We start from the raw sequence: 144,179 nt of genomic DNA, 5'->3' as shown, positions 1-144,179 counted from the left end.
TTTTAAATACTCTAAGGATGATTTCACTCATCTGAGTTTTATGTAAATTTGTTTCTCCTTCCATTGCATTTTGCTATCTGATTAGTCAGCACAGTTCATAACCTGTCTGCCATCTTCTTCACAAGGTTTTGTAAATGATTGTATTCTTTTTTTCCTTTTTTATTTTTCTATTTTTTAAAAATGATTGTATTCTTAACAGCTGTTTTCCTTGACTTCCATGAATCTACACTTGCAACGAGATTAGGCACTTGGTGACAAGTTTCTGAGTTTGCTTGGCCTCTTTGTTGTGGCATTTGCTTTATATTGATCACATTTCTATAGGATCATTGATTCAATAGAATCATAGCTCTTGGAAGAGAGCTCTGAGATCATCTATTCCAGTCTCCTCATTTCCAAGTGGACATGATGATAGCCCACATTGGCATTTCTTGTTTGCCCCCATATTGTTTGGTATCATCATTTATTTGAATAAGTAAGGTTGGAGCTCTTGAAATTGCCTGCAGTGTCTTCTTCTGGGCATGCCTCACCAGCTGCCATCTAAAGCAAAACTAGAAGACTGATGCTGACTGCAAATTCAGTCTGATCTGGGAAACACAAACACTAAGTACTTATTGACCCAATGTTCTGGAAGAACTCCCTACTACCTCTCTCACCCACTAGTAAGCTTCCCAGCATTTGGAGTGGTAGGTCATGGAAGTTGTTATCACCATGGCTGCCTTGACACCTTGCTTAGGCATCGAAGAACCCTGGAGGGTAGGGCACCTGAACAACTGGTCCTTCCCCCAACCTACATCAAGCAAGTTCGCCTTTCATGCTCTCCTTGTTCTGCTGGCTCAGAATTTTCATTTTATGAGCCAGAAACCCTTTTCCTTTGATACCCCTGCCAATGGTCTCTTCTCTATTGACTCAGCTCTAACTCCCAACAGTCCATATGCTTCTCTGCTCTCTTGTTCTCTTGTGCTCTCTGAAACTTGCATTTAGCAAACTCTCTTTTGTCCTAAATTTCTTTGTTTCATACTCTTTATATCTTCTGATACTCATAGAAGCCTAGCTTCATTCAGAAGATGCTAATTGCATGATCAACCCTCTCAAATACTATATATTACTTTTCTTGTGGCCCCTGATACACTGAGTGTCTATACCCCAAGAAATGGAGTAGGCCTATCCTTCTCTCTTCATTGCTATTTCCAGAATATTACATCACCAACAACATAGTAACTCCTCCTTTAAGGTTCACTTGCTCAATCTGTACCTCCCATTCTAGCTCTACATTGCTTGGCCTACTGTTTCATGAGTCCAAACAGCTTGTCATTCTAGTTCATTCTCCTTCCATTTTCAAGGAGTTCAGCACCTAGTTGAACAGCCTTCCCTTCTGTTCTAATCCCTGCCCTCAAACTTGGGAACTTTGATATGCATAGTGAGACCCCTTTGAAAACTCTGATCTCCCAGTTGACTGACTTCGTTAGCTCCCCTAGCCTACATCTCCACTCCACTTCAGCCACCACTGAGATGGTCATACCTTTGATCTCACCATCACCTATGACTCTTCTATGTCCACCATCTTGAATTCTGAAATCCTCTGATCATAACCTCCTATCCTTCCATCTCTCTTTCCAGTTCCAGCACCCCTTCTTGTTCTACCAATCTATCTCTGGACTTATTCTCCTTCCTAAGGTTGATCAGTTCAAGTACATGGTATTCATAGAAGGCATTTTACAAGTATTTGTTGAATTAAATTGAAAAATCAATGCAGTATTAAAGATTCTCCTTATTCAATATGCATGATCTACATTTTATTTTTTAAACAAACTCACCAAACACTAGCTGAAATAGAAAGACCTACATAACAGTGATGGCAGTTTAAGCACTAACAAACCGTTCTTGGAGCAAATCTCCTTAGGAGAATTTAAAATCATTAGCCTCTGTCTTACTGAAGAACTCCCACAGGGCTGTTTGTTGACCTTTCAACCTGGAGCCAGGCACTCCCTATATACACATTTCCCAGTCATAACATTGATATTGATAGGAAAAGGACACCAGGGCCTTTTACATCATCAAAGGACTCAAATGCTTCAACATCACTTGGGAGAAGTTTTTTCTCTGTCTCTCCTTTCCTCATGGGTTTTTAGCTTCCTGATGAATTCATGAGACCTCCACCAGATCCTTTCTTCGGCACACATTGCCTTTAGCATATTAAGTGACAATTTTACATAAACTCCAACCCAGTGTTATCTAACTTCACTATTCCATTATGTCTCAGAGAAGTAGTCTTTCTGCCCTTATTAGGCTGGCCATCAGAAAAGATTTCCCCATTACTCTCTCTTCCTGTGTATTTTTTTCTGCAAAATTAAAATCTTACCAACATTTGCAAACAAGGTCATTTTTATCATGAACAATGTCATTAGCTGAAAAGCCTTGCTCATTGGCAATCTCCTCAAGGCAACATGGTGTTGCACAAAGGAACTTTGGACCTCAGCTCTAGTCAGGAGCCCACGGTTAGTCTGCCATTGCCAATAGTAACTGTGTGACCTAAGGCAAATTACTTAACCTTTCTGGATTTGTTCCCACATTCTTCAAATGAAAGTGTTCAAATGTAAGGGTTCTTAAACTTTTTGTGTGTCACAAACCCCTCTGGCAACCTGGAGAATGTTTTTAAATGCATAAAATAGAATACAAGGATTACAGAGTAAATTAATTATATTAAAATATAGTTATCAAGATATTTTAAAAATAAATTTCATGGACTCTCTGGTTAATAACCCCTAATAAAATGATCTCTAAGGTCAATTTCATCTATGATTCCATGAGTTTCTATCTCACCACGTATGAATTTTAAAACACTATGATTAAAAAGTGAAAAAGAAGCAGTATGTTAGATTAAGTAAAATGTTTCCTGTATAAGTCAGCTTAGGCAAATATGCAACATATAGTTCAGTACAAGAAGAGAAACCATTGTGATTTTTTTTATGGATATATCCAGATTGAGTTGTAAGTCCTTCAGAAAGACAAGCCATTTTCCTATCAGTTAAATGACCATGACAATAATTTCCTAATTTAGGAGAAAATGGGTGGAACAATTTGAGCTCCTGTTAGTAAGGCACACTGTAAAATAGCAAATTGCTATTTTTATTACAATAAACTTCTTTCTGTGGAAAGTTTTTAAAAGACACAAAAATTTTCGCAAATGGTCCCAGATGTCAAAGAATGACCTTATACCTGATCACATCTATTTCCTCTTTCTGTCTAGATGGTCTATAGCATACTCCAATGATACATAAAATGAAGCATATTTTTGCCTCTTTTAGTGCTATCCTAGGATTCACAAATTTATGAATTGGGTCTGTGGGCTAAGAGAAAGAATGGGCTCTTCATGAGCACATTCCACAATAGTCATTTCATTTTGGTTGGCTAATTCAACGTTGGCTCTCCAGGACCCCCATTATATAACCTGGGATTTCCACATTGTTTTTGACAGCAAAGTTTAACAAAAATAAGTTATAAATGCTGATAAAATTGAAAACACATGATGTGGAATTGAAAGGATTTAGTGATGAAAACATTGTCTGATTTTGTGGTAATTAAATCTTGAAATAGGTTTCTTCTTGAACAAGCAAACAGTTCTAAGTATCTGGCTATGCATCAGCATTTTGCAAGCTTCAAAAGATCATGTTGCTCCATCTTTCTCCTATAGTATGCCCACAGCTGTGCTGTGAAATTGATGCAGTAAACATTAAACTCTTATTTCCAACCATGGGTTACAGGATCCAATAAGCAGCCTCTGTGAGTCTCTGGCTTTAACATTCAGATACCAAGCACAGCTCTGTTGTCTGGAAGAAAAAATAGCAAGTCTTTGGAAGCCATGGAATGTTGCAATAGATGCTCTGCTTTGCTCATTCCAAAAAGACGAGACTTCTGAATCTCTCTAACCTCCTTCATTTATCCTCTAATATTGTGAGAGAGTTCAGCTACATCAGTCCCTGAGACTGGCATCTATTCTATATGTGATCAATAGCTGGGCTCGCAAGAAGGCAAAACAGAACCAAAAACCCAATAAAAATCTTTCTAAAACATCTGGGTGACTATAATCCCTTCTGTCTTTCCTGCAAAGTTGCTTTATTTTGATGTATGTGAAGAAAAGATAATAAGGATTAGGCAGTTAGATGGGAAAGAAGAATTCAGTAGCAGAAAGCTTTGGAAGTAAAGGGGTACAGGAAGGAAAGAGAGTATATAAGAGATCCAAAGGGCCTGGAGGAGTAAAAGCCATTGAACAGGACCTGTCAACCTTTATCTGGCATGCACCAGAGAATGTGAAGGTATATTCTACTACAATTCAACCCCTTGGCCATTGGGACAATGTCTTAACTGAATTTTATACCTCCTTCCCAGCTAGTATGGGGCTCTACACACATACTAGGTGCTTAATAAATGTGAACTCTTGTCAATTTACTAGCCCCTGCTGCCTAATGGTCCTATTTCCTCTAAAAGCAACCACCCACTCCTATTAACTACTTTTAACAAGTTTAACAATAAACTAGTTTTAACAAAAACTTAGAAAGTGAAGTCAATTTCTACTTTTGAAAATGTCCAATGTTTAAATTTCTCTGAGGATATTAGCATTGGGAGACAATGGACTGAAACAATGTAGTTGGGTGAATTTGTAATAAAATAGCAAAACTGTTTCCTATTAAGTTACCAAGTCAGCGATCAATAGTGTTTGGAGATTCTTGGGGGAATAAATGAATATTCATTGTAGCCAAATGACTACTTTACTTAGATACTGTTTTACTTCCCTGAATTTGTCATTTCAGCAATTAATGTAGAGATGTTGGCCCATCCAAAGGGTGAAAAATGAAATTAAGTTCTAAATGATATATTATATGTAAAGCAATTAAAATGAATGCACAGGCTATGCTACCACTAGTGCATAGAAAATCCAGAAACCTGACAACCCCCATCATTCTATTCAACAATCTTGTCTGTTTTTCTCCTGGTCTCCCTGGCCTTCTCTTTTATCCTGTTTGTCTCCCTAGAAACCAAAATAAAAGACCTCTTAGACTTGCCTTTTCTCCTTCAACACCCCCAAATTTGTGCTGGTTCTTGAACTGAGTAACCAGATATATTTTTGGTACATTGTAAGAAATGTTATGAACTGACAAAGGTGCTTTGATACGATCTGGGTACCTGGGGAAATCACAACTTTGTTTTGGAATTTTGGAACGTTACCGACTTTTTGCCCCATGAATGTTGAGACTATTCTCTCTTTTGATCATGTTACTAACTGAAACAAAGAAAACAAGAAACCTCCTCTTCCTACTGATTACCACCTTTTCTGAAGTTTAGCTGGCACACAGAAGGTATGAATTTGCAAAACTGGCTTAGCGTACAAAAAATACTTGTATTTTGAAAGATTCATGATTTCATTGGTATCAACATTCCCTTCACCAATGCAGATTACAGCTCTTCTTTCCCTTTTCTTCCCAGGCAATTATTGTCTTGTTTTCCTATGAGTCCATCATTAGAAGATCTAACCAATATTAGTTTTTTGAGGGTACCACTGTATCCTTGAGGTCTCCTTGTGTGGTCTTGCATTCTCACTTCATTAATGGCCTATTCCCTTTTACTGGTTATACGCATCCTCCATAATGTCTTTTATGCTGCTTTTTGCACAAAAATCTTCCTTGAGAAGATGCATCTAGGATTGTGATATTCAGATTCTTAGCATTATTAAACTCAGTTTAAAATAGACACAGACATAAGATGAAACAAGGGCAAGTAATAGAATCAACACACACACATGCATGCACGCACGCATGCACACATGCACGCACGCAAGCATGCATGCATGCATGCACACACACACAAATGCTGTAGACCAATAGGAATGATATCAAGAAAGCTAAAGGTCAAAATAAGCTGAGGTTGGAGAAGAATTCAAAGAATAATTATAGCTCCTTACGGATTGCAAAGTGCTCTGTGTACATTTATCTCAATTTTATAGAGGAGAAGACTCTGAGGGTCAGTAAGTGATATAAACATAACATAGCTAGTAAGTGTCAGAGATAGGATTCAAAACAAGCTCTGATTCCAAGTCCAGTGTTCCTTGCAAAAGGATATTTTTACTGATTTGGGGAACAAGAGGGTGATCCAAGGAAGAATTGTGCCATTGCATAGGGAATATATAACAAGGATAATGGATACTAAAAAGAAAGCAGAACTGCTTAAATCTATCTGCTTCTGTTTTCTCTAACAAGGAAAATAATCTTTAGGAAAAAGAAAGCAAAAATGATTAGCAGGGACTCAAAATAAAAGACAAATAAGAGCAACTAGCTGCTCTCAATGAATTCAAGGCACCAAGCCCAGACGAACTAACTATATCACAGGACATCAAATAAACTTGTGGATAGGATGGCTAAATTGCTGTCAGCTATCTCTGAAAAAAATCATGTTATGTAAGAAGGGTCCTGCAAACCTGGAGACAAGCCAACGGCCTGATCCCGAGAGAAGAGGGAGCAGGGAACACCTTCAAATTATAGGCTGGTGAGTTTGACTTCCATTCCTGGTGAAATTCTAGAATGTATTATTACTGGATTAGAAAGGGAAAGTGTGATCACAATGAGCCAAAAAAGAACAAGCATTAAGAAGAAATCATGCTAGACTAATCTCCTTTTTCGTTTTTGATGGATTACAAGATTGGCAGATCGGGGAAATGCTATAGACATATTTTATTTGAAATTTTTCACAGCACAGGGCAAAGATCCTAATGAAATACTTGCAAAGATGAAGAGATGTAGACTCAAAGATACTGCAATATTCCTCCCATCCTTATCCGATGACAAGGTGGTCAGTGGGTCCTTCCATAAGCTATGTGCCCGGGCTGAGAATTGATGCAGACTGAAGTTTCTTTATTTTGGGCTCAGAAGTTCCAGGTCATTGTCACAGAGCCATGGGCTGGTTGCCAGAGAAATAGGGAAAAAGCGAAGGGGCCAGAGGCAAGAAAAAGAATCTAGCTCAGAAGTGTACATAGATACCATGAGTCTCAAAGAGTGAAGAGATGTTGTCTAGCTTGAAAACAGAATTTGCTAGGAAAATCTGACAGAGTCCCAGATAATTTGCCAAACTCATCATCCTGTGGGAAGGAGAAGTTGTTTTTATCATTGTCGTTATTATTATTTGCATGCCCAGGCATGTGAAGCTGGCCTCTGGCTTCCAGTATTTCCTAAATGAAGTTCGGAGCTGGACAGCTCCCTGCTGGCACCAGTGTTACCATGGCGGGGTTGGGGTGGTAAGGGAGGGGGGCAAATATCCACCACCAAACAACAGCAAATAGGTTGTACAGTTAGATAGATTCAAAACTAACTGAATAAATAATTGATTAATATAGCACTCTCAACCTGAGTGGCCTCTAATGGAGTACTACATTGTTCTATCCTTGGTCTTATTTTGTTCAACATTTTTCTCAATAATGTGTGCTTATCAAATTTACAGATGATAAATTTCAGGGAACTAGCTAGTACCTTGGTTAACAGAATCAGCATTGCAATAGATTACAACAGAATGGAATACTGAGCTGAATTGCATTATGATGAAATTGGTAAATGTAAAATTTTACATTTGGGGTTCAAAAAATCAACCACATAAGAATAAGATTTGAATAGTCATGTGAGGCTTTTTTTAGACTGTAAGGTTGACATTTGGCAATAACATGAAATAACAACCAAATCTTAAGTTATATCAATATTCCTTCTTCACTCTGCCCTGATAATATCATCAGCAAAATATTGTGATTAATTCTGGGTCTAACATTTTATAAGATTTCTAAGTATAGGAAGATGGCATGAAAAGTGAAGGAATAAAACAGACACAAGATTAGTTGAAGGAACAGGAGAGATTTAGTCTGGAGAAGACACAGAAGGGACATTATTTCTGTCTTCACATATTTTAAATGATTGTCGTGTGGAATAACAATAATAATGATAGCTAGTATTTGTATAGTGCTTTTAAGATTCACAAACTTTATCTCATTTGATTCTCACAACAGCCCTAGGAGGTATGTGCTTTTTAGTGTTTTCAGCATTTTACAGATGAGTAAAGTGAGGCAGACAGAGGTTAAGCAACTTGCCCAGAATCATACAGCTAGCAAGGATGTGAGGCAGGATTTGAAATCAAGTCTTCCTGACTCCAGCTCTAGCTCTCTCTATACTGAACCACAGACTTGTTTTGCATGGCCCCAGAGGGTAGAGCTAAGGGCAATGGATGAATGTTATAAATAAACTGCTTTCATCTCAGTGACAGGAAACACTTTCTAATAAGGCGAACTATCCCAAAGTGGAATGGGTAAGGTTAACATCATCTTCCATGAGTTTCTGGCACCCTGATATGTAGGCACTAAGTTGTAATGGAAGTGTTTACTAAGGGTATTTGCTGGAAATCACAGCCCAGAGAAATATAGGGGTTGGGTCTAGAGTTGGACTGGACTAAGACCCCTTCAACTCTAAAATTCTAAACTGCTGAGATAAAACAATTATAAACAATGAATAAGTGGAAATTTTAAAAAAAATTCCCCTTTGGGCTTTTTTTTTACCCAGAAGTTGTTACTCTCTTCCAAGAGCTCAGATGCTTAACTCTTTTAGATCTGGAAGTAACCTTAGATATCGTTGCCAACACACCCCTCATTTTACAGACAAAGAAACCAAAGTCAGAGAAGTAAAATGTTTTGTCCAAGGTCACACAGCTTCTTAGGTAAAAAGTTAAGACTAGAACCCATTTCCTTATTCCGTTTCGTGTTCCTTTTATTCTACCATATTGCCTCCTCACCTTACTGAAATGGCCCAAGGGAATCTAAGACCTTGATTCAAGACCAAAATTGGTGCCTCCTCGGTGGGTGCTCAGTAGTCCCAGGGCTCCTCCCTCTAGGGGGAGAGGGTGGAAGGGGGTGGATATTGGTGAGCTCCTCCCAGATCCTCTGCCATTTAAGGAAATCCTCTCATCATTTCCTGCCTGAATACTCTCCCTGACTTCATGACCTTTTGAAACTCATTCTGCAAGATGAAACTCTCACTTCCTCAGACCATTTCCCACCCTAACTGTAGGCCTTCGTCATGATCCCAGTGGGAGAGAGTCCCTCCCTCTACTCCCATCTGTTGTTGTTGCCAGTTGTTCAGTTGTGTCCAACTCTTCATGACCCCATGGATGCCAGGCCCTTCTATCCTCCACCATCTTCCAAAGTCTGTCCAAGTTCATGTTCATTGTTTCTACGACACTATCTATTCATCTCATCCTCTGCCATCCCCTTTTCCCTTTGCCTTCAATCTCTCCTAATGTCAGGGTCTTTTCCAATGAGTCCTATTTTCTCATTGTATGGCCAAAGTATTTAAGCTTCAGCTTCAGTGTTTGACCTTCTGGTGAACAGCCTGAATTAATTTCTTTAAGTATTGACTGATTTGATCTCCCTGCTACCCAAGGGACTCTCAGAAATCTTCAGCACCACAATTCAACAGCGCTGATTCTGCGGTGCTCAGCTTTGCATATAATCCATCTCTCACAGATGTACATTGCTACTGGAAAGATCATAGTTTTGATGGTGTGGAGCTTTAATGGCAGGGTGATATCTCTTCCTGACTTCAGGCCCAACCGGCACCACCTAGCAGCCCTTCCTCACCCCCATCTATGCCCCTGCTTTTCAGCTTCTTTTTATGTTTTCTTCCCCCATTCGATTGTGAGCTCCTAAAGGGCAAAGACTGTCTTATACCTTACTTTGTATCCCTAGCACTTAGCACAGAGCCTGGCACATAGTAGGTGCTTTAGTAAGAGTTTATTGACTCTGCATCTGACTCAAGACCCCCAAAAAAGGCTATTTGGCCATCCTATTGTTTAGTAACTTAAGTAGATCCAGACAATGTCTTGCTACTTTCCAGGGAAAATTAATCTTTACCCATGAAGCCCTGCATTCAAACCTGCCTCTGACATATACTGACTATGTGACCTTAAACAAGTCACTTTTCTACTCCGTGCTCTAGACAACTCTCTGATTATAAGTTTTCCCTGAAAAAGTACAGGGAATTTCCTCACTCTATTATAGTTTCCTATACTAGCAAAATTACAAGTCCAATCTCTATCCTCTATAGAATATTAACAGAATAAAAAAAATTAAATATAAATATTCTGTCGATGATAGCACATTGTCATTCTGGTTTATATTTTAAGGACAATCATGGTATTGCTATCATTAACATCAAAGGGCTAGTCATTATTCTAAGAGAGAAGAAAGCCTGGATTCAAGAACTGCCTTCACCATAGTAGTTGTGCCTAGCAAATCACTTACGCTCTGAGGGCTCTAGTCAACTCTCTAAAACTAAAAGCGTCCAGATGGTGTGTCTGCATCAGTAGAGGAAGTTTTCCTATCTGGGTGTCCCCTGTCCAAATGAAAGCAAAAGTCCTGTTCCTATCCCTATTTTAAGATTATATTAACAGCTGATTCATCCCACTTTGCCACATTTGTATCTTTTAAAAAATGATAATATTGAGCATCTAATTGTTTTTGAATGATTGCAGGATGTTCAACCATATCTAATTTTGGAAGCACATTAATCAAATCACTTAATTCTTGGGAGAGTTTTTGGATATTGCATTTTTGTTGTTGATGTAGCATTTTGATGAGGCATAACAAATTAAAGTATTCCACAAAAGTAGCAAGGTCAGTATTTATCTCAGCCTCTGTCTTCACACCAGGTTGCTATAAACATCTTGAATGCTTGAATTGATTTTAAAGAAACTAGGTCATTTAAAAAAAACTCAGAAAGTAAGATGATATTGTTGGGCTGCAAATGTTTCAGACTTGGATTTATTTGACCTAAATATGTAGAATACAGTAATCCCTGGTTTTGATTCCCTTCCCCCTTACAAATCACTGGTGGTTTGCTTTGGTCGGTTTATCCGGAGAATAAACTTTTAGTTCTCTCTACCCGCTCCTGGGAGTATCGCATTAGCATATTGTCATTGTAAAAGGGAAAGAGGAAGACCCACTCACCTTAATATTCAAAAATATCATGATCCTGGTCACAAATTTGAATTAAAAAGCCTGTGATTTTATCAAGGCTGCCATGGCCAAAGTAAAATGGAATCTCTCTCTACCCCTCCCCTACTCACTCACATTCTCACAACAAACTCTCTTTCCCTTGTTGAAGTAACTCCTATCTACACCTGCAAGGTCATCAGGGAGAGTTGTGCCCCCTCACAGGAACTATCTGAAAAAGTTCCAAACTTGCAAGTAAATAGTGAGCTCCCTGCTTTGGAAATGTCAAGGCTTCAAACTAATGGATTTGCAGAATACCTTCCAGTTTCAATGAATTCCTTGATCATATTTCAAGTCTTCTTTTTCTTAATCTTGGAACTCAAAATGGGAAGGCCTCTTTTTCTAAATGTACTGCTATTTTGGTCACGAGTCCTTCAAGCATCTCTAAGGATCAGAATTCTAGAGATGGATATGTACTGGTTTCAGGCAGAAATTCCTCAGGACTACTCTCCTTGATCTCCCCAGGGTTTTGCAATGACCTTGGGACTTGTAGAGGACTGCCTTTGACTGACAAAATTCTCCCTGTAACACCCTTTAGATTTGTAGGATTGCTGGAGAAGGCAGACACAACAGAGGAGGGCAGCTATCATGGGAACATCAGTGCCATTATTCAGGATGGAAATTATTTGGGCAAATCATACATGAGACACATGAGCATGAATTTTTCACTTCTGAAATCTGGGCTGCAGAGATATAGCCTGGTGATTTTTCACTTCTTCCCCTTCTTCTTCCCTATCTATTTCTCTCTAGAGAAGTCAAGTCTAGAGAAGTCAAGTCCGGGTCTATAAATCTACTATTTCCAAGAGGTGGGGGTGGGGTAGAAGAGGAGGTTCCTGTTTGTTCCTAAACACTTATCTTTCTGTATTTAAACATTCGTTTTGTCTTGTAGGCTGGTAAATGTGATCCAAAAGTGTTAACCATACAAACTAACATTGTTCAAATGCAGAGAGGTGTTTGGTAGTTCCTGGGATAATATAAAGAGATTTAAAACTGCAATATTTTGTTAAAGCATGATTACTGGCTGGGAGCTCAGAGTTAGGAAATACATAAATGATTTATTTTTACAATCTACCAGTCAATCAATCAACAAGCATTTACTAAAGGCAAGAGGATACTTTTGATCAGGGTTTCTCTAGGTAAATGTTCCAATAATCACAGCTAGCTAACTGGCTAGCCTGGCATTGAGGTGAGTGTTCATTATTTTTCTCCAGGGCTGGTTTGAAAGGAAAGCCACTTCTCCAAAGGAGAAGGGAGGGAGTAACTAAAGAGATAAACCAGCTCGAGGTGGAGGAGTAACCCAGTCCACAAAAATGTAGGGACAAGTAAGGGTGATTGATGTCCCTGACTACCTGCTCACCAGCCACCTGCCATACATTACACTAAGCCATCAATCTTTCCTCCCTGCCCATGGAGTGATTGTGGCCCTCTGTAAGTACTGAGAGATAGATAAAGTGGGAGCAGCAAGAAAGTGTTCAAACTCAAAAGGCAGTCAGCAGGATATGATAGCGGCACCTTCAGAGAAATTTCTGAAACAAAGAAGAGAACCAGAAAAGAGGGATTAGGAAAGAGAGCAGAAGCAAAGGGAAGAAATGGAAAAAACCAGTAAGGAATGATCATGATTATATAATAATAATACCTCTCTTTGCCCAAACACTTGTGAGTGTTAAGTATGCCTGAAGAGCCTTTGCTGTATGGTAAGATCAGATTCTGAGGCAGATTTAAAGGGGCCAAGGTCAGGACTAAGGTAAATGTTTGAGGAGAGATGGGGAGAATGAAGCTGTGCAAGGGAATCTTGTACATTCCTACTCAGTAGCTAGGTGGTACAGTAAATAGAGTTCAGGAAGACCTGAGTTCAAAACCCAATTCAGATGCTTACTAACTGTATGACCCTGGACAAGTCATTTAACTTGTATTCGCCTCAGTTCCCTCAACTGTAAAGTGGGGATAATAATAGCACCTATCTTTCAGGGTTGTATCAATGAGATAATATTTTTATAAAACACTTAGCACAATGCGTGGCACATATGTTATGAAATCTAAATGCTTATTTCCTTCCCTTTCCTGTTTCCTCCTTCCCTTCCCTTCCTTCTGCCTGGACTGAACCATGATAGTCTGGCCATGCGAGCCAGTATTGCTGGGGAAGAGGTGTAAATTGAATGAATCACTGGGGATTCAGAAATACAGAAGCTGCTACCTCCATGTGAAATCAAGACCCAGTACAGCCTGCCTCTGTAGTTGTACCATTCTCAAGGACATACATGAAGGCTCTTTCAGCTTTCCAAGATACAAAAGACTAGACACTGACCTGTTGCAGAAGTTTTGTGTTCAGTGGAAAAACTTGGGTAGTGGTTCTTGCTAGCTCCTTACTGAGAACTACTCAGAACTGATCTTCCAGGGCTGAAGGCAGCCTGGTCTGGGGAGGATTGGGTTGGTAGATACATTGATATTTTCTTACTAATACTCAGATTGAAATTGTCTTAAAATTGTATACAATATGTTTTGTAAATGACTTAACAGAAATACAGCACGGCAAGGGGTTAGAGGGGGCTTTTGCTATTAATATGGAGGCTCTGAGTCAGTCTGATTAGATGATCCATGCCAAATCTTAGACCAATGTTAGAAACTGGGACACTGCACACAAAGGAGGTAGAGACACAAGAAGTCTAGCGGTTAGTTCCCTGAGAACAAAAGCCTAAAAGAGTCAAAGCCCATGGGCAGCTTATGGCCTGAAGGTTGGACTTCGGGTGCCCCCAGAAAAATGTCCTCTACAAAATCCTTTGGTGTGCAGCAAGCAGCCCACAGCCTGCAGGTTGTGCAGGCCTGTTCCTGAGTGATTTGGAGGGGCGGGGTGAGTGCTTAATTAACACTTAGTTCTTGCAATTGTAGCAGGCTAAAGGACACCCAACCCCCAATACCACCACCAAGGTTTAGAGATCATGTGTGGCAGGGTTACAAAGGGTCAACAAACCTCATTGGTTGGTCATTCCCCTAAGGTGCTGCTCTAATCATTCTCATATTTAATCTCATCATCCTGTACTCTAGGATAATCCAGGAGTATATTTGGATATTAATTACTAAAATTTCAACATATCTCTAGGTAAATTAATTAAGCTCAGTGCTCCCACCCCAGGACATAAACTATTATCTACTTAACAAACTAGAGAAATCTCTTTTTCTAACAATAGTTATCATATATCTTTATTTGTTAAGTCCCTTAACCTCCTAGGATTAAATAAACACTAAAGTTGTTGAATATGTAATTTATTATTAATGAAATGAATAATAAAACAAGTATTTTTTCTCTATTTTAGCTGTGAGAAAGAGCACAGACACCTTAAATTCTATGTATAACTATAGATGATTTCTTTTTACTTCTGAGAACACAGTCTCACACCATTAAGTTCATTCAGGATAACAAATAAGGTCTCTTCACAAAGATCCTCTTCATCCTTTTTGTAAGCTAAAGCTTCTGATTGTTTCACAAAAAAAGAAGACTTCTCCATTTTCTTTGTCTCTGGTCTCTCTCAGTTTCTCTGTAATCCTTACAGGAAAACTTTATTTGCAGCTTCTCTAGACTCTCATTCTTAAAAACAGACACTCTCTACACTCACTCCTCATAAAATAATGTTTCTTCATAAAAATAATAGCTAAGAGTTCCAATAAGAACAAAATTTCTCTTCACCTTTCTGTTTTCTCCTCACAGATCAAAGTTAAATTCACACTAACACCATAGGGAGAAACATCATGTAGAGTGACATTCACAGCTAAAACTCCTAGCTTCTCTGCTAAAGAGATATTAACAGTTTTACAGCCTTGGTGGGAGAGGCATTTGGACAGGCAAGGGTTACATTGGATTGGACACTGGTCACAGACTCCACTTCCAACATGTTTTAAGGTTTACAAAGTACTTTATATACATGATCATATGAGATGCTTACAAAACCCTTCTATGCTAGGTATCGTATATATTATTATTATCCGTTTTTACTTGCCAAGATTATACCGTGTCAGAGTGGAGTCCAGTTCTTTTAAGAGAAAGGAGAGAAGAGAGAGAAAGAAGGAAGAAAAGAAAGAAGGAAGCAAGGAAGGAAGGAGAGGAGGAAGGAGAGAGAAGAAGGGAGGGAAGGGGGAAAGAGAAGAGGAACTGTGGACTCCTTGTTTTCTATCAACATTCCTTTTCCTTCTTTCCATCAATTTTGTTATCCCATAACACACACAAGGTGATAATGTATGAGGACCATTTCAAGCCCTGGTTACCTGGAGTTATCTATCTGAACATAGAGGAAGGGAATTCCCCATAACTCCATTTAAATACAGATATAGAAAATCTGGTTTTAGTGTATGATTTAAGGTTTCCTTGGACATCCCCAACCAGTGAATGAAGTGACCGAAATGAGGAAAGGTTTTCACATTCTCTTGACAACAATGTTCCACATGGTTAGAGTCTTGGGTTATGGACACTTTATGAAAGTTGTCCCAAGGAACTCACAAGTTTCTTCCAAGTTTTAGAAGTGTTAACACTGAGTCACATGAAAAAATGGTACTCTAGATTTTGTTGTGTGTCATATGATTAACATCTGAAACTATTCATATTACACACTTCCAATCAAGAGAAACTTTTAACAGAAAAGTGGTCTCCTACTAAAGGAATTTACTGGAACTATAATCCGCAACTGTTATTGCCAACATAATCTTTTTTTTCTAAGTTTTATTCTGTAGGGGTTTTTTAGTGATATTGTTGGTTATTTTCAAGCTTCAGACTGTCCTCTTTCATTCTGGTGGTGGTAGACGGTGGCCCTTTTAAGCATTATTCTGAGGGCAGTTCTGATCAGCTGGTTGCAGAGCCCATGACTTTCCTATGCCATCTGAGTGCTTTGATATAGACTGATTCATGGACTTTGGAAGCCCACAGATTGAATCTCCCTTAAGCCTGACCAGGCTTCACCATCTTTGGTTGTTAGGTTTATCTTTTTACTTTTGTTTGCCTCTGAGCTTTGTTTTTTTCACCTGAATAATGCAATAATGAGAGGACTGCACTCATTTGCCTCTTAAGGTCCATTCCATCTCTAAATGTATGATCCTGTAATCTCTGTATGCTTTGTCCCATAAATTCAATATAATTTGGCTATCCAGGAAAAAAAATTAATTTAAGGGATTTTCCTGTTTGATGTAGTCTTTTTTCACTTTTTAGGCTGCATTTTGTGTTCAGCTATGCTAATAGATGGAATTGAAGGCACACATTCAGTTATATGTATTTTTTTCTGAATTCAGAAATTCTTTGTGTCTGTTATTGAACTCTATATTTTCTTCTAATCCAATCCAATCCACAAGCATTTATAAAGCAGTTACTACATGCAAAGCACTGTGCTGGGCTCTCAGGCTACAAAGACAAAAATGAAAACACCCCTAGACCTCAGGGAATTTACATTCTGCTGGGAGAATGCCACATGTGAACAGATGAGTAAATGCAAGATATTTTGAGGAGGCAAGAGCACTAGTAACTGAGAGGATCGGGAAACATGTCCCATAGAAGATTACATATGACATGAGCCTTGAATAACCCTGATGATAAGAGGCAAAGAAGACAAGAGATAATGTATGGTAGGCATGACAGAGAGCCTGAGAATACACATGGAGATGGAAGACAAAGTGCTGAGTTTGGGAAACAGCAAATAGTTCAGTTTAGCTAGAACAAAGATTCTTAACCTTTTGTAAGGCTCTGATCCCTTTTGGCCGTTTGGTGGGGAAGGGGAAAGGGAAGAGAAAAGAAGGGAACAAACCTTTATATGGCAGCTTCTGTGTGCCAGGCACTGTGCTTTTTACAAATATTATCAAATTTGATCTTCACAACAACCCAGTGAGGTAAGTGCTATTATTATTATCCTTACTTTACAGCTGAGGAAACAGACAAACAGAGTGTAAGTGACTTTCCAGGGTCACACAGCTAGTAACTATCTTAGGCAGGGTTTGAACTCAGACTTTCCTAACTTCAAGATCATCATTCTATCCACTACACCATTAGCTGGCACATATGGACCTTTTCTAAGAATAATGCTTTTAAATACTTAAAATAAAACACACAAGATTACAAATCACATTCAACTACAGTTATCAAAATATTTTTCAAAATAAGAATCTTTGGGCAAAAAACTAAGTAAGAGTGTATGGAGAGGAGTAGTTGAAATAAATCTAAAGGTTTAGGCTAGAGCTAGATGTGAAGAATTTTGTATGCCAGGCTGGGGAGTTTTTATTTTATCTGAGAGGCAATGGAGATCCCCTGAAGATCCTTAAGCAGGGCCATGACCTGGTCAGACTTTTGCTTTAGAAAGATTGTTTTGTAGCCATGTGAAGGATGGATTGGATCAGTGGAGACTGGTGGCCCAGAGTCCAATTAGGACACTATTGCATTATCCCAGATGAGGCATGATAGGGGTCTAAATGAAAATGGCCACTGTAGAAAAACATGGAAAGACTTAGATGAACTGATGCAAAATGAAATGAGCAGAACCAGAACATTGTATGAAATAACAGCAATATTGTATGATGATCTACTATGAATAACTTAGCTATTCTCAGCAAAACAATGATCCAAGACAATTCTGTGGGACTTATGATGAAAGGTGCTGTCCATCTCCAGAGAAAGAACTGGTAGAGCCTGAATGCAGATCAAAGATACCTTTTCTTCACTTCCTTTATTTTTCTTAGGGTATTTGTCTCTGTTTTCTTTTACAGAATGATTTATGTGGAAATATGTTTTCCATGACTACACATGTATAACCCATGTCAAATTGCTTGCCTTCTCAATAGGGGAGAGGGGAGGGAGAAAGAGAATTTAGAACTCAAAATCTGAAAAAAATAAGGTTAAAATTGTTTTTACATGTAATTGGGAAAAATAAAATATTGAATAAGATTTAAAAAAAGAAAAGAAAATGGTGGCTGTGTTAGTGGAGAGATAGGGCTAGATCTTCCTATTACTTCTTTGACATGTCTCAGACTTCTTAAAGAGGCCAATTCACTGAATAGGTATTAATTACCTCGCTCTAAGTGAGGACATGAAAAAGCCTGAGCCTAAAAGGGCCAGGGTCTCCCATTGCATCCTGGGCCATCTCCTGTCTTCCTGGTGAATATCAGGCCACTGGACCCAGATGGCTCTGGAGGAGAAAGAGAGGCTGTTGACCTTGCACAGCTCTCCCTCACTCAAATCAAGTCATGTCATCATTTCCCTGATGCCATGGTCCTCTTCAAAAACAAAAGACAAACACAACACTGACTCAAGAGCTATGAGCATCACAGACAGGTGGAATTCTCCCCTTAGAGATCAACAAATGCTCTGAGTGATTGCCTAGACTTGACTCCTTGTACTTAGTGTACGGGATTCCCCTTTAGTTGTTTTTCAAGCATAAAGAATCATCTTTCACAGCCATTTAAAATTATTTTACTTGGTTTTCATCTAGTTTTAAAACCCATCAGAAAATTTTCAGTCCAAATTATTGCCTATGTGTGTATATCTTTGATATGCTCCCTTAATGTTTTCTTTCAATATGGGAAATGATTGACATACAGATAAATACACTCTCTGTTAGTCCCCATAGCACACAATTTATCTGTTATAATAATCAATTTTCATACCATGGGAAAGATTATCATCACTTTTGAAAAGTCTAGCTCTCAAATCCTGAAATTCATCTCTTCCTGTGCTGTGCTGATTTGACTGATTAAAATAAAACACAAGTCTTGAAATCTGAGAGCAGATTGACAATGGAGAATATTCTGGTATATCATTTTGTCTGTTGTGCCAAGACTAGATATTACAATCTAAAATGGGATTCCAGCTTCACGGTGCTCTATCCACTTCTCTCTCAGCTGCCTTAGAATAGACTCTGTATCTTCTTATAGTTTCCTCCAACCCTCAGATTCTATGAAGGACCACTTTGAGAATGTTATTACAGGAAATGATTTCCAATAAGCGGTTAAAGGTAATGAATAAACAGTTCTCAAAAGAGGAATTTCAAACTATTAATAACCATATGAAAATATTGCTCCAACTCATTAATAGTAATAAAAATACAAATTAAAATAATTCCGAGGTTTCATCTTATACCCAGAAAATTGGCAAAGATGACAAAACAGAAAAATAATCAGCACTAGAGTGGCTGTAGGAAGATGAGAAAGCTGTTGGTGGAGCTATGAATTGGTCTCATCATTTGGGGGGCAGAATTAAATTATGGGAAAAAAGTTATTAAAATTTCCACGCCCTTTGGCACAGAGACAATGCTTTATACCCTTAAGGAAGTCAAAGACATCTTGAAAGAGCCCATATGTACTAAGCTAATCCTAGCAGAACTTTTCATGGTAACAAAGAACTGGGAAAAAGTTCTCATTCATTGGAAATGGTGCAACATATTGTAGTATAAGAATGCAATGAAATGTTACCATACTGTAAAAAACAATAAATACAAATCATGCAGAGTATCATGGGAGGACTCATACAAACTGATGTGAAGTGAAGTAAGCAGAACCAGAAAAATGCTATTCATAATGGCTACAGCAATGTAAAGAGAAAGAATGATATAGTGTAACTGGATGTAGTTTATTTCTATTGACCAAGCTTGGCCTAAGAAAAAAGAGGAAGAAATGTACATTCTTCCTGTTATTGTAGAAGTGGGAGAGAGGGGTTATGTTTATGGAATGTTATATGTGAACAAAGCATAGGTTGATTTTGTTGTATTTTTAAAAAAGTCTTTGTTATGAGGGAAATTATCTGGACAGAAGGGAGTGGAGGAGTATATTCAGAAGTGAATGTGATATAAAAGCAAAAAACCATCAATAAAGTGAAAAGGAAGAAAAAAAAACAAAATTTCAAGCTGAAAGGCCTTCTAAGTATACCTTTCTGCTGGCTTATCTAAGCTCTAAGACTATCAGAAGTATGTGAAGCTCCGTCTCCAGTTATGAAGGAGAAATTAGGGAGTTGGGTTGCAGGACCTTTGGATATCCACAGATTCGGACATTATTGGGGTCTATTTAATATTTATTATTTGAATTCATTCATTGGGACTTAAAAATTTTCTTGCCAAGTTGACAACCTATCACTTAGCATCTGAAAAGTCTAAAAGTAAGACAAATGTAAGCATTACTTAATGACTTTCTGAAGCACAGAGTTCCTCCTCAGGGAATGGAATTCAGTATTGTATCTTTCATCGTGTGGCTGTACACATATGTACATCCACATGCTAGCCTCATTTCCCTATGTGTTTAGGTTCATACTTGGAATATTGAATATTAGCCAAATTGACCTGACCTGATAAGAGCTTACCTCCCAGGCCAAATGCTACAGGATTTGCTCAGCCAGTTTTTCCTACAACTGAGTCAGAAAGTTGCTGTGTATCACCAGGGCACAAATAAAAATAGTTATTCCCTTTCATCTTTAAAATTTGTTGTCTTAGGTATTTATGTGTTCTTTACTAATGTGCCTCCGTGAGTGATTGCTATGTATCTCCACTCTTCCCATTGTGTACTTACGGAAAAGTAGGCACTAGATTTATGGGAGGAATGTTCCAATGCTATTTTTCTGTGTGATTTCATTAAATTTATGCCTTATTTTGAATTAGATCTTCTGACTGATCAGTAAAAGTAAATGCATACACACACACACACACACACACACACACTGACTTTCCAAGGTCAGAGGTAGTATGCTACAGAATATATAGTTGGCATGAATAGCCATACCTCTTCTGGTCCTCCCCATTTCCCTCCCAACCATAGGCTATACTCCTGTAAATGACCATGTGGCCCACATACTCATGCCCAGAGGCACTGTAAGTCATACATGGAGGGGGGCAAGGGATTTTCCACCCACAAGCCTCACATAAATATTTCACTAGGTATCTAACATAAGTGTATATATAGTCTAACTCCTCTCATTCCCTCTGCTACCCCATTCCCAGGTATACATATGCATGCAGTAGAAGAGGGACATGGTGTACAAATTAAGCTGGATGAGTGTTACCAATTTTGAATAATGGCATCTTAGTTTAATGTTAGCTCTGTCATATAACCCAAGCAAGTCACCTCCTTCCCACACTGGCCTTCAGTTTCCTTATCTGTAAGAAAGAGGTCGTACTTGATAACCACTAAGTTTCATTCCATTTCTAAAAGGAGGTTCCTGTGATCTATGAACTCTTTAGACATCTCTTTTGAAATTCAGAAATTCCTTGATACCTTGGAAAATACTGATTTAAAAAGCAAAAGTGCTCTTTTTAAATCAGGCTCAAATTTCTGGCATCATATTTCCTTGTCACATGCTTTCAGGAAGGAAGCTGGTAATAAGTTTCTAAGACTTTGATCAGGCACTAAAATGGTCAATCTGTGTTCTTCAGTTTTCCCCATGTAGTCCCACAGGTGAGTTATAGATTTGCTATATTAGATAGAATTATTAAACCAGATACAGTATAATTTTTTAAGATCAAAGTTTTATTTGTTTTTCTGGGTCTTCTTCTTTAGAGTGGTGTGCATCAGGAGTGATGCTTAGTGGATGTAGTGATGGGCTTGGAGTCTAGAATACCTAGGTTCTGCTCTTCTCCCTCATACTGACTAACTGAATCATCCCTAGAGAGAAATCTATGTACCTCAGGCAATTCTCTGGTTCTTATTTCCTAAGTCACAGATAGGCTTGTTTGGGAAGTAATCCCCTATGTGATGAAATCCCAAATCATTCTTTATAATACCCTCATGTATTTGGTTTACAAGTTTCTAGTAGACAAGAACTGAGTCATTTAAATCAAATATTGTGCACTTCCTGGCTGAGCATCTCACATGAAATTACTCCCAAAGTATTAATTGATGATGCAGTATAAAAAGAACACAAATTATGGGATAAAGAAGCATCCTATATATGAAGTTTGGGTTTGCTGAATCTTAATCTCAGGAAGAGCTGTCATTAAGATTAAACTGACACTACTGGGAAGAATAATGTTTCACCCCAAGAAGTATAAGTATCAATACCGGAAAATCAATACTACATATAAAAATTCTATCAATACTCCAAAATGCCCTTGAAAATACACAGACAAAATGGAATGTAAAGGAAAAGAGATGCATTTTTTCAAAAACCAGCTTGACTCCCAAAGTATCCCCCCCCCCCACATATCCTACCTAATATGGAAGAAAGAAATTTTCCCTTTCCTTTTTTCCTTACCTTCTGAATTCTACCTATAAGCAAATACCTCTGCATCCATTAATCAAGTGTTTTCCTAGAGCTCATCAGTCAAGAAGCCATCTTAGTAATTAGAAAAGCAATACATTACAATTATTAATTTTTTTAATCTATTAAGTGCCTTGAGTCAGTTGGATTCCAAAAATTAAATTCTTAATTACCCTCTGTTTCAAAGACCTTTCCTCTACTTTTTTTTCTTCCTTCTACTTTTGAAATTAAAATGCTTGATTTTATAAGGCCTAAATTTTTATAACAATTTAGAATAAACTGCTCAAAATGATTTGGGGACTCTAACGTGCAATTTAAACTTAAAATTTCTTTCAGTTTCCATCCTTTACTCTAACATAAAGTAAAACCCAACAATAGAGATAATGAAAAAGAAACCTAGACCCTCTCCCAGACTTTTCTACTAAATGACCTTTAGGGAATCATTTCACTTCTAGGCCTTAATTTTCCTTTTGGTAAAACACAGCGACTAAACTGAACTATCTATAAGGTTTCTTCTAATGCTAACACTCTTTAAATCATATACTATTCTGGTTTAATTATTTCTTATGTTATTTTGGAGAGTAGCAGCATGGTAGCGGATAGAGTGGATAGGGTGGATAAAGAGCTGGTCTAAGAGATTGTAAGACCTGAGTTCAAGTCTGTCTCACCTCTGTTAGTGAACTAGGAAGTTTTCTAAGACTCTAGGTTGTACAAATGTTGCTCATCTGTATCTCCATGGGTAGAAGGAATTTCCTCACTAGAAACTTCCCAGATAAAGGAGACACAATTCTGGTCAAAAACAAAACAAAACAAATATCTTGTCAGTTTTTTCTCACATAATTTGGTCAGAAGTAAGATTTCAGTGGCCTTTCAGTGCTACCATACTCTGTTGTAGGAAGAAACCCATGCACTGAGGACCTTCACTTGCTCCTAAACTGATATGCACCGAAATGCTCTGTAGAAGAGAACTGGTTCAATAGTTTTAATTAAAGCCATAACCAGCCCATGTGCATTTCTAATTAGATATTTAATGTGCTCTGAAAATAGTAACAGAATAGCCTTCATTTTTATTGGAAGTTTTTGGAATGGAAGTTGAAAAAGAAAAGTGAGGGTAAGGATGAAATTTACAAGAGACTGGTGGGTAGTTCACACACGGCTCAGCTCTTGAAGGCTTGTTAGATGTTTCCCGGCCAGTGGCTTCTAAAGCTCAACTCATGCTGTTTGGCTGGTCTTTTCACTTCTCAGCCTTCTGTGTTTTCCCAGCCTTTCTTTCAAAATGCAGATTTCTAATGGTCTGATTAGCCAGCTGGAATGGGAACCTGCTGTCTATCCATCTGTCCATCCATCTATTCACTCTTTTACCCCACGTGGGGAGGAGATGGTGGGGGAGATGGGAGGAGAAGAGCAGAGACATCAGTCTTTCAAATGTTGTCATCCCTGTTTTTGAATTACTTACTGACGCCTGGGATGGGGCCTAAAAGATAAAAATTGCTTTCTCAAGGCACGAGTGGAAACAGTGACCGCATATAACAAGATTCTCAAGTTAAATGTCAAATTTCTAAAACAAAACCTCTGCCTTCCCCAACAGAAGGTAAAAAGTGTTTGGGTTTTACAGCTCTGTCTTAAGTCCCATGAAGTAGAGCATGAGACACAAAATTATCTTAATCTGCCTCTTAAAATAAATCCCACTACCACAATAATAACGATATCACCATATGTTTTCGAGAACCTGTTCTCATCTGATACTCATGATCACCCTGTGTGGTTTACATACAGGTATCATTCTCTCCCCATTTTACAGATGAGAAAGCTAAAACTTGGAGCAATTAAATTATTTGTCCAGTGCCAGATCCCCAGGCAGCAGCAGGGCAGGGATCAGAATTATACTACTCATGATAATGCCCCCACAAAACACTTCATAATTTTCTAAATCTATTAATGTTTCCTCTTCAAAACTATTTCAAAATTATAATTCAGATACTATCCATTTGAAACACTGAGGTTGGTATAGTGTAGGAAATTGCCTGAATATAATTTACTTCCACATTAACTAATACAGGAATTAATACACAAAATTAAACCATAGGATAGGAAGTAGAAATTTTAAACTTATTGGATTTGTTTATCTGAAGACTGAAAAAGAAAAATACTTTAGTCTAGGGGAGGAAAAGAAGTATATGTTGATTTTTATTATGGACATTGACCATTCCAGGGAATTTTTCATTTCAAAATGTACCATTGAAAAAATAAACTCATTTATATAATACATTACATATATTTGAACCTTACAACAACCCTGTGAGGTAATGCTATTATTTCCTTCATTTTACATTTGGGGAAACTGAGGCTCTGAGAAATTAAATGGCATGCCCAAAGTCATGCAGCTAGTGAGTGTTTACATTAGGATTCAAACCAAGTCTTCAAAACTTGGAAGTCAGCACTCTATCACCTAAGTCAAGCTGTCTCTTCTACCAAGCCATCCTTCAGGTGAATAATCATAAATCAACATTTCAGTGTGTTAACTTGAGAATTGCTAAGGTATGAGCTATTCCTATACTAAAAACAGATGGAGATTTTGAAGAAAGAGTAAACCCTAGAGCTTACATCAAGACTTGGGGAAAAAAAAGCACAAATCTTACATGAAAAGATCCCCTAATGTGTAAATTCCATAAATACACTGACAATAGTATAACCATATTAACTCTAGTTCTTATTTTAGTAAAAAGGCAAAATATGTTTCCCTCAATTTAACAGTACAATGAATGTGTCAATAAGATGAGAATAATTGTACACCAAACATCTGTCTACAATATTACTGATGTTTTTACCAACTAAAAATATGCCATCAGCATGCTAGTCTATTTTCATCACATGCAGCAGTGAACATTTTCAATCATCTTATAAAACAAGGACTGAAATTATTAAAAAGAGACTATGAAATTTAAGGTTTCTCCAACAACCACATGTGTAGTCTATTTTTGTTGAAACATCTGGCAAACCTGTCCAGTGAAAGTTAGTAGCTCAGACAACAAGGTGTATGTAACAGTACAATTTAGGGTGTGTGAGCACACGTTGGTCTTGTAATCAGAGGTCTTCCTCTAGGTCTTAGTAAAAGCTCCTTTTTAGAGAGTTACACACGGAGCCAACATAGCTTTACCAAGGACCTGCTTGGGTTTATGTGTAAATGATTCCACATGGGATTTCTCTAACTGGGTTATGAATACAACTGGGGAAAGGGGGAAATTGGGAATATGATCAGGATGATGGTTAACATTTGGCTGGCGTGACATATTTTCTAATTTGGGGAGCAAGTCTTTAATTTTTGCCTTTCTGCTTAGATTACATTTGAGCCCCCCTGATTATGTGTCCAAGACCGTGTGGAAAGAAAGTATTTTAAATTCCAGGGGTCTTCTGAGACTAATAGTCTCAGAAATAGCATTTTAAAGATGAGCTTTTCAAAGATCTCTAGGCGGCCTTGTCTTGGACTCGCCTAATTTTGGAGGTGGAGAAGGACTAAAACTCCTCCGGGTTTCTGGTAACTCGGGTTTTTTATTCAAGAAGCAATAAAAGGTGTCTTTGCCGTGGAGTTGGCGGCCCAGCCAGAGAAAGCCAAGAGGGTAAACACAGGCGACTTGGTGAGCCAGGCTGGAGGCTGATAAGGAACTTTTGAGCCCCCTTGTTTGGCTAGCTCGAGCGCTTAAACCTCAGGAGCTGTGGTATGGGAAGTGTTCTAAGTATTCAATTAGTCTCTTAGGTGAATTGACAATGTCTTTCGTGATCATTTTGCCCAGTCACTTGTTTATTTCTCTATTTTTCATCCGTGCAGCTTGAGAGCTGTTGGGTACTCCAGAATTTCCCCGACTTTGCTGCACTTGTCCCCTCCCAACGGTCTCAACTCGCCCAACCCTACCCCCACCCGTAATCCTGGTTTCCTAAAACTAATTTCGCACTCAGAACGTGTTCCCTTGGAGAAACGTAGGCAGAGTGGCTTGCTGCAGAACCTGCAGTGAGGAAGACCTAGATTCAAATCTTTTTTTCTGACGCTTCCTAGCTGTGTAAACACCTCCCCAACCTCAGTTTCCCTACCTATAAAACAGGCATCCTTACTCTTGCAGCTTCTACCTCCGCGGGTTATTGTGAGGGTCAAATGCGGTTTTCTGTGAGAAACGCTTTATGAGCTCCGAACCCTTATAGAAATGTCGTTATTATTTTAAGGAACTAAACAGCAATCTTGCCCAGTGTCTCTTGCCTGGCTGACGCTTGAATGACACCCACGTCTCCATACTTTCCCTTCTTCCCTGTGCCTGAGACATTTCCCGACAGTCTCTTATTCACTCAGACACAAGTGCTCGCACACCCCACTTTTCGCAGCTCTTTTAATGCAGGAAGCCTGGGAATGACATTGACTGCCGGTCTGATGCCTGAGGAAGAGCATCTCTGCGGGATGACCTGACGAGAGCAGCGTAATCACTGGTACTAAAGCGTACCAGAGTCCCTGGGGAGATAGATACACTGCCCGATTCTCTGGAGGTTTTGGGTTGACAAAAAGCACACGGAAATGCGAGCTGTGCCCATAGCAGACCGAAGAGCACTAATTCTCTGGTGATAGTGTCCTCTCCCTCATCCCATCTCACCCCCATCCTTTCCCTTTCTTCCTACTGGTGCGCATTAGACATTTAAACAAAACCCGTCTCTCAACCCAAAGAAATCCCTAAAAGAAAACATCACTAGACGCCCTTGACTGAAATTTGTCCTGGAGGTCGAGGCACTGGTGGAGCTGGGTCTTTGGGGTCACCACGATACGGTAGTGAGCTCCCCATCTCTTTAGAAGGCCTGTACAGAGGGCCCACGAATGATCTGAATTCTTCAAGAAGACGATGAGTATTAACTTCGCTTGTTTTGAGGGTAGGGACAGGGGTGGGGATTCTTTCTCTGGGTTGAGGAGCCTGCCCTAGGGTCCCCTAGGGGCTGCAGGGAAGCCCACCCGGGCGCCCCTCTCTCCACCAGAAAGAGGGCCGGCCCCGTAGGCGGTAGACAATATCGGAGGGAGTTAACAATCGCCTCCTCTGTGTGGCCGAGCGTCCTCCCCTCGGCGCCGCCCGGGAAGGTGGATTCCGCAATGGCAGGATGTTCATGAGCTGAGCTCCGCAGCTGAGAAACATGAGAAGGTCTTTCTATCCATGTTCCGGGGCCTCGCACAGCCCGCTTGGTAAATAAAGCGCGGAGGCGGACGCGGTTCGTGTGGTTAGCGCCCGGGATCTATGCATAGAAAACATGTGGTGGGGATGGGAACGGGCATAGCAACCAAGCTGGATTATCACCCGCGGAAGAGAGCCACTGGATCCCGCGGCAACAGGTACCTTCCTGAGGTTGGGGTGAAGGCGGGGGTAGCTGTTCTCCCCCAAAGCGGGTTCGCTGCTGTGGCCGACTTGGCTGGAGAGCTGGTTGGGGAGCAGCCTGTGCGTGACGCCAGGCTGAGAAGGTGAGCGGAGGTTACCCCGCGCCCCAGCCCGGCCTTCCTCCCTCCCTCCCCCGCGCCTAGCAGAGGACCCGGCTGCAAGCGCTAGGCTGGAGGGCCCGCCAGCGCTGGAGCAGCAGCTGGCCGACGCCGCTGTCCGCTCGGGGCCCCGCATGCGGGACAAAGTAGTCGCGTCTGACAAGGTCTGTCCACGCGCGCCTTCGAGCTCTGGCCGGGCTCGGACCCAAGCCCGCCGGTCTGTAGCTTGAAAGCGGAGGAGGTGTCGGGGAGAGGTAGAGAGGTCCGTGGGTCGGTTTAGTCGAGATTACCGTCTAACCGCAGCTCCATCTTCGATGGGCGACTCTTACCAGAGCGAACAGCCACAGGCTCTGGGACTCGAATCCAGGGTTCAGGTGAAAGAGTAAGAGTGCCAGGAGCGAATGGAATAAACTACCTGGAAATCCGGCAGAGGGCATGGCGTGGAGCGCAGCCATTCACTCCCGGGAGACCCCGAGTGGGCATTTAAACTGGGAGCTGGAGGTCTCTCCTTTGGTTAGCTCACGGTCCCCGAGGCATTTAGTTTACGCGTCCTTTTGCTTCGGGACCTAAAGAGTTACCCTTTCCCCCGCCTTTCACTTTTTTCTCAATCACTCCCCCAACCCCCAACCCTGCAGCCTCCACCTCCATCCTCACCTGCACCTCCCGGCCCGCTTCCTTAGTCAATGGAAATAAACAAACCCACCATCGAAGCGCCAACACCCGCCCCCCACCAGGTAGTAGCGAGACGTGTGTGTGTGTGTGTGTGTGTGTGTGTGTTGTTGTTGTTGTTGTTGTTGTTTTTAAAGTTGAGGATTTTTCTTGCTAATCCCGGAGCGCTGGTGGGGGGGAGGTGGTTGGAGCGGGGAGGGGGAAGAGAGGGAGAAAGAAGCAGCTTGTAGCGCAGAGGCAGCAAACCGTGGAAAATCTGAGGATGTGACTTTCTTTCAAACATATATCCAGTTTCTCTCTCTCTCTCTCTCTCTCTCTCTCTCTCTCTCTCTCTCTCTCTCTCACACACACACACACACACACTCACAGAGTGATGTACCTGTCTCCTCCTGGAAGACTCAGACGTCAAGTCATGCTGTATTTTACCGTGCAGCCAAGCTTACCGTCTGAATTACCTCCTTACAAATATTGACAGTGGCCATCTTTTTAATTTCTGTGTGCAGAGCCCTAAATACCTTAGAAGGGCTGCTGCTGCAGCTGTGGCTGGGGGTGATGGGCCGGGAGAGGGTGGGCGAGTGTGTGTGTTTGTGTGTGTGTGTGTGTGTGCGCGCACACGCGCGTATAAACGCTGGGGGGAGGACGTGCGCCAAAGCGACATCTAAGGCAGCCTCAGCTGCTACAGGAAAGGGGATGGGGGCTGATTTTATGAAACAAGAGATGCCTAGAGACTCTGGGGAAAGGGGGACTGTGGGGGGGGGGGTGGCGAAGCGGACCAGCCGCAAGCCGACGTTCAATAATACAGCTCAAGGTTGGGCAATGAGAAACTTTCCCTAACGTTTCCCTGGTGGCGGTCAAATGCATGCTAGCTGCAGACAAAACATCACGCCCCTCGGAGGTGAGCGTGGCGGTCTGTTTCTGTTTCCACGAGGCTGCAGCTTGAGCCAACAAGCGGCGGGTCTGCCGGGGGGGGGGAGGGGGAAAGGGGGAGGCGGCTGCAGCTCTAAGCTTGGGAGAGAAAGAAGAGGAAAAGGCAAAGGTGGGGCCCGGACTGCCCGGGGAGCAAGCTCCCTGGACTCCTTCCCCTCATCAAGTCTGCAGCCTTTGAAATGCTAACCCGGTGCCCAGGGGTAAAGGATCTAGGAAGTGGGAACCCGGTTTCGCCGAATGGCTTATTGGTAGGAAAGCCGCTGGCCAGGTTCTTCTACCTCCCTCAAATATCTTAGATCTGGGGCTGCAGTGTGTGTGTATGTGTGTGTGTGTGTGTGTGTGTCGGGGGATGCGGCGAAGTGGGGGCTGATATAGTGTGGGGGACCCTGGAGATTCACTGTCCAGAGGGTTAAGCTGGAAGGATTTTCTGGGTACTGCAGCGCCTGCAGAGGTGCAGAGGAGACTTTGACCCAACCCTGACTAGACTCTACTTTCCAGGTCTAGAGTCAATCATTCTTTATCCTTCACTTCAGTCCTCGGCCCTGATTTCTTAGTGCAGGATTGAGTCCAGTATGGAGTTTGTGCCTAATAACATCCGGAATTAGGACACAATAAAAATCATCCAATCCTGGTTGGTCACCTGATTCTTTAGGTTATTGATTCTCGTGATTCAGTCCTCCCCAATGAAACCTTTAACTTCCTTGGGAATGCCAGGTCTAGACTAGGGGAGACTGAGGCGACAGTCTCTGCCTAGCCCGTCCTTTGGCTCCCTTCCCGCCGCCCCCCCCCCAATCTTCCGCAGTGTGCTTTTCTCAGAATGAAACCGTTGTAGACAATGGCTCTTTTCTAAAATCTAAAACTTCCCTAAATTATTCCCCAATCCTCACACCGAATCCTTGGAGGAAGACTAGGGGTGGTGGCTGGGTGTCTGTGGGCAACTGTTCAACCTGATTGCTGCGTGATCTCAAGAAAAAACCGAAATAGGCATAGTCAGTAGCCCTGTAAGGAAAGTTTGCCCCCCAAAACGGGGTGATGATCCGGGGATGATCTGACAAGGCAGGTTCTCCCGCCCCCAGCCCAGGTGAGATGCTGTCTATTCATAACGTTTTTCCATCTCCCTCCGCCCCCATTCCCAACCCCCCACCCCCAGCACCAGACTCTCTTCCGAGCCAGATCTCTGGGCCAAGCTAGCCTCGAAATCCCTTTCTCAGCCCTGGGGACTCTCTGGGATGTGAGCTGTTTCCTCGAGTAACCCGATGCGCCTTCTTCTCCGCAGAAATCAAGTCATCTGGACTTCCAAACTGCACGTCTCCTAGTCGCTGCGGCCGCAAAGCGACGGCCTCCCAGCTTGGACCATGAACACCATCGTCTTCAACAAGCTCAGTAGCCAAGTGCTTTTCGAGGACAGCGGCGCCAAGGACAGGGAGCGGGGTGGTCGACCCTACAACGGGGTCCTGGATGGGACCCACCACCACCACCCGGAGGTGGTCATCCCTGACAGCCCGTCAATCAAAGATAACCTCAGTCTCAGACACAGGAGGACAGGGTATGTCCCCCATCCCCTTCTACTAGCTCCCATCCTTATGTAGTGGGAAAGTAAATACCGTGTGTGTGTGTGTGTGTGTGTGTGTGTGTGTGTGTGTGTGTGTGTGTGAGAGAGAGAGAGAGAGAGAGAGAGAGAGAGAGAGAGAGAGAGAGAGAGAGAAATTGTCCGGTGAAAGAGCTCGGAAGCATGTTTCTTCCGTCAGTGATTTGAACTAGTTGGTTCTCATCTCCGGGGTTCAGCGCTTGACATTTTAAAGATTTCACCATCTGCTTCTCAAGGCAGGGTCGGCTTCTAAGCTGATTTACCTTCTACCCTGGTCCATCCCAATCTCTTAAATAGGCCTAATTTAGGGATTCCATAAACCCTCAATCCCGCATTCCCTTTTCCAGCTCAATTGCGGCTGAGCATCCTAGAAGCAAGACTGGGAATGGCTAAACTGCATTCCGAAAGCAAAGCCAGGGCCTCGAGCCCGGGTAAAGCTTTCTTTGTCACTTCTCTGAGAATTCTCTTTTTCGGCTTTGATTGGACTACCGGGGAATCTGATTTTTTTTTAAAAGAAGAGATTAAAAAAAAAGTTTCAGTTAGGCTTTCCTTCCTTCTTTCCTTCCTTCCTCATTCCTCCCTCCCTCCTTTCCTTCTTTTCTTTTTCTTTCTTCCTTCCTTTTTTCTTTTCTTTTTTGCCTTTCTTCCTTTCTTTTCTTCCTTCCTTCCTTCTTTTCTTTCTTTCTCTCTTTCTTGATTTTTTCTCTTTCTTTTCTTTCTTTCTTTCTTTCTTTCTTTCTTTCTTTCTTTCTTTCTTTCTTTCTTTCTTCCTTTCTTTCTTTCTTTCTTTCTTTCTATCTTCCTTTCCCTCCTGTAAGCTAAGTACTTTTGCACAGGATAACTCTTTGGAGTGCATCCCTTTTAAGCACAAACTTCTGTAGCGCATCTGGCCAGCTGTGGGCAAGCGTAGCAGGGCAGAAGGAAGGGCAGCCTTGAGGTGGAAGGAAACGCGTGCCGGCGGTGACCGCACTGGAGCTCTAGCTCTGGTGAAGGGGCTGCTGTGGGGGAAGGGAGTGCGGGCGGAGGCCTAAGAGAGGTTCGAGCTGATCAAACATTCCCGAGAGAGGGACAGAGGCACTGACAGAAGCCTAATAGGGTTTAGCACCCGGCCAGCTGGGTTACTGTGGGGCATATGCGAGCTTCCCCTTCCCCTGGCACCTTCACAGTTGCAGCGGCTCCTGCGCTCCGCGGCGGGGCTGCTCGGGAGACTCGAGGTTAAGTTTCATCAGAAGTTTATTACCCGCCGATTCCGACGGAATTAGATTTCAAATGAAGTCTTTTAAAAGGCAGAAACCCAAAGGGGCCGCGAAGCAGGCGACAATCCCGAGACTGCAGCCGGAGGCTCCGGGCGGCCCGCGGGCGACACCTCCCGGGGCTGCGGGGCAGCACAGCCGCCCTGAGCCTGCTCTCTGTCGGCGGCTTCCAGCCTTAACAGGCGTTTTATTGGAAACATTGCTGGGCCGCCTTTGCTTCTTCTGGTCTCTTGTTCCCCCAGATCTGTTTCTTTCAACGAGGCCCTTCCTCCATCATCCGCTCCCCTTCTCCCCAAGTCTTCAGCTCTATTGGCTGCTAAACTCCTCATTACTTCCCAATGTGTGCTCACATCCCCATCTTTGAGCCGAGAGCAAGCCGGGCCTGGGGTGCTAACCACCGTGCGTTTTTATTTTCTCCCAGTTTCTGCATATCATATTTCTGCTGCACAAGCTTGGCGATAGCGTTGTTCTTTTCTGTAACCGTATGGAGTAAGTTTGGATGCGGGGACCCTCGGACACTAAAGTCTGGGTTCCCTGAGGAAAATCCAAGGAACCAGCGAAGGTCCTAGACCCAGCACCTCTTACTCCCCAGACTGGCTGTTTAGGTTGTATTTATGATTAGCAAGAAGGACGATGCTGCGGCTGAGCACTCAAATGTAGGCCCCTCCGCATCCCTCCTCTCCCTCCAAGCACCACACACACACACACACACACACACACACACACACACACACACCCCTCCCCTCCTACCTTAAGAATCTGAATATTTGGCACATATGCAAGCATGCTGGAACACACCCTTGAGAACACCCCTTCTCCCCATAAAAGGTATTAACTGCCATTCACCTCTCTTTCCCCACCCTCATTTATCTTTCTGCTTCTAGCCTCTTTGCTTCCCAATGGCCTGACACTGTGATTCTACAACTACCCCAACATTTTCTTCCTGTTTCTATCCCTGTCTGCTGAAGGCTACTCTGTGCAGTGCCAACTAGTCCCTGAGTCTGGATCCGGGATAAAGCAGTGCACACTTGGGGAAGGACCTACCCTTTGTAATGGACAGGCTCAGTGCATTGGAATTAGACGTCCTGGAAGGGGATAGGAGGAGGAGTGGGCCGTGGTGTCCTTCCCTCTCCAGTCCTTTTTAGAGAGAGGAGGCAGGGTACCAGGGACAGGGGAAGGAACTTAACAGGATTTCTAGTTATTTGTCATGCTGTACCAATCAACCCTACATCTCCTCTCCGGTTTTCCCAGGGCTCGGCAGAACGGAGGGAAGGTGAGGCACAAGCGGCAAGCCCTCCAGGACATGGCGAGGCCCCTCAAACAGTGGCTTTACAAGCATCGGGACAATCCATACCCCACCAAGACTGAAAAAATCCTCTTGGCCTTAGGCTCCCAGATGACCTTGGTGCAGGTAAACCAGGGCTTCCTTGGGCCCATGACTTTCTAAAGGCTTCTGCCTGTGCCAAGAGATGAGTTAGCCTGGTTTAAGAGCAAGCTCCTTAGATTTGGAGTCTGAAGACCTGAGTTCAAATTCCACCCTAACTAACTGTGTGGCTTGGGCAAGTGTCTTCCATTCTCTTCCTCAATCCCCCCTGTCCCCCCCACCCCCTAAAAGGAGATGGTTGGCCTTTAAGAAGCTTTTGAACCAGGAATCCTATGACAGCATCAGTCACAGACTTTTAAAAGTAAGGCTGGTCGAAGCAGCTGCCTTGGCTTTCTTCTTTCCCGGGGAGAAAGAGAGGAACTGTAGTGTTCTGTAGCAAGGAGAAAGGTTTTTCAGTAGTTTGGGGGCATGTAAAAGGAGAGTCAAAGGAGAGGAAGCCTTTTGGATTAAAAATGTAAATCTGGGAGGACCTCAAAGACTACCTTGTCCAATTCCCTCATTTAACTGATGGGGAAGTTCAGGGATTGGCATGTGAGCTGCCCAGAGATCACCCAAGTAGTAAGTGGTAGAGGCATGTTTTGAACCCAGGCCCTGTAAGCCCAGAGTCTGTGTTCTTTCCATTGTACCTCGCTGCATCCGTAGTCTGATATCCAAGACACCCTTTCACCTGATGCTTGTTCCACCCCTGTCCCAGCATGGAGAAATCCATGAGCCTACTCTTAATTGTAAATTGAGAGTTTGGATTTCTCAGGCATCTCATGGAAAGCTGATTTATGAAAATATAACTTAGAGGTTGTACAGACACCCATATGGAATAGTGCAAAGAACAGTGGACAAGGAGAGAATCAGAATTCAATTCATATCCCTTTAGTATTCTGTAAACCTTGGCCAAGTCATTTTTACTTCTTTGTATCAGTTTCCTCATTTGTAAAATTGGGAATATGCTACCTGCCCCATGGACCTCACAGGGTTGTTGCAAGAATGAAATGAAACAAAGCATGTGAAAGCATCATGCAAACCATAAGGAATCATGATTGAGCTGTTTTTCAGCAGTGGTTTTTGTTGTTGTTTGTTGGGGGGTGGGATGGAGAAGGATTTCTGGGCTTGTGGTTTTATAGTACCCCTCATAAGAGATCAGGAATGGAGAGTATTTCATATATATTCACAGGCATAGAAGAAGGGTGAAGAGAAGTAGGGGTGGGGTGGCAGTGATCTTTACAAAGGTGTGTAATAAACAAGGATTTAGAATCTGCGGTCCTGTATCATGTATAGAAATAACCCTATCCAGAAGAATTCCAAACTTTAGAACCCTTCAGTATTATGTAATACAGTAGAACATTTTCTGAATGAAATGGGAACATATGGCAGGTCTGAAGTTGGTTTATAAAATTTGTGTGTGTGTGTGTGTGTGTGTGTGTGTGTGTGTGTGTGTTGTGGGAGAGGTTAGGGGACAGAAGAGCTTCTGGACTTAAATTTCCTATGCAAATCTGTTTTGTTTGGGGGGAAAGAAAGATTGTTAACTTTCCCTTCATATGTCTGAGTGACTTTGTCATATCTGGAAAGTGGGAGAAATGTCTTTCTTTCCCAATGATGATGGTACCATGAGCTTTATTAAAAATAATCAAAAGTAGGAGGAGGGAGAGAGGATAATGAAAAAGACAGGTAACGTATCTCAGAAAAAGGACTGTTTTGCATCTGTAAATAGTAGGCAAGTTCCTAAAGCACTGGGTTTCTAATAGAAATGAAATGATTGAAATGCCTGAAATAAGTCTAAGAAAAGTGAAAGGTAACATTCCAAAGTATTTAGGAATAATCATAAGAACTTTCAGAAGTTTGACCCGGGTCCTATTTTTACTCTTTTTTTTCTTGAGAGTTGTGAAACAATATTTTCTGAATACAACTCGCCGGAAAAGGTCATTTGCAGTGTTGTCTTTTAACAAGAATTTATTTTTGGTAGTGTTTTGTGTAAGTGTTGGATGAGAACATTAATAAAGGTTCAGATCACAAGATATATGTATGAATAAATTTAATTAGACTTTTTCAGTTTCCTAATAAATTATTCAAATTAGAAGATTACTCAGCTTCTGAAAACAAATCCAAATGACCAAATATTAGCATGACAGGTGCCATTTATTTTGAGAGAACGGTTGCTTTTAGAGATGTCTGGGTGCTAGACAGTGATGGGAACAGTATATTGGTTTATTTTCATTGGCTTAAGCCAAACACACAAAAATACTTTGAATAAAGCCATATTTCAACATTTGGTATATTTTTCAAGTTGTAAACGAAGAAAACTTATGTTTTTATTTAGCCTTTTAAAAAAACTCAGCAGTGACTAAAGCTACAATTTGTTATTAGCAAGGATATTTAAGTTTGGTTGGCCCAGTCAAATATTTTGATTGGAGCTGGAATCAAAGCATTTGTCATTTTAATCAGGAGTAAAAATAATTTGACACACATATGTGGTGGTTCAAATGCACATTACTAGAATTTTTGGGGGTAAATGTCATGATAGCTAATTTATAGGAAAAATCCTTTCCATTCAAGATGTTCATTTTTCTTTCTCTTACATCTAAGCCCCAATAAATCAAAATTGGCACCGAAATGGAGAAGGCCACAGAATGTCTCACATGGGTTTCTAAATGAAGCAGAAATCATGATTTATGGCAATAAATAATACCTGTTTCATAATATACAAATTGTCTGTTTAATATAGTTGGTTTCAGGGGCTTTGAAGTGGGAAAAATAAAAGTTTAGTTAGAATAACTGACAGGCTCTCTGTCTAAACCAAACTGACATCATTTGGGTGCAGCTCTTCTAATACAAGCTTCGTGGACATCTGCACAAGACAAATACATAATACATAGTCTGGTCAACCAAAGCAGATCTTAAACCAAGAAAGGGAGATCTATTATTTAAGCACTTTGTAGTGCAGGGGGCAATGAAGCTGACACTTTAATTCCTATAAATCAGAGACCAACTTATAAAGGGTGTTGGGGTCTCCCAGTGAGTAAATTAGTTTATGCCTAGCATTTCTCTTTCTTTCTCAAAAAGCTTAAAAGAGCTTATACCAAAAGAGTAACGACTAAGAGTAATTTTACTCCTAAAGCTGTTTTCCAAAGTGTCTACGTTTAACCTGGGTGAATCTGACTCATGATGTCCTTGTTTTAAAACATTTTCCGGGATTGCAAATGAAGTATTTTAATGATGTTATCATTGTCAGTAACATATGAAGGCTTTTGTCTATTGATAGCATAGAGGGCCAAATGTAAATGATTTTTGTTATCTTCCTAATCTGGTAGAGATTTTATCTATATTGATGTCAATATAGATATCTATATCTATATACGCACACATAAACCCATTCATATGCACTATATATACACATGTACATATATAAATATATACATGTGTGTATGTGTGTACATATCTATATATGTGCACATATATAGTGTACATAGGTGTGTGTATGTGTGTATATATGTGTGTATATATAAGTTACTCTTATCTTCATGACTTTACTGCCTTGTCATTATATAGCCACATGATATATGATATAAGCCAATTGTGAAGTCGCCTGCTGGTTCTTTTGCTTAATTGCCTTGCAGAATGTCATATATTTTGATATTTCCTTTTACATTTATAGTTTCCTTTTGAGTGGGTCTTTCAAGGTAGGAAATTCAAATCCCCAAGCTACTCTCGGATAATAATAATAAGTTTTCAAGTGGATTGCCTCTCTCCCTAAAAGTTGATAAGAGAGAGCCCAAAACTTAAATGGAAGTAGATTAATGAAAATTAGAGTGGTGGACACTTATTTACTTAATATGCCTTATCTCACTGAACACTCATGACAATCCTAGGAAACAGATGCTGTTATCATCTTCATTTCATTCTGATAATGACTTTTTGTACTTAGGGGTTTTTTTGGGGGGGGTGGCGGATCTGAACCTGTGAGGTCGTTATGTAAAGTAGAGGTGTCAAACTTCCTGTCAGGAGTGCACATGGCCCACAAGATAGTCAAGTACAGCTCAGATCAGATTAAAGTGTAATTGGGAAATATTTAACAGAGTAAACTAAAATACAATAAAACAGATAATATTACGTTTTAAAACTGTCAATATATAGTGGGCTGGAATTCTTCGGTACAGTGAGTAGCCCTGTTCCTATCTGATTTTGACATGGTTTGTGTAAAGAACTCCTCAGCGAAGAGGATCCTTCTACCAAAACAGAGCAGGAACAGTTGCATAAATTAATGAATTACTGGATAGTCTGGGTCCACTGAAAAGTTAAGTGTCTTGCCCAAGGCCCCGCAGCAGGTATGTGCCAGAGGTTGTATTGGAACTTAGGCAGGTGGCTGACTCCAAGGCCGGGGTCCTATTAACAATGCCAGCCTGCCTTTCTCTCTGATAGTAGTAGGATAATGAATCAAAACCTACACTCTCCCAACAAAACAAAAACAGACCTGAACATTTCAATTAACTTGTGTTTTAGCATTTTATCCTTCCCATTAGAATCAGCAGGCTGACCTAATTGGTCACATATTTGTTATGCTTTCATTTGCATTATTAGTCTGGAATCTTTTTGTTTCTTATTTTTACTATTTAATTAGATTCAAGCATTTGTGTGTATATGTTTGTGTTGTATGTGTGTAAAAAAGGACAGAAAAATAATTTCCTTTCCAAAAGAAATTAATAATAGCCATTTTATGGAATAAAATTCATTTGCTTTTGCATGATCAAGACCATGAGTATATGTGGCTAAGATTTTCATCATGTACAAGTTTGTATAAGAATAGCTCTGATAGGGTAGAAATTAGTTAATTTGTCTTCTTTCTAAAGAATTCTTAGTTCTTCTTGATCAGTAATGTGCAGAATATTGGGTTTGAAGCAATCTTTTGAGAGGGAGGTGGAGAGAGTCTAAGGATCTCAGTATTTTTATTAATATGTCTTTGGACAGAATTTAAATTACTCTAACATATGGGGAAGTGGAGTGTGAACCCTCAATTTGGGGGATTCTTTAATTTTTTCTAAGGATCCTAAAGTTTGATGCTTACAGGGTCCAAGATCATATCTCAAAAATAGAATGCTACAATTCTTTCCTTTTTGTTAGAAAGTTCAAAATATGAGGTGTTTCATGTGGAATTGAAAAAAATGTTAAGAATGAATTCCCAAGAGTAGATGCTGCTACCTTTTCCGTAAGCTAAGGACACGTCCATGTAACAGTTCTTGTTAAATGGAACTGGTTGGATTCAAGTTTTACCCTTCACTCTGCCCCGTCTTAGTTTCTTCTCTATGCCTGCCATTAAGTTGGCGGTTTGTAGGCTTCATGGTAACTGGTAAAATATTTAACTAAAGCCCAAATCCATCTATTTGCATTACACCACACGTAAATTTAGAGTTATCTGCGATTATATGGAAGTCCTGTGATAAATATTTCAGCTGAATAATCTACAATAAGTTTGTTATTTTTAGTGTATTATAAGATGGACGACTTCCAAGCTAACTTTTTAGGTTTACTACAGTGATTACCATGTCAATATGATGAATGCAAAGAAGCCCCATTAGAGTAGCATGAAAATTACCTAGTTTTCTCTGCCATCTAAAGTCTGGGACTTCTGAGCTGTCACTATAAAATATAGGGATTTTGTAAACTACCAGTTTGACTTGAAAATGCCAATTCAAAGACCACTAGACTCTCTTTGGAGCCCTATTGCATAGAAAAAAGGCTTTAAGGAAAATCATAATGACACACTGAAGGCGTCTCCATGCTAAGTTCTAGGTAAACAGCTTGAACCAATATTTTTACTATCATCAAACTGGTAAAGTTTTCTTTCTTTAGTAGAAACTCTATACATGAAAGTTTTATTTCTCTACCTTAGTCTACCTCTTGGTCCACGGTTTGTATCTTGGATTAAGCACCTGGGATAAATCCAGGTCTGGGGGTCCACTCTGAATTTCAGATAATAAAATGTTGATTTAGTTGACATTATGAACATATTAACAGATTGAACTTCAATCAGTCTTATGAAATCAGTTTGGAAACATCCCTTCTATATTTGTATTAGACTCCCAAAGTCGTAAAGTTCAAAGGCATCTCAGAGATCAGTTAGCCTAATGTCTGTCTGAAGCATAAATTCCCTCTCCAGCTTCCTTAACCAGTGGTCCCCTATCTTTTGCTTTTGAATGCCTCTAGGAATCAAGGATTCATTAACTCTCTAGGCAGTCCATTTTTTAAAATAGCTCTAGTTACAGCTGTGTGACCTTGGGCAAGTCACTTAACCCCAAATGCCCTGCCTTCCCCCCTCCAAAAAAAAACCAACAAAAATAGCTCTAGTTGTTAGGAAGTTCATCTTTACATTGAATTAAAAATTGCTTTTCTGTAACTCACACCATTTCTTCTGGGGCCCAAAAGATAAACCTAATCCCATTTGCCGACACGTCATATATTTAAATGACTTGGTTATCCATGCTCCCATCCCCAGAAGTAGTCTTTTATGTGGCCAAATGTCCTAGTTCCTTCAACCAGTTCTTGTATAATTTTTTTTGAAGTCCACTGGTTGTCTTTGATTTGATTTGTACCAGCTTGGTGACATATTCTAAAATAGGTGTCCAGGACTGAACATTGTGATGCAATCAATATCTACTAGGGTTCTCCTTGACACTGCAACATGTTAGGCTAATTTTTCCCTAAAAGGGTTGCCATTTCCCTAGAACTTGATTGGTGAAGGGCCAAGGCTCATACCATGCCTCTGAGGCTTCCTGGTCATCTCAGCATATAAAAACACTCACCCAAATGGAGGTAAGGGCCCTTTAGACTTGACAGATGTCCCAAGACCACAAGTCACTACACCTTGCCCTGCCCATCAAATGCAATCATATAAAGAAGACCATGTCTAGCCAAGCTAAATGCCAGAGTGTCCTTGTTGAATGTCCTTTCTATGCTAAAGCTAAGTAAACCTCCTTTGTTAACTGCTAAATGACCTTTGAGAAGCTCATTTCTCCCCAACATGAAACATGAATTAACAGGGCTCGCTCCTCACAAATGCTATGCTGCAAATGTAGTCTGACCAAAGCAAAGCCTTACTCTAGATTGTCTCGTCTCTGATTCTGGATACTCTTCTTTCACAAATGCAGCCAAAGATCACTATAGCTTTTTTGGCGGCCAAGTTATAATTTTGATTCATGTTGACCTTGCAGTTACTGAAAAGTTCTTAGTCATTTTCATGTGAATAAAAGTTAAGCTAAATGTCCTAATTCTCTGCTGGTAAAATGGATTTTTTTTCATCTATAAGCAAAGTTTGATGTAATTCCTGGAAATGATATCTTGCACATACTTAAATATTTCGATCCATTGGTCTGATCCATTGTATCTGTGATCTCACTGATGTGGATATTCACTTCACTGCTGCGGGTTGCAATCCAACCATGCCTGGAACTCTTGGCCTTTGAGATTCTTGTCCATATTCTCCAATGAATTTATCACTGGAGGCCCAATCATTGTTCTGAAGGCCTTTGTCTAGATCTTTAGACATCATATGGACATGGAGGCTTTCCATCCCTTTGTCTTTCATTCTCTGTGTCACTGGCTCACCCTCTTTCCTGACCATATGTTTCTCTGCTGACATCTTTTTGCCCACTTCTCCTATGCAGTTCTTCATTTGTAGTACATGGCATCCTGCTTATACCCAACATGAGCTTCTCCATTTGCCCTTTGGGCGATCCTAAACTTCGGTTCTCTGGAATCGGTGGAATGCCATGACTTACCATGATATATCATTGAAAGAATATAGCTAAAAACTAGGGGCCTTTTTTTAAAAAAAAGAAAAATCTTGGGGTCATTGAAAGAATTGCAGTTTCCCAAAGGGAATTCTGTCTACTATCTTCTATCTCATTGCCTATTTGTAATGTCTTTCCAAAGAAAGTATTCGTGTTGTATAAGCATGAGGCTCTGGTGTAGACTAAGAACTTTTGGCCTTTCTCATTTTTTATTCCCAAACCATATTTTGCTACATAGTTTGCCCGCTTTTCTTGTACCCATCTTTACCTTGAAAGCACCAAGTATCAAAGTATATGTCAGTTTAAACTGGAGTGTTTCGTAAATTCTTAAGAGAATTATTCTATATCTTGCTGTTCTGCCACAGACAGTGGTATTAAAATGCAATTGGTTTCTTTGCGGTATTTTTGCAAATGCTTATCCTGAACACTACAATGCAAGATGACCAAATTTCCCGTGAAATGATGTTTTTTGTTGCCTTTGGATGCATGATAAGACTAACTCCGCCAATTCCTTTAAAATGTGGTGCCCAGAACTGAACGCAATACTCAAGGACAAAAATACTGTGGGAGTATTACCTTCCTTATTCTGGATGCAATAATTCTGTGAATTCATTCTCAGATTGTATTAGTTTTTTTGGTTGCCATGTCACACTTTTGACTCATACTTACCTTGGAGTCAATTAGAACATCAAAAATGTGTGTGTGTGTGTGTGTGTGTGTGTGTGTGTGTGAATCATCATTAAGCCAAAACCTTCCCACCATCCTCAGCCGGTGCAATTGATTATTTTTAATATAATTGTAGAACTTTATAACTATTCCAGGAAATAGTGTCTTATGTGTTTGTTGAGTTCAGTTCAGTTTCACCTTTATTAGATTCTGCCTACATTTCTAGGCTGTTCAGATCTTTGAGGAATCTCAGTTTTATTATATGGTGTGCCAAATATCTTTGGCAATTTCATGTCATTTGAAAATTTGAGAAATATGCCATCTTATTTCTCTCAATTCATCAATAGAAATGTTAAATCCATCAAAATCAAGGAGGGAATCTCAAGACACCCCTACTAGGGCCCTTCTTCCAAGTTGAGATTGATTCTCTTTTTTAAAAAAAGTGTTTTATTTTTCCCCAGTTACATGTAAAAACAATTTTTAACATTCATTTTTAAAATTTGGACTTCCAAATTCTCTTCCTTCCTCCCTCCCCACCCACCCTCATTGAGAAGGCAAACAATTCAACATAGGTTATACATGTGTAGTCATGCAAAATATATCCATAATAGCCATGTTGTGAATGAAAACAGACAAAAAAACTCAAGATAAACAAAGTGAAAAAAATATATTTCAATCTGTATTCAGACACCATCAGTTCTTTTGCTGGGGATGGATAACATGAGATTAATCCTCTTAATGAATAATCTTGGGTCTTATTATTCATCTGGTTCTGAATCTACCTCATTGAACTGAGCCACATTTCTCTGTATTGTCCTCCAGGATATTCATAAGTGCTTTGGAGTAGCTAGGTGGTACAGTGGATAGAATTCTGGGCCTGGAATCAGGGAGACCCATCTTCTGGAGTTTAAATCCAGCCTCAGACACTAGCTGTGTGACCTTGGATAAGTCACTTAACCCTGTTTGCCTCAGTTTCCTCATCTGTCAAATGAGTTAGAGAAGGAAATGGCAAACCACTTCAGTATCTTTGCCAAGAAAACCCCAGACGAAGTCACCAGGAGTAAGAGAATGACTGAACAACAAAATCACAAAGTGCGTTTAACGTTCGCGAAGCACTTCACATGCGGACTCCCTTCTTGCCCCCAGCAACAGCCCCGCGAGACAAATGTTATGATTATCCCCATTTTACAGATGAAGAAACCGAGTCTGAGAGAGGTTAAGTGATTTACCCAGAGTTAAGAAGTGTCTGAGGCTGGATTGTAACGCAGACCTTCTTGCCTCCAATTCTGATACTCTACTATGCCCCTTAGCTGTCTCAGTGGAGAGGGGCTTTGTCAGACTTCTTGCTGAAATCCAGATGTTGTCATTCCTTTCACCTGTCAGTCTAGTATTCTTATGGTTTATAAATGCTCGACAAACATTACTGTATCTTACTGTCTTAGCACAGTATCTGGGTTGGTACTTTTAAGTACAGGCTTAACAAGAGTTTTAGAATCCATTCATTCATTTGATGCTGACAACAGCCCTGTGAGGTAGGAAATGCAGTACGAGGAAAAGAATACTGACTCCACATTCAGGGACGAGGGTTCAAATCCTACCCCTAGTGCTTATAAATTGTATGACCTTGGGCGAATCACTCTACTGCCTTGGGTCTTAGTGTTCTCAACTGTGCAATGAGGGAGTGTGATGTTAATGGGATGTAAGATCTTCCCCACCCATTAATAGGCCTCACATGGAGCCCATTGAGGGAAGGTTGCTTAGGGGAGGCTTGGTTGTAGGAAGGCTTTCACACCTTTTGCTAATTTCTAATTAGGCACTGAGTCACAAGGGTGGTGATGCCTTCTGTCTCTGAGAACTGTATATATACTCTGAATTGGTATTTTGCTTTGAGGGTTCACTTAGGAGAAAGATCTTTTGATTCCCTGGTCAAAACTGAATAGCCAGATGTTCAGACTGCTCAACAGCTCAGATGTAAAGGCTCTCTTGATTTAGTTGTGTATGTAAAGCATATAGCAATATTGCTTTGATTCAGGTAGTCAGAGCCCTGTCTGTTGGTCTAATTTCTTTGCAAGTATTTTCTCTGCTTATATTTTCTCTGATGTTCAGGGGGCTGACTTTTCCCCTGTACTAATGAATGTAATTAAAGAAGATTGTTGACCCCTAAAAAGCTGTCTTTCTTAGTAAAGCAGATTAAAGAACCTGGGCTAGCAGGCCATCCTGGATATGCTAGGGTGCTTGCTGTTACAGGGAGTTGGATTAGATGGCCTTTGAGGTGCCTTATAAGTGTTAACTCTGCCCATTTACAGATGAGCAAACTGAGGCTCAGAGAATTCATGTGTCTCGCCCACTTGCCCATATGTTTAGAAAGTGAGAATTGAGACTTTCACTCCTGCTCACGGTGTAACCCAATCACAAATGGACATGAGTTTAGCTTGGTATGACTTTGTCCTTAACCTTGAGGCCTCCTAATGATCACTGCTCCAAGTTCTCAAAAACCATTCCTTTAAGAATTTGTTCCAGAATTAGGCCAAGGGTCAGTGTGGAGCTTATTGATCTCTAGTTCGCAATACCTATCTTCGTACTTCTTAGAAAATGAGCATTTGCCCAACTCCAGCCTTGGGCATCTCTCCTATTCTTCATAATTCCCCAAATGTCACTGAAGTCCAGTGTCCTGGACCTCAGAGATGCTTAATAAATGCCTTCTGATTCTCTGCTTTGTTCCTAAGTTGGTTCCATCCTGAGCATCCACCATACCCCCAAAAGGTCAAATTTGAAGCAGCCTTTTTCATCTTACTTCTACAGTGGATGGAATGATGGAAAAGGAAAATCAAGAACTTTGACTTGAATCATCATTTAGCTATCGTTATTTTTAATATGTGATATTTGCCCAATGGTCCAGCAAATTCACACACCTTGAGGGCCTGCACCGTATCAGTGCAGACATTCTTACAATAAATAAAACCAAAAGATGAAAAAATGTTAGCCAAATGGAAGGCCAGCTTGCAGAGGCCCTCCCTTTGGAAACAGAAATGGAACGATGGGGCTGGAGGAGCTGGCATCAGTCTACCTTCCAATACACTACAAAATGTTGTTTCCTGGTATACTTAGTCACTGGACCTTACTGTGCTCATGATGAACTTAAAAAAGCAGCAAACTGAAGAGTATCGCAGCTTTGGTACCAACAGTCATTAAGGAGGATGCATAAGGAGAGAAATCCTGTGAAGAGCTTAACCAGATCCTCCAAAAACCCACAACCCAAATCCTTCGCATTGCCAAATGGTTCAGTGGATGTTATTTGATCAATTGGAGTGGCACTAAAAAAGATTCATTACTATCTGTTTTGCCATTGTACTTAAAGGGCCACTGGGCTTTTCCATTGAACTTGTAACTGAAGCCTCCTTTATATGTTGTCTCCCTTCATTAAAATGGGAGCTTCTTGAGAGCAGAGGCTGTCTTACTTTTCTATTTGTATGGCCAACATTTAGCACATGAAAAATACTTTTTTCATTGATGAAGACCTTTTCATTCATTCATTCTTGATTCCAAGACCTGTTCTCTATCTGCTATGCCGCATAGTTTTTCAGGGAATATATAACAGAATATAAAAAAGACATGCCCAGCTGGATATGCCAAAGGGAAAAAAACAGCAATCATGCTGATAAACACAGAATGTTAAATCCCATTACAATAAACTTCAAGGTATTGTTAAAATTACTTTATGCTGGAACAATGAGGCGGGTTCAGAATTGAACAGGAGAAGAACTGGAGTACCTTTGGGAAATTGTCTAGTGTTTTTTTTTCAAACTTTAAGATTTTTTATTTTTAGTTTACAACACTCTGTTCTACATAATTTTGAGTTCCAGATTTTCTTCCCCCCTCCCACCTCCCCCCTTCCCCCTCCCTCCCCAAGACGACATGGAATCTGAAATATCTTCTACATATAACTTTGCATTGAACTTATTTATACAATAGTCAAGTTGTAAAGAAGAATTATGACCAATGGAATGAATCATGAGAAAGAAGAAGCAGAACCAAAAAAAAAAACCCAAAAACAAAAACAAAAGAGAAAAAAAACGAAGGGAAAAAAGGCAAGCATAAAGTGTGCCTCAATCTGCATTCAGACTCCATAGTTCTTTCTCTGAATGTAGATAGCATTCTCCATCATGAGTCCTTTGGAGCTGTCTTTGCATCTTATATTGCTGAGACAAGAAAGTCTATCAGGGTTAGTCATCACAGAATCCATATATCTGTGGTTGTGTATAATGTTCTGGTTCTGCTCCACTCACTCAGCATTATATCACGTAGCTTTTTCCAGGTTATTATGAAGTCCGTATCGTCCTCATTTCTTATAGCACAATAGTATTCCATTACCTTCATATACCACAGCTTGTTCAGCCATTCCCCAATTGATGGGCATCCCCTTGATTTCCAATTCTTTGCTACTACAAAAAAGAGCCTCTATAAATATTTTTGTACATATGGGTCCTTTTCCCACTTGTGTGATCTCTTTGGGATACAACCCTAGAAGTGGTATTGCTGGGTCAAAGGGTATGAACATTTTTATAGCCCTTTGGGCATAGTTCCCAATTGTTCTCCAGAACAGCTGGATCAGTTCACAACTCCACCTATTGTCTAGTGTTTTTGATGGCCCTGAGCTTCCTCCTGAAACATAATAGGTCTATCTTTTTAGAACCGATGCTTAAAAATATTTTAAAACAAGGAAGGAAGCAAGCATTTATTAATCTCCTACCTTGTGCCAGGCACTATGCTAATTGGTTTATCTCATTTGATATTATCATTATCATCATCTCATTCGATCCTCACAACAACCCTGGGGAGGGGGTTATTATGCTATTATTCCCATTTTATTGTTGAGACAGAGGTTAAGTAATTCGCTTAGGGTCACACAGTCAGTAAGGTTCTGATGCCAGAATTGAGATCAGGTCTTCACGTCTCTAGGCCTAGCACTCTGTCTACTGTGCCAATATGGCTGTGAGGTGTAGGATGCTCTAGTCTCTGAAGATCTGAAGTTGAGAATCATGGAGAAGGTGATGGAGAAGTATTTGGTGGCCATAAGCAGGCTGCGATCCATTGCAAATGAGGAATCACACAGGAGTTGTGGTGAATAAGGCATGTCATCAGAAAAAATTATGAATGAAAATGAAAGAGTTGGTCATGAAGCAAGATCAAAGGACAATCAATGAAAGTCTTATGTGTTCCACTGGTGTCCACACCACCTAAAGAGAACTTGGAGACAGTTCCGAACACACTGGGTGGAGCCTCCGTTGGTGAATCTATGGGAGACGTGACTGGAAGTTATATGGGATGGGCATGAATGGATGGTCTATAGCAGCACTGTTGGAGGGAATAATCACATCAAGTTCACAGATCCATCAAGAGTATTGGAGTATGTTGGAATTACGTTGCATTGAACATTATATGACATGAATGAGTTATTACATTTCTTTCTACATACTTTTTTGTTGTAATGGAAGTTGTAATAGGGCTCAATTTACAGCATATTAGAACCAGAAGGGACTAGAGAGCAGAGAAGTCATCTGTTCAGCATACCTGTGGAGATGAGAAAAATATGGCTCTGGGAGATTAATTGGTTGGTAAGTTGTAGGGCCGGGAAATAAAGCTGAGTTGCCTGACTCCTAATCCATCACTCTTTCTAATCACAGTCATAGAAGCTTGGTGCTGGAACAGACCTCAGACCATTTAGTGCAACCTCTACCTGAAAAAGGATCCCCCTTCTCAACATACTCAACAATAGGTCATCTGGCTTTCATTTGAATGCCTCTAAGGAAGAGAAACACACTACCTTTGGAGGCAGCCATTCCACTTTTTGATAGTTTAATGATCGGGAAGGTTTGGGGAGCAGGGCTTGGAGAAGGGAGGAGTTCCCCTTACATTGAGCCTAAAGTTGTTTGTATCCATCAATTTTAATTCTTTCCTTTGGGACCAGGCAAAATAAGTCTATGCCACACTGTCTGTTTAACCAAATTGTTATAGGCTCACAGGCATACAGGTAGATATAGCTATGCACCATACATATATAACATGTCTACAGACATAGACATATGTTTCTGTATGTATTATAGACTACATCTCTGTGTAGATTGTGTCTATGGCCATATGTGTATACGTCTATGTACATATCTATAGATGTGGATGTAGGTATATATGTATATATATATATATATATATATATATATAGACAAAGGCATACATAGGTATTCATATGTATATTTAGATACATATCTATAGACATAGTTGTATGTGTCTACATACATGCACGTGTATGTTTCTGTGTGTGTAATACACACACACACACACACATAATTACACTCACCTACATCAGTGGCTGTTGTTTTGGGAGAGATGTAAGGTGTCTGATTTTCATTCTGTTTAGAGATTCGACTGAGCTCTGACTGATAGGAAAGGATTAGTTCGACCAAGAGGAAGTACATGGTATTTCAATCTTTTTGAGAGGTAGAATGATAGAGTGTGAAATGGATAGATTGTAAGAGGGAACAACGGTTGGGAATAACAGATTGGGTAGGGCTAATTGCTCAAAGATACGTGAGTCGTCAAGTCCTGCGGAGTTTGAACAACATTCATCAGAGAACATTAGAGTCAGAAGGGCCTTCTAGTGCAAAAGTATGATTTTTCCAGAGGAAGAAATTGAAGTCCAGAGACCCTGAGTTGTTTGCCCAAGGCTACCCAGATAATCCTGGAAGAGTGACCGTTATTATATTCCTTTTCTGATTCCCAGGCTATGCTCAGAAGCTAACTGGAAACCAATGTAAGATTTGGAGCATTGAAAATCAGGCTGACGGTACCTAAAGTAGATGAATTTTGAAGTGGGGAAGGAGGGAGGGAATAAGCATTTATATAGCACCTACTGCATGCCAGGCACTATGCTAAGTGTTTTCTACAAATTTTAATTTTATTTGATCTTCACAATAACCCTACAAGGGTTATGTATGTGCTATTATTATCCCCGTTTTACAGTTTAGGACACTGAGGTATATGGAAGGTAAATGACTTGCCCCGTCAGGATCACACTGAAGCTGTTTTTGAGCTTAGATCTTCCTGAGTCCAGGTCCAGCACTCTATCCACTATGCACTAGTTGCCTCTAAAGTGGTATTTGAGACTGAAGAAGAAAAAGATAAGAAGGCAGCTGTTGTTCAGTAATTTTTTTAGTCGTGTCTGACTCTTTGTGCATGCATTCAGGGTTTTCTTAGCAAAGACACTGGAGCAATTTGTCATTTCCTTCTCCAGCTCATTTTACAGATGAGAAAACCAGAGCAAACAGGGTTAAGTGACTTGCCCAGGGTTACATAGCTAGGAAGTGTCTGAGGTCAGATTTGAACTCAAGACAGATTAAGATGTAAAGAATGGGGGCAGCTAGGGGGCACAGAGGACAGAGCACCAGCCCTGGAGTCAGGAGGACCTGAATTCAAATCCAGCCTCAGACACTATCTGAATGACTTTAGGCAAGTCACATATCCCCGATTGCCTCCAAAGGTGGGGGGAGGGGTGTGAAGATGTGAAGAGTAAATATTGAACATTTAACTATTCTGAGCTCCCCTTCCCCCTCCAAGAAGTAATGCTTCCTAACCATTTGACAGAAGAGACAGCCATAATAACTCATTTACTTTTAAAATGGGAGATGACTTCTACAGACCCACTCAATGGTAAGCCTTTAAGCGTTATGCTGATCTGTATATTTATAGAAGTAAATCAAGAAAAGCCAAGCTTCCAATGCAAATGTTACCACTAAGGCTTGTTAGTAATTTGGGACCATATTCTGGAACGTAATTTGGCAGCAGAGACACCTAATGAGGATTCCCCATGTTTCATCCTTTTTAAAGAAACATACAAGATTTTGCTAGAAGGCCAATTTTTCTGGGGGGAAACAGTATAACCTTGCAGTCTGTAGAAATCCACTAACATTCTCCCTAAGAAAAGAATGGAAGGCATATTTACTTGTTTTAAAGAAAAAAAAACAACCTTCTAATTTCTTTGCTATCGCCCATTTTCTTGGGAAAGGCTTACCTTTCAGCCTTAAAAAGATATTCCATTCTCTTCAGAGTCCTGCAAGAAATGCTAGCAGAACCGGAAAGCAGTTGGAAAGAAATGGGGTTTAGATTAGCATTCTACGCCATATGCCACCATAAGCTGCACATGAATACTTTGTCCTTAATATAAAAGGTCACATCACGAAGAAATAAGAACCTGAGGAGATTTTATAATTATGGGTAGGGAGAGAGTACTTGGCCTGTTGAGGGTCCTGTATCAAGTGTGCTTTGTACTTCAGATAAATACTTGTTATAAGTGTGACTCATGCCCTAGCCTTTGTTAACTTTTTAATGGAATCTAACTAGGGGGAAGAGGAAGGGAACAAGTAATTATTAAGTGCCTACTGTGTGCTAGGCAGTGGACTGAGATCTTTACAGATATTATCCCATTTGATCCTCACAACAAAGCTTTGAGGTAGGTATTACTATTATCCCCATTTTACAGTTAAGGAAACTGAGGCAGATAGAGATCAGATGATGTTCCCTGGGGTCACAGGGCCAGTAAGTCTTTGAGGCTGGAGTTGAACTCAGGTCTTCCTGACTCCAGGTTCAGCACTCTCCATTGTATGACAAAGCTTTATTTGATTCAATTCAAGTATTTAATGACTATGTGTGTGCTCCCCTCCATTTCAAATTTCTCTACTCTGCTAACTTTTGTGACACTACATTATTGTGATTCTTCTATGTATCTATATCACTACTATTTGCTTTACTAGATATTCTTCTTTCCAACCCCTTAACACTGGCTTTCCCCAAGCTTCTTTTCCTGTCCATCTTTTTTTCCTCAGTATTCTCTACCATATCAACCTCTTCCACTCCTATAGCATTAATTATGAACAAGATGTAGATAAGTCCCAAATCTGTATTTCCAATCTTGACCCTTCTCCTGAGCTCAAAACTTGCCCTTATAACTGTCTACTGAATGCCTCCATCCGGATATTGTCATCATCCCATTTCCATCAAAATCAACATGACCCAAACTGAATTAATCATATCCCTCCCCCAAATCTATGCTTCCTGTTGACTTCTTGTATTTCTCATATGGCACCACTATCATCCCAATAACCCATTCTCAACACTCTAATTACCCTTTGACTGATCCTTTGTTGTTACATGCCATGCAACCCTCACAACAACCCCATGAGAAAGGTGCTAGAGGGATTATTAACTGAATTTTAGATATGAGGAAGCTGAGATTCAGAAAAGTTGACTTACCTACACATAACTACTAGGTGTCAGAGACGGGCTTTGAATCCTAGTCTTTCCTAATTCCTTGTCTAAAGTTGTTTCCACTATTTTGTGCAGACTGTGTTGGATACCCACCTTTCCCTTGCTACAAAAAGAAAACACGTATTAACGAGGAAAGTTTTAAAATTTTATGAAAGGAGCAATTTTATTTGTTTTTTAGGTGTCAAATTGGTTTGCTAACGCAAGACGTCGCCTTAAGAATACCGTCCGGCAACCGGATCTGAGCTGGGCTTTGCGAATAAAACTCTACAACAAATATGTGCAAGGAAATGCAGAAAGACTTAGTGTGAGCAGTGATGATTCATGTTCTGAAGGTTTGTTAGATTTTTTTATTTGCTCCTGGATTTAGAAGGTTACCTTGATTTTTAATTGTTTTTAACAAGTTAGTGATCTGTCCCATAAGACCTATTGGTGCCATATTGGTTCTTTTTTATTGCATGAGGTAACGTTGCTGTTGTAATGTTATAAATGACCAACAGATTTGTTACATTTTCCCCTTGTTTAAGGAGTTATGTGTCAGAATAACACCCTCTGAAAAAGTCATTAAAGTTGAATTAAAATAGCAGGGGGGAGGGATACGTACAAACAACTTCTACTTTCATTTTAGCAAAAGATCCAACTTATTTTTAAAAAATAATTTTATTTCAATTTTTTAAAATCTATTTTCTCTTCCCCTCACTCATCCTGTTCGGGGTGTGGGGGGCAGTGGGGGAAACCTTTATAATAAATTCGCATTATCAAGCAAACCAAATTCCCTCACTGGCCATGTCCAAATATATGTGTGTGTATACTGTTTTTAAGGAGTTGACCTTTATGTCTCTAAGCATCACATCTCACAATTGAATGGTTAGGTAAGAGCGCGCATATTTTACTACCTGCAGTTTACTACTTAGAACTTCTTGCCTCCCTCAGATGGAGAAAATCCCCCAAGAAACCACGTGAACGAATCAGGGTATAATAACCCAGTTCACCATGCAGTCATTAAAACAGAGAGCTCTGTGATCAAAACTGGAGTGAGACCAGAGCCCGGCCCCAACGAGGACTACGTGTCACCCCCCAAATACAAGAGCAGCTTGTTGAACCGGTACCTTAATGACTCTTTGCGACACGTCATGGCCACAAATGCAGCAATGATGGGGAAAACGAGACAGAGAAACCATTCGGGGTCATTTAGTTCCAATGAATTTGAGGAAGAGCTCGTGTCTCCATCATCATCAGAAACTGAAGGCAACTTTGTCTATCGAACAGGTAAGTGGATGCGTTTTGTTTTTTTTTTAGCGGGCCAGAATTTAAATGGGGCCCAAATTTTGCTACCCAGGCCTGACTCTTGCTGCCGTTGCTATTGTGTGTGCCTCAGGCAGTGCTAGATCATACCTTTAGCAACAGGAATACTTGAGTTGAGTGGGGTGGGGGAAGACTGATACCCCTCTAAGGAGATACAGGTGGACTTTTTCATCTAATGAAGATAGGCTTTTGGAGGGCTGGGTTGATGTTGGCCTTTATGAACAGAGAGCTCTGAAAAAGGTCGTGCAGGGGGAAAAGTCCTGACCTGAGTGTCCATCCTTGTTTGCGACTTGTTATCTGTGTTGTATTAGTCAATGATGATACTAACTGCATTTATATAGTGCTGAGGATTTGCAAAGCATTTTGCATACATTATCTCATTTAACTCTCACAGTGGGCCCTATAAGGGAAGGATTATGGGTATTATTATCCCCACTCTGCAAATGGACCCTCTGAGCTTAAGGAGGTTAAGTGACTTGCTTATGGCCACCTAGCTCCTAAGCCAGTCAATTGACTGCAGCATAAGAAAGAAGATGGAAATGCAGACTAGTGCTGTGATTTCACTGGTATAGGGAACTTCCTGGTGAGGAAAGACCCTACCAATGCACCATCCCTGCAACATGTAGTCAAAACAAATAGAGGCCAGAGTTGAGTAGCAGATGGATTGAAATGGGCAGGATGAAGCCTTTGAGAAGGGCACCATGGGAAAAGCTGAAGTAATGAATGAACTCAACTTTCAGATAGAGAAAAAATAAGCAATTACAATTTTTAAATTTTTACCCTGACTCCAGTTCCCTTGAGTTTTTAGAGAAGCTTCATATTAGAGGACATTTGCCCAAGGGGACTTGGGGTTTGTGTTACAGAGAGTGTAGTTAGAGCCCTAAATCTGAAAATGGTACAGGCAGTCTCCTCTAGAGGCATGGAGGAGATGGGAATAAGGGTGGTATGGATGCATGCTGGCTAAGAAGTGTATGTGCATATGTATTATGTGCATGTGGTATATACATTCAATGCATACACACACATACACACACACACCTCCAAACCAGAATGCATATGTATGTGCAGACATACATATACATATATACACATATATACTTCCAAGCCTTCCAAGAAAAAAGTATATGTGTGTATGTATATGTTTATGTATAGTTCTTAGATTTAATAAATACATACACACATATTTATTATGTTCAGTGCTTTTTAGAGGGTAGGTTGGGTAACTAAGTTTAACTTTGCAAAAGAGGTCAGGTCTCACTTCCTGATGACCTCTTTAGGTATAATCCAGAGATCAATTTTCCATATTGAATACTAGAGCTTCCATTTAGTTGTTTAGTTAACACTGAATTTAGAATCAGAAAACCTAAGTTTGAGTGTCCTGATAAGTATAATCCAATATAGTCATTTTCCCCTGAAAACCTATATATTTTATTTTATGCACTGAAAAAACATGATTCTTAGAAGAGATCCATAGCCCCTGCCAGACCGCCAAAGGGTTTCACGACACAAAAGAAGTTTAGGACCCGTGGCTTAGATCTTCAAAGTTTCTCCCAGTTCTGACATTCGGTAGTTTAAGGTTACTTAAAAAAAAAAAGACAAATCATTACATCATTTGCCCAGTATGCTTACTGTTTGGAAAAAGCATGCCACTTTTAGAGGTGGTAAAATATAAACTCTTAAGAACATTAGGCAATGCGTGTGCATTGGGGACTACTTTTCAAAGTTAAATGTCTAGGTCATTTAAGGTTTGGCTTTTTTCCCCCCTGAACATTCCAAATGCATTTGGTCCATATTATGAGCTAATTATTAGCCAAGTTTTATTTTTAAATCAAAGCATTTTTAGTTACACAAGCTGAGAGAAAGCAGCTTAGACATAAAAACTTATTTCCCCCTGCACATGTGTAACTAAATTTTGCTGTGGTGGAAGAAAAACTATCATGCCGCCAGTGCTCTAAGACCTGCTTGTGAAGTTTCAGACTCATAGAATATAAGCTCCTTGAGGACCGGGATTGTATCATCAGCACCAGCACAGTGCCTGGCACGTAGTAAGCACTTAATAAATGTTTGTTGATTAATTCGTTGATTTCATACCAGAACTTTTCTCATGGAGACAATGTAACAAAGCTATCTATTGTAGCTCTTTGAGGAGGTGCCCCTCACCCTGTGGAAGCTTTCCTTCCTACACATGGCTTGGTTAGAAATCCTTTTGGTTTCCTTCTAGCTCTTGCACAAAAATCCTGGAAATCTCTCTAGGGTCTCAGTAGCCCTGAGACACTAAGGCAGCTTTGCATAGTGTAATGAAGAGTGCTAGACTTGGAGCTAAATGAGACTTGGGTTAGAATCCTGCCTCTAGGATTTACTAGCTGTTTGACCTTTGCACTGGTAACTTCACGTCTCTGAGTCTCCATTCTCTCTCAGTAAAATGGAGGCAATATTTCCTGTATTAATGCCCTCTCAGAATTAAATGAGTTAATAGTAAAAGCTAACATTTACACAGTGCTTCAAGTTTCACCAAGAATTTGACATATATCATTCCCCAGCTTTTGACCCAAGCTTGGTGCAAAGAGCACAGCCCTATGGAGTCAAAAGACCTTGGGTAAAATCTAACTCCTAATACTTGCTACAGCTGATACATTCATACGTATTTTTTGCTTATTGTTTCCCCCATTAGATTGTGAGCTTCTTTAGGGTAGGGACTGTCTTTTCCTTCTTTTTGAATCCCTAGCAGCACAGTGCTTGGCACATAGTAGGAGCTTAAGAAATGTTTTTGGTTGGTTGGCACATAGTAGGCACTTAACAAATGTCTACTGACTGACTGAAGTTGGGCAAGTCACAACCTCTCTGGGCCTCAGCTAAGCTTCCTTAAAATTAAGGGGTTGGATTAGATCGTCTTGTAGGTGTTTATCAGCTTGAATTCTATGGTCTCATTTGCTCCTTGCAAGAATCCTGTGAAGTAGTCCGAGCAGGTATTATTATCCTACTCTTCAGGTGATAAAACAGAATTTAGAGAAGGGAAGTGACTAAACTAAATGTGATTCCAGGATTAGGTCCAGCCCACACCTTCTGACTCTCATGCCAGTATTCTCTCACTTCCCATGTATGCCTACCTCATTTGTTTCACTAATTTTTTAAAAATTGACTTCCAGGACAGAGAGAGAGGGAGGAGGGGTTAGGACCTGGGGGGGGGGGAGGGGGAAGAGAGAGAGAGAAAACTGTAGCCCAAGACTATAGTCCTAACTGGAGATGTTACTGGAACCTACCAGTGCAAAGGCAAATTATTTTTTTCCTGTGAGTTGCCTGTAGGTCTGAAGTTTTAAACATTTATGAGAACAACATCTACAATTAGAAGTGGTTAGAATTAAGAAGATAATTGCACAACTGTATTTCTAAAAATAAAGGGAAATATATTCACTCAGCACTTTGTTTTGGATGAAATCATCCAAATTGAAGTTTGCCAAATGCCCATGTAACAGGCAAGCTCTGGTTATTATCCAGAAACATTACAAGCCACTTTCATGATGTCAGATTATCAAATTATAATTTTCAGATGTAAGAAGAATTGGTTATCCCATGAAAAGCTGATTACATGTCTGTATAGCCAAGGAACCCAAGTGAACTTTTCAGGACAACTGACCAAGCTTCAAAATTTACTCCATCATCCCTGGGTGGGGTCCCTTTCCCAAAAGGTGGCTAGATAAGGACAGATTTGGGTTTACACAAAAACAGGCCTCTCCTTGTTCCATCCTCCAGAGACAGTGTTCCACCCACATTCCTTGTAGGACACTTAGGCCTAGGATATTCTACTGGCCATGAACTACTTCCAGCCCAAGTACTGCATCATCGGCAAAGATTAGCACACTATATCTTACATACACACATATACATGCATGTATATACACACATATGTACACATATGTACATACACATAAATACACATGTGTAAACATATATAATCATTTATATATGCACACATTATGTGTGTATATTACGTATACATACACACATATATGTATATATATGTATGTATATATATATAGATATATACACCACACTCTGTGTATGTGTGTATGTGTGTCTGTCTTTCTGTCTGTGTGGGCTTACACTTTCCCAATTCCAACACCATTGGTAAGTCAGGTTCCCTATTTCTCTATCTTCTTTCAGAATTCTAGAGATACCCCTGAGAAGCCGTGTGGTTCTTCTGAGGCTATTGTTTACCAGCCCCCAGTCTACTGTATTCCCTTCTGCTCTAATATCAGTTGCAAGTGTCTGTTAGTATTTTCCCAATATCATTTTGACCATTTGCTTTCTCGATATCAACTAACTGATTGACAGTAGTTAGCTTTAACAAAAGTATATTTACTGCAAACATACAGTAAGACCCCAAACTAAAAATGTTCCCCCAGAATGGCAGTATGTTCCGTTCTCTACATCTCAGTCCATGGGGAGAATGGGCTCAGACTTAATTTGTTTGCTACTTAACAATTTGCTCAACCAGATTGACTTCCAGCATGGATTTAGGGTTAGTGTAGTGCGCCAGCTGGACCAGGTAGCCCCCGACCTATAGGACATAGTGTCTTTACTGAGTGTATTCAATGCTGAGCTGGTTCTTATAGGTATTTCCTTGGGTGCTGTGCTGGTGCTTTATTCCACTTGGCTGTGTCTGTCATGGACACCCATCATTGATCCTCTCATAGTTCCTTTGACCTTTTGAAACTCACAAGGTCTAAACCTGGTTTGCTCCATCTCTGACACTTATTCACCCAAGAGCAGAATAGAAGACAGAGCAGAGACAGAAGAAACTAAAACACCATGTGTTCGAGGCCACATATCAGCCCAGGAGGAGAGAGTCAGCCTAAGGCGCTACTTTTCTCCCTACCCAGAGGCTTACAGTAGTTCTTGCCTCACTTGCCACCAGGGAAAGAGAAAGTTTGAGTTCTTTAACTGATACTTTTCTGTGGACACTTAGTTCTGGGTCAGTAGTGAGGTAAAAGCCATGGAATAAGTAGACAAGAGACTGTCACAGAATACCCATGAGTACTCTGAAACCCTTCCTTCTCACATCATCATGCATTTCTGAAAGCATGCTTCCTAAGACCTCCAGGTGGCCATTCAGCACCCAGAACACTGTGCATACTTTAGGACCTGGGCCTGCACTGACCAGTCCCCCATTATACTGCTTTACACTGAAATTTGGCTTACCTAGAAAACTGGACTTCTCTTTCACCTGTGAAAGGGAAGTCTGAAGGATATGAATTGTTGAGGGAGAGCCTACCCACAATCCTATAGGTTTCAAAAGCAAAAGGATAAATGAACCTTGAAGAGGAATAAAATGGAACTGTGTAGGACCTAGGTATGCAACCAACTCAGAGAGGATCTGTTGCTACTTCAGTCTTTAAGTATTTATGACACACAGACAATTCAGATTTGATGCAAACAGGATTGTTGTTCAGTCATTTCAGGCATATCTGATGCTTCATTACCCTATTTGGATTTTTCTTGGCAAAGATACTGGAGTGGTTTCCCATTTCCTCCTCCAGCTCATTTTTACAGATGAAGAAACTGAGGCAAACAGGGTCAAGTGACTTGCTCAGGGTCACACAGTTAGTGAGTGTTCAAGACTGTATTTGAACTCAGATCTTCCTGACTCCAGGCCCAGTTCTCTATCCACTGTGCCACCTAGCTGCCCTAAGAACACAGCCTACCAAATGACTGCCACCTGCTATGCTAAAATGCCTAGTGATTCCACAGCTAAAGAAGGTGGGTGATCCACAATGTCAAATAGTCTTCAAAGCTGGCGAGAGGTCAAATGGGAGGACTGGGAAAAGATTAAGCAGCTAAGAGAGTTTTCATAACCTTTGAGAGAACAATTTCTGTAGAATGAAAGGTTTGGAAGCCAGATTACAAGGGGGTGAGAAATGATTTGTTGTAGAAGCGAAGGCAATAAATACAAAATCTTCTTCCTAGTTGCTTAGCAGTGAAAGATAAGAGAGATATAAGAAGGTAACTTGAGGGCATGGCAAGGCCAAATGGTCTTACTGAAGAATGGGGAGAGCTGGATATATTTATGAGCAGCAGGGAAGGAGCATGAAACTGAAGGTGAAAGAAGAAATTATCTATGGGGCAAGTTTCCAGTGAGATGGAAGGGAATGAGATCAAGCACACTATTAGAGGGTTTGGCCTTGGGAAAGAGAGCAGCCAACTAATCCTCTGAGACTGGAGGGAAGAACAGATGGGCCCTGAGCCAATGGTACTTTGGTTTGGGCTTAGGGGGCTGGGTAGGGCAAGACTGGGTAAAGTTCTGCAGCTAGAGTCTTGGGTAGTATCAGGATGCTGAAGCCTGAAGAGAGAATCATGGGAAGGTATGAGGGAAGAGGCTACCTAATAGAGATGACTCATTTCCAAATTATGCCTAGAACCAACCATGTATCAGAAAAGAAAGAAACTCTTCCTCCTTTTCTTTTTCCCTTCCATCTTCTCTTCCTCCTACCCCTTTCTTTGTCTACCATTGCCTCCTTCTCTCTCTTTCCCCCTCCCAACTTCTTTTCCTTCTTCCTAGGTCTCCTCCCTCCAATTCTGTTCTCTGTTGGCATGTACGCCCTGCCCCCATCTCTCAGGACCAGGGATTTACATTAAGACTATTAGCCCATAGTTCAGGCATATAAAGATCTAAATAAGCAAGCCTAGAGATGGTATTACACCCCTTATGGTGTTGTTTCTATGAGAGAATACTTTCTGAGTTCCAAGCAAATGACTTACATACAAACTTCTGGAACACAATTGGTTGATTAGTTGAGGGTTTTCTGAAGTGTATAAATTATGTGCTTTTGTAAATTAAAGCTTTTTGAAGTGTACCGTTGAGCTATTGAAGGAAATTCTATGGTTAATTCTTTCGTAAAATGAATAATCACTTCATAATGTATCTCTGTGGATATGTGTGTATATACTCGCTCAATATGTATGTGTATGTATGTAAGTGTGTGTATATATATATACATGTAATATATATACATATTTATACATGTAATGTATATATACATATCGTATACATATTTCACTTGTTCAAAATGGGATAGACCTTTATGGAATGCAAGAGAGGCTTCCATAGCTAGTTACCAAAGATGTTAAGCATCGTATATGCTGGAACTTCCTTTTGAGAGTTAATCTTCAAATACTTTTCTCCCAATGCATGTATTATGTACTCTTATTTTTAGTGAAAGAATTGAGTATTCTCTACGTGAATTCTCAGACATTCCATTCCAGGCATGAAAATTACTGGTTGGCTCTTCAGTAGGATAGAATAAAATGCTCAACAGCGGGCCCAGCCAGTTATATTTAAGGAACACCACGAAAACTGTCATAGTCCTTGGTTCCATATATGGAGTACAATTCCTCCTCCCTCTTGAATGATGTGTTCCACCTAATTTCATTTTCCAGATAATGGAAGTTTGCCCTTTAAACACCAAATCTTTTTCATAAGAACCATTTCCATGGTTTCTATGAAATGTGCTTCATAATATCACTGCTTCTTTAAATAGACTATATGCTCCAATGTAACGATGACTCTGTAAGTACATCTTCCAGGTATGTGAATTATACCACATCTATGCATCCCATCCTCTGCAACTCTGGCCCATGTCCTCCCCTAAGTCCACCACAGAGGGCCAATCAATACACTTCTTCAAGACCTCTTAACATTTCCTAGATACTAGAGTAATTTTTAGACTACACTTATGATTTCATTGGTTTAGGGAACTCTTAATAAGAAACTCATTATCTTGACAGATCTAACCTGTGCTTCAGAGAGTTGGCCAGGGTGCTGAAAAGTTAGTGATTTGCCCAGAGCCACAGAGCCAGTATGAGGCAGAGACATGAACTCAGATCTTTCCGACTCCTATGCCATGCTGAATATACTGAACATAATTTAACCTTTCCTTGATGAATCTGGGTCATCATTATGACACATCAATCACCCATGGAACTAGACAATAGTAGTGATATCCTCATTTATCAACCCATTTACTTCTCAAGTTTGGTTCTGCTGCCTGGGATTTCTCTTCCCTCACTGTTAACCATTACATCTCAGTATTTTAGCTTCTAAGATCCATGAACTTTTATGGCTTCCTGTTTTTTATTCCAATCAATAAACTTAGTTTTACACACAAATTTACTTGAATATCCTCTCTAGCCTCACAGTAGCCACCCATTGCTCTATAATCTTCCTAAGACACTGCTCTAACCATATCACCCCTTATCCTGATCAAGGCTCATCCATGACCTGATGCCAAATGATCTTTCCAGACTCCTCTTCTATCCTTTATGCCAGTCAAACGGGCATTTCCTGAACATGATCATCATGCTTTTTTGTCCCAGTATCTTTGCTTATCTTATTTATTCCATTTGGAACACCCTTCTCAATTACTAATTAAAGGTTGAAGTCAAACTCAACTGTTTCTATGATCCCTTCTCTGATTCCTTCCTTTTCTCTCACCTGGATGTATTTCCTGTCTTCTAAGCTCCCCTAACACTTGCTCTGAACCTCTCTTATGTTTCATATTCTATCTTGTATTATGGTGATTTTCTTATTTTGCATTATAGTAAGCTCCATGAAGTGGTCACTGCACCTTATTCGATTTTGTATCCCCTACAGTGCTTTATACATAGTAGTTGCTTAGAATTCTGGGCGATCTCTAAGGTTTCTTCCAGCACTAAATCCTGAGTGATGGGCATTGATTGAATAAATGAAGAAAGGAATGACCCTAGAAGTCTTTTTCTGTTTTCTCTCTGGTTCAGGGCTTTGTTCGAGGTTTTGAGGTTGCCAGAAGTCCGTCCTCTGGATAAGTAGCGTGTTTCTATGGAAGTTTGAAGAGTTAAGTCAAATAGAGTTGAGCTGGGTAGCATGTCAAACAAGGCTGTGAACATCCTGGTCTTTCAGGAAGTGTGAAGCAGCGATGTTGTCAATGGATGATGTTGGTGATCTCAAAGGGCCTTCCTTGCTTTAAATTTATGGTCCTTTGATCTGAACAAGAGGAAGGCGATGGTGTTTATAGTTAAATTTTTTCCAGAGTTCACAGCACAGAATTCAATCACAATCATTCACTTCTTGAAAACAGCATCTTCTTCATGGAGGTTAACTCAAAGAAGTTGCATGAATTCCCCCCGCCCCGCCATCGTTCTGCATGCTGTTCAGAGTTGGTTGATTAATAGCAAAGGAAAATAGAACAGGAATACAAATTCCATCAGAGACATTTGCAGGCTTATTCAGAGATGACCATTCATCCTCTGTGTTTAATGTGTGGCTTAGCACAGTATGACAGTGGCAGAAGGGTTCCACTGAAGAAATATGGGCCCCTCCAGACAAAGCCCCTGCTTAGCTCACAGACATATCCAAGCCCAGAGGCAGCTCAATTTAGAAAACGTATACAATGTGTTTCCAAGCACCTTTCTGATTATGATGCTACTTTTCTTTAGCCTTTTCTATTCTTCCAGTGGTGTTCAGGGAGTCAGTGTAATGAAAGCAGAATAAATGTTGAAGGAATCTCAAGTCTGTTGTGTAGACAGACTCCAGGGCCCTGTGTCTGTCTGCTTCCTCTTTGGGTTCAAGTATTTTACTATATACCATGGGTATATGACAAGAAAAGGACCCCAAATAACTCTAAAACATGATTTAAAAACAAAGAAGGGAAAAATTAAAATGTAGAAAATTATTTAAATAATGCATGGCGGCAATGAAGTAAATTTTTTTCAATTAACAAAAATCTATTTTCTCTTACCTCCTCCCCATGAAAAAAAAAGGAAACTAACAAATATGCATACTCACAGAAAAGAAATTCCCACATTGGCCATGTGCAAAAAAAAAAAAATTCTGCACCCTGAGTCTCACACTTCTCTAGGAAGGTCAATGGTATGTTTCATCATTAGTCATCTGGAATGATGGGTAGTCACTGTGTTAATCAGATAAACAATGCATCATTCAAGTATCCAGGCAAACAAGAAAATCCCGAGTGATATAAAAAGTCTACAGTTTAGGAAATGAAAGTAAATGTGTCGTGAAAACCAAGTACAGTGATATATAGGTTAATTCAAGAAAAAAAAGCATAAAAGTAAGATAAATCTCAAAAAAACTCAACAGCGAAATGCAAGCAAAAACTCAGAAAGACAACAATAAAAGCTCATGAGTCTTCCATAGCTTGGCTTTCCCAACCAGCTGATAATTTCTAATATTCTGAGTCCTATTTCAGGACATTTTTTTAAGTTATCATATACACATGTTCTGGTCTCATGAAAAAGAGCTCTGATTCTTCTGGCTGATACTGAAAAGTTTTCCCTGGCCTTTGAGAGATTATATATGTTAAAACAGCATGACGAGAGTGACTGGACCCAAGGCCGGATCAAGGCAGTAAATATGAAGGGTTAAGGAACCTACAAAACTTAGCATTTTTTAAGGGAAAGAAAGAGCAAGTGCTTAGAAATGTTGAAACAGTGATTATGTTTCTCTGCCTCCTAGTATTCACAGTTTAGCTGTTGTATATGAGTAAAACAATTGTTGGCGATTTTCTGATAAATTCTGTGCATTTCAACGCCTTCTGCAGTGGCCACATCCCTTGTGCAGTTTTATAGTGGGGCCGTTCATACCACTATATTTAAGACTGTGTCAGTGTTTCCATTAAGAGACGTTTTCATTCCCTAGGGCTTCTAAGTCAGTCGTAAAAATTCAAGCCAAGTGCAAAGCTGGCACAGAAAGGGGTTTATTCTCCTTCTGTGTGTAGGACATTTAAGTGGGTAACTCCCAGTAACACTGAATTGAGTTAGTTTTGTAAACCCGCTACACCGAGATGTGACCAAATAAACTCTTCAAAGATGTCCTCTGCCTGGGAACAGAAACTCTGTGAAAGCGTTTTTCCCTGTCAGTGAAAACAGCAAGGCATTCTCTTCACTGGTCATGGGAGTATGTTTTCTTTATTTAGTTTGTAGCTGTTTTTTCCTCTCTGTCTCCCCACGTTGTTTCTAAAATTAAACAAGAATTTCTCTAGGTGAAAATTGGACTTGTAGATGCGAAAATACTCTTACCCAGGAAAAATCCAAGTCTCATTCCAGACCAGAGTTTTGATGTTTTTAAATTATGGAAACTTGTGTTTTTGTTTACTATTGGAAATTATATAATTTATAATTACTTTAGCTTGGGCCCAAGTCTTAAGGAAGCAAAAAGGGGGGGGTACAGTTTTCATTAATTTGTCCAGTTTTAAAAATAAGACTTGACAAATTCCATAATAGTTGTTTATATGAAGCATGTTGTGTTTAAATGACAGCTGAATAAAACTCCTTCTTTTCTAATCCTCTCTCTCCTTAATAATAGCTAAGTTCTCTTAGTCTGATGATACTGAAAAAGTCATTAGAATCGTAGACCCACAGAATGTGAGTTAAAAAGGACTTCTGAGATCCTTTTGGCCAAGCCTCTCTTATGACAGATAAGTAAATTGATGGAGAGGTTTATAATCACACATAATGTATAGTATATTATATTATAATTTTATAACGTTTGTTTTGAGATACTGATTCCTTAATTGGGGAGATATATGATCTTATTATCTGATATATCGTACTGCTTTGTTTGTAGAAATCAGTGGTTTTGGGTGCTTACTGATGAGTGCTTAAGTATATTTGATTTAAAACTTCAGAATTATTGAAATTTTGAGAATTTGGGAGGGGTGCAGTTGGGCTTCTTCATCATTCCTTTGTTTTGTTCCTACGGCTGAAGAGCTCTTGCAAGGGGTAAAGTGTGGCTCCAACTTGTCTGTGGTCTATAAGAGAGAGACAGTACCTGAGGATTCCCCATTGGTTAAAAAAAAGGGAAATTAGGATGGTTTGGAAAAGTCAATTTAATTTGGCAAATACATTAATATTCCTGGTAGCTGAGCTTGACACCAGGAGAACAAATCCGTCTGTGCTACTAAAGAGAGCACATGATGTAGTGGGAAGATCACTGGATTCCACCCAGAGACCTTGGGCTCTGATATTTTACCACCCATATGTCTGGCAAAATCCCTTACCTTTTCTGGGCCTCCCTTTCCTCATCTATAAGATGGAGGCCTTGGGCAAGATGATCACCAAGTTCCCTTTGGGTTCTTAGACCTATGAACTTTTGCTTGCTTCTATTCTGAAAAGTTGAGAGTCTCCCATTCACTGACCAAGAGGCCTCCAGGTTATCATCAGAAAGGGATTTTCAAAAATAAAACCCAAAACATCAGTGATGTTAGGTCTGTCTTTTGCCTGGGACTAAAAACTGTATTTAAAACTATCATACGCACCTTTATGGAAGTTAGGAGCTATTTTATTCTAAGTATTTTTGCCCAGCCTCCACTGTCTCCCAGGTCTATAACCAGGCCTTGACATCCACCTAGACAGGCAAAGCAGGACTATCATCCACTGACTTCCAATATTAATAGACCAGTAGTCTGAAAGTAGCCTGTCCCTACTGAACTCTGGTAACTCGGATAAGATGGTCAAAGCAAGTGACTGCTCACATAGAAAATTGATGCGCTCATTTTGTATATTTAGGATAAATGATTGATTTTACCTTATTAAATACAGGAAAAAGCTGTGATTTTGTTAGTATGGGGAACTCTTGGTGTGGGTCGTCCCTTCACCTAGCTTCATATAGCTAGTAATTGTCAGAGGCAGGATTTGAACTGAGGTCTTCCTGACTTGAAGCCTGGCCCTCTGTCCACTGTACTACACTGCCTCTTTGTATAAGGTTTAAAGAAAAAAAGGAGCCATGCCGAATGCAAAATAATGGTTTTTAGAAAGAACTTTTTCAATACAAAGTGGAAAAATAAGCTAAAATAACAGATGTAATCATAAAGAAAAGGAGGAATGATGAGCAAAAACTTTTAAAAAAGCATTTCAAAAGTAGCGTATCCAGAAAACACGTTTTGTTTTTCTAATGTTTCACCTGGAGGTCTGGATTTTGGAAACTTCCTTCTCCTAGCCAGAGCCTCAGGTTGGGATGAACAGATCCATCTCCCAATATAGCAGAACCATTTGAAGTCAGGTTGCCCTGTCCTGCCAAAAGTATCATGATGACCCTAAAATATGCCCCTCTCCTAAGGGCCAAGCTCTCGGGTCGCTCCCTCCAGCTTCTCCCCTGATTTAGACAACAGATGCATAGAAGGCATGGCAGGATTCTGGCTCATTTGTCATATGGCCAAGAGAGAAAGGATGGCTGGCTGGCAGAATCCAGAATTCCTTAAATGTTACTATGTCTTACACTTCTAAATGTAAAATCTCCAGCCAGGATGGAGCCTTGTGCCAAGTGCTTTTGGAGGGTTGTCTCAGCAGAGCACAGAGTTAGCTGCTTGCAGTATCAGGGTAGCCTCTGACTTCTGACAGACTTAGCTGGCCTGCACTTAAGGCAGAGCCACGAGCTGTTTTCTCTCCTCCATTGTTGTCTTGGTCACTACTATTCTTTCATTCTGTCCTGTCATTATTTGCCTTTTAGTCTCTCAGTCCCTCCAGCTGGACTGAAGAAAAAAAAAACAGCCTTGTCTGTGTGGAGGTCTCTTCCCTTCCTAGATAGATTTTTTTGGTCCTTTTAAAAATCTTTGAACAGACACATCTCTGTGTAGCTAAAATATTTCTTTTTGTTCAGAAACCTTCTTTTATCTATCTCTCACCGGAAATTTGAAACATTTTTGAGCTGCTCTCAAGAATAATGCTTTCTCTCCCTACACCACCCCCAAATATAGTGAAAAGGGAACTATCCCAACATTGGAAAAATAGACCCAAAGCCTCTGAGAGTTCATTTGGAGAAGTGATGGGGCTTGTCACCCAGGAACTATTAAAGTAACAGGAAAATTAATGTTTTGGTTAGCAAACCTTCCCTCTCACTAAGCAAATGTCAAAAACTTGGTGTCAGATGTCAAAAAGTTGGTCATTATGATTTTACCAGACTATGCAGGTACTTCTTTCCACTCTTGATGAGATGCTAAAGTGGCATCAAATGGTTTCCTATAGGGAATGCAAAATTCAGGGTTCTTGCATTTCTCCAACTTCTCTGTCCCTGGAGTGAAATGATCAACCAGCCAACCAACCAATTAATCTTAAAGTATTTTTTTAAAGTGCCCACTAAGTGCCAGGAACTCTTGTAGACACTGGGGGTATAAAAGTGAAAATGAAATAGTCCCTTCCCTCAAAGAGCTTATAATCTATAAAGGGAAGAGAATATGTCTATAAATTATCATCATTTTGATTCAAGGATAACAGTTGCAAATAATTGCTCCTTTGTTTTAGAACAATGACTTTCACAGCTATCTGTCCAAAAACAAACTGAAAGAGTCCATTTTCTTGTATTAGTTCAAACTTTGATGTAGGGTCTGAAATCTTCATGTCATGAAATTGTCATCATCAAGAATAATCCGAGTTACCTTCACAGGTTAAAATTCTACCAGAATTGTCTTATTTCCAGCAATTAGGTTCTAACTATGAGAGGCCGTGTGGTATAGTGGAAAGAGAACCAACCTTATACTCAGCAAGACCTAGGTTCAAGCTCTGCTGATGTCTGTGATTGTGTAACTCTGTAAAAGGCCCTTCACCCCTCATTGCCCCCAGGTCACTCTCTAAGACCCTAAGTTTCAGAGCAGTTGCTGGTCTACATTGATAAAGAGCAGTGGTGGGATTCAAATGAATTAACAACCGGTTCTCCACAGAACCAAGCTGAGGCGCTGCCCCCACTACTGACATGGCTAACAACCCATCCCCCGAACTCAACCTAAAATTAGGTACCGGTTCTACCAAACTGGTGCTAACAGGCTGAATCCCACCACTGGTAAAGAGGCTTTCCTCACCAGAAGTTTCTTATGCCAGTAAAAGTACAGGAGGAGAAAAAAAAATTCTGAAGACAGAATTCCAGAGTTCTGTAGTGAATCGATGGATCTGGAGTCAGTAAGAGCTGGTTCAAGACCTTCTCTAACTCTTCATACCCATATGACCATGGGCAAAAATATTTAATTTTCTTGAAACTCATTTGTGGAGTTAGTAATACGAATAGAAGCTATCCTGCTGCGAGGGTTTAAATGAGAAAGTGTATATAAAATGTTTTAAAAGCTAAAAGGTGCTACATAAGTGTCAGTTAATTATAATAATTAAAGAAGCATGCAGCCAAATCCAGCCAACTTCCATCTGGGTCACACCCCATCTCTCAAGTATTGAGCTTTTGCTAAGAGACTTAGGGACTTATAGAGGGGACAAGATGGGGAGGAAATTCATCAAAGAGATCAGGAATCCCCCTTCCCCAAAAACACAATATCATCATAACATCATCATTTCATCTTGCATTTGTCCTTTTTGATAGAGTATGGATAGAAATAGTTCTGGGATAAGTCCGCACTCTGGAATTATTCTGTCATATTTAGTGTTCTGTGGACAATTATCCAGGCAGATAAAATGGTTGCTTTTTTGTAACTGAATAAATGTATTAACATTTAAACTCATTTTCTATTGGATCACTGAAAACATCTTCAGGAAACAACAGGACAACTTCCTGTATAGTTTTGAATTCTTAGTCTGCTTCTCTATGTTTTGAAACCTTTGCATTCCATGTAAGTTGGAGATTATGAGTATTTAGCATGGTGGGTTTTGTTTGTTTGTTTGTTTGCTTGTTTTTTAGTTTTTAGAAAGGGATATTTATTTACAAGGCAGAGTAAGAACCAAAGTACAAACGCTTTCCTCCAGCACCTTGGAGGTATACTCTTCATGATATCACCCCGACTTTTTGGGAGAGTAGGCTTAGATGTAACACAGTTTTTGCGAAGCATTAGTCCCACCAAGTTCATGTCCAGATTGTAGTATTACTGTCAGATGAATCAGTCTTCATCTCAGCTATTGCTGAAGTGGGCGCTGAAGGTCATTCCTTAGTCCTCCAAGCATTGATGCTAATCTGGCTGCAAAACTGATCATGGACTCAACTCCTAGAGGTTTGCTTTCTGTATCTTTTGATGGTGTCATTATGATGATGATCACTCTCATTGTTAATCCGATTGTTCTTGTATTTTTCAACAGAGTTTGGATCAAAACGGTCCTGGTACAAGTTACCATACTGCTATTACTCATCAGTCTACAGGATAAAATAGGGGAATTTTATAGCTGAATAACAGTGTTAGGAAGCAAGCTCATCTTCTATCAGCTCACTGAAAGCATCTTCTGTACAATAATAATAACAACAAAATTTATTATTGTCGTTGATATTAGTAGTAGTCAAAGCTAGAAAAAAATTAGATCTCATCTGGCTTCAGGTCCAGGACTCCTTCCAATATAGAGTTCTGCTGATTGATAAGGTTGGTCCTGAGATACCAGACTTAGAAATTATGAGGAGAGGAGGGAACAGGGCACCAGCAAGGCCTGTGGCTGAGTGTAGCATCAAGAATGCCAGAACAGAGCAGAGGTGGCAGCCAAAAGTGAAATTATCCATGAGAAAATAAAAGGATGGGATTTACAGGAAAATTCTATCAAATTTTTGAGCCCCATACTTCACAAATTATTCTCAAATATTAAGAAAGACCCCTACTAGAATTCTTTTATGAGATAAGTATAGTCTAAAACCTAAACCAGGGAAAGATAAAATACAGAAAGAAAGCTATAAGCCAATTTCATTAATAAATATTAACTCAAAAATTTTAAACAAAATTCTATGAAACATACTACAATGGTTTATCCAAGAAATCATTCATTGTGATCAATTGGAATTTATACCAGGGAAGTGGAGATGGTTCAACATTAGGAAAATAATCAAGATAATTATTATTATCTTGATTTAATATTAATCATATTAAAAACCAAACATCCAAAACCACATACATGTCCATCTCAATAGATAAAGACAAATCTTTTGACAAAGTACAACACTTTAATGCTAAAAACCCTACAAAATATAGGCATAGAGAGACTTTTTAAAATATCATAAAAAGCATCTACCTAAACCAAAGGCAAGGATCATATACAATGGGTGATACACTAGAAGTTTTTGCACTAAATATGGATTGAAGCAAGACTGCCCACTCTCTCCACTATTATTTAATGTATATGCTAGCAATAGCAGTTAAAGAAGAGAGAGGAATTAAAGGAAGAAAGATAGGTAAAGAAGAGATAAAACTGTTCTTATCTGATGTTTATATGTTGGTTTACTCAAAAAAAAATCCAACAGGGAATCAGCAAAGATACTAACTGAGAAAATTAGTAGCCTCAGCTAAGTTGTAGGCTACAAAACAAATCTTCAAAAATCAATAGCATTTCCATATAATAATAACAAAACACAAGAAGCAGTAATATAAAAGGAAATTCCATTCCAAATAACTACAAAATGCATAAAATGTCTGAGGTTTAACCTCCCAAAGCACACAAAAGACTTGACTAGATTCAATTAGAAAGTACTCCTCAAAGAAATTTTTTTTAAAAATTGTAAGTAGCTAGAAGAATATTCAGTGCTCATGGATAAACTATGCCAACATAATAAAATGGCAATTCTGTTAACTATTAGTCTACACTTTTAATGTTATACCAATTAAATTGCCAAGGGGATACTTTAAAGAACTTGATAATATAATAACAAAATTCATTTGGAAAAACAAAAGATCTAGAATATCAAGGGAACTAATGAAAAGAAGTGATGAGGAATAGGACTTCCAGACCTCAAACTACATTATAAAGCAACAGTCATCAAAACCATCTGGTATTGGTTAAAAAGTAGAGAGATGAATGGGACAGACTAGACAAGGGAGGCTCAGAAACAATAAAACTCAATAACACAGTGTTTGATAAAAGTAGAAAATATAAATTACCTAGGAAAAAAACTCCCTATTTGATAGCAATTGCGGTCTAAACTGCAAAGTACTCTAGCAGAAATTAGGTTTAGATCAACAACTTACACCACACAGCACAATAAATTCTAAATTGATACATGACCTTACTATTAGAAATTATATTATTAAAAAAATTAGGAGAGAAACAGATCTTACATCTCTCACAGCTATGGGCAAGAGATGTTTTCCAAACCAAACAAGAGATAGAGGCAAATATAAAATATTGAAATACTTTGATCTTTGAAACTGAAAAGTTTCTGCTGAGAAAAAATTAATGCATCTAGAATAAGAAAGGAAGTAGTCAAATGGGAAAACACTTTGTATCTAATTTCTCTATTTGTAGATAAGAGTTTGGTATCTGAGATACATAAACTATATATATATATGTATATGTATGTATATGTGTATAGATATACATAAACTATATATATGTATACACACATGCATACATATGTATATCCATTCCTCAATAGATAAATCATCAAAGGATATGAATAAGCTTCTCAAAAGAACTGCAAAGAATTCACAACCACCTGAAAATATACTCCAAATCACTAATTATAGCAGAAATACAAATCAAAACAATCCTGAAGCTTTACCTCATGCCCTACATATTGGCAAAAATGACCAACAATGGCAACAGTCAATATTGGGGGCGGTGGGGCGGGTTGTGGAAAGATAGGCACATTAAGCCATTGTTGGTGGAACTGTGAAATGGAACAACCTTTTTGGAAAGCAATTTGGAATTATGCAAAGAAAATAACTAAAATGTCCATGCCCATTGAACCAAAGACTCCATTATTGGGCTTATACCCCAAAGGAGCCATCAATAAGAAAAAAGTCCTCATAATGCTCTGAAGTATTTATAGCAGCATTTTTGTGATAACTAAAAATTAGAAACAATAGATAACCCACCAGTTGGAGAATGGCTAAACAAATCATGATAAATGAATATAATAGAATATTGCTGTGCTATAAGAAATAATGTGTGTGATGAATGCAAAAAAGTGTGGAAAGATCTATATGAACTGATGCAAGTAAAATGAGCAGAACCAAGAAAACCATATGCACAATAACTGAAACAACGTAAGTGGAAAGAACAATGACACGCCCCAAAGTCAAAAGTCAATGTAACAAAGTTTTAAAGCTTAAGTGAGACTCAAGTGAAGAGAGATAAGAAGACAGCTCCAACCTACTACCCCTTTGTGGAGGTGGGAGGTCCACAGGTGTTACATATTGTACATGTTTTCAGACTTTTTCAAAGTATCAATCAGTTGTGCTTACTTTAAAAAAAATGCTCTCAGGGGCAGCTAGGTGGTGCAGTCAGTAGAGCACCGGCCCTGGAGTCAGGAGGACCTGAGTTCAAATCCGACCTCAGACACTTGACACATGTACTAGCTGTGTGACCTTGGGCAAGTCACTTAACCCCAACTGCCCTGCCAAAAAGCAAAAAAAAAAAAAAAAAAAAAAAAAAAAAAAAAAAAAAGATTAAAAAAAAAATGCTCTCTAAAAATACTGTTTGTCATATGAAGTGGCTCTCCGAGAGGCAGAAAGGCATGGGCTGAGGTGGAGGGGAGAGTGGAACGTGGGAGACCACAATGATGTAAGAAACAGAAGATATCAGTAAAAACTTTAAAAGAAAAGCAAAAAGAAAATCACTAAAGGAAAACTGCTCTCTGTTATGGATATAATTTCTCTTTGCGATGCCTTTCCCCTTGGCTGATAGTATGTTTGGGACTCTGCAATGGCATCCTGGTGACTGCCAACATTATCTTTTTCAAAAAGGAAACATCATAGAATTTTTTGAGTTGGAAAATACCTTAGAGATTTCACAGATGAGGAAACTGAGACTGTCTACAGGAAAAAAAAAAGAGGGGGTGGGATCAGCAATTTCTACTAGAATTAAATTAATTCATTTAGATCCAATATGAGAAAGCCTTCAACAAAAGAACTCAGAATCACATTAAGACACTTCAGGGAAATCTTTTGAGTGAAACAGATAGATGGAACTGTGGAGAGTACTGGGCTGGAGTCAGGAAGACCTTAGTTCAAGACCCACTTCTGACATTTAGTAGCTGTGTGACCTTGGGCAAGTCATTTAACTGCTGTTTGCCTCAGTTTCTTCATCTGTAAAATGGACATAATAATTACATCTATCTCCCAGAGTTGTTGCAAGGCTTAAATGAGATAATAATTTTAGCACAGTGCCTGCCACATAATAGGCACTATATAAATGTTAGTTATTCTTATTCCCCGCCCCCTTCCCTTTCATAGGATCATGGATTTAAGAATGGAAGGGGCTTAGATTACTAGTCCAACCCCTTCATTTTACAGATGAGAAAAATGAGGCAGCCAGAGGTTAAGTGATTTCCCCAGGATCACACAGCTAGATTTGAACTCAGGTCTTCCTAACTCCGGGTCCAGTAGTGACCAGGTATGGCATAATATTCAAAGGAGGCATCTATATTTTATGCTTTAGATATATGATCTCCAAACATCTTTAACTGTGTACCTCAAGTAGCTAAAAAAATAATTTTTTTGAACACGCATTCCCAATATGTGTAAATTTATTTAATTACTGTGTGACCCTGGACAAATAAGTGCCCTAAGCCACCCTGGTCTATGGCAACAAGTTGCAGAGAAATCATTGTCCTACAGCTGTATAGGGAGTTACCTTATCTAGGAGGTTCCCTGAACCAATGATATCATAGGTGTGGTACTATCCCTATAAATTTTGTATATTACTACTATATTAATATATTAGGTATACTAAAAAGCATAAGCAAAAACAGACATTTAAAAGGTTGATATAAAGACAAAATAAACAATATTTTTAAAAATATTTTATTTCATTTTAGTTTATTAGTTTCATTTTAGTTTATTTTAATTTTACAGTATCTAAAATATATTCTCAGTAAATAATATTAATAACAATTTAGTAAAAATGGTGATCAAACATACTTCATTATTTTTGAAAAAAAATTTTTAGCACTTTGTAATATGGCCATTCAAAGGTCTGGTTTGAAGTTCAACTTATCTCCATACTTGTTTTTAAAATGGCTGTCACAGCTGAAAAGACAGCACAGAAAAGTAGATGGGTCCTAACAAAAGAGGTCTATAATTGAGTATACTTACTGAATCACAATATGTATTTTTCAGTTTTTTCCACCAATTACGCAAAGCCTTTTGTTGAAATTTGGCTAGTAAATTTCTTTCTTTCATGATGTCAGTTAATGATTCTCGCAAACTAATCGGATGTTGCACTTTTAAATTTTTTTAATAAATGGTCCAAAACCCACTGAAAATGCTCATTTTAAAATAAGTTAGAAAATATTGTTTCCAACCTTCTTAAGTATGAAGGTGTCAGTTTTTATAAGTGACACATTTATACAACTTTTGGCAACAAAACATAGAGTTTTTAAATGTTTTGCTAATAATAAAGGTGTCATAGTGTCAGCTAATATCTCAATGTGTAATAGACACTTGGGGCAAGGTTAGCATTAACATTAGTGGGTGCAAATATGTATTTCAAACAATCTCCTTAAAAATTTAAATGTTTTTACGCAATGTCTTCCCAGATCTAACTGAATGAAGGGTTCTCAGCTTTTTCGTGTGTCACGGACCCCTGGTGAGACCTAAAGAGCCCTTCTCAGGATAATGTTCTTCAGTGTATAAAATAAACTGCATAGAATTTCAAATGAACCCAATTAAATTGGAATACAGTCACCAAAATATTTTTTAAAGATTAATTCACAACCTTCAGGATAAGAACCCTGAATTAGATTGTTGTCTTATTTTTCACATACTGTGGCTGAGGAAGAGCTTTTATTAGGAATAAGTATCTGCATTGCCATTTTCTTGTTCACTTATGTTCATATTATCAGGATTTTCTCCAATCCACTGTTTATAGAAGTCTTTTTAGGCCACTTGTCCATTTTGTGAGGCTTAGTTTGGTCAAAACTCAATAATATAAACCACAGAAACCATTTACTTGGGCTGCAGTACATCACAATAAACTGAAAGTGAATGAATGTGTGATGAATAACTCCACTGTGAAGCCCCCTCCCTCGACCTCCCCATGTTATGGAACTCCTGTTCTTCCCACAGGATTCCTTTCATATTGTAAATGGCATGACCATCTCACATATGGACTAAATGAGAGTATTGGTGCCAATCTTCTTATTAAATAGTAGTAAAGCTTATTTTTTTCTTACATTTTAGGTGAAAAAATATGAATACAAGTTCTGATATTTTCAAAATAAATATAAATACAACTTCTAATGCTTCCTCCCTAGGGATCATCTTTATATACCCTACTTTGGAGACCAGTGCTATATATGCCCGATTTTTAAACTTTTTCCACTTGTAGGGTGGGGGTGGGTAGAGGTAAGGAAATCGAACCTCTTTAAAAGACAAACAGCAATTGTACAAAAGCAAAGGAAATACTGTAACCAAGAGACTTCTAACATATAGGGCCTGTGGAATTTCTTCATGGATAAAGAAATAAGGAAAAGTAGCCTATGCTTAGTAAATTAATCTTAAAGAGCCATTCTGCATTAAAACAACTTAAAGTCTGAGTTGAAGTAGAGAGAGTCCTATTAAAGCCAAGTCTTGATAAACTGGAGTGTTTGGCCATAGGCATTGAATTTTTGGTTAATAAAGAGTTAAGCAGAGGTCCTTTCTGGTTCATCCTTAGTTACTGAAACTCTTTCTAAAATGTGTTAGTCCACTTTCCCAAGTACAACGTAGTGAACTTAACCAAAACTTTCTCTAGTGATCTAGAATCTTTCCATGCTTCTGGGTAATTCGGACAATATGCTATCGTTGTAAAAACAAAACAAAACAAAACAAAAACTTGCACTAACCGTCGGCTAGAATCTGAAAGTTACCTTTTTGAATAAGGCTTGGATAGAAGCTTGATTTTTTGCCATCATTTGCTATCTTTCGCCTGGCCTGGCTTCTTGTAGACCACTTTGCAACTGAGTACTTCCTCGTTGCCCAAGAAATATCTGTTCACTCATTGATTTCTTTGAAAAGTAGATTATAGGTTTTAAAAAATTGAGTTACGCCATGACTCTAATTAATTGGGTTTTGCTTAAGTTTTACTGTAAAATGGTAAGCCTTGCTCCTTTCCAAGGTCTCTGTGATAAACGACTATGTCAGTTTCACTATTTTCATTTTCCAAAACGAAAAACTGAGATATATAGAATTAGTGAAAAAGTAGCTACAGCATAACTGAATGTATTTTTTAAACCCGGTTTTTGATATGAGAGTAAAAGCCTTTTTGGTAAGGTGGAGTGTGTGTGTGTGTGTGTGTGTGTGTGTGTGTGTGTGTGTGTGAGAGAGAGAGTAGTGGGGGTTAATACCCCAAAATGTTTTAACTGGAGATGCAGACCTGTATTTTTCTTTCTTTCAGTTTTCCCTCTTTATTTATTACGAGGCTATAAAATCCATTTACAGATACCCAATTTGTGATGAGGTTAATACCTGAAGACAGTACAATTAATATATGTGTTTATAGTTAGATAAGCACTTTTTGTTGTGGTGGTTCAAAGGAAACAAAAAAAGTATTTTACATGAATCATGATTTGAGTGCCTTTATAATTCCTTTTAAGTCAACTTTTAAAATGCCATTGATGTTAATATTTTCACTAGGCAGCATGTACTTCTTCCCCATCTTCATAATATTTTCAGGTATCCACATAACTGGGATCAGCAATGTCTGCAAATGTAAACAGACAGACCTCCGCATTTGTGTGGCATCCCTTGTAATAATAGAATGATAGTAAATGAAAGTGTAGATTGTATCTCAAGTTGAAAATGAATGTGGATTTTTACTTTTTTTATAAAGGATGTTACCTCTTGTATTTTCTTTTTTAAAAAGGCAGGGGAGGCAAAGAGGCTGTGTATTGACTAAGATACTGAAATGTCCTAATATCATATTTGGCACACATAAGGGACACATTCAGAATCAGCATTAAATAATGAATAACAAGGTAAAATGCTTCGAGATTAGAAACATACAGTGATTGCTTACAGAGAGGAAAAAAACCTGTGATAGATCGTATGTCACATATACGTGACACCTTATGATGATGAAGCCTTTCCAACTTACAGTGCTTAAAGAGCTATATATAATTTAGTTAGTAAAAATACACCATAGTTATAATAATATGATAATAGTGGAACTTGGCAGTGGAGAAACTAATAAATACTACACTTCTGAAATGTGACTAGACTCCAAGTACATGGTATTTTACGGTGTAGTTAAGTATGTGGCAGGACATGCTAAACTTCGATTTTCTTTTTGTCTTTCCAACGGAAAAGTCAAGTTCTTTGTTTAAGGGAGTACTGTGGGGATTTTTTTTTTAGTAAAAACAAGGAGCTAAAGAATTCCATTCCTTTTTGCCAACTTTTTTCCCCCAAGTTAAATTATCGATTAATGGGGCATTAAATAGCAAATGCTACACTGCTATTTTCTTCCCCTTTTAACTGAGAGTTACTTCGGTAATTTCTAGCTGATGCTACAAATCAAGGTGAGTTCAAACTTGGGCTGCAGATGTGAAAGATACTACAAAAACAAGGAATGTTCTCGTTCAAAGGCACTATGATGTTCCATGAGCAACTGGATTCAATAAGCATTTGTTGTCCAGCAGCTCTCTCTATCAAAAGCTCACATTGTACTGGGGAAAACAATACACCCGGGGATAAATAATTATAAGCAAAATATATACAGAAGATGGGGGAATCATTGAAAAATGGCAGAAGCTGGAAAGGGCTCCAGTAGCTGACACTTGAACTGAGCCTTTAAAGGGAGGGAGGGACGGATTCCAAGAGGCAGGGGTGAGGAATGAAAACATGGAAAAGCATGTATGAGAGCCCATGCAAAAGCCCAGAGGTGGGAAAGTAGTCCAAAAGGCTTAGCCTAAATTTGTATTTTTAATCTCATTGTTGCAAATTATTAAAATATCCTTCTTATTGCCATAAAACTCTCTTACCTACAACGTGTGTGTGTGTGTGTGTGTGTGTCTGTGTGTCTCCCTTTTCCTCCCTTTAATCAGGCTTTGGATCCATTTGTGGCTCAGTTGATGGAATTCAGGGCCATACTCCTTTGGCTCCAGCTAACATGGGCCTGAAAATCACTTTTCTCTGGGTTTTCCCTCTTTCCTTAGGGAATGATATTTCAAAGTAACTTGCTTTTCTAGCATAGGAACATGTGGAAAAGTGGTTGCTTAGACAGTAATGATTTTCAGACTATTTCTGACCATCATCCCAGGGCAGTAAGCGTTTCCCAGTTCTTTGGCAGCTCTTCGTGCGCCACAGGCAAATACATTTGAGAGGAATCTAGGTGGGCATTTATATAATAAATAGAGTGTAAATATGTAAATAAATCAACAAACAACAACAGAGAGCTGTGAACCCTTTTAATCACCAAGGGTCTTAATAACACTTGCCTATCACCAGTATTTATTAAAAGGCAGCTAGGTGGCATAGTATATAGAGGGCTGGGCCTGGAGTCAGACCTGGGTTCAAATCTGGCATCAGATACTTACTAGCTGTGTAATCCTGGGCAAGTCATTTTACACTGCTTGCCTTAGTTTCCTTATTTGTAAAATGAGCTGAAGAAGGAAAGGACAAACCACTCCAGTGTCTCTGCCAAGAAAACCCCAAATGGGATCACAAAGAGTTGGACATGACTGAACAACATTTATTAAGCACTTAATTTGTCCAGGACCCAGAGGGGTAGGGAGAGAATAGTTGAATAGACAAGGATCAATGGAGAGGGAAACTGAAGTGATTTTGCTATTAGAATCTACTGCAGAACGAACACCTAGAAATGGAGGAGGTTGGGAAACATCATAAGCCTAGCTCTCTCCCAAAAGCAGAGTAACTAATCCCAGCTTGACTCATCTTTGTGATTATTTCATCCTGGAAATGATGAGAACCCTAGGGGCAAGTGACAGCTCCCTCCTCAAATCTGTGATAAAGGAGAGGAAATCAAGGCTTAGTCTGACCTGCACCTGAGATTCTGGGAATGCTGACGTCAAAGACTCAGAAGGATCCATAGAATCCCTAGAAGTAAAATAAGGGAAGTCAGCGAAGGAGTGATAAGAAATGCTCAAAAATGAAAATCTGAAGACCCTAAGATAAAAAATAAAACAAGCCTTGTCCTCCAAGAGCTTGCTTTCTATGGGGGAGACAAAATGTATGCAAAATAAATAGACAGTAATTTTGGGGCTCCTGGGAGGGGGAAGGGTCAGAGAAAGCTGACATTTATAATGGGCTTTTCTGCTCAGCCATGGAGTTAAATTAGGGACAAATAAGCATCTCAGTCTTTTTTCCCACCTGTGGCCTGCTGAAGCGTCAAGGCCCAATTGAATGAGAATTTAGGAACCAGTGCAACTTCCAGATGTTGCTTCTTCTTGTCTTGTAATCCTACACCTGGTAACTCTGCTTTCTAACTGCTCTCTCCTTATGACTGGAACTCCAGCTGGTCTTCATAGACTCATTAGTATGTCCTTGGAGCAGACTTAATGGCAGGCCAAGTATGGGGAGAGATTCCATTGAATCTTCCCTTTCCATCTTGAATTCCTTGAAATTCATCAAATAGTCGTGCCCTCTGTGGGTATCTATCAGAATATAGGTTTAGTAACATCCGGGATTCCCACAGTTCAGTGCAAGAGAACACAACCAGATGGTAAGCCAGTAAGCCAGATTTATTGAGGAGACAGTTTTAATTCAATTCAATGAACATTAGGTACCTACTATGTGCTAGGCACCGTGCTAAGTACTTTCTTTATTTACAATAAAGAAAGGCAGTCAATGAGGATGAAAACAGGTCAGGTCCACTGGAACCCTGGTGGAATTGGGCACTCGGCAAAACCAGTAAAGGCTGGTGGGTTTTGTGAGGGTTATGTAGGTGCAACAGAACCTGGAATTTGGGGGAGAGAGAGAGGAGCTCTGACTTGGGGCCTGGTGTTGATTCATGGCAGTGGAGGATATGTTGAGGAAGACTCCTGGGGAAATCTCAGCTAGTTGATAGTCACACTCCCAGAGGGTGGGCAAGGGGCTTTTGTTCCTGGTGGTCTTTTTCTGACAGAGTGACTCAGGCATGTTGAGCTTTCCCATATAGTGGCCTACGGGGTCCTCACCATCCCTCAAATTCTTTACGGTTCTGGCCTGAACTCTGGTTCTTGTATAGTCTCAGCCTCATGGGCAGGGCCAACCCCAAACACTGGCTAATCAGATAGATACAGCCTGTTGCATAGGCATTCTCTGTGTCTCTTTAACCTTCCTTCTCTCCAGCATCACCAGCGCAATGAATTCTAACTCTATTTTCCATCTTGACCCCTTCCTTGAGCATCAGCTCCACAGCTTTACCCCAAACCCTGCTTCCCTTTCAGGTCTTCCTAGATATGTCAATTTTATCACTAAATTCTCAGTCACCCAGGCTTGAAGCTTGAGGCAGTGTTAACTTCAGAGTTAGGGATACCTGGGTTCAAATCCTAGCTCTGATACTCACTGACTGTGTGATCATGGGCAAATCTTTTAACCACTATAAGCCTCAGTTTCTTTATCTGAAAAATGGGGATAATAATACCTGTGCTGTGTACCTCACAGGGATTTTGTGGATCTCAAATGGGATAAATTGATCACACCAGTTATGTTGGAGGTGTTGAGGATCCAGAGATGAAAAAGAAAAGCAGTGTTTTCTCTAAAGAAGCTGAAATTCTAGCCAGTGCATTGGATAGAGCACTGTCCCTAGAGTCCAGAGGACTTGAGTTCAAATCCAGCCTCAGATACTTACTAGTTGTGTGACCCTGGTCAAGTCACTTAACCCAGATTGCCTCTCCTCCCCAAAAAGAAGCTTATATTCTTAGGAGATAATGTATATCAAGCATTTATTATTTTAGACTCCTCCATCCTCTTTATCTCCATATCTAATGAGTTGTAAAATCCCATGTCTACAATACCTCTTAACTGTTATTTGTTCTGCCTCCTCTCTCCCTACTCTAGTTTATCCTACATACTAGTTGAGCTTAATCTTCTAAAACACAGCTCTAGCCGGGCCATACATTGCCCCTGTCCATCACTATTCAAAAACTTTTAGTGTCTTCCTACTGAATAAAATCCCAGCCCTTTTAGTCTGGCATTCAACGATTGGCCCAGTCTCCTCCCTTTCACCTTCATCTAACACTACTCCCCTACACACTGCTCCAGATTCACTCACCTACTGTTTCTGTGATCCCATCGTTCCACACACTCCACCCACTTTGGAGCTCCTGGATCACCTTCCTCAATTTTCTTCACCAGCTGAAATCTTTCCTGTCCTTTGAGGTCTCTCTCTGGTGCTGTCTCTGCCATGAATAATGGTAGTAGCTGGCATATAGGGGCAGCAGGGTACATGGCTAAAAGCACACTGGATTGGCAGTCAGAGGAGCTGGGTTAGAATCTCATCTCTGGGCAAATCAGTAACACCTCTGCTCCTCAGTTTCTCCCTCTGTAAAATGAGGGGATTGAACTGAATGGACTCTAAAATTCCTTCTAGATTTAAATTTATGATTCTATCTCTTACAGTGGTGCCATAATGCACAGAGCACCTGCCCAGAGTCAGGAAGACTCATTTTCCTGAGTTCAAATCCAGCTTCAGACCCTGGGCAAGTCACTTCACCCTGTTTGCCTCAGTTTCCTCATCTGTAAAATGAGCTGGAGAAGGAAACGGCAAACCACTCCAGTATGTCTAGCAAGAAAACCCCAAATGGGGCTACAAAGAGTGAGACATAACTGAAAAACAACAACAAATCTCTTACAACAACCCTACAAGTGTGGAACTATGGGCATTATTCTATCCATTTTGCAGATGTGAACAGTGATGCTTAAAAAGTGTGACTAGTAATAAAGCATTAAAGACAGGATTTCCAGGCAGGTATTTCCTGGCTCCAAAACCAGGGCTCCATTCACTAAATCCTCCTATATTACCCTGTCCTCCTCCATCCTGCCCCCAAGGCGGAAGTAATTTATCTTGCCACTGCTCTTAGCATTTTGAGCCTCCATTATAGGTACTTTGAACATTCTCATTTGTATTATAGCTATTAATACCTTGCTTTTAAATCTCCCATTAAACTTGGATTCCCCACCCCCACCACCTCCCATCCCTGAGCCTGGGCATGAAATTGTTTATGGAATCCAATTGGCAGGCCCGGCTTGTGTGAGGCAATCAAGGACGGAGGTGGGGGCTCTTTGGAGTTAGAGGGTCAGGCAGAACAAGCATCTAAGGGAGTTGCAACAGCAACCGACTCTGAAAGTGAATATAATCACAAATCAAACAATCTTCCAGCTGTGTAGGAAAAGGTCTTTTAGCATGCTTTGTTTTGGTCTTGTCTACCTCAGATTCCAACAGGCTGAGATAACATACCACATAGACCAAATAAAAATGTATTTCATATGCCTTAGCTCTTCCTAATCCATTAATTTAGGTACTCAAATACAATTTAATCAAGAGTTAACTATATTTGCATACTTATTTACATATATCAACCTAGAGGTCTATATCCATTCTCTTTATGAGTTGGATTGAGTCAAATACTAGAAACCTTACTGTCCTTAAAATTTTTTATGTATTTTTTCTTTAACCTTTCATTTCCATTAAACTACAACATGTATAAGGCAAGTATATGGCACACATGCCAAAGGCAGCAGGGGAGGTCCCTCTGATCATCGTATCTCCTGGCGATGCCTTCCCCAGTTCCTGGCTACTCAGTTGGCTTCATGCTTCTGGCTTTCCAAAATCTCCAGGATGATACTTCACATAGACCTCCCTCAAGGATATTCTTCCTTTGCCATAATCCAAACCCTAGTCTCTTCATCCTTTAATACAGATTATTGCAGGAAATTAACCTCATTAAAGAAATTCACACTGAAGTGTGAATAGCAGATAGGGTTAACCATCAGTAATTTTTTTTTTGCATTTTTTAAAAGGAACCTGAAAACCTAATTGATTCTGTAAGTGGTGGACTGAGTTAAAGGTACTTTTGATGGGAGGTCTTTCCTGGTGCTGCTCCTTTCCTTCTCTAGATAGTCCTAACCTTAACATCAGCCTTATCCTTCCTATTCTGTCTTCCTTTCTCCCTGTCCCTGTCCCTCTCCCAGAAGAACACAGGTCAGCAGCTTGATACCACATTTCTAAAACGTTGATAATGCCTAATGTATGTTGGCCAATCTAAACCAGTATCCTACTCCAGGCGTCCCCAACCTAAAACAGACTGTTTCCTTCAAATTCTCAATTTTGGCATGTTGGAGGAAAAAGTTGGTGGCTTCAGAAATCCGCTTTCTTCTTGGGGCACAAGAAAGATGAAGGGTCGCAGACACCAAGTAGGAAATGTAGAACATGTTTGTGATGGAAATGATGAGTGTAAGGGCCCTCATGCAGTAACATAGAAAAAGATATGCATCTCTGCCGATGTATAGAGAACCATACAGGGAAAACACACTGAGTGGAAGGGTGATTATTTGAATGGGGAGGTGACTGGGTAGTAAGGAGGATTGCCTTTTTGGAATACATTTTCACTTAGCAGAGAAAAGTAGGAGCAGTTACTAGGTCAAACAGGAAACAAGTTGGGGAGACTTGAGGCAGGGAGATCAAACTCTTAGAATGGTCCAGGTGAGAGCTGATATGGACCCACACTAGGGTGGTTGCTGTGTGAGTGGTGAGGAGGGGGTGTGTGTGAGAGGTTTTGTGAAGACAGAAGCAACAATATTTGGTGGATATATGAAGGGAGAGAAAATGAAGATGAAACTGAGGTTGCAAAAATGGGTATCAGGGGCACCACATATTGTTTTCATAGACCGCAGCTACTTGGCACCATTAGGAGTCAAAGATTCACTCACATAATTGGTCTTTCCAAGAAAACAAACCTGAAGTCTGGAAGTGGGGTGGGGTACAGGCTAGGCCTTGCTGCAACTCTTGATTATAAACCTGAGACATTGTACCCCAAGGTTGTTCAGTTGTTTCAGTTGTGTCCAACTCTTAGTGACCCCATTTGGCATTTTCTAGACAAAGGGACTGGAGTGTTTTGCCATTTCTTTCTCCAGCTCATTTTACAGATGTGGAAACTGAGGCAAACAGGGTGAAGTGACTTGTCCAGGGTCACACAGCTAGTACGTGTCTGAGGTTGGATTTGAACTCAGGAAGATGAGTCTTTCTTACTCCAAGCCCAGCACTCTGTCCACTGTACCGCCTAGCTGCCCAGGTGTACCTAGGTGCTGTCCTATAAGTTTATGCCTTTTATGTATAGTGGATAGTGTGTCAGACTTATAGTTAAGAAGACCTGGATTCAAATCCCACCTGATTCTTATTAGCTCCGTGATCCTATTCAAGTCAGACCCTCTGAGTCTGAGTCTCTTCAATTATAAAATGGAAATAATACAAATACTACTCACCTCAAAGGGCTGTGAGGTTCCAATGAGGTAACCCATGTAAAGCACTGTATAAACGCCACTTCTGCTTACCACCATTCCTGAAATTTTTTTTGTAAGTTACCACATTTTTCAATGAAACCCAAGAGAGCAATTGTCAAGCAATTCAGTGAATCCTTTTAGACCATGAAAAGCAAAGCTAGCTTGACAAAAGCAACGTCAACATTTGGTAAGTCTAGCTATTTGTATACGAGGTTCTCTTAAAGTGGGACATGCCAAGTTAAGCTGCTGGTTTAGGGCTCCTCTTTGGATGAGTAAGAATGCGGGTTAAAATCCCAATCATGAAATAGAAATGAAATCACTGGAAAATAGAATGCTGAGCCCATGAACTAACTGGTGGTTAAAACAAACAAGAGCCCACAAATGGTCTGACTTGGATGCTATTCGCCCAGTCTCTGACCTTTAAATACTTATGAAGACTATTGTCTTAAGCTGGTAGTAGGAGAAGGAGAAATTGCACATTTCAGAGACTTTGTCTCTGCGCTACTCAAAAACACATTCTTTTAAAACAACTTTCACTTTGAATCCATAATTAAAGCCAAAGTTTTCTTTTAATTTTAAAAGCTTGTCCTTGGACTAAAATAACATGGAACATTTTTAAACATGGATCCAAGCTGCTGTAGATACATTTTACTTAAACCACAGAGCCTGCAGCGAGAGTCCTCCTTTTGCCAGACAGTCTACAAATTGTAACTGTGGCAGCAGCGACTGTGAAATCCTGGATGTGGTTGTACCAGCAAAACTGGTTGTTTTTTTGGAGCTGGTCCTCCTTTTGGTCCCTCTTCATGAATGACTTAATCCCTGTATAGGATCAAATGTCATGCACGTTGCCATGCATAGAAAAAATCAGGCAGAGCCTCTCTCCCCATTGTGCCTGCTAGACTCTTGCTCAGAACTGATGTGCTCAGCTCTAGCACCCCAAGCTACAGGGCACAAGCCAGGGAGGGGCAAAGCAAAGGGAGGATATGAGAGCTGGATGTATGTCCACTGGCCTCCTTTGAATAAGGAGTTACCCAGGATGTGCTTTCTTTATGAGAGAAACTGGAAAATATCCATGTTTACATTATTTTTTAACTAGCTGGTATGATGGTAGAGTAGGAAATCCCCTGCCACTATTCTGTAATAGAATAAAGCTTCCTACTAAGCTTCTTCTGTAACAGATAAATAATAAGCTTATTCTGTAATAGAATAAAATGCCTATTGTTTGAATAGTATTTTCATTTTTCAAGGGCACATCTGTTGTCTTGTTCAATCCTCAAAAGAACTCTTGAAAATGTGATCTCTATGGGTGCTGCCTTCCCACATTTCTGGATGACAACCCATTCACGGAGCTAGGCTCATGGTGGCAGCTAGGTGGCCAGAGGGAACACTGGGCTGGAGTCAGGAAGAGAAAGGTGGTTGTTCAGTCATTTCAGGTGTGTCCCATTCTCTGACCCCATCTTGGGGGTTATCTTTGCAGAGATGCTGGAGTGGTTTGCCATTTCCTTCTCCAGCTCATTTTACAGAAACTGAGGCAAACAGGATGAAGTGACTTGCCCAGGGTCACACAGCTAGTGTCTGAGGCTGGATTTGAACTCAGTCCTCCTGACTCCAGGGCTGAGGCTCTATCCACTGATGGATTCAAATTTGGCCTCAGACACTTACTAGCTCCTGGGTCACTCAACCTCTTTCAGCCTCAGTTTCCTCAAGTGTAAAAAAGAAAAGAGGATAATAGTAGCACCTACCTTCCAAGGTTGTTGTAAGGATCAAATGAAGTCATATAACACTTACCATAGTGCCTGGTACATAATAATTACTATATAAATGCTTCTTCCCTTCCCTTTCCTTCCCTTCACTTCCTACAATGTCCATCTGAAGTTCTGAGTGCTTTCTTCTAGAGATCTCTCAGCCAATGGAGCAGGTGGGTTAGCCATCCATAATCCCCTCATCTTTATCATTTGACCACTCCACTCTTTTTTCTGGTCATATATCTCTCTGGTTATATCCTTTATGCCTGTACCTGTGAAATAACTATTTTTATAGCCTACCTTCACAGATAAGGAAATGCAGGGCCTGTCACTTAGTAAGTGCCTGATAAATGCTTGGGATTTTTTGATTTTTTTTTTGCAAAGCAATTGGGATTAAGTGACTTGCCCAGGGTCACACGCTAGTCAGTGTCAAGTGTCTGTGGCCACATTTGAACTCAGTTCTTCTTGACTGCAGAGCCACTGACTCTATCCACTGTGCCACCTAGCTGCCCCAGATAAATGCTTGTTAATTGAGTGATTGATTATTGATCAAAAGATTAGGAAGCAGTCAGGTAGCAGAAAGAGGAAAAGAACCCAGTTCTCTTGACTCCTGGTTCACTGCTCCCCTCCCCACTCCTACTCTTGGTAAATGTTTCACACCTGTCAGGCATTTCCATCCCCTGGAATTTGTGAGTCCTTTGGATCTTTGCCTAGTACAGAAGGCACCTCAGGTCCTTCACTCTTCCTGGGAAAACTAATGTTGAGTGACAAAGCTAGCTCTTCAAGATTGTTTCAGAAGGGAGCCATTTGACATGAAAATCTTCTCTCTGTACCCAAGGATTCCAGGCCAATGAATATATTATCCCATCCCATTGACCTAGCTAATCTGGAAATGGTCCATTTATGGTACCCAACAATTTAAAGAAAATTTCCTTGTCTATGCTTTTCATTCCAAAATTCTTGCCTTTATGGTACATTTATTATAAAAATAAGTGAAGCTCAAATGATCTAGAAAAATGTTTGTCTAAACCTCTTTGGTATAGACATTAGGTTTGTGATTTTAGGAAAGGAAGAGTTTTTTTAATGAATAGTTCTCTAGTTCAAACCCAGTCGTAAACAGAATGATAAAATATCAGAGTTGGAAGTGATCTCACAGACCATCTAGTCTTCCCCTCCAGCTCACCCTGTCAGGTGATCATCCAACCTCTCTTTGAACACCTACCAGATAACATGGTCCATTTGACCCATGGACCTTTCTACTTAGTAGGAAGCTCGTCTTTACATCAAATCTAAATTTGCTTGCCTTCAGCTTCCACTCACTTTTGCCCTCTGGAGCTGACCAGAACGAGCCCAACCCTTTTCACTATGACGAGCCTTCCAATAACTTGAAGACAGCTAATCATTTCTAAGCCCTCTCTTTCCCTGGCTAAATAGCTCTTGCTCCTTCAACAGATGCTCATATGTCATAATGGTCACCAGTTCTCCCAGGTTTCTGGTTGCCTTCCTCTGGATGAACTCTAGCTTGTCAGTGTAACACCCAGAATGGAACACAGTATTCCAAATGTGGTCTGGCCAGGATGGACTATGGCAGGAGTATTCTTATCCTGGATACCATGCATATCTTACTGCAGCGTGGGTTAATCTTAGCTTTTTTGATGGCCATTTCACAATACTGACTCATATTGATCTTGCAATCCACTAAAATACCCAGGCCTTTCTCTCAAGAACCATGGTCTAACCACACCTCCCCCATCCTATACCTTGAAAATAAATTTTTTAAACTCAGTTATAAAACTTGACATTTATACCTAGTAAGTTTTACTTTATTGAATTCAGCCCATCATTGTAGCCTCTTGACATCTTTTTGAATCCTGTTATAGCATGTGTTACCTACAACTTTATGTTATCTAAAAATTTATGAGGTATGTCCTCATTCCAAATCATTGATAAATAGACTAAACAAATAGAATTAAGAATAGAGCCCTTGAGGATTTCACTAGAGACCTCCCTTCAAGTTGACATTGACAAATTAATAGCCATCCTTTGGATCCAGCCACTAAATTGGTTCAGAATCCACCTAACTATGCTGTCATCTAGCCCAGAGTACAGCAGGAACCTTATTAAAATTTAATTAGGAAATATTTAACAAAAGAAATAAAAATACAATAGAAGAATGTTAATATGTGATTTCCTAAGTCAACATGCAGCACAAGGATCCTTGGAGTATGGAGTATGGAGTATCTAGTTGAGTTTGACCCTGTTGCTCTTCTAGCCCATGGTTTCTATCTTGTCCACAAGCATAACATGAGGGACTGACCAGCAAGTCCTTTCCTCAGATACTGATGGCTATCGCCTCTAACCAGACATGTCACTTCTTTCCTCAGTAACCCCTTCTGTGATTTCAGAGAGGGGGTTTGTGAAGATCTGTGGCTTCCATGAAGGGAACATTATGCCTTAGGTTCTCCCCAATTCCAGCGCTACCCTAGTGCTTTTAGTTTGGGACTTGCCCAGACTCGGGTAACGTGTGAATCCCACCTTCTGATTTAGCAATAAAAAACAGGGACAAGTCTATCACTGTCTTCCTGTAGAAAATAGTCTCTACATGTTCATCCAATGACTCAAAACTGTCAGCTCCAGAGACAAGCTCATAGCTTGTAGATCTTCTTTAGAAAACTTCCTGTTCATATCTTTTGGCTATTCTTTATTGGTGAATGCCTCTAGTCCTTATATATTTGTATTAATTCCCAATATATCTTGGCCATCAGATCTTCATCAAAGATATTTACAGCAAAGAATTTTTTCCCCTAGCTTCAGTGATTTTGTCCATGTGCATGGAATTGCGAGTGGTATAGCGGAGAAAGGGGAAATCTTTACATCCACTGTCATCCCTGAGATAACATAAAGCCCTGGTTGATAGGATGGGAACTTCAACCCCAGAGCAGAGCTATGGGGTCATTTCAATACTCAAAGTTCCATAGAGAGACCCCATTGCAACAATCCTGACCTCCAAGGGCCAATCAGACCCAATCTAGTGTAATACTGAACCCACACAGAGAGATGATCATCTTCTGTTCCTTTTTAATATCTCCTTGCCACCTTGCCTGGCCCCTGCAAACTCTAGGAAGGAAGTGCTGAGCTAGCGAAGGACTCTCTGGAGGCACACATGAGAACAACCAGGCCCTTGATTCATCACCTCTGATCTCTTTCCATTCAGAAATACCACCTGTGTTTACTACAGTGAACACTGATTTAAATGGATGAGGCAAACTGGCCTCAGCACTGGATGAAGGAAGAGAGAGAGTAGAGTTCACAGCCCAACAATGCTTAGTCTGTGGCTTAGACCACTGAACCACACTGCCTCTCCAGGTGGGGATTACAAAGCTGCACAGCCGTGTGAAGGGAGACCATTTACAGAGAATGACTCGTGATTCTCACCAGAGGTTCAGTTGTGAGTTGGTTTTGTTGGTGGAGGGAGAAGGAGGTGAAAGTTTAGACTTACTTTATTTGAACCAGAACTTGCCCATCCCTGATTTATTGTAGCCAGTATAAGAAAAATTCCACATTCCTGTCTATCCAGCTTCTTCTCAAAGTATTGATGCAGTGTGGATCTCATTACAAGTCCATATTTGGTTTATGATTCTTGTTGAAGGCTCCGTGGCATTTGGGGAGCTGGCTAGAATTAATGACTTTCAGAACTAGCATTCTACAGGCCTGTGTGTCAGCAGCAATAGGAAGAATTAGAGCCTGATGGTCTTTGTCTGGGACCAGGAGCCAGAAACAGCAAATACAAGTCATTGGCTAGATGTGGAGCCTCAACTGGTCTGTCCAATTTCTATAAAATGGGGAGAAGGGTCAGGTTCTATAAAACAAATGCTATTGCAACCAAAGCTGTGTTTTATTAATGTTCATATTTCTAAACTCCAGCCAACAGCCAACAGTAGGAACAATATTTATTGCAACAAAATCTCAGGATAGTAAAAGAACGAGGGAAGTTTTCCTATATTGTAATATTACCTCGTTTCATAAATGGCTCATGCGTGTATAGTTAGTGTTTGTGAATTCTTTGAGAAGTCAAAGTAAAGCATGTGTATCTTTATTTTAACTACTGAAAGCAGATATGATAAATGATCCTACTAATTTTTTCCCTGGGAGGAGGCTCTGTGTCCTAGAATTTTAATATTCACAGAGAAACCTGTACTAATGTAATCTACTCTTTCCTCTCAGAGATGGGTTAGTTAAAGTCAGGAAGACCAAAAGTTAGAGAACTGGAGCTAAAGAGCATAGGCAAAAATATAATAGGCAGGATAGATGGATAGGTACTGAGAGATAGGGGGGTAGAAGAAGAGAGAAGGGAGGAGAGCAAGAAAAACTGAAAGAGAGAGAGAGAGACAGAGAGACAGAGAGGTAGAGGGGGGGAGAGAGAGAGGGGGAGAGGGTAGAGAGAGAGAGAGAGAGAGAAGAGGGAGAGAGAGAGAGAGAATGCTAAGTATGATAAGAAATAAGTAATAAGTAGGAATGAGAGGAACAGAAAGATAAAAGAGATAATAACTAATGGAAAAGAATAATCTAATTGTGGAAAAGTAGGGAAATGTGGATTTGGAGAAAGGACACTTTTGAAGTACTAGTAAAAGTGAGACTGCCCAAGAGGAAAAAAAGAAGACTATTAGTTTGAGGTGATGTCTCATATTGTTTATTTCAGGATCAGACTGGAATTTGGAGTATAGGGAATTTATTAACAGAAGGAAGACTTTATTGAAAGGGTTAGTGAAGGAAATGGTTAGTTCTCCATCCCTGAAGGTCTCAACAAAAAAAGACAGCTTCTTCTGTTACGGATAGTTTGTCTTCGTCTCCCTGGAGGTGGGAAAGTGAACTTCATGGCCACTTGTGGCTCCTCTACACCCTTTCCCTCAGTCTTTTCCTGTGGGTAAAATATCCATCTGGTCTACCATTGAGCAGAGCTAATCTCCCCACCATTCTGGGTGGGTGAGTGTACAAGGAGAAAATTATTCGGGTATCAACAATCATTCATTGAGTGCCTATTGTATGTAGGGAAATTTTGAAAAAGTGTAAAAATCTAAGACAACCTTTCTCTGATAGGAGAAAAGACAAAAAGGTAGCTCACAGGAAGTGGGCTGGGATAAACCCATGTGGTATTGCCCATGTACATGTGGAGTCAGTAGCATCGGCTGTTTCTTTGCTTGTGTTATCAAAGTAGAGTATGCATTGGGGCCGGTTGTTTACTGATCACAGAATACAGACACCTTGCCTAATGAACCTTGGGCCCAGAATTAGGGGTTCCATTTAACCATCTCTCCCTGGGAGAGGCAAGAAGACCCTAAATGTGTAATCAGAGTTAGGATCCAGTGCCCTCCTGGCTCAGGGACTTGGATCTCCCATAATGAAGGGGAAGTTCAGAAATCAATGTATTTCCATCCTTCAACCTTGACTTTCCAAAGGATTGTAGAGCACTCTGGGTGGCTGTTCGGCGTCGGAGGAAGAAATCCTCAGAACCTGAGAGCTAGAGCAGATAATTTCTATTACTTTGGAACTTAAGTAAATCATCTATGGTTCCCACTAAGTGGCAGGACACCTCCATTCTGCCTTTATTTCTCCTTCAATGGTAGGGCTCCAAAAGAGAATAAAAAACCAATTTCTTACTGCAGATTGGGGATGGAAGAGGCAGGAGTCAGAGGAAGAAAGAGTTCTCTGTGGCTAGAGATTAGGGATAGAGAGGAAAGAACCCTCCCTTCCCCCCAATTCCTTTCCTCCAATGGTTCCAGAGACCATTGTTATTAATCCTTTACCTGGAAGGGATCACAGTATATATTGGAGGCCAAGTTTATCTTTCCTGAATAGTTCAGAATAATGGTGATAATGAAGGTGATGATGATGGTGATGATGAAGATAATTTTAATATAATCTTCTAAGGATTTTAAAGTATGTTAGATAGATTAGTTCATTTGATGCTCATAACAGCCCTAGGAGGTAGGAACTATTATTATCCCCATCTTACAGATAAGGGAACTGAGGCTTAGAGAGGTTGAATGACTTGCCCAGGATCATACAGTTATGAAGCATCCAAGGCAGAAGCATCCTATCCTCTAAACCATTGGTTCTTAAAGTGTGTTCCAGAGACTCCAAAGGGTCCCCAAGGCCCTTAAAATGGATCTGTGAAGTCAAAACTAAACTGTTTCATTATAATGCTAAGACATTTTAATTACATTCTCTCAGGCTGTCTCCCATGCCTGAAATGCTCTCCTTCTTCCTCTCTGAATCCTAACCTCCCTGGCTTCTTTTATATCCCAACTAAAATCCCACCTTCTACAAGAAGCCTTCCCCAACCCCTCTTAATTCCAGTGCCTTCTCTCTTTTAATTATTTCCTATTTATCTGGTGTGTAGCTTGCTTTGCATATATTTGTTTGCAATGTTGTCTTCCCCATTAGACTGTAAGCTCCTTGAGGACAGGGCCTATTCTTTGCCCTTTTTTTGTATCCCCAGTGCTTAGGCACAGTGCCTTGTACACAATAGGCGCCTAATAAGTGTTTATTGATTGGTTGGTAAACAAAAAACCTCTTGGTGGGATATCCTCATTTTTAAGAGTATAAAGGGGTCCTGAGACAAAAAGCTTTGAGAATCTCTGCCCTATCCCATCTAGCTGTCTCTAGAAGGAGACAGGGCAGGACACAGACCTTTAAAACTTAGGGGAACATTTGTTGAAGATCATTTGATTTACTTGCTGGTTAATTAAACCCAAATTAGAGAAAGGATGTGCCTTAAAGATATACAGAGAATGTCTTCTTCTCTTTTCTTTCTCTATGATGTGAGTGAAAATTCAAAGATTATCTGACTTTCCTTTCTACAAACCAGAGTTTCATAGGATCTTAGAGATGATCTCCTCCAGCCCTCCATTTTAGTGATGCCAAGAGAGGGTAAATGACTTCAAGGAAAACCAGCTGGGCTTGTTAGTGTCAGAGGAAGGCCTGGAACTCAGGGCCGGCACCTCCTACATCACTCTTACCTTTCAACCACACTTTCTCTCCATTTCTCCTCTGACTCCAAATGGTCAGGAGAGGAGTTGGATGGGAAATGTTTCTCTTCCTTCTTCAAGGAAAGAAACAATAAAATTACATGGTAGGGCAATAGGGGGAGGGGGCAGCTTTCCCCAGTGTCACTAGGCTTCCCACCTTTGAGGTACAGTATTTGTACTGACTTGACCTATATTTCAGTATCCTAGAGAAGCACTGATTTCTAAATAACTTTCATTTTTAATTCTCCCTGGGAGACCGTATGTACAGAGCATGAATCACTCCATGCTTTCAAACAGAATGATTTTTGTGTACAGGATACAAACTTTCATTTAGTTGGAAAAACACATTTTTTAAACTAAATTTCTCCTGAAAATGCAAATGACTAACTTGTGGGGCATTCAGGGTAGGTTAGAGAGATATTTCAATTTTATTTTATTATTTTATTTTGGTAATTTAAAACTTCCTAAGTGGATTTTGCAAACTCAGAATGCCACAGACTTCTACTATACCTAGTACCAATGAAAAAGAAGTCTTGTGGGAAGGAAATGCTACAGAGGGCAGAGAAACGGTGGACTGGAATCACAGCTGGCCCTTGGCAAAACTATAAAGCAGGTGAAGTTGGCCTTTGTTTTCCCTTCTTCTTCTTCCCAGCATTGGTTGCCCTCATGTGCCTCCCAACTGGGCAGGACCTCCCACTTTAATGCCCTTCCCAGGTAACCCACTATGCCCAGCTGTTTTCCTTTGTCCCCACAGGGTAATAGGGGAGGGGGCAATTGGGATTAAGTGACTTGCCTAGGGTTTCACATAGCTAGGAAGTGTCTGAGGTCGGATTTGAACTCATATCCTCCTGATTCTAGGGCTGGTTCTCTATCCATTGCACCTCATCCTTCTTTCTATTCTCTTCAGAAGCTAACTCTCAGCCACTCAAATACTTGAGTCCTGGCTTATAAGGACTTCACTGCCAAGCTCCCCTATTCCCACTGATGTGTTAACATCAAGATTCTCTGATTTCTTTAGTGTGATATGCCCTCCACTGAGGCAGATCACAGCCCCTTCCCCAACATAGGACACCATCTTCATGGATTGCTGGGGCTGAAAACATTCTTTACATGGTGGCTGGCCCTCTTGCATTTGGCCTCAGAATTTTACCATGCTGCTCCTTCAGTCATAGACACAAAGTTCACTGCTGGCCCTGTATTTGTATAGCCTTTGTAATTTAGAGGGACTTGCTAAAGGTTGAACTCTGAGAAAAGAGGAGGACTTTAATGGGGGACACATAGGCTCGTTTTAATAAGAGCCTTTTGTAAACCCAGCCTTTTAAGCCAAAGTGACTATTGTGGTGGAAACCTGGGGCACTGTGACAAGCCAGCAGAGGAGATACTTTTAGATGGAAAGAGCTTTATGTGTTCTTCATATCACATTACTAAACCTTTTAGAAGGATCCCAGAAGATGGCATATTGACTTAAAAGCCCACAAATTAACATTATCTGTGTTTTATTATATTTTTAGTTATTTTGTTAGATATTTCCCAATTTTAGTCTGGTTCTGACCCCTCGAGAGTGTTGTGGGCTATATATTTGACCCCTCTGCTCTAGGCCTGCTGCATCTTCATATATGACAATCCCTGAGTAGGACAGGTAGATGTGTGTACAAGCAATTTTAGTCATTACCTAGTAAGATTATAAAGACACTGTTTTCCTATCAGAGTTAGTGAACAAGACCACCTTTCTTTACTACAGAACTCTTTCAGGCATGTTAAAATTGCTGGGGGGTTTTTTCTGTGGTAGATAGTCCTTACCTGGACTCCATGAATTTGTTGTTACATACATACACACACACACACACATATATATAAAATATGTATATGTATATATATACACATATATTTATATATGTACATATACACATAAATGAAAATTGTATTTAAAAAGAATTGATTTCCTTTGTAATATTATATATATTTTATTTTATGTGTTTAAAAATTTCACTCTGAGAAAGGATCCATAGGATTTACTCCATGTCACAAAAAGGTTAAGAACCTCGGTTCTATGGGTATGAAATATCCCCTCCCAAATCTCAGCTAATCCAACCCCTTCACTTTACAAGTCAGGAAATTGGTAGCAGTTAGGTGACTTTCCCACCCTAATTAGTGGCAGAATCAAGACCAGAGTACAAGTCTCTAGATCCTCAGTCCAGGGCTCTTTTCACATCGTTGGAAGACAGGGGGTTCTTGGGTTTTGGGTGTTTTTTTTTGAGGGATAGGTGAGTTACTTTTTGGGGAAAAACAACTTCCACCACCTGACTGACACTTGCCCAAAACATACTCCAATCCTGAACCTTTTTTGGAAGCCTGGGGAGAATGTTGGTTGCTTTCTTGTAAGAAATGAAATGAAAAAAATGTTTTGTGTACCTTAGCACTTCCTGATTGGAGCTGGAAGAGAGTGCTACTAATGGGTTGTTCCAAGTTGCTTCAGTTCTGGGAAAAGCGAGACCAGAAAAAAGAGGAAAATTTTCAAGAATCTTTTGTTAGGAAATTCCACCCACCCACCCTCCCTACCCTACCCTGTCACCCCTCCTTTTTTTTTCTCTTTCTTTTTTTGGTTAGAATTGAAAAGTCTGTATGAGTTTGAGTCAGTCATAGAACTATCCAAACCAATCCCATAAATTTCCTTAGGGTCAGTCATCCACTACTAACTTTCTTTCTCCCAAGTGAAATTCTGTGTCTCACAGAATGGTTTACAAGGATATGTGGCCTTCCAGCTTCCTTAACCCTCGTCATACTGAATTGTACTCTAAATGTAGAATGCTTGGCCACTTCTGTGTCCAGGAAGGGGTGGTTGGATTGACTCTATCTCATCCGATAAATGAAATCTAATTTTCCTTTGCTCTAAATTATGCAGTCAATGATTTTACCCCGACCAAGGGGGTTCATTATTTTGGTCAGCATAGGCACAGTTTTAAAGAAAAGTGCAGGCTTGTCATTTGAAAAATAGAATCTCTGGGAAGGGCTGGGGCCAGGATGGAGCCACTGGTAGTCTGGCCCGTAACAGGGGTCTGCTTCTTTTCCTCATTTGCATGGCAGCCCCGGGGCTTCGGGATCAAGCTGTGAAAGGTATTTTTTTCTAGCTGCAGCAGCAGCAGCGTTGCTCTGTTTGGCGGGCTTTGGAGATGCCTCTGGCTCTGTCATGTGGCTGGGCTGCTGATGAGTTTTCTGAACCGCCTCATTTTTCCTGGATCCAGTTTCTTTGACTGCTTCGATTCAGAGGAATTTGCTCCCGCTGGAATGATTGTAGATGCAGTTTTGCATCAAAAAACTAATGAGACCTTAATGTATTCTCTCTGTGGAGACTAGTATAAAGAGGAAAATGCACTGGGTTCTTCCACATGGTATGAATCTGTTTGTTGACCTTATAGCCACACACGTTCAAAAACGAATTCCATTTTTAAAAAATGTCCTTTTGAAGATTCAAAACATAATGAGAGGAAACAACCGATGGCTGAATGTGCCAATAAGATGCATTTTTTTTCTGTCTCTCTTCTATGGTGAGCAGCCCCTTCTAGGTAAATGCTTAAAAAGGCATTGCTTAGAAAAAGAAAACAAATATATGACTAACTAGTCAGCTAACTTTGGATAAATTGAAAATGGTTCAATTGGTAGCCATCTTTTGGCTTGAATTAGCCCATCTTAGAGTGAGCCTCTCACAGTGGATCTGGTGAACTACAACAAAAGCCAAAATAGAAAGCATTAGATGAATCAGTCAGAAATAACTAACCAGCTTAAAGACATAGCCAGAACTAACAGAGAAATCTGGCACCAAGAGACACTGTGGCTCCCATGACAAACCACCATCCCAACTCAAAGGGTTGGTTCCTAAGCGAATTCAGCAAGAAAGCCCAGGAGGCAGCAAGGGGAAGATGGGTGTTTCAATGGGAGGGCACTTTTACATACAGGAGTCCCAGATTTATAAATTCAAATGAGTAACTGAGAGGAGGAGAAGAAATATAATACTTCCAGAACAAACAGCAAACTGACTTCGTTTTGACTCCATGGTCCAGAGGAGCAGACAGAGCATGTCCATTTTTCATTGTGTAAATATAACGGCCAGAAAAATAACCAGAATGAGCCAGAAATGGCTCTCAGGAAATCAGGCACAGCCCCATTCTAGCCGGAGTGGTTCCCCAAACTCCAAAGTGAAAATTCTTATTCTTGATGTTTAAGCTATCAAGTCCAAACGCCGAGTTCTTGCTTTCTACTGATGGAGTAAACATCACTCAAGAGATGTGGTCTCCGGAAATAATTGAGTTAACTCTTCTTATATGGCCATTTGTTTTTTCTGGAGGCTTGTTGCTAAAACCAATGGAAATTTAATTCTTTAAGTGACTTTTTTTTTTTTTACAAAATTCCTTGAAACCTTGACAGTCATGCAGGTGATTGAAAAGGCTGAAAGAAATACTGCCCCTAAACCATCTATTATAAACCAAGTGCTCCAGTGCTAACCAACCACCATTTATTTGTTGGTAAATCACCCCAGATCCATAAAGGTCATAAAGACCGCTCACTTGGCTAAATGGAAATATTTATGTTTGGATCTCAAAAAACATCTTATGAATCATTTCGGTGTCTTAAGTTGAGGGTGCATAGTAAATTATTCCAAAAATTATGGTAGCCAAGTGTCACTCCCTCCAAAAGTTTGTGTAATATCTATTTATCTGTGGGCAGATGACTGCTATGTATAATCAGAGGCAGACTTTGTCAAGTTAAGTCTAAGTAAACACAGCTGAACATAAGCAAGTTGGACCAAAGGTTTTTTTGAACTCTGCCAAAGCTCAGAGCATATGACCTTGGAGAGGGGTGCCTTTTTTTTTCTTCAATGCAATCTGCTTTCAATGAAAGAGAGAATTCTTTTTGTTTCAAATTAACAAGTGTTGATTAGGAGCTTGTTCTAATTTTTAAATGCAAGACAAATGAAGTATATACACGCGCCTTACCAAGAGCATCCTTTCTAAGGGATTGCTGTTGTTTTCCTAGGGAATCAGGGTTAGGGATGCCAGAACCACTTCAATATTCCAACCCCTAACTACATGAGGTTTCTTTCTGAAAGAATCCTTTCTTGCTACTCCCAGGCCATTTCAACAAATTAAAATATGGCACTATCTACATAATACTTCTGTGTGACTTCTCTCTAAAGTGGCATTGGATCTGAAAAGGGAAAATCAACTTTATATATTGATTTGTTTTTGGATTTCCAAGTGAAATTCTGATTTGTTGTTCCACTCCTTTCCAAAAGATCCTCTTGAAATGTTTTTTTATTTACTGTATTTTTTCAGTTACTTGTCCATAGACAATTCTTTTTGAATTGCTGGTGGCTCACTTTTAAAGATTTCTTCTTTAAAATGGCATTTTTGTGGTTGAGACATTTCATGTCAAGAAGTGACACTAAGTTGATATTTTTGGTAAAAACAGATAAGTAGAGATTTGCCTGAAAATGTCTACTTTACAGTTGTCTGTCTCCATTTGATAATCATCTACCCCAGGGGTGGTGAACCCAGAAACTTCACAAGTTTGGATTCAGTCAAAGGGCCATACTTGAGGACCTAGAGGACCACACTTGAAGACCTAGAGAGCCACATGTGACCTTGAGGCTGCAGGTTCCCCACCCTCATCCACCCTTAGAGCCTCTGCCATTCCTATTCACTTACATGAACTCTCCCTTTCCTTTCCCCCCAGCTTGCACTGGCTGCCGCCCCGCACCCCCACCCCCTTTGGGGTGTACATTTCCTCTGGGAGTACATCTCAAGATGTATTCAAGTGTGTGACTAATACAAAGATTTCAAAATAATTCATCTTTCAGGCCTTTGGTATTTCACACTACGTCTAAAAAATCACAGTTTGAATTATATTAGCTGAGCATATGGCAAAAGATTCAGAACTCTGAGTATGGACTGAAATAGTGCTCTGTAATTAGGATCATACAATAGCCTTTTTTTGTTTTGTTTTGCAGTTCATTCTTACAGGAACCCCCTTCCTGTTTGCCTATATGCTGCTAAATTTCCACTTGCGAAAGGAATGTTTTAAGTAGAGAGTACCAAAACCTCTCCAAATATTTTTGCTAGAACAGTACTGTGTTTTGCATATTTTTTTACAGACAATCCATTAAAATGTTAATAACAGCAGAACAGAATCAATGTGGAGCAGTGGGGGAAAAATCCCTGGAGAGTCCTGTCTGGATTCAAATCCTGTTTCGAACAATTATGTGTTCTGTGACCCTAGGCACACTGGTTTCCTCTCTGGCACAGTGAAAAGAATGACCCTGTATAGTACTTATCTTATAAAATCAGATAATATCGTGTGCATAAAAGCTGACTGAAAGTATTCTTAAGGTTAGAGCCAACAGAGGAGTGTATTCATACTTGGAACATGAATGGATGTGACATGATACGAATTATAATTAATTATAAAAAGAATTTATTGTATAATTAATTAATTATAAAAAGAATAAAATTAAATATGCCTCCTAGTAAACTAAATTTGAATTGGGGTTGAGGATAGGGTAGGACAAGATATTACAAAGAGGACTTAGTCTAGAAATTTTAAAATTTAAAGTTCCATATGAATTTGTTGTTGTTCAGTGTCCAACTCATTTGTGTCCAATTTTCCATGGCAGAGATACTGGAGTGATTTGCTGTTTCCTTCTCCAGCTCATTTTACAGATGAGGAAACTGAGGCAAACAGGGTGAAGGAGTTGCCCAAGGTCACACTAGCTAATAAGTGTCTGAGGCTGGGTTTGAACCAAGGATGATTAGTCTTCCTGACTCCAGGCCCTGCACTCTATGCAGTATAGCGCCACCCAGCTGTTTGAGGAGCTTATAGTCTATCAATGGAAGCAGCATTTTCTCTTTTAAGTACATACATACTATTTAAAAAATAAATTGAAAGTAATTGAAGGTAACAGGAGAGGTCCTAGCACTGGGAGGACCAAGGAGGGCCTCATGTAGGAGGTGGCATTTGAACTGAAGTCAGCTGGGAATTCTAAGAGGGGAGGGGAAGAAGGAGGGTGTTCACACCTCCCCTTATGGAGTTTACAGTCTAGAAGGGATATGCCATATACACAAGTAACTTTAATTCTAAGAAGGATATAATTAAAGCTACATCCTAGCCAAAAGAACTTGAATGGGGTGGGGTGGGGTGGGGCAGAGCAGAGGAGGATTGCCAAGTGGGCAAGTCTGGAGGAACATAAGTTTATTTTTACCAGTGGCATTCTAAACCAACTGAAGCAAAGAAGTGTCTGCTGAAACCCTCCTTCCTATGCCTCATTGAGAATCCTTGTTTCTCAGAGTCTATGTGCAAGCTCTGGCAGGCTCTAAGACACTGAGAAGCCTTTAAGCATGGGTCTGGTGATGGACAGGATGCCTGTCATGAAGCATTAGCTTAGTCAGGAGAGGCTCATCCCAAGGTTCACTGTTGGTTGAAAAATATTTCTGCCACAGCAGCTCACAAAAAACCATTTACTAAGGCACGGAGGGGTTGCCATCCCCATTAATGGAAAGAGAGCCCACACTGATGAAGACAATTCCTAGAAGAACAGAAGTAATTTTATAATAATAATAACCAAGTCATTTTTTGTGTATAAAGAGCCTTCTTCAAGACAGCCTTAGGGGGGTAATGGAGCACAAGCATCACTACTCCAATTTTACAGATGGGGAAACTGAGACTCAAAGAAATTATTGCTTAGTCATTTTCTAGCTAGTAAATGGCCAGGCAAGGACTTGAAACAAGATTTTCTGACTTCAAATCCAGGGCCTTTCCCATTACAGCATGCTACACTTGATAAATGCATAAGAAGGTGGTTCCTGTTGTTTGGAGAAAGGAAAGGCCTCTTCTGCCCAGGGGGCGGGGAGGGGGGCAGAAAATCTGGGCAGGCTTCCCAGAGCAGGTGGCATTTGATGGCGGGTATTAAAAGATGAATAAGATTTTGACAGTGGCAGATAGGTGCTAGGGACAAAGCATTCCAGAACCAGAAAGTCATGTGGCCAAGGATGCAGCAGTGGGAAAGGGGAGGATGAGTGGGAGGCGTGTGGGTTAATTCTAAGCATGCTTTGTATATGGATGAAGTCTTTTAGTAATAATAGCCAGTATTTAAATAGTACTTTAAGGTTTGCAAAGCACTTTAGAGATGAAATCTCATTTATTCTCACCGTGAGACAAATGCTATTTTTAGCTCCTTGTTGTAGGTGATGAGAGAGGTTAAGTCACTTGCCCAGGGTTGCACAGCTTATGAGTGTCTGAGGCAAGTTCGGAATTCAGGTCTTCCTGTTGCTAAGGCTAGCACTCTATCCACTGCACCATCTTTGTTGTTATATCCAACTCTTCTTGGCAAAGATACCAAAGTGTTTTGCCATTTCCTTCTCCACCTCATTTTATCGATGAGGAACTGAGGCAAACAAGGTTAAGTGACTTGCCCAGGTTCACCAGCTATGAAGTGTCTGAGGCCAGATTTGAACTCAAGAAGATGAGTCTTCCTGACTCCAGGCTAGGCACTCTATCAACTGTGCCACCTAGCTGCCCCCATTTACACTGTACCATCTACCCACCTATCTTTATTCTAGCTACGTGATTCACTTTACTAATCCATAAGATATTCCATATAAGAAGGCTTGCTTGGAAAACATTTTGCATTTTACTCTGCAAACATATTAGTTTCCTTGCCTTAAAGAGAGCTAACTTTAACCTCTTTTAAATATTTTTAGCATCCTAACAAACTGGTACTAAAATGAATAAAGCCCAATACCTTATTTCTCATACATTTTCCAATAAACATCTCTACTAGACTACATAGTATTCTCTTTTGAATATGGCAAGAAAAACTGTAACGCAGAGAGCCGTGTTAGAGGGTTTTAAAAAACCAGTCGCGCACCAAAAAACCAGCCATTATCTCTGCGTAATGGTGACTCAGGGTTGGATTTACAGTGGGAGGAGGTTAACCTATAGATGTGAATTTGGACATTATCACAGTTTCTAATGAGATGATTCCCATATCATCAACCATTTTTGGATGGGGAGATATTCAGTAAGGAGAATGCTATCATATCAGTGAGTATTCATCAAGCCCCTGACTATACAAGGCTTAATGTTAGGTGCTGGGGTTCTAAAGAAAAAAACAACAAACCAGTTCCTACCCTCAAGGAACTGACATTCTACCACCCCCTCTAAGTTCAAAGCATGGAAACTGACTCTGGAAACTTTGCCAATATTGTCATTTTTCTAAGACCGACTCATTTCCATACTGCATAGGTGAAGGCAGACCAAGAATCTCTCCACCTACATTTACTTCCAAATATTGCATCGATGAATGATGGCTTAAAGTGCCTATTGGAAGCCATCCCTAACCCAAGCTCTGCTATCAGTTGGTAATGCCAGTTCTAATGATGGTAGTGAATATGGCACATGACTGTGCTAAGTAATAACCTGCTGTATATGTTTGCCTTATTCTAAAAGTAACTTCTGTGGTGAGTTAGGGCAGATTAAAGAACTCTCTGGAATTGTGATTCATTGAGTTGACTCTTAAGAATGCCAAGACTAGTGAAACACTGGATGCCAAGTATTCCCTGAATGGGATCAGTTAGCCTGAGAACTCCATTTCCACTTGACACCCAGAATCTATCCTTCACTTCATTTGGACAAGCAGATTCTTTTCCCAGGAGGGAGCTTGGTTTACCTCGGTGGAATGACAAATTAGCTCTGACTCACCAGCAGCCTGGGGGGGAGTGATAACACTTTGCCTGACAAAGCACCTTGGATCCAAAGATTCCAGAAAACCGGAGAACTGGTTTATTCCTCTGGGTGAGAAGAGGATGCTAGCGTCCAGAATTAACAGATTTTCTGGAGCACTATACCAGACTGGTGAAAATGACTAAGATTATTGGGTAACATACATAAGCTAAAATATCTTTCTTGTAAGGGGAAAAAAGGTGGCCGATAACTCTAAGTGGGTCCTGTTTATAACTAGGGGCAGAGAAAGAAACAGCTTCTAAAATAAGAGGATTATAACTCACTGTTTGAGAAAAACTACTGGGAAAGCTGGAAAACAACAAAGCACAAACTAGGTATAAACCAACGTCTCACACCGTATACCAAGATAAGGTCAAAACAGGTACATTATTGAGACAGAAAGGGTGACACCATAAAATAGAGGATTATGAGCTGGTCGAACTGGAATCCCCTATTCTATTCAGCTAAAATCTCCACATTTAACTTTTTTCTTCAAGCGGCTAAAAGTAATAATATATTTGTTCTCTTGAGGGTTGCCAGAGATTAATTATGAATTATAGCTATAGTTAAGCTGCCTCACCTCATCAAAATCCCTCTAAGAGTGAATTGCACAGGAAATGATGTCGATAAGACCTGGGGTATAAGGAATTGTTTGTTCATCCTTGCTCTTGTTTGAGATACACCCCCAAAGCTTCACAGGGTTCAGCCACTGAGGAGTTCAGTCTGTTTCCTCCAAATACTGCAATCCTGAAGGTTCTTCAGAGTGCATTATGTTGCTGCTTCTAGAGCTCTCATAGACACAATATTTGGGACCATAAGCAGCTTAGTTTTGACAGCTCAAAAACACGAAAAAATCACACATTTTTTGATTAACTTCAAAGTAATTACTCAAAAGCCATTGAAAGCCTATTGCATTATCTGTGGAAGAACCACTGCAATTTTGGAGAAGGAAAATTAAGCAATGGCTACCCTCCACAATTAGTATGGATTAGGAGCAAACCAGTGGGGGACCAGGGCCAGACTTGACAGAAAGCATATAGAGCCCGTAATGAATCAGGCCTGGGCATTTGAAGAGTTGGCTGCCTCCCCTGAAGTTGGTGTGGTCTCCACCTTGAATTTCCACATGAATAAAATGAGAAACAGGACCAATAGCCTCCTCAGGAACTAAAATCATGGATCCAGAGTGAGAAAGGGCCTTAGAAGGCATGTAGTCCAAATTTATATTTTACAGATAAAGAAATTGAGTTATGCGATTTGCCCTAGTTTACACAGATCTTGAATTCAGGCCCTATGACTCCATGTTCATGTTCTCTCCATTTTATTGTATGGACTATGAACCCTGACTTTAATTCTAACCTAATAGACCTCAATCTTTTTGAGCTTGAGCATACCTTTTTAAGAAAAATACATAACAAAAGGCTATTCAGTTCAGTAATGCTTTTAAATGAACTTGTAGGATCACGATAGGATCTGTGAACATATGGATAATACACATGTAATATGCAAGAAATTAACAATTCTGTCTATGGAAGGTATACTTACTATGTTTAGCCATTTTTCAGTCATACCCAACTCTTCTCAACCCCATTTGGGGTTTTCTTGGCAAAGATACTGAAGTGGTTTATCATTTCCTTCTCCAACTCATTTTACAGATGAGGAAACTGAGGCAAACAGGGTGAAGTGAGTTGTCCAGATTTGAGGTCAGATTTGAACTCAGGAAGATAAGTCTTCCTGATTCCAGGCCCGGGGCTCTCTCCACTGTGGCATCTAGCCACCTCTTATTTATCATAGTCAGTTACAAATACATTCCATTGCAATACATGTGGAGTCCTCCAAACATCCACAGCTCATAAGTTAGGATCTTCGAATAGATCCCTCCTGATTCTTGCCCCTCTTTGCTTCATTTGGTTTGAAATGTTCATGCTTAAAAAGTCTTACTTTTGTCCACACTGAGCCGGCCTTAAACAATTCTTCTTCTACTTATCTTTACAAGTATGGATTTTTAATTAAACTTGTCTTCCTCTTCAAGGCTCTTCTCTGCTACCCTGAGTCCCACCCCTCTGTCATCTCCTCCCACCATCTTTATTTACTTCCTTCAAACACAGATCACTTATTTTCCTCCTTCTGGAAAGATGCTTCTCCTCGTACATAAGATTCTGCCTATGATCACTTGCTAAGTGATCCTCGTCAAACACCTCTTTTTTCTTCCCTTTTTTCTTTTTCTTTTTGCAAGGACCTTCATGAAAACCTACTTAAGACAGCTAAATGAGACAGACTAGAAAAAGGTTCTGGACTATATATCAAAAGACCTTGCTTTGAGTTTTGGCTCTGCCACTAAATAATTATCTGCACAAACTTCAGCAAATCATTTTACTTCTCTGAGTCTCAGTTTCCTTATCTGTAAAATTAGGGAGATATAGGATTTACTAAGATTTCTAAGGATTGATTTCCAAGGATTATAAGACGCTAACATTCTGTCATTCTCTGACCTTGTGTTTATTGCTGTTTATAATTTGACAATGATAGAAAAATACTACTGCCACAACAATCTTGCTCATGCATCAATCTGCTCACGTTACTCCCATGTTCTGAAATAAAGTCCAGACTCCTTTGTCTGGCATTCAGGGCCCACCAGTCTGGCTCAAAGCCCTCTCCCGTCTCATTATTCTTTTCCCTTTCTAGCTTCATCTTGTCTTAGTTTGCTGCATGTCCTCTGTTCTCTGAACAAATTGATCTGCTCTCTGCCCTGGCTCCCAAACCCCTTTGTGTTCTCGTGTCTACACCTTTGGTTAGGCTGCTAGCTCCCTGTTCCGGGAATGTCCTTTTACTCCTCTTTGTCCACTAAAGTCTGCCCTTGTCTCCCAGTCAACAATGGCCCTTTCCCTTATTTCCTCGTTTTGTTTTGATTTCTCTAATGCCTTCACGTATTGTTGAATATTAGGATTATCTAGGATTTTTTTCACTTACTAAACTAAAAAGAGAAGAGCCAGAATTATATTATTATCTAAACTTTCTGTCACCCTTAACTCCTAACATGGGGCTTATTCAGGCATTAATAAATCTTTGTACAGTTTTATTGAATTGAAATATGCTTCCCTTTGGAGCAGGGGTTCTTAATTTAGGGTCTTTGACTGGTGTGTGTGTGTGTGTGTGTGTGTGTGTGTGTGTGTGTGTGGTTTGTTTGTCTGTTGATAACTGTTTCAGTAGAGACAGCCAGGTGGCACAGTGGATAAAGTATTGGACATCGAGGCAGGAAAATCTGAGGGCACATTGTGCCTCCGACACTTGCTAAGTAGCTAGTTGTGTGACCCTGGACCTAGCCCCAGTGTTCTCAACCGTAAAATGGAAATAAAAATGACACCACCCTCACAGGGTGATTGTGAGGATCAAGGGGAATGACATATGTAAAGCATTTTCACAAACCTTAAAATGATATATAAATGCTAGCTAGCTGTTCTACATAAGCTTTGAAGCTTAAAACTGCACTAAGACTTTCGGGACAGGCTGCATAATTCCGCTGTCATCCCCAAGTATTTTATTTTGTGCATTTAAAAACTGTATGCTGAGAAGGGGTCCATCGTTTTCACCCAACTGACAAAGGGGTCTATGACACGAAAAAGGTTAAGAATCCACACTTTAGAGCCATGCCTTTTGATTCTAATCATTATGATCCCAAGCTTCACACAACTGTGGCTGAGAATGGCCCCATTCCTTAGAGGTAGATTTTTTAATTCCACAATCTGTCCAGTTTAACATGTGGGTTCCTTGGGCAGGCCTCCTCATCTTACCTTCTATGTTATGTGAGATGCCCATCGTGAAATGGGCAGTGATTCACTTTTTAAAAGATTCCAACCTTAGTGCCCTATGAATATCTAAATGTGGGATAAAGAGAATGGGCATGAATCAAATGTGAACAAGACTGTATATACATACACACACACACACACATACACACACATACATATATATATGTATATATGTATATATATGTATATATGTATATATACACATATAGAATGGAACCTTATAACAGAGTTGCGACACTGGAATTCGGCTAGTTTGATGGTGCAGAGAATTCCTAATTCTTCATGGGAAATTATACCCTGACCTGGAAGTTGAGTATAAGGGGTTACAGAAACAGTTGGACATTGCCATCTAAGGCTGATGGGGGGACTTTTGAAAGCTCCTAGATGAAAATAAAGAGGTACATGGAAAGGGAGCCTTGAGACTAGCAGCCTGGACATGTAAATCCCAGATTTTATCACCAATTTCCTCTCTGACAGCGTATCACAATTCTGTTTCCCATGTAGAAAGATTTAGGTTAGGGTATGTGTATGTGTGTGTGTGTGTGTGTGTGTGTGTGTGTGTGTGTATGTGTGTGTGTGTGTACAAGAGAGACAGACAGAGAGACATAGAGAGACACAGACACAGAGAGGCAGAGAGACAGAGACAGCAGAGACAGACAGAGAGACAGGGAGACAGAGAGAGAGAAAGATGGGGGGGCAAGGAAGGGGGATAGAAACATGCACCAGGGTTTTCAATGCAGCATTTGCATGCAAGGTTTTAACCAGCATATATCCGCCATTGCTACTTCATTTTTGTGCAGAGAGGATATGTGGGGAGGATGGAACGGGAGGGTTCCATCCTAATAAACCGCTGGCCATAATGTAGCATCTAGTCTACCCCAGGGTCCCAGAGGTGCCAGTAAAGCGTCTGGGGGTAAAAATCTGGCTTGGGCTGCTTATGCAAACTTTATTTTTCTTGAGGTTGCTCTCATTTTTTCCCTCCCTTCCCACTCCCCACCCCCCATTTCTTTTGGCCTTGTTCTGCCTTTTTTCCTTTTGTTTATTTTTTTTAATCCTGGTCAACATATGTTATTTATTGTTAACATGTTATTTATTTGTCTTCAAAATCAACACAAGGTGTAGGACGGCAGAGAAAAGACAAGGAGCAGTGGTGGAGAACCGCTGTTGTTGTATAAAGTAAATTAGGTGCACAGTTCCTTTCTTAGAATCAACAAGTAACTTTTAATAAATAAAATGTGGGTCTGGGAATTTCCTTCTTTAATTCTTAAGGTGTTTTATTTATTTATTTATAAGCCATAGGATAGTCACAAAACCTCTGTTGTTATTTCTTGGCATGAAAATATATTAAAGTCCCATGAGCCTCCCATTCCTTTGTATCTAAACTTCCATGAAATTGCTCTCCCAGAGTTTGTTTTCAGTATATTCTAATCTGTATGTTATACTTACGCTTTCCCCTCCTCTGCCAGTGGTCATCTGGTTTTGGTTTATCTATCTTAGAGCAATAAGTGGGATTCCTCAATATTCTCACCAAGGGCTTTTTTTCCCGATACACACATCCACACACTTTTCCTTTCTGATAAAATATACAGAGATATATACATGTATGTGCAAGATGCATTGTGAGATATATGTATGTTACATATACATTTATGAGCATGAGATATATGGATATCATATATACATGCATGTATATGGTATATGGATATATGATATATACACGTGGGATGTGTATGTCATGTATACATGTATGTGTATGTATTGACATGTGTGTATATGATAGAGGAAAAGAAATGCCCTTACTGTGGCATATATATTCTATAATATATCTAATATGTGTGTATATATGTAAAATATAACATTATGTACATATGTGTGTGGATAGAGAAATAGATAGATAGATAGATAGATAGATAGATAGATAGATAGATAGATAAACTGGACCTATGATTTCATTGATATAAGAAACTCTCAATAAGGAAACTCCTTATCCCCAATGGAGATCAACGCTTCTTCTGTAACTTGTGTTAAAGACTAAGGATGGAGAGATTGAGTGACCAGCTCAAAGTTACTCAGCCAGTATGTGTTGGAAGCAGGACTTGAACCCAGGTCTTCAAAATCAGCTCCCTGACCCCTATGCCACAGCGCTTCTTTCTTGTTCTTTCTCCCACCCATTCCCCTGCTCCCATATCCAATTCTCCCCTTCTCTTCCATCTATTTTTTGAGGGAGAGACAGAGACAGAGAAAAAGTATGGACTGGTAATTTCATCAACATAGAGAATTCCCTCACTCCCTACAGCTAGGTGGTACCATAGTGCATAGAGGGCAGGGCCTGGAGTCAAGAAAACTCATCTTCCTGAGTTCAAATCCAGCCTCAGATACTTACTAGCTGTGTGACCCTGGGAAACTTACTTCGTCCCGTTTGCCTCAGTTTCTTCATCTGTAAAATGAGCTGGAGAAGGAAATAGCAAACCATTAAAGTATCTCTGCCAAAAAAAAAAAAAACAATTCCCCCATCCCTTCCCCCAAAAAGCCTCTAATGGGGTCGCAAAGAGTTGGACAAGACTGAAAACAACTAAACAACAGTAAGGAAACTCCCAGTGTGGGGATCCCTTCCATCTATGCAGATTGCTACCTTATCTTTAACTTACAGTTTTAGAGACTTACTAACCAAGGTCACACAGCTGGTATGTGTCAGAGAGAGGACTTGAGTCCCTCCCTACCTTCCTCACATAACCCCAAAACTGGTCCTCTAGCTATTATATCACACTTCTTCTCACTCACATACACACATAGTCACACACACACACACATACACACACCCCACACACACACACACCTGAATCATCCTCGCATCCTGTCTCTTGTAGTAAGCCATGTATTGCCAGAATGAACAGCTTTCCCAATTACCATGTGATGAGTTCCAGCCCTTTTCTTGAAGTGGTACTGACAGTTTGCTATGCTTTTGGTTTTATATCACCTTGGAATTTGGTCAAGGTCATCCATCAGTTAAGATCGTTGAAGTATTGAAGAATTTACTATAAGCTAGAGAAAGACACCACCACATTGTACTTCAAGAGATACCAACCTTAGGTACCCTCATCTTTTGTGAAGATTGAGCTTTTGAGCCATCTCTTTAGACCATTCATTGGCTCCGGTGACTGTGCCAAACTGCATGGGATGTTAAATGTCTGGGTACTTGTCTTTCACAAATCCTTAGTTTCAAAAATAATGAAGGAAGGGTAATTGGTAATCCGAGGAGATAGTTTCTCCAAGTGGTACTTGCAAAGCAATCTTAATACTCTTTGGCAATTTAATTCTGTTATTACCAATCATGATTAGTTGCTGTAACTGGTCATGATTTACAAGATTTATGTCTGACAATTCTACCTCCTGGGTCCAGGCTGGGTTCTGTGTCTTTTCTGATGACCAGTTCAGTTTGGAAAGATTCACCACCCCACAATAATAAACTTACTTTTTAGTCACTGAAAATTCAGACACGCTATTAAGTTAGAGGGATTGTTACCCGCATCAGGGAAAGGAGTGATAAAATCACAGATCCTTGTAGTTTTAAGCATCAAAGTTCTATCTACCCTTTCTTTTGAAAGGTCATGAAATTCTGGGCTACCTCCAGAGGGATGTTTATAGAAGCTTCGTAAAATCTCGCACATTTATTATGGAAATGTGTAATGAAATAACTTTCCTCTTTATGCTGAATTGGATCAAATATTTTGCTAAGGGCAGCAGACACTAAATTGACTCCAATTTCCAAAGCTTGTTATCCTACCCAAGAAAGAGCCTATTAGATTGGGATAATTTGTTTTTGATAAACCCATGTGGATTATTATTTGTCACCTTATTTTCCCAAAGGAAAAATAAAGACTCAAACTCCTCGACTCACACAAAGGCCGCCAGCTGTGTCTGAAACGTTGAGGCAGCCCCATATTGTTTATTTTCCAAACAGAGAACACAGATCTTGTGACAGTGGATTATTGTAATAAGTGTTTCAGTTGGGAGTGGAGGGTGACTTGATGATTCTGAAGACTACTCCAATTTATCCTAATGAAAATGGTGATTTCCTTCTGAATGTCAGAGGTTTCTCTTTTTTGTGGGTATCACTGAATTAGCTGTCTTCAAGTATATGAAAGGTTAAGGAATGGAAGGAATAAAGCTTGTGCTTAGCCCAAGAAAACACCAACGGAGGTATTCAAAGGAAAAAGAAAATGTAAAATGTAAGAAGATGTAAAAAGAAAAACTTCTTAACAATTAGTGCTATCAAAAATCATTTAACTTTTTAAAATATGATTTCTAAATCCTTACTTTTCTATGAAGTAATGCAGACAATTTGGGGGTGAAGACTGACTTCCTTTGCTTTTTAAGAAATCATATCCTAGCCCCTAAGAAGACAATTAGAACTATGCAAAAAATGAAATGAGCTATCAGAGGAAGTAGTGGATTCCTCAGGAGAAGTCTTCAAGCAAAGGCTGGATGACCAGTTGTTGGAGATATTGCAGGGGAGATTCTCAGTCAGGTGTGGATTGGACTGGTTGATCATGGAAGACTCTTCCAACCCTGAGATTCTGCTATTCTTTCAATCAGATTAATTCTGCCATAGTTTAATTGATGGTAATTGGTTTTAGCAAAGACAAATATTGCAAGTAAAATAGACATTTTTTTCCTAAAAAGATTTTTCTCAGAGGAGTCATATAAATGTCTAGACAATGACCAAAGTGTTTTCTTTTCCCCAAAAAAAGATTAATATTTTTTATTTTTACATCACCTTCATTTCCCAGCATATCCTTTCCTTCCCCCCTACCCCAGGAATAAAAAAGAAAGGGGAAAAAAAGCAGTCTATCCAATCTAACTAACCAATCCATCATTGAATGGCATATACAATATTCCATACCCAGTCTCTCACCTCTGTGAAGAAAGTGTCTACTATCTTGAATGCCTTACTATTTTGTGAGTTCTTAGAACCAGAGAATATTGCCCTTTATTATATTCCTTCTCTTATATGAATTGCTTCCCCTACTAAACTGTAAGTTCCTTGAGGGCAGGGAAGGTATCTTTTTACCTTTTTATACCTTTTTAAAACCTTTTCATATCTTTTTATACCATATTTATCTTTTTATACCTTCTGACCATCCACTTGCCCCTCCCCTAAACCATCCTTCATACCTAGCACAGTCCTTTGCATCTAGTATCTGTCTCTGGTGGTGAACAAATAAACAGGCAGATGGAGGTGTCTCTCATTAGAGGTTTTCTTAAGCCCTATTTTTATAGTCTCAATATGATAATTCTAAGAAACAATGTGATGTAGACGGTTGGTCTTGGAACCAGGGAAACTTGAACTCAAGCCCTGTCTCTCAAGCTCAAGGCTCTCCTCTCCTCGTTGGGACTCCCTACTTGGGACCCCCATTTTAGGAAGGACCTCAGCCATGCTTTACCTCATTCATACCCAATCTCTGTGTCTGTCTCTTTCTCTCTTTCTCCCTCCTCCTCCTTTCCTTCTGATTTGCCCCAACATGGGTACCCTTCCTTCCCCCTCTCCCTTCCATTTCCTCTTTCTTCCATATTGTCTCTCCTGATTAGAATGTGAACTCCTTAAGAACAGGATTTGGCTTGCTTGCTGGCTTGTATTTGTATCCGCAGTGCTCAGCATGCACAGTGCCTGGCACATAGTCATCATTGAATAAATGCTTTATTTATCTATCAGGGCCAGACTTGCTCATGATAATTACACAGCTGAACTACATTTTTTTCAGTCAGAGACACTGGTCTCAGGACAACATTTTTGTTCTTAAATTCTTGTTTCTGTTAGGAGTACCATGGCAGGCAGAGCACTAATTTCATAGATAATAGTCTCAAAAATTGTCTTGGATTGTGTTTGGGTCTATTGGAGTCCAAGATTGATCTGTGATATGTATAAAAGAATTGTTATGACAGTGGTGGGCAAGGGGTAGATTTCAAAGTAGAACTTCACCTCCATTAGCTCTGTGTCTAATATCTCCACAAGAGTGTATGGTGGAGACCTGGGGGAAGATAGTACCCTCATGGAACCTGGAATCAAGAAAGGAGATGCTTCCTCTCAATGGCCCTGGAAGTGTGGGCTAGGGGTATACTTGCCTTTATCCAAAATAGTAGTCTTTCTTTTCAGTCATCAGAACACGTCAAACTAACAACTTCTTTTATTTTGCCGTAGTCCTAGCTTGTTCCCATACCCTTGTTTCTCACTGGGTTGTTATATAATAAGAACCTGGCTTATGGTATATAAAATGTTGACAGTTACATGAGCAATTTTCTCAAATGGGCCAACTGGGGAGCTGAAGTAGGCAATTTCCTACTTTTATCTAGCATTTACTTGTATTCTAAATCCTATCCAGATTTGTGCTTTGCACATGGTAAGCATTCACCAAACACTTGTTGCTGCATGAATAAATTTTTATTGGTGAATGAATAAATGAATTAAAGAGTTAAATGCTAGTTAGTTAATGTGGATTATCTCAGTGTGATATTCCCTGACACCTATTTGTCACTCCATTTGTCACTCCATGTGTTGAGGTAGACACCACTTCCTCAAAGGCAGGAAATTTGCCCTGGTAGGCAGGACCTGGTTTTGACATGGGTACATACTAGCACTTCTGCCGTTCTAGTCTATACATAGATGGTTCCTAGAGGCTTTGTAGCCACTCACGGGTTTGGAGTATAGACAAGGGTCTCTGCCACCAAGCATCAAGTCTTCTGTCACACATTTTAAAGAGTAATGGCTTAGTGCCCTCTTGAGTGCTGACTAATTCTCTGTTTTCTCCTGGGGCCATGTTCATCAAAGTCTGAAGGTTCAAGCAATTCTGTCAGCCAGCTAGCTGCTCTTCAGGTCATCTTGTGCCTGCTTCTATTTGAATTTCATGTCCCCTCCCCCCTAAAATCAAAGTAATCAATCAACAGGCATTCATTACATGCCTTCTATGTGCAGGAAATAGAAAGACAAAAATGAAACAGTACTTTCCTCCAGTAGGCTTACATTCTAATGGAGGACAAAGTGCACATGTAGGCATAAAAACAAAATATGTAAAGAAATAAACACCCTATAATTATAGGAGAGAAGATACTAGCAGCAAGGAGGAATCAGGAAAGTTTTCCCAAAGAAGGTAATTCCTGTGCTGTGCTCTGAAGAAAAGTGTGAATTCTGAGAGGTAGAGGTGAAGATGGAGTATGATTCATGCCTGGAAGAGACTAGCTCGGGCAAGCACAGTGACTAGAGACAGAGTGTCGTGTGTGAGGAAGAGCAAGAAAATCACTTTGGTTGGATCACAGAGTATTTGAGAGAGAGTAATATAATAAGGCTGGAAAGACAGAGTGGAGCCAGGCTATGTAGGGTAAGCACCTATCAATCAATCCATTCTTTAGTCACATACTACTCTCCAGGTGAGACCGCCAGGTGGCGCCATAATGCCAGAGCACTGGTCTTGGAATCTTTCTGAGTTCAAATTCAGCCTCAGGTACTTGTTAGCTTTGTGACCTTGGGCAAGTCACTTAACCTTTTTTTTTGCCTCAGTTTCCTCATTTATAAAATGAGCTGGAGAAGGAAATGGCAAACCACCGCAGTATCTCTGCCAAGAAAACCCCTAATGAGATCACAAAGTGTCAGTCACAACTGAACAGCAACAACAACTCTCCAGGCACTATGCTAGGAATACAAAAACAAACAAAAAGAAACTATTCCTGCCCTCAAGAAGCTTGCATACTATTAGAATGTAGACCGAGTCAGCAGAAATTATTATCCAATTTTAGTGTATTTCTCTCTCACCTTCCCCACTCCTTCCTGAGTTCAGACCTCAATTAAAGCTAAAAGCAGAAAATTGTAAATATCCTTAAATTTAAGACAACAAAGTAATTTTACACATGACAGGTAGAGTTGGGTGTGATGAAAAGGTGTGCCTGCAAGATGGACTCTAAACTGGTAGGTCATGTCCACCTCTCATCTCTAAAATCTGGGCTCTTTCCATTAATAAATATCACAAATGGGCTGTGAGTAGAATATTCACCAATACTCTCCATGGATCCTAAATAGTGGTGAGCACGCCAAGTTTGGGATTATTATCATCTTTTTTTTTTTTAAATGTCACTCCCGGTAGTAATGCAGGCAGACAGGTCCAGCACTGAGATTCTGGAGTGTCACTGCTGAAGACAGTAATTTGAGGAATGTTGAAAAGCAAGGGAACAGCATCAGCCAATTCAAAGATACAGTGTGGTTCATATATCAAAGGCAAAGCCCTTTTCGAGATGGTTTTCAGAGACACTGGAAGAGCTGGAAAGGATACGTAAGAGCCAGGCCTTTGGCAGCCAAATTCTAGATTATTATAAATACATATTTTTCTCTGGAATAGTCCTTTGGTGCTGAAGAAAGAAGTGTTAGCTCTCTGCAGCCTAACACCATGCAGCTGTCTGTTTACTAAAAACAAGGCCGGCCAGCTAAAGCTGCCGCAGCCTATGTTCATAGACTAGTCCAGTCTCCATAAGGTACTAAGAATAAAGTTGACCTCAGTGGAAGATCGACTGACTTTCCATTTTAGTCCTTGTTCCTGAGCCCAGGAGAGCTATGAATATCCAGATTGGGATGGGTGGGGAGGGGGGGGGGAGAAGGGAGGAGGGAAGGAACGGGATCCAGGCTCACACCAGAGTCAGAGTAACTTACTGCTAAGATACACTTTGCAAAAGGAGCAGGCCAGGGCCTCCACTGAAATCCAGTGATTATATTATCCCCATTGCAACACACATTCTCATAGGTTACTCATCCCCCAGGAGGTCGTTTTCTGAAGGCTTAGCTGGAAAATCAGCTTCCATGGCTTAAGTTTTTGGGGTAACATCTGAAATATTCCTCTTGAGAAAATGAAGTAACAAAACCCCGTCAGACACTTAAAGCTAATAGATGTTCTCTTTAATGTGGTTCCAGGGCTTTGTCTTGGCATGTTATGGTTCTTTGGCTTGGGAAAACAGATCAGCATCAGAAGAGCTATGTCATCCTTGAAGATAATAGATTCTGCACACTTAATCCATTAATCCAGGCAGATGGGCTTTGTGAAGCTAATCAGGCTACTAGAAAGCAACCAGGAATTAAAATATTTTTCACTGAGCATCTTTCTTCTTGAAACACTATGTGCCATTCATTTGTACAGTGGCTATGGTTCAGTCCCATTATACAGATGGGGAAAATAAAGGTAAGGTTAATGTGTGCCTGATTCAAGACCACCCAGGAGTTAACACTACTTGACTAGAACCAAAAAAGATCAGCATTTCCAGACCCCCTTCCTGGTCACTCAGCTGCAATTTCCTTAACATAGACCACACACTAATCTCAGTAGAAACCTTGGAATAAGGGGCAGGGTTGGGGGTGGGGGGGCAGAGGAGAGGTGTGGAAAAGAGGGAGAAATGGATTCAAATAGCGTCTTTTACAGATCACTTATGATCAAGGGAAGTAGATGTGACTATATGTAACAGAGTATCAAGAATAATACATTTTGTATAATCGATATCAAACCATTTGCCTTCTCGAGAGGAGGGGTGGGAGGGAAGGAAAGAATTTGGAACTCAATGTTTGTTTAAAAAAATGAATGTTAATGTAAATGAGAATTTTTTAATGAAATAAATAAAAATGGGGCAGGGGGAGAATACTACATATTAAAAAATTGCCTTGAGAAAAAGCTGGTAAAATGAATGGACAGTGAGACATTCTAGTTGGGTGGGGCTTTGTTTATATAGAAAATACATTTTCAAGTTACAAATCCCATTTCCTTCGAGTCCTTCAGTCAGCCCAGACTGATGAGATCAGAATAGAACAAAGACACAAATGGAAATTGATGCTGAGCTCAGAAGCCAGCGGCTCTTATGCCACACATAATAAGGACTAGCTCTTGAAGCCCTAATCCCCTCCTAATTGACTGAGAGAGAAGTAAACTGCCATTTTTTGTTTTTGCTTTTGTTTTTAACAGTTCTGCCCACAGGCAAATGCACTGCTCCCCCGAACACGCTCCATTTCTTAGAGAAATAGACCTGTGCCCAGGCCTGAAACTCTTTTGTTCGAGATACCCCAACTCCTTCCCGTTGGTAGTCCTGAACAACGGCAGCCCCATTCCCTAGAGAAGGACATTGCTCCAGTGTCCAATCAAGGAAAGAGGGAGCCTGTTTGTCTTTTAATCTTTTTATTATTATACATGTGAGGGAAAGAAGGACCCTAATGGCAGCCGAAGGCCTTCGGGAGCTGGTGCAGCTGGAGATCATTAGTTTTAATGTGGGGCCAGCCCACATGAGAAGGTAGCAGGAAGGAGAGAAATCTCTGGCCAGATGGTAGAAGTCATGGCTGGAGGAAATACTGGCTTAATTTTTGGAAAGCAAATGGTTTCTTGGTTCAAATGCTGAAAAGTGTTGGAGGCCACTGGTTTTTAAGGCCCCAGGATGAATAACTTGAGCCGGTTGCCTTGCAAAGAAACTTTAAACCAATATAAACAAAGTGCCAACCAACCAAGGTGAAGGAGGAGGATTTCCCCCCCTTTTTTTATTAGTTTTCCTTAGAAGGCCTTCAAAAGGCCATTCCCAGCTTCAAGTTCTAATACTTTGTATCTGTAATCAATAGCATTTACAGAGTCACCACCACTTCAGTTACTTCTTCTATCACTCTGACGTGCCAAGATGAAGATGTCACCGAGATTGTTTGGTATCGAACAGACTCCATTCGTGTCATTCATTCATTCAGCACATATTTCCTGAATGCCTATTATGTGCATGGTAGTAGTGGTTATAGTTAAGAAGACCTTTTTCCAAGTCTAGTCTCTACTATGTACTTACTATATGACCTTAGTCAAGTCAATTATCCCCTCTAGGCCAGGAGTGGGGAACCTGCCGCCTGGAGGCCACATGCGGCTAGGTCCTCAAGTGAGGCCCTTTGACTGAATCCAGTTTGGATTCTTCATCCCAGTGAAATCACAGGTCCCTATCCTATTCTATACAAGCCACCATGCCCAAAGAAGCGCAACGATTTTGGGTTTCCCTCTTTTGGGGCTAAGCCCCACTGACATAGTGACTTATTCTCATCCATTCCCAAACACCTTATGAACTCGAGAGGATAACCACAAACGTTTCCTCAAACGGGGACACATTGGAGACAGATGGAGAAGAGCTACTGAGCAAAAATATACCCTGGGCTAGCACAGTGATTAGAGGAAGATCATGTCTCCTTAAAATATCACATCTCTTTAAAATGTCAAGGAAAGCTTAAGAAAACTGATTTAGAGTCCCTAGGCTGGGATTTGGACAAGTTCCTTGATATTTCAGAACAAATCTTGGGGAAAAAAAAAGACTTTGCGGAATCTTTACTGACCAGACAGCTAGTAAAGCACAAAGAAATCATTTTTATAAACTATTACCATTCCACCTTCTTTGTGGATGAAAGAAGTCAGCCTTAACCAGAACACAGGCCTCTCCTGGCACCAAGCACCACACCATGCTGCACAGAGAGTAGGCATTTAATCAGGATCTATTGAATCGTTGTTTGGTTGGACAAATGATGACTACAGAAGAGTTTTAAAAACAACCATTTTCTTGGTAATTGGAGCCACAGAACGTGGAGGCCTGAATTGAATGCCAACTTATCCTCAAATTTTATTAATTTCTTCCTCCTTCACAGCAAAAGCCTTGTGCCAAATAATTGAGGCCACTAGGTGGCACAGTGAGAGAGTGCTGGTATTGGAGCGGGCATGACTTGAGTTCCAATGCAGCCTCAAGCACTTAATACGGCTGTGTGAATGTGCCACTTAATCTCTCTGCGTTTTCGTTTTCTTATCTATAAAATGGGTGGAATATAGCACCTACCTCCCAGAGTTATTGTAAGGATAAAAGTACAAAGCACTTTGCAAACCTTAAAATGTTATATAAGTGCTAGCTAATAGTAATGATAGTCATTTCCATTGCAGGAAAGATCAGTCAGCAGATGTATAAAGAGCTCGTTTTTAGTCTTCTCTCACTTTAAATAGAGTTTTTTAAAAACATCGTTAAAGGCATTAGCTTATCTGTGGCTAAATTGTTTCCCTAAGGCCAGAGACTGCTTTTGCTTTGTCTCTGTTAAGACATACCAAGTCAACAAGCATTTATCAGCGCTTACTATATGCCAGGCACCATGCTACTCTCTGTAGCTTCAGTCCCGAACACAGTCCCTGGCATACAGTAGGTACTCAATAAATATTTGTTGAATGAATGAATGGTGATATGCTTAAATTTAACATGTGACACTTTTCAGTAGATACTGCTACTTACGCCTGAAATCAAAGCCTATGGTGTCCTTAAACAAACAAATCAATGAATGCTTATTAAGTGACTGCTGTGTGCCTATGTGTTGGGGAAAGAAAGAAACAGCCCCTGCGCTGGATAAGCTTACATTCTATTGATTATCTTTCATAATAGAAGTCTAGAGAGAAATCACTGTTTATGAATTTGCTTATTGTTCCTCTCCACTGCCAATATTAACTAGAATTGGGTCTTTAGGCAAGACCCATAAAGGCATGGAACATTTAGTCCACATAAATTGTCAACTGGTACTAGTGTCTGCTCTTAATGCCACCAAAAAGATGATTCTTCTGGATTTCATAATCAGAATGGTTCTTGGTACCATTCTGTGGCTGAATCTAAACACAAGCTCAATCAATTGGTGGGGAAGCAATAGGAAGAGTTAAACATGGATACGTGGCTTTTAGTGGGAATGGGTGGAGGAGTAGGAATTAATGAATATGGACCAAACTACAAAAATTGGGAGAAAACCAACATTTCAGCATTTTCAAAGGGCTAGTCTCCCACCTTGTTCCTCAGGCCCTGAGCTGGTGCCATTATTTTTCAGGCTTTGCCACCTCTCTCAAGCAGAATCGATGCCTAAATAAACCTTGAAACTAACCACAGCTCCCAGGAGATCTCTGATCATCAGACTATCCAGAGTGTCATCAGGACCAAATCACTTTCTATCTCTCCAGAACTGGAAAAGTGATTCTGGCAATACAAGAATGGACAGAGTGTCTAGGATCATAGGGAAGGAATGTCTGGAGGTCTTGTCATGTGATTGATTATAACCATTACATTTCGATAGAACTTCAAGGAAGTGTGGTATAGTAGACAGAACTAGCCTTGAAGCCTGGAAGACCTGGGTTCAAGTCCCAGCTCTGATAAGTACTGGATATCTGACCTGGACAAATTACTTAATTTCCCATTACTCCAGGCAACTCTAATACTAAAACGTAGGTCTAGTGCCTACCTACATTGTTTCGGGGAATTTCCTCGATAGGCATTTTCTTGTATCAGTGAAATCACAGGTCTGGCTTCTACTCCTTCAAGTTTTACAAAATGATTTCCTTTCAATGAAGCACAAAGTAGGTACAGAGCAAGTATTATTAACCCTTTTTTATAGATGAGACTACCAAGTCTGAGGTTAAGTGACTTGCCTAGGGTCACATAGTCAACCAGCTCACATCAAAGTCAGAATTCAAACTTGTTTCCTGCTTCCAAGTGTAGAACTTTTCCCATCATCTCTTATTTTAACCAACCCCCCGAATTTAACCTTTTCTCAAACACTACCATAAAAACAGTCAACTCCCGTGGTTTCCAATTAGTGAAGGACTATTCTTCATCAAAGATGGCCTGAGTGACCTCTTGCCACCAGCCTGGCTCCAAGGTTCCAAGTGAACTCATTAGCTACGGAGCTGTTCCCGAGTCCATTTTTCACTCCTTATTTTTCTCCCCTTCCCCCCTAAATGAGATGCTTCTTAGATGTTCCTTGTCTCCCACCCCCACCCCTCCACTCTAATTCAAAGAAACAGGTATCATATGATCTGGAGATTATCCACTTTAAAAAAAATTATACTTCCGTTCTCCTCCTACAATGTGGATAATTGAGGATTGTCTATATTATTATCTATTGTTGAAGTCTGCATTGTCAGGTTGGTTAAAAAACAGAATCCTGACCTTGAAGCTTTTAAATGAGAGAAACCACAGAGAAATACTCTGCTGGGCAAGCCATACTTTTGTCTTTCCCTATGAATACAAATGCCACTTTCAGTATGTTGCCCAGAATTAGGGCGTTTATGAATTTCATTCAGTGAAACTGAAAAGAGACGTATGACACTGAGCCCCAGAAATTGTGCCTACATGTGTGGAATGGTATTTGATCTAAATGATTTGAGTAACAGCCTCAATTCCCTCTTTGACTTTGTGAGGAACATGTCTAGCCTAAGGATATCTATTACCACTTTAACGGTTTCATCATGATTTTGGTTGCTCGACATCCAAGATTTCTCTAACTACCCAACCCAATTTGCCTCCCCCATCCGCATCCCCACCCCCGCCTTTTATTTTTATTTTTTTGGTCTTGAAACACTCTCCCTTGGCTGGTTTGCTAAATGGCTCCTGCCAACTAATTATTTTTATAGTAATTGACAGCGCAGTTGATTTTGGGATCACTAGAATTTGAAAAGGCATTTTAAGTCAAGTTTTTTGGAGAGGCAGAGCTGAGGAGCTTGCCAAAGGGAGAGATACAACAAAGCTGAATGTAGGGCAGTCAACTTCCAATTATGCGCATGCTGATTAACTGCCCCTGCAGATCAGCTAGGGACCTGGAGAGGCTGGAGGCCTGATTTCCCCACTTCCCAACAGTTCCCTGAAAACCTGCTTTGCTCAATGCACTTCTGGATGAGGGGAGATTCAGGTAACACGGGCCCTACGTGGTAATAACATTGGGAGCGGCAGATGCACTGCCATTTTGTTTTCATTGACTAATAAAGGGTTCATTCGATCAGTGCTACAGATTGTAAGCTTCTTAAGGGCAGGGGACTTTTATCTTGTCTTCAGTGCCTAGGACAGTGCCTAGTTATAGTAGGCCATTTAATAAATATTTATTGAATTTGAATTGGCATATTGACTTTTAACTAAATAAAAGAAATGTGAAATAGATTAGGACAAGAGAGTTTACCAATTTGGAGAAATGATGGAAGGGGAAAACTGTCCCTCCCCCAACCCCCGCTAAGAAAATCTATTGCATTTAAGGGCAGCTAAGTGGCTCAGTGGATAGAATTCTGGACCCCATGTACCTCAGTTTCCTCATCTGTAAAAGACTTGGAGAAGGAATGGCAAACCACTCCAGTATCTTTGCCAAGAAAACCCAAAAAGGGTCCCAAAGAGTCACACGTGACTGAACAACAACTCTCCAGTCCCTGTGCTGGAGTACAAAAACAAAAACCAAAAATGATGATTTTTTAAAGCTTCTTGACCAAATTTTTAAGACTCCAGGAAAATTTATTTTTGTTGTTGTTCAGTCACTTGTCACGTCCGGCTGAAAATGGCTGGACAACAACAATAGCAAGAAATTGCATTGAAAATGAGAAGAATATGTTTGCTGATCCACCTCCCCCCAAATGCTGCCCATGCTCTAGAATACCCAGGACATTTCCTTAGATTTTATGCTCAAATAACAAATAGCAAAACTCTTCATCCTCCCAGTTCTCTCATCCTTTGCTTTCCTACAAGAGCACAATGTTTCTCTCTTAAAGGGCCTCCTGTTTGCCATCTATGACTTTTTGCCAGTGCTTTGAAAATTAGATTAAACTATGTCCCCAGGAGATTGCCCTTGGATGCATGATTGTCTGGTGATGCTGGGACACACACCAACAATAGCAGAAGGGACAGGATGCCCCCACTCACCCCAGTTTCTTTGTGAACCCAGAGCACCTTTGACACAGGGACCCCCCCAAAGTGGCTCAAGGCGGCTGTCTCTAGAGCATTTTCCTTTCCTTGTTCTGTTTGAGACCTTTGAGCCCAAGCTTTGTTGTCAGGCCCTTGGTTTTTAGCAACCGACTGCTGACACGAAAGGGAGATGATTCCTCTATTCATTCCTCCTTACAAAGCCTTTTATTTTCTTGCTGGAAAGGGAAGCACAAGCCCATGCCTAGACATCCACTGTGTTCTACTTCAGAGCAAAACACTGACTTCCGTGGTTTAGACAGTGCCTTGTGAGTTGCTGGAAGGCAAGAAGTGCTCATTCTATTCGCTTCAATTTACCTACTGTGTGTAAGGTGCTGGAAAACATTCCAAAGGATTTAGGGATGCTTTTAGCCTGTCAAAAATTCTTTCAAAAGCACCATACTTTAAAATGCTATTACTCTGAAACCCTGAGGGTCTTCCCCTCCCAGATTGATTTTTTTTTTGATTAGGTGAAAGAAGCCCTTCTCTGCCTCATGTTTTACCTAGCCTTAATCAATAAATCGACACTGCCACAGTCAAACTGAGACCTGTCAAAGACCTTAGCTTAAAAAGACCAAGGTGTCCCACTGCGTCTAGGACCATCTCCACATCCTAGGACCTAGGACCATCCTGATCTATGTCTTGCTTTTGGACCCAGATGGCTCCAAAAGAAAGAGTGAGTCTGGTAACTTTACACAGCCCTTCCTCACTTAAATCTTATTCACTTGCAGGTCATGGCATCACCTCCCTGATGTCATGATCCTCTTTGAGAATGAAGGACAAACAACAACTTTAAAAACAGCAGGCATATATGTGTGTGTGTGTGTACATATTTACATATATACACATACATGTATATATACACATATATATATGTGTGTATATATATATACTTGTTGTATTCCATAAATTAAAAGTAAAATTTAAAATAAAATTAACAACAACAAAAATACAGCAGAAATTTTTTTATATGTAGTTTTGACATAGACTATAGCTGACTTGCTTCTCAATGGAACAAATTTCAGGATGCAGCCACAGGGGTTGCTTGTGGGATCCAGGTATTAGACTAGAGCCCTCAGGATGCAGCCATTCACTGTCCATCCTAAATAAAAGCACTAGATGGCCCCACATGGAGAATTACACATTCTATCTTCCTACGCTATCAACATTCATTTATAGACCTTCTGGCTACTGTGACACAGTGCACCTTTGGCATCACTAGATACCCTCACTGTCATCAGTATGATGCCAGTTCTCCACTTGATCAGTCAGGTAGGGAATGTGAAATCAGATTCCAGTCCCCTTCTGTACACGTGAGACTGTTCCATTTGCAAGCCATGGCATCAGTTACACAGTCTTTAAAGAAAAAAAAAGTTTTGTTATTTCCCTAACGTTATTCAAGCTTCATGGAACTTATTTTGCTTTTGCCAAGTCTTTCCAGTGAACAAATATCTCCATAAAGCTATTGCTTCACTTTGGCAACTGAGATGCTGCAGTTAGTTTGTGGGCAAAGTTAAGCCAAAGCCTAGCTCGTTTTCTTCCTCTTCTACGAGAAATGGCTAATGTGCTGGCATCCTGCCAGTTGGGCAGAGACTTTGCCTGGCTTCACATTCTGGTAGCACCTTGACCCTATTCTTCCTTAGGAGAGATGAACAAATAATGATTCTGTAGCAAGAATAATCTCTTGAAAGCGACAATCAGAAATAGTGTGACTTTACAGAGAAATAAGGCTTTCTAGAGTATACTGTGAATAAAAAAGTTTTCACTCCTTTCCCCCTGCCTCCCATCCCAAAGGAGATTGATTGAATTTTCACAGTTATCAGTGAGGGCAAAGAGACAACTACCACTTAGATAACCCTTGCAAAAGTTTTGCATTTCAGAAGTGGAATGACTCTTCAGGAGGTCCTACTCTGAGGGGATGACTGCTAACCTGCTTGAAGATTCTGCCGGTTCCTGAGGGATTTTCTTGCATAATACCATGAGAACCCTCCAAGGAGTCACAGCATGCTGTATTTCTGTGTGGCACCCACTCCAACCAAAACCTCTTCACCCATAGGCAGTCCTACTTGACTAAGATCATATTCATCTTGAGAAGTGTTCATTAGTCACTTGGGTTCTGGTCTTCACTGAGGAAGTCAGAAAAGAAAGTAGTCAACAAGCTCACGTATGAGTAAGGGAATAAATCCCTGCCAGCTATCCCTATGTCTTTGTTCCAGCTTTAAACATTGCCCAAATTACCATTGCATTGCCAGGGGAAAGAAGCTGTCATAATTTTTACCATTTATGAAGCATATGGTTACAAATAATTTCTGGAATTTTTGCCTGGGACTCAAGATGCTTTAATGTGCCAGCCACATTATAACCAAGGTGAATAAATATCGCAGATAATATAGCACTTATATGAAAGAACAAAGCAAAGTAATGAATTCTCTTCCAATCTTTTAATTTTCTACTTGGATTTTTAAAATTTTTTATAGGATTAAAACTGGAAGGAAAACAAGAGAGTATCTAGTCTAATCTCCTTTATTGTACAGATGAAATTAAGGCTGAGAGTTAAATGGCTTGCCCAGGATCGTCCATTCAGTAATTGGTTGAGCTGGGATTTGAACCCAAGCCTCCAGGCTCCAAAGGAATTGCTTTGGGAGGAGGAGGAGGAGAAGGAGAAGGAGAAGAAGAAGAAGAAGAAACTGAGAAAAAAATATAGTTATCCCTTTTATGTCATGGAGATTAGAGGCATAGCACCCCAGCAATCTGGAAAAACCACGTAAAATTTTTTGCCCCCCCTTCATACCAGGGAAAAAATCTGAATATTATTATGGTATTAAATGATACATTGATATTATACAATACTATACAGATATTTTATACCTTTCTGAGTTTCTAAACTTTGTGTCATCTGCTGGCCTTTGTATGTCATCCACAGCTTCCACAAAACTCCCCCCAAAATTCCCGTTTAATTTCTTGTGCTGACCAATGATATATTGAAACTGCCATGGGAAACTTGAGATGTGGAAGGGATAACTGTACCTTTTTTTTTTTTTGGAAAAGGGAATGAAAGCTGGAGGGAGGAATCTTATATAAAGATATGATCATCACATCCTTTCAAAGAGCTAAAAACAGAAGTGACTTGATTATGGTTCCAGGTGGGCAAGTCTAGGGGGTTGCAGGCCAGTAAGAAATCCAGGGAGTGAAGTGAAACATATGGCTGGTGTCCTGCATAGATGTAGTAAGCTACAGAGGCTACCAGAAATCTAGTCAGTGACCTCCAGGACAGGATACAGTTGAACTGTGAGAGATAAGAATTGTAGATCACCCTTTGTCAGCTATCAGAGATTTCCTACTGGAAATTATCGGAGGGAGATGTACACTTAGTTGGCACTTAATAAGTAGAACTGAGTTGATTTCCCTATCTCTTTTGGCTTATACTTGGAGGGTCTTCATAGTTATCTTCAAATACTTTTAAAGACTGTCAGAGGAATCAGTCACCCCACAGACATTTGTTAAGAGCATATTGTGTGCCTAGAAATATGAATTCATGCCTTCAAGGCTACTTGGAAAGAGGGAGGCTTAGACTTGTTCTATTTGGCCCCAAAGGGAAAAGTCTGATGTACAGGTCTGAGCAATGAGTAGAAATTAAAAAGAGGTAGATTTAATCTTGTTGTAAGGTTGCCTGTTGGTTTGCCCTGGGTTTGGAGGTCTTCATAGCCACTCATTGGCTATGCTGTAGTGGGAATTCTTTTTTATATATGAAAGTCAATGAAGTCCCTCTTAACACAGAAATTCTGTGATTCAGTGAGGTAGGAAAAGGCGCCTCATCAGTTGTTAAATACTGGAGAGTCCAGCTGTCTGAATTTCTTATCCGCTATAATATGGTTTGTTGTTTAAAGAGAAAAATGTGATTTAATCAAGGAATAGTAGATTGAGTCAGGACATCCTGGATTCAATCTCTGATACCTTCTTACCATGCAACCATGGCCAAGTGACTTACATTCTATAGGCCTCAATTTCTTCATTGTAAAATAAGGATAGCTAAAATAGTTAAAAAATTGTTTTTACATGTAGTTGGGGAGAAAATAAAAGATTAAAATAGGACTAAATATCAATATGGATAAAATATTAAAATAGAGATAAATGATAGCTGCAGTACCTACCTCACATGCTGTTGTGAGGCACAAATGGGCCCATGGATGGGAAGGGTTTTCAACGCTTTAAAGCACTATATGTCTATTTATGTTCATTTTTATGATGATTATTTTCTCCTTTTTCCTGCAATATGCATTAGCTGGTGGCAGCAGGTTGGTAAATGCCAGTGCAATAACTATAAAGAGCACAGGTTCTGAAGCCATGCCTGAACTACAAAGATTTTTCTTATCCATCTAGTGAAACTATTATAATATAAGATGAATTAATAAAGCCTTTGGCTTGCCTGTTCTTTCCAAATACAACATTCCGTTTCCTGGATCATAGATTTAGATCTGAAAGGGCCATGAGAGGTCATCGAGTCCAACTCCTCGTTTTACTGATGAAGAAATTACAAGAGAGGTTAGGGATTGCTAAGGATTCTACCGCTAGTAAGCATCTCAAGCTGGGTGCAAACTCATTCACTCTGACTGTAAATTCAGTGCCCTATCCAGACACCAACGTGCCTGTGGTTTTTTGCACAGACTTTTTCGTTTCCAGTGCCTAGGATGCTCTCATTTCTTACCTCCGCCTCTTGACATAGCTCTCTCCCATAAACTCAAAGGCCACCTCCCATATGAACCTTTTATGGCCTGCCCCATCAATGTCCCAAATTACTTTGTATGTATTTGGTATTAACTTGACTTTATACGTGTTGTCTCCTCACCCACCCCATAGAGTGGAAGTTCCCTGAGGGCAGAGACTTCCGTTTTTATCTTCATCTCAAATACCCTCACAGAGACTTGAATGCTTTTCTTAGACCAGACATGTAGATTGCTTTGGTATAAGGAACACCCACTGATGAAACTCCATTTTCCATTGCAGATGAGTACTTGATCTACAATGTAAATAAACCAATCAGAAATCAGTTATTTGGGGGGCAGCTAGGTGGCACAGTGAGTAGAGCATCAGCCCTGGAGTCAGGAGGACCTATGTTCAAATCTGGTCTCAGACACTTGACACACTCACTAGTTGTGTGACCTTGGGCAAGTCACTTAACCCCAATTGCCTTCCCTTCCCCCCTTCAAAAAAAAAAAAGAAATCAGTTATTTGGCATTTACGGTGTGCCAGGTAGTATGCCAATTTCTGAGAATACAAAGACAAAAGTAAAACTGTCCCTGTTCTCTAAGAGCTTAGATTCTAATGGGATGGCAACATATGCATATAAAGTATATACCATAATGCATACGAGGTAGCTTTGGTACGGAGAATGCTAGTAGCTAGGAGGAACAGGAATGACTTCTTATAGAAGGTAGTGTTTGAACTGAGCCTTGAAGGAAACCAGAGAAAGTTGCCTGAGGCAACCAAAGGGTTAAGTATCTCCCTTCAGGGTCATATAACCATTATGTGTCAGAGGTGGTACTTGAAATGGTCTTGACCTTATATAGGCTCTATCCACTGTACCTTCTTGCTTGTGTGGTGTGTGGTATAAAACAAGTACTTGTTGACCTACATAAAGTATTTGTGATGGTCAGGTCTGAGATTTCCAAGTAGTCTACAAGGTTTTATCCTCTTTTATTTTTCTATCTGAAGCTACATTTGCCATCATGGTTTTTTACTGTTCTTTTCTCTTTTGCACTGAAGTCATCAGATACCAAAGGGTGTATTAGTATGCAGAATCTTGTCAAGTTCATCATCAGATGTCTCCATCTCCCATTCCATGCTCGGAATTGTGGGTGCATGAGTTGCAACTCTCATCATGCTCGTCTTTAGAACTAGAAGTCAAGATGATCACAAAATGTGTCTTGATTATGAGTGTATGACAGAAGTGATGCCATCAGCCCCTCTGCTGGCTTCTCTGAGGAAAACCTGGGAGATGTCCTACCTTATAGCTGCAACTTCTTTTTGTCTTCATTCTTTGGCTTCATTCATAGTAAAGGTCATTGTGGGTTTGGTTCCATTTACCCAGTAATGTTGGGAAACATTCAGCTTATTGGTCATTGAAAAAAGCTCACATGTTAAAATGACCAATAGTTATATTAATGTTAGTTATTAAAGTTATATTATTCTTTTCGTTTTTTGTCCCATTTCTATCACTTTTTGGGGGGGGCAGGGCAGAGACAATGAGCTAAGCCACTCGCCCAGCATCACAGTTACTCTCTGAGGCAGATTCTCTTGACTCCAGGGCCAGTGCTGTATACACTGTGCCACCTAGCTGACCCCTACCACTCTTACCACTGTGTAGTAGTGGAAGGGTGAAAGACCTAGGACTAAAGGGACATTTTGTATTTTGTCTTTTTTTTTTCATAATTTCCATGGTCAAAAACTCATCGCATAGTAGCCAACCTTCTGATGGGGAAGTGCTATGTATTAAGTAGGCTGATTGTCAAAGAGCAAACTTTGGCCTATCTTCAAGGCCTTTGCAGCTCAGCCAAAGCTTAGATTCCATTAGCATTGCCTCCCAGAATCAAGGGGAACCTTCGCAATGTGATGAGGCATCCGAGGAGGACTTCTGTGGAGACTGTTGATCCTACTCCCATTGGCTGTATAACTAGAGGAATCACCACATGGGACGGAGTGTTTATAGGAATGGCAGACAGGGGCAGAGGAAGGAAATACAACACTGGGCCAAGGAGAGAGAAGGTCAATTTACCACAAGGGGTGAGCTGGGAAGTGACTTTTGAGGATAGAGAGATTGCCTTGCCTTTGTGCACCTGATGCCCAGCACAGTGCTCTATATGGAGTTGGCAATAGATGGATGTGCGATAATGATAATGATGACACATCTGCTAGCATTCCCTTCATATGCCAGCCATTGCACGGACGCTTATGGGTTTTTATGAAAATTCTTCCTGGAGGCCCAACATCATCCCCATGTGAGCTCTCCCTCCTGGGCCAAGCTGGGGTTAATTTCCTTCTGCCTTCTCCACCAATTATTCACCTCCTAACAACCTTATTGTAGTCTTGGTGGTGTAAGGAACCTTAGAGCATGGTTTAGTGTAAAAAGTCTTTGAATGGGGTGATCTGGGCTAAGGTCTTAGTTCTTTTAGTAGATGTGTGAGCATAGAAAACCATGTAAACTTCCCAAGTCTCAGTTTCTTCATCTGTAAAGTGGGGACAAAATTACTAGTACTTCAAGCTTCATGGGGTTGTTGAAAGGAGAATGCTTTGTGAACCTTAAAGTGCTATGCTATAGAAAATATGAGTTGTTATTATCTTGTCCGGTGCCTAGCCAAATCACTACTCTCTTCCAAAGAGTTGTGAGCCAGTAATCCTCCATCCTCTACTTGAATACCTTTAGGAACAGGGACCCTCAAAGCAGTTGTATTGTCATTGTACAGTTGTGTCCAACTCTTCGTGACCCCATCTGGGATTTTCTTGGCAAAGATACGGGAGTGGTTTGCCATTTCCTTCTCCAGCTCATTTTACACATGAGAAAGCTAAGGCAAACAAGGTTAAATGACTTGCCCAGGGTCATACAGCTAGTAATTGTCTGAAGCCAGATTTGAACTCAGGAAGATGAGTCTTCCTGACTCCAGGCCCAGCACTGTGTGTACTATGACGCCACCTAGCTACCCCATCCTCAAAGCACTCCGTCTCATTTTTGCATCTCTCTGATGATCAGGAAGTTTTTCTTTATAGGTTTCATGCTAGAAGGAACCTTAAGATCATCTAATCCAACTCCCTCATTTTAGTGAAGTGACTTGTTCAACATTACATAGGCATTCGTTGGCAGACCTTGGATTTGAACTCATATTGAGCTGAAGTCCGTCTCCCTGACAATCATCCCACTTCTGTTCTTAACAAGAAGATGTAGCATTTGTCTTGATGTATAGATGGAGCTCCTTTACCTTTGACTGGTCAGGGGTGAGACGGCAAGTGTCCTAGAATCACAGAATTTCCATGTTAGGAGGCACCTCAGAGCCCATTTCATTATAAAAGAACCCATCCCTCCATCATCCCCAGCAAACAGCCCTCCAGCCTTCCAGTAATGACCTCCAAGGAGGAGGAAATGCCTGACCTTCTCAGGCAGCCATTCCACCTTGGGACCGCTAGAATTGTCAGTAAGCTTTTCCTGACATCAAGCTTCAATTTGCCTTTTTGCCCCTTCTACCCAGTAGATCTTCCATCTGCAAATAAGCATACGATACCAAACCTCTCTTTCACACTACAACTTCTACAGATATCATATATCCTACCCACTCAGCTCCCCAAGTGGTGCAGAACTCAACTCAATTTAACAGCCCCTTATTAAAGACTTAGCAAGTACAGGGTCATGTACACCAGCCTGATGTAAGAGGATATGTTTTTTAGGACCCAAAATGAAATCTTTGCACTAAAATTTCATTTTCTATACCAGATCTTTTTTAATGTAATTTTTTTTTGTTGCCACTGGGTTTCTCTATCTCTCCCCAGCTAGAAGTTTAGAGGCCGCTCAATGACTTGATCGTATTACTGATTGGAGCTTTGACCTGCTCCATATCTGATCTGGGTCAGTTTGCCCCTCCTTAGATAGTCTGGTGGCCTCCCACTTGGGAAGTCCTCCATATTGGTGCTAAACTTTCTACAACAACTGATTGGCAACCCACCAGTCTTAGCCTGCCCATATTTATTATATTAAATTAGAGGTGGGTTTTACAGGCATTTGCCATTATGCCTGGCCTCAGATCTTTTTTAGAAAACTTCTGACTATATCATCTCTATCTTCTACTTCTGAACTTCATTTTTTTTCTTTTAACCAGATGATTTGTTGACTGGCCTTTGGAATTTGTTTCCTTTCATTTTTCCTATACGAGCCTTTTCCAGAGTACACAAAGAAAATTGCCAGATGGTTATAGGGGTAAATTAAAGTGTGGCTTGTGCCCGTTTTTGTCAGAAGAGCTCTCTATAGCTAGTTCCAATATTAAGGATTTTCAGGGTCTGGACAGGATGATTAAAAACCAAAGAGTGGGTCTGCAGAATTCTCTGGGTAAAACTCAGCTTCTCCCAGAGTCAACCTATGACACCACTATTGTTCAAACCCACAGAAACCATCCATTCCATATGTGTACTTTGACCGTCATCCAAAGATGCAAAGAGAACTCTGAAGGAGATAAGCCTGTTGGAGATTTGTTCGGTCTTTTGATTAGTGGTCTAGACTTTAAAAGTCCCAATAGTGGCCCACATACTAATCAGAAGTGCCCTTTCCTGAGGCAAGAAAAAAAATGAATTTATTAAAATGACTAGCTCTAAGTGGTCAAGATCATTTTGCAAAATTAAAAAACTTTTTTTCTACTGAAGCTGTTAGTCTATTGGTAACTTTAAAGATCGGATGCACGCTTTAATTCAGGCAGCCTTTGAAAAGACCCTATGATCCATCCACATTTTGTAAATATACCAAGTAAGATTCAAATCTACTTTGTATCCATTTTGTACGTATGTATGTTGTGCCTACTTATCTGAATCTATGTTTTTTCCCTCTTGCAAAATGTAAGCTCCTGGAGGGCAAGGTCAATTTCATTTTTATGTTTGTATTTCCAGTGCCTAGGAGAGTCCCTTGCACATAGTAGGTACTTAAAAAAATGCTTGTCAAATTGAACAGAATTCTCTTTAAATTCCTTATGATTCTACATATTTTTCTGTTTGGTGGTACTTCAGTCTTTGTATCTTTGCAAAGAGATTTTTGATAATATGTGGCACACTAATCTTATCTTTATTAAGAACCATTGCTCATATCCAGCACCCTACCCTAGTGAACTTTTATTTCTGTTTTTTTTTTTAAAGGAAATAATTGATTTTTACTTTTCTTTTCAGACACTCTGGAAAATGGATCCAATAAGTGTGACAGGTGAGGAAACTGTTCTTGAATTTTTTTTTGGAGGTTATAATTGGTGACTAGTTTGGGAGAGCTTGGGAGTGGGGCCACACATGACATGTAAAGACCTTCTGTTTTGTTTTGCTTAACTCTAGCGCAGCTAACAGAAAGGGGGCAAGCAAAGATGAAACCTACTGGAAGGAGATCAATGCAGCTATGGCCTTAACTAATCTTGCACAGGGAAAAGACAAACTGCAGGGTACCACCAGCTGCATCATTCAGAAATCATCACATATATCAGAGGTCAAGACTGTTAAAGTGCCACTAGCCCAACAATTTTAAGCGCTTGCTAACTGTGGGATCCAATGGACATTCCTCACGCCATTTTTATTTCTGTAAAGTCAGAACCCGAGACCTGGAGCAAGCATCGAAAACCGTTCCCTTCCCGACATGGTCAGTAAAGCAGTTACTCCCTTCAGACTTTTTGGTCTTTTTTTTTAATTATATTAAATAAATTGTCCAGTTGCTTCTATAAACGACATATAAATTATAAAAAAATCAGTTTTTATCAAAATATTAACTTATTTTATGTTACTCAAACTATGCATAAAATGTCTGCATTGCTATTACAATAAGTGCCTTGCTTTCCAAAAATAAGCTATAACGTGGGCATAGCAGAATAGTTATGCCTCAAAATGACAATGCCATAATGCTTATTAGTCTATGTATTATTCCAGATGGGCCTGACCATTCCAGGGCTGAAACCATAACTGCTGAGTGCCCTTCAAATATATTCAGTATTTCAAAATTTTAAAACTTGGAGATCTGTTCAACTAAAAGGAAATGCCCCCTTCTTAAAAATTCTGCAGTATTAAGTATGGTCCAATGTATCTTTCAGAGTGACATTAAGTTTGTTGTGCATGTTTCTTGCTTGTCTATGCAGTACATTATCCACTACCATCATAACTCACTTCTTTGAAAAGTGCAATACTCCACATGATATGTATATTTAAGAAACAGTGTGTCCAAATTAATTTAAAAGATTAAACTATGCACCATGTTCAGTTAGACATCTTATGGCAAGCTTCACCAGAAAACTCCCTCCACCCAACTGAAATTTCACTTTGGATTTTTTCTTTCTTGAGCTTTGCTACACACTGTTTAAAGCTGTTAAATAAATAACCAAAAAAAAAATCTTTTTGTACAGAAGTAAACTTGTAGTCCCGTATCTTACTTGTTTTGGAACTCAGCGTCTTGCCATGATGGAAATGGATATAGCTACGGCATGGTCAAAACAGTGTTGGTGCGAAACCAGGAAGTTTAATTGATAATGTACCTTTCAAGGAGCAAAAAGACAGTGAGATAAATATGTGTATGTGTGTGTATGCACAGCCAAACACACATACATACACACAATAAAGTCAACCCGCAAATTAAAAGCATATGGTCCCTGTAATATTGAAAGGTCATTACATTTTGCCAAGGAGATTAAGGGCCGATACAAAATCATGCATTAAGGATATAAAAGTTCAAATTTTGAAACAAAATTGCCATTGAGTGAAAAGAATAAATACAAAAATTGAGGGGTAGGGGGAAACACCATATTTTCTTCAGTCAAATAACAATATCCTAATCAGCTTGGGAACAGTTGAATAAACAGTGGAAATTCTGAATATGACTTAGAGTATACCAACTACAGGGAAATGAAAAAGGTTTGATTTTTTGGGGAGATGGGATAGGAATTTTTTTTTCCATTTGTAACCTCTTCTGTTCCTTAAAAAAAAAACTGAAATAGTATGGGTGTGTGTGTGTGTGTGTGTGTGTGTGTGTGTGTGTATGTATGAAAGAGAAAGCATGAACACCCCAATAATGCAAGCAAATCATAAAATTCTCCTTTGTGTTTCAGAATACTTTCACAAAACCTTGTCTGCTCCAGTCATACTAAATTATTTGAGAGTTAGAAAAAAAATCCATCTTAGTGTAACTCGTAGGACACTTTTTGTTGTAACATAGCCTTGGGGGTTGGGGTTATTTAGTGTATGATAAAGATAATTTGATATGAAAATATTTTGTATATATATTTTTTACTTTTTTTTTCTAAATTGCTGTTTGCAATGACATCTAAGTGCCATGCAAGAAGTAAACGCCAGGACTGTATGAACAAATGGATATGTGTTTTGTTGTCTTCAGGTAGTCAGAGTTCCGTGATACATTTTGATACTTTACATCCAGAATTTTGCCATAATGTGAGCAGATAACTGAAAACCAACAACAAATATTTCACTTTTGTTCGTACTATCATAAGTTATTCAGGCATTAATTATCTTGTGACAATACTTTGGTTTTGTTTTGACAAACATTTCAGCTCAAGGTATGCGGACTATTTTCATTTGAATATTAATTCAGCGTAGTCATTTTTTTTTAAGCAGCAGCAAATTTGTTTTTCAGTATAAGTGTAGAAGATAAGCCATTGTGGAACATGTATGTTGTTTTTTTAAATCGCCAAAGTGTGGAGATTGGTCCATAAACACATTAAGTTCATTTTACAGTTAACGAATACTTGGCATCATTTCCTACTGTAATTATCTTTAATTTATTTTTCCTCTCGCTGCTTTAACATTTTCTGGAAATGCAAATGCTTCTTCTCTTCCCCACCTCTCCCCCCACCATTTCCTTTTAAAAGAAGAATCTTGAACAACGCTGAGCCAACAGCTGAAAATCAAAGTCATAATTTATATTGTAGAGAAACGTTATTACCGCTGTTCCTTGTTTTGCCATATGTAATCATTTTAATAAAATTAATAACTGCCAAAAATCTTGACAGCTTTGGAATAAATGTTAATTTCTGTTCCTTAATCATCATATGCACACTATTTTCTTTTGGGGGCAGACCAGGTTGGGAAACAGTGAATGTGTGTTAAATGAAGACTCATGTTTTAGAGAGAGATTATGGAAGAGCATTGAATTAAGCCGATGTTTTGGCTTTCATCACATTATGCCCCCCTTTCGAGAGCAGAGCAAGGAGAACATGGAACTAACTTGTGAATCACATACAGAGTTCCCATTTTCCTATAACCTAGGGAAGAACATTTATATGCAATTCAGTTCTATTCAACAAACATTTATTATTCCATGAACTCTATACTAGGTCCTGGGGGAAATATAATCCCGGCCCTCATTCAACTTACCGTCCAGTAGGGGGAGATGATGTGAACACAAATAACCATAATACAGAATAATATGTGATTGGTGGCATTTAAGAGGTGTAAAATGCTCTATGTGTATTTCATTGGGTGGGAGGGGAGCGGAGCAGAGCAGAAAAGAAATACTTAGCTGTGAGGCTACTGGGAAATCACTTAAACTCTTTCCGCATCAGTTACCTCAGCGGTGAAATGGGGTCATAATAGCATCTACTTTACAGAGTTATGGTGAGGATCAAAGAAGAAAAAAATATATAAGGTGTTTTGCAAATAAACCTTATAAGCACTACATGGTGGTGGTGGTGATGATGATGATGGTGGTGGTGGTGGTGATGATGATGATGGTGGTGGTGGTGATGATGATGATGGTGGTGGTGGTGGTGGTGGTGATGATGATGGTGGTGGTGGTGGTGGTGGTGATGATGATGGTGGTGGTGGTGGTGGTGGTGGTGATGATGATGATGGTGGTGGTGGTGGTGGTGGTGGTGGTGATGATGATGGTGGTGGTGGTGGTGGTGATGATGATGATGGTGATGGTGGTGGTGATGATGATGATGGTGGTGGTGGTGGTGATGATGATGGTGGTGGTGGTGGTGGTGGTGGTAGTGTCTTTACCAACTGAGTGACTCAGGGAAGGATTTATGGAATATATGGCTACCAAAAGGAATAAGTAGATCGTTCTCCTACTACTGGAGGTTTTTTTAATTGTATCCTATACTTGGGTATCTATGGATGGGGATATTTTGGAAGAATACAGACAAAGGAAAGTGAGTTTCAGGTTGAGAATAAGAGGGAGATCAGGGAAGGAACGCTGACCAAAAAACTCAAAAAGGAGACTGAGGCTGAAGCATTTAGAAACTGAGGTACCTGTAGAGGTTCAAAACAGAAAAAGAAAGCCCTCAACCTCCCTTTCTGGCCACCCAATAAAAGGTAACCCTAAAGTCCTTCACTATTGAGGACTTAAACTGTGGCAACAAACTCTCTCCCTGGGACGAATCTCCCCTCTCCTTAACCCATCCTTCACAGAGCTGCCAAAATCATCTTTCCAAAGCATAGGTCTGAACCATCACTACTCAGTGGGAGAAACTTCAGTGGCTCACTATTGCTTCCAGGCAGAGGTCTGCCAATGCCAGCTCCAACAGATGGGCTGACAAGTGCCAACTGTTAAATTTTCAGCGTGAACATTGATTCCTCAGAAATTAGGGAATTGTAAATCAAGGCTTAATCTATCGTTTTGTTGATTGGCTAGACTTAAAGAAGCAATGGAGGAAATACTAATAATGCAAATTTAACTTCAAAATGTGTCATGTGAGACTTCATTGTTGAGCATTTACCAGCAAAGCTAAATGAACAAATAAATAAGCAGACAAATAGATGAATGAATAAATGAGTAAAATGAATGTATGAATACATAAATATACAAGTAAATAGATGAATAAATGAATGAACAAATGAATGGATGAATAAAATGCAAATATAAATAAATAAAATGTCTTTTATCCTGCTCCCAGGATAATATACAGAGTCCTGGTTGGTATTTAAAGCTCTTCACGGTTTTGCTATAAACTTCCTTTCCTCATATTTCATGTTAGTCCCCTTTATACACTTTCAGTTCTAAGGATACTCCCCTGCTCACTTCCCTCCCATCCCCTGCACTGGGCATTCCTTCTCCTGCCTCCATCTGTCTTTGCACAGGCTACCCCCTCCTGCCTGGAATGTACTCCCTCCTTGTCTCCACCACTTATTATCAGGCTTCCTTCAAGCTCAGCTTGTGAGCCATCTCCCACAGAAGCCTTTCTTCTAGTTGTTCACAGGTTCACAAATTTGGAACTACAAGGAACAATATAGATAGATAATATTCCAACCCATTTATTTTTGTTGTTACTGTTCAGTTATTTTCAGTCACGTCCAACATTTCCTTGCCCTATTTGGGGTCTTCTTGGCAAAGATACTGTAGTGCTTTGCCATTTCCTTTTCAAGCTCATTCGACAGATGAGGAAACTGAGGCAAACAGGGTTAAGTGACTTGCCCAGTGTCGTATAGCTAGTAAGAGTCTGAGATCAGATTTGAACTTAGGTCTTCCTGACTCTATACTGTACCATCTAGCTGGCCTTATTTTACAAATGAAGAAATTGAGATTCAAAAGAAGTTAAACGATTGACCAAGGTCATGCAGGTAATAAGTGGCAGCTTAGCCGGGATTCAAACTTGTGTTTTAGCATCAGAGGATCATCTCTGTATGGCTGGAAGGGACCTCGGGGGTCATCTAGACACAAGCCTGAATTTTCCCAGGGAACTTCAGCATCCTTTGCTCTGTGCCACAGTGCTTTTCCTTGTGTTCTCCCCTTCCTCAAATGATCTGGTATGTGCTTATCTGTTTACATGTTTTATCTCCAAGAGGAACTCAAACTCCATGAGAGCAGGCACGGTTTTTCATTTTTGCCTTTGTAGAGCAAACCTCTAACACAGTGCTTTTTGTAGGGCATACCCCAGTGCTTTTTGTACTCAGTAGGCTCATGGGATTGAATTGAATCGGAAAGAGAGAGCTAAGGGGGCACTTATGTGCATTGGTGAGAGATGAGGCTGTCATGTCCCCAGACACAGGTCAAGATGACCACCATGTGGGGAAGGATTTCCAAGCATCAATGATTGCATTTCTTCCCTTGGCTCATGGAGAATCTGCTCAAGATGTTCTGGACTGAAAAGTCCAAGAGCTGCCTTCTGGCGGGTCCCAAGTAGCAGCAATGTTTAACAAACAAAGGCAACAGCCTGGAGATACATGGAAAACAACTTGGTTCGGTGGCACAGCTTCATACAAATAAACAACCAGAGTACAAGCAGACTTGAAGCTCTTCCATTCTGTTTGGGATGATTTAGGTGTGGTCCTGCCTAGAGACTGAGACGCTAAGCAGATGACCCCTCCAGGCTGCTCCCAGAACTCCTCTAAGGCTGTGTTACTCTGAGATGCCATGAACCAAAGGTTCATCAGGGTGCCTTTCCTATATGTTGATTATCCACCAATACCAGTGTAATGGTGTGGAGGGAGCACAGGACTTGAAATGAAGAAGATCTGGGTTTGATTTCTGTTTTGGACCAGCTTTGTCACATTAGGCAATTGGCTTAGACTCTGTGGGCCTCAGTTTCTTGCCCTGTAAAATAAATGAGTTGGCCTTGATGACTTCTACGCTATGATATATTGCAGGTCTTTAATGGAAAACAAGATTTAAAATTGTGACATCAGAGATCTTAGAAAATGAAGCTCTTCTGAAGAGAGGTGGTGGGCTACAGGTGCAGAATGAAGCATATGTATTCAGATAATATCAAAGTGCTTTAACTGTACTTCTTTGTCACAAGGGAGGGAGGGCTCTATTGAGAGGAAGGAATAATTGAGAGGTGATCATATTGTAAAAAGAAAGAGTTGGCAAAATGAATGTAGACCTTAAGCTGATTCCAGTGGGTTCAATGCCAAAGGACTTATCCTTCTTATCAACTCCAGGTTTATTTATTTATTTTTAATGTAATGGGGGCAAACAGGAGAGCCCCACTGAGCTGCTGGACCAAGGGACCACCCAGGGTCTACTATGTCATCCCAAAGCATCAAATGTGTGTTTATCTGTATTCGGGCATTTCTGTGGCCATGGGAAGGGAGAGAAAGGAATCAATCACATTGTAAACATGAGATGAGCACCTTGGCAGAGTTTATTCTGTGTCCCTGACAATGCATCCTCTGAGAGGCAGAATGTTTACTTAGAACAGGAGAAGACTTTCTGTTGGCCAGAAAAAGAATTGTTGGTTTTGTTTTCAGTGTTTTTTCTTGTTGTTTTAAACAGGTGAGCTAAACAAGTTCCTAACATTGGGAAAAAAAAGTGAAACTGACTTTATTCATTTATTTATTATGAGTTGTTGCCCATGGATCCATCCCATGAAGAAAGCGTCTAAATAAAGTTTCTACAGTGAGCGTTAGCCCAAACACAGTTAAGGGAAGTTGGTATTTCATTGCTTTATTAGGGTATTAAAAAAGAAAAAGGAAATGCCTCTGGGGTACTTGTATGTGCTTTAACATTCAAACTTTCCTTCAGTTGTATTTGCACAGCTTCTTATCCCCTTTAGGTATGAAAAAATAGCACATTACATCAAATTGGGAGGGCCCTTTCCTCTCTAGATCAGAGGCTCTTTTGTATCATGGACCCCTTTGGCAATAGTCTGGCAAAGCCTATAGGCTCCTCAGAATAATATTTTTAAATGCATTAAATAAAATGCATGGGATTGCAAAGGAAAACATTTGTATTGAAATACAGTTATCCCAATGTTTTTTAAAAAACAAGTTCATGGGCCCCAGGCTAAGAAGCCCTGGTCTAGATGTTCATGGGTGAGGAATACAAGGCCCCATTGGAGTCATAGTGAATGAAACAGCCCTTGGTGAAGGAGTGCCTTCTACGGTTTTGCACACCCTCTCAGGGCCACTCAGTTCTTCATAGAATTCTCCAGGCTTTAACGTACCCTGTAAAATCTCTTTGACCAACAACCCCCACCATTTATCACTATATTCCTAACTACCTCTGCTTTCTGGATATCTTAACTCCCCGAAGGGCTGTCAATTTAACCGTAACTGCCTAACAACCGCCAAGTCTCACTTTATGAGCTGCTGTTGAGAGTTTAGCTATTTAAGGCTGATTTTAAACAATTTTTATTGGCACTTCATGGCATTTGCTTGATTTACAATGCTGTAAATAACCACAAATTGGAGAAATTTCTTTCCTTCATGGTTATAGGCAAAGATTGCAATCACCATTGTGTTATCTCTCACTACATACGCAGCAGGGCCCGCCAGACCACTGTTCTCTTGGTAGCCTTCCCAAACCATACAAGATTGAGTCCTTGGTTGGAAGACCCTCAAGGAAAGCATCAGGACATCCCAGTGTCTGCCTTTACTTTCAGCAAAACTATTTCACTGACTGGGTTTTTGAGTGGCCTGGGTGTCATTCTCTATGACAAGGGGGGCTCTCACCTGGTAACAGTCACTTCATAAATTTCATCAAGTAGTTTGTGTTTTAACAGATGTCACAAATGTGTGACTTTTTTTGAGAAGAAAAGATTGAAAAGTAGTTATGAGACATCCACATTTTCTTTACTCCCTTCTCACACATGGTGCCCCAATGGACCTCTTCAGAATTCTTTTCTCTCAACCTCTTCCCTGCCTTAGGTGTCTTAGGAGCTGTAGGATATAGGATACATGATAAATCTATAGAATTAGCTTATATATAAGATATCTATATAGCCTATGAAGGCTGCCTGATGGAGCTATAGAATATGGCCTATATGACATATCTGTAAGACTATCTGCAGTAGGACATAATCTATATAGGATTTCCAATGGAGACTAAGAATATGGCCAGTCTACGATGTCTATTGGCTCCAGGTGGTATCTAGAGTATGCATAAAATAGAAGGTATCCCATGGAGCTATAGAACACAGCCTCTAGGCTCTACAAGGTATTTCTGGGATCTATAGGATATAGCCTACATGGGTTATGACTCTATGTATAGTCTTTTTTAGGATATCTGTGGGAAGCAACATGGTGAATGATAAGTCTGCCTCAGGAAGTCAGGAAGATATGAGTACAAGTCCAGTTTTTTATACATGCTGGCTTTACGCTTTTGTGCAAAATGTTTAATCTTCAGTGTCCCCAAGCAATTCTCTAGAACTAAAAATGTAATTTGCATCATAGCGGGGGCTCCCTACCTTAATGAAATCACAGGTCTGAACTGAAAGACACAGCTGTTGGATTCCTTGCCATGACCTTCAATTGCTTCAGCCTGTCAAAGTTCTGTTATCTGGGCTGACAAAGATCTGGATTTGGAGTCATAACTCCTGGGTTCCGGTCGGAGTTTGGCCACATATTTCCTGGTGACCTGAACAAGTTACTCCACTGTCTGGGCCTCAGTTTTCTTAATTGTAAAAGGAGGAAGTTGAACTAGGAGACATCTTAAGTCTCTTCCGGCTCAAAATTCATGGAGCTATGAAATGCTTTGTTGTTGTTCAGGTGTGTCTGACTCCTCTTGACTTCATTTGGGATTTTCATGGCAGAGATACTGGAATGGTTTGCCATTTTCTTCTCCAGCTCATTTTACAGATGAGGAAACTGAGACAAGCAGGGTTAAGTGACTTGCCCAAGGTCACACAGCTAGTAAGTGTCTCAGACCAGATTTGATCTCAGGAAGACGAGTCTTCCTGACTCCAGGCCCAGTACTCTACCTACTGTGCCACCTAGCCGAGCCCTGCATCACCTAGCTACATCTTAGTAAACCATCTTCTCAAGTTGGTACAGCTAACAAAACATAAACTAACAGCCACCTTTGCGGTAACGAGTTTTTTTCTGAATTTTAGCTAATCTGGTCTTTGGGTAGTAGCCCTACAATCAGTCATAAGCCTTGTAATCACAATTTTTCCATGCCAACTTGGTAGGACCCACCAGAGTTTGTCCTCTGCTGCCACCTTTTCAAGAACCCAGGATTACCTCCACCCTAGGAGGCAGCATTGGGTATAAGACTTTAAAGGAGACACCTTAAATTAGCCCACCAAAAACAGAGCTCTCTGCCTTCTTCCCTTCCCCAATCTCCTCATTACCATTGGTAACACATTCCTGGCCTCAAAACTTTTTACTTTTCCCTTTGCCTTTTCTCCAAGTTCTTATTCTACTTCCATTTCCCCCAGATATATTCCTTCACCTAGCTGAATTTGAACTGCTGCCAATTGGATGGCATGATAACTAGGTGGCAGAGTGAGCCAGTGCCCATAGAAGTGCTCCCTTCCATCTTGCTGGGTTGGTGGCATGGGGATAGGGGCATCAATCTCAACCAAGTTGTGTAGATTATCTCTGGTTATTTACTGAAGGCACTAAAATGCCTTTTCATTGATGTGGAATTCGTTGGCATATTGTCCTGTCTTCTATATTGGATTGTAAGATATTTAAAGGGCAGGGGCTGTGTTTTCTATTTCCTCTATTGTTATTCCCATAGTGGAAATTGGAATGCCCTATGTGCTGCATGAGGCAATATAAAGGCTTGTTCAATTCATCTGATTGACTTACATGTGGGACCCCTGTAGACACAACTTTGGTCTTCATGACCTCTAGCCGCTAACACAGTCAACTGACCCTGCAAAGCATTTTTCTCAAAGGTCTTTAGAAAAGGTTTAGCACATTGATAAAAATCACAGGTGCAGAATCAGTGTGAGTAGTATTGCAAAGAATTCACCCTGTAATATTGCAAATAATTCACACTTAAACCACACCGGCATGACTCCTTGAACCCAGCTAAGAAACATTTACAATGCCAAGCTCTAAGATGGGGATCTCAAAAGTAAAGTGGTATCAGTAGCATACAGGGTTCAGGGCACTGAAACTCCCTCCAACACTGCAGATCATTTATAACTTATAGTCTTTGTAGAGTTTCCTGGAGTACAGAGAATTTAAGTGACATGTACATGGCCAACCGACTAGTAAGTATCAGAGGTACAGACTTGAACCTAGATCCTGACTCTAAGATGGCATTCTACCTGCTATGCTGCAGATATAACTCCTCCCTCACCCCCCAAAATATATCTGCAGTTAATTTATTTATATTTTTACTAAATTTTGGGTTTTATTGTGAATTTAATCAACAAACATAAATACTTCAATATAATAATAATAGTAATAATACTTTAAGAAATGTTCTTTTCAAAGACCTTTACATATATAAAAGGAACAAAAAAAGGCTTGTATAAGAAACTATAGTTCTGTTATTTTTGTTTTTCATTTTTAAGAAAAATATACAGTTATCCCTTCCACGTTGCAACTTTCCCCATCCTGGTTGGATTTGGAGTCATAACACCTGGGTTCCAGTCAGAGTTCGGCCACATCCCAGCTCAGCATAAAATATTAAATGGGAATTTGGGGGGAGTTTTACAAAAGCCACAGATGACACAGAAAAAGTTTTAAAACTCAGAAATGTATAAAATGTATGTATATTACTGTATAATATCAACAAAATTTATCTTTTAATACCATAATAATTCAGACTTCTTCCCTGGTTCAAATGGAGGACCAAAAATGTTTATATAGATTTTCCAGATCTCACAGGCACCATGCCCCAAACCCAGGCGATGTGAAAGGGATAACCGTATATGTTAAGATTTAAAAGGTAGTAACAAAGCTGTTCTATTTGCGTACACCCCTTTCCATATCTTTTTGGTTTTCTTTGGTTGTTGCCATCACATAAATTATCCTTCAGGTCCTGCTTATCCAATTCAGCCTCAGGACAAGTCTTCCCATGTTTCTCTGAATCCATCCATTCTGAACCTGCAATTTAGAATACTGTCACTAGGTGGCAACGCGGCCTTGGTCTCATGGTTCATATTGCAGGAATATACACTTTGCACCAGCTTTTCATGCTCTCCTGGATTTATAGCCATGAAATATGCATATTTTATTTATTTTTTAAAATTAAATTAATAAACTAACCATTGGATGAATTAAACAGACATGCAGTGTAAGTATGATATCTTAGAGCTGGGGTTCTTAGCCTTTTGGGTGTCATGGACACCCTTGGCAGGTTAGTGAAGCCTGTGGGTCCCTTAGAATAATGTGGTTTTTTTAAATGCACAAAACAAAATATGTGAGATTACAAAGGAAATCAGATATGTTGGAATATAGGTACTAAATATATACATATATTTATTTAAACCTATATAAATTTTATTTAACCCATATATGTTTATTTAATTCAGGGTCCGTGAACGGTGTACACACATGCGCATGCGCGCACACACACACATACACACACACGTATTCATTTGTTTATTTAAAAGTTGCTCCAAAGCAGGAGTTCTCCAAGCCGAGTCCATAAACTGTATGTATGTGTGTGTGTACATACATAAATATATAGAGATAAAGATAGATAGATAGATAGATGGATAGATAGATAGATAGATAGATAGTAGATAGATGTGT

General features: G+C 40.1%; 1 protein-coding gene across 1 annotated transcript; it reads left to right on the top strand.

Moving 5' to 3' along the window:
- Nucleotides 1–30,722: 30,722 nt before the first annotated feature.
- Nucleotides 30,723–132,463, top strand: MKX (mohawk homeobox). The gene is made up of 6 exons (XM_036761064.1): nt 30,723–30,913; nt 33,460–33,619; nt 51,530–51,683; nt 52,282–52,617; nt 131,988–132,021; nt 132,144–132,463. Exons 1-6 carry the CDS (start codon nt 30,723–30,725, stop codon nt 132,328–132,330), a joined length of 1,062 nt encoding a protein of 353 aa, XP_036616959.1. The 3' UTR covers nt 132,331–132,463.
- Nucleotides 132,464–144,179: the final 11,716 nt, after the last annotated feature.

The sequence above is a fragment of the Trichosurus vulpecula genome, chromosome 5 (assembly GCF_011100635.1).
Source record: "Trichosurus vulpecula isolate mTriVul1 chromosome 5, mTriVul1.pri, whole genome shotgun sequence".
NCBI classification, from domain to species: domain Eukaryota; kingdom Metazoa; phylum Chordata; class Mammalia; order Diprotodontia; family Phalangeridae; genus Trichosurus; species Trichosurus vulpecula.
Note: the sequence above shows the minus strand (reverse complement) of the source record. Positions and strands in the feature narration are given on the sequence as shown.

Coding starts and splice junctions, on each gene's coding strand:
- MKX (XM_036761064.1), top strand. CDS start 30,723: ATGAACACCATCGTCTTCAACAAGCTCAGTAGCCAAGTGCTTTTCGAG. Junction 30,914..33,459: donor CTCAGACACAGGAGGACAGG/GTATGTCCCCCA, acceptor CGGTTTTCCCAG/GGCTCGGCAGAACGGAGGGA. Junction 132,022..132,143: donor GGATCCAATAAGTGTGACAG/GTGAGGAAACTG, acceptor GCTTAACTCTAG/CGCAGCTAACAGAAAGGGGG.